The sequence below is a fragment of the Stenella coeruleoalba genome (genome assembly GCF_951394435.1).
Source record: "Stenella coeruleoalba genome assembly, chromosome: 1".
NCBI lineage: Eukaryota > Metazoa > Chordata > Mammalia > Artiodactyla > Delphinidae > Stenella > Stenella coeruleoalba.
The window spans coordinates 102783746-102927924 of NC_137169.1; the positions used below are offsets into that span (position 1 = coordinate 102783746).

Below are 144179 nucleotides of genomic sequence, written 5' to 3' on the forward strand. Positions count from 1 at the left end.
GACAATACAAAGTGTGCAAAATAAAACTCCCTTTCACCAAAGACAATCTATTTCTCCTGTTGTTTCCACTTTGAAACATTTCTAACTCAGGTCTCCTACACCGAGCGCCTAGAGAACATTGAGTACACAGAGGAGGCGGCGCTGTCCCCTGGGCACCCGTCGGCAGACGGCCCACTCGCTAATTCTCTGACCTCGGGTGAGTCACTCAAACGTCTATGAGTGTCGGGGGTCCTTAAAATGCTGCGCATGTCACCAGGTTGTCAAGAGAGATATGTATGGGTTAGCGCTTTGTGTTGTGTAGCCCTAGTCTTTATGCCGGCTTTACGATAGATTTGCCAGTTCATCCTGCAGCTTTAAAGGACGCCCCATCAGCCCTCACTCGCGCCCCGCCCCTCGCCCCTAAATTGCAAATCCAGTGCCTCCTCCTGCGGTGGCCGCTTCTCAGGGTCTCCTCCCCTCCCCAGTGACCCCTCGCGGAGGCAGAGCGCCCACTAGCGCCAGGCCCCGGCTCGCAGATGACCGCGAAGCTCCAGGCGCTCTTGGCTTCCGGGAGAAGGCAGCTTTCTTTGCAGAGGAGTTTGTAACGTCTGCTTCCTCTAGGGCCGCCTCTAGATCTTAAATGAATATACACTAGAGTAGTCCCGCTCACTGTCCTGTTCTTTCGTCTTCCAAGACCTGCAAAACAAAGCTTCCCTCGGCCCGGAAGCCCTGCCAGCCCCCAAGCCTCCCTCTAGCACCAGCCACGCCCCACCAACCAGACCAGGTTCCCCCCTCCGCCCCTTCGCCTCATTTTTGATTTCGGCGCGCCGCGAGCCTAGGTTGGAGGTGAGCACACTCCCCGTCTGATTGACTGATTGTAGCTAGGGTGGGTGGGGCTAAGGCCGCGGCGGTGAATTATGGGGGTTAAGACTACAGGAGGTGGGTGACAATTGGTTCCTGAATGAGGAGGGCGGAGTAAAAGGCGGAAGCAGGCGTTGGGGGTGGGGGTGATTTCGGGGAAGAGGAAAGAAGCAGTGGGATGGAAGTGGTTGGGTGTCCACAGCACGGTAGGAGGTCAGGGTGGTAGGGTCCTTCAGGGTCTGTCAGCCTAGCGTGGCGTAATCATTGTCGACCTTCTCTCCTCAGGGACCTTATGTTTTCTGAAGACCGGCGTCCGAGATGGCCCGAATAAAGGAAAGAGCTTCTACGTGTGCCCGGCGGACACATGCAGCTTCGTGCGGGCCACCGAGTAGGTCTCGAGCTGGGCACGGTTCCCTGCGACTGCGCGTGGCCTCCCAGGAGGAGTCTCCGGCTCCCCGCTTCCCACAAGGACTAGGAGAGCTGGGACCCCTGGTCTGCGGAGCCAGGGCCCTTTAAGTAGTTGGTAATCCCAGGAAAGCGTGGCATGTTAGGGACACGCTCCGCCACTGCTTCCTGTGTGACCCAAGGCTGGTTACTTTCCCTCTCTGGGCCGCCAATTCCCTCCCTTATAACATGGAGGATTGGCTACATCTGGATCCTTCTGGTCCTTTTCAGTTCTGGGTTTCTGTTCACCAGTCAGGCCTTGACCCTCCCTTCTCCTGCTTGAACATTACCCCCTTCCCATTTAAGTGAGGCATACAGGCATAGCAGAAATTAACTGGTGCCAGCTTTGCACTAGTTTTAGGCCGAACTGGTTTTTATTTATTTATTTTAAAAATTTTATTTATTTATTTATTTTTGTTTGCATTGGGTCCTCGTTGCTGCACGCTGGCTTTCTCTAGTTGGGGAGAACGGGGGCTACTCTTCGTTGCGGTGCGCAGGCTTCTCATTGCGATGGTTTCTCTTGTTGTGGAGCACAGGCTCTAGGCACGTGGGCTTCAGTAGTTGTGGTGCATAGGCTCCGTAGCTGTGGCGCATAGGCTCAGTAGTTGTGGCTCGTGGGCTCTCAGTACTTGTGGTGCATGGGCTTAGTTGCTCCGCAGGATGTGGGATCTTGGCGGACTAGGGCTCGAACCGGTGTCCCCTGCATTGGCAGGCAGATTCTTAACCACTGCGCCACCAGGGAGGCCCTCCAACTGGTTTTTAAATGTTTGAAGTTAGAACACTCTGGTAGTCAGATTAACAGCCCCCTTTAAAAATAGTATTCTCTGCATTTAAGTGGTGAGATTGATATTCCAAAGAAACAAATTACTTTAGGGATTAAAGCTGAAAGAAACATCAGAAATCCTGAAATAAACATCAGAAATCTGATTCAGCAGTCTAATTTTTTACGAAGGTGAAGGCTGAGACCCAGAAATATTAAGCATCTTCTTTGAAGTGAGGAAAGTTAATACTGTTCTCATAAAGTGTTGTTAATGTTTTCACAGTACCAAGTGTCCACAGTTTCTATGTGAAATTTTAAACTGTCACATCATTATGCATTTTTCCTGCTTTCTACTTGGTTTAGAAAAGGTATTTTTCTACATATGTAAGGCACATAATGGATATCAATACTAGAAAATAAAGTATTTTTTCAACACATACATTAACTTCTCATGTTTCCCCCAAATGATTTAGATGATTTGTGTTTTTGTTATGCTTTGAAACTAAGTTGAAGATTTTTACCCTTTTTCAGATTTAGAAAATAAATTTTTAGAGAAAATATTTTCTTAGCCTTCTAATAAGTTTTTACATTTGAAAGAAATTACTGGGATCCAATTTAATTAAATACAAAGTGACTCTGTTTAAATCAGTGTTAAATCTTTAGAAGGGACCAAAAAAAATACTCAAGCTATCAACACCATATCATTATGGCAGAGTTTACTGTTTAATTTCTGATATCTATATGGAGCTTCTTAGGTTCAGTACCTAGCTCAAGTTTCATGAGACATGAAAGCACATTCAGATTTGTAGGAGTTAAACATTAATAGAAGCATAAGATTTGGTTTTAAGTGAAGAGAAAAATGTCCTTATATAGCTTACCATTTATAAGAACATATTGCTATACAAACTAGTACAATAATATTTGATATGAAGACGGTTATTTGATAAATTCGACCTCTTTGGAATGTCTAGTAACCAGAATATAAGCAAAAAGACAAAGAAAATGTCACAGGTCATGTGAGACTACTTTAGATCTTCACTCTCAAATGTTATACATAAATTCTTTCATAGTAAGAAGTTGGAAGGGAGGAGTTGAACTTATGCCAACCAAGCATGAAGCAAATTAGTAGAGTGTGTTTGCAGAGTTGGCATGTGAACAACACTGAGTGACAGCAAACAGGTTATCAGGAAGAAGGATGATGGAAGAACCTGGGGAAAATTCACAGCTTGGAGGTATCGCAGTATAGTGGTCACATAGCACAGTATCATTTTAAACTTGAGTCCTCAGGAAAAAGATAGGTATATTTACTGTCATATTTTATTTGGGGGCATGAGAAGAGATGAAAGCTGTGGGCCCTTTCCCCAGAGGAATGCACATAGACATAAAAGTGTGGGGGATTTACAAACCCAGTAGAGGTCATACATGGACCCTTAAGTTTAAAACCCATATTCTGGATTTAATTTTAGGATATTGACCTCTATTCTTTGCCTCCTAAAACAAAATTTCAATTTTTTTTCCCTCTAGCATTCCTGTTTCTCATTGTTTATTGCATGAGGACTTTGCGGTAGAGCTTCAGGGTCTGTTTCTATCACAGGGCAAGAAAGAATACAGGTAAGTGTCTAAAAGGAACAGCTAAGTGTATTTTTGTTTTGCTTGGCCTGGTGGGGTTACAGTCAGGTGTTTTCCTAGGATTGACTATTCTTTAAAAGTCATTAAAAAACAAACGGTATTTCTATATATATTGAATACCTTTTGGGCTGTCACTTCCTGACTTCTGAGCTACTGGTTAATGTGAGAAGCCTGACTTCCGGTTAATTTCTGGATAAACTGCTCTCCCTCCCTCCCTCTCCAGCTCTCAAGTAGCGAATTTAACATCAGCCCACCAATGGTCATTAACTTGTACTAACTCGTCAACTTTCTCATTCTGGTAGTACGACGAGGTAATGTGTAAAAATGTCTAATGTATGTTAAGTACTCAATAAATGCTAGTTTCCCTTTTATGGGAACTCAGAGAAAGGGCAGAGAAGTCTATATAGCTGGCAGATATTTGTCATGAGTATTGAAAAATAAGTAGGAATTCGCTAGGGGCAAAAAAGAGGTCATATTTAACAGATCAGTATCCTGCATTAGTGTACAGGGGCATGAAGTAATTGCAAGCATTTGGTTCAGTAGTTAGCATATATTTGAGTGGAGACTTCAGAAGATAAGGTTGGCCAGGAAGGCAGGGGCCAGATGTAATGTTTTTATATGATATTCTGTGCAGTTTGGAATTTATATATTCTAGATCAATATTTCCCCCCAAGTATAGGCATTCAAGTACCATCTTTACAACTTTTACATAACTGAAAACTGCCTGTACTACTGTATTTCTTAACTGAGTTATGCATGCAGTAAGATGCACAGTTCTTTTAAGTGTTCAACCGGTTGAGTTTTGAGAAAGGTATATACCCATCCTTATAACCAAGATCCCAGTCAAAATATAGAATATTTATTTCCATTACCCCATTAAGTGCCATTGGATCCCTTCTAGTTAATCCCCCCACCCACTGTAGCCAGTCATTGTTTTGATTCATGCTGTATGTATTCTTTTGTATCTGGCTTTTATGTAACAGTATCTGTGAGATTCATCCATGTGGTTGTGTGTATCAGTAATTCATTTTTTTAAAATACATTTATTTACTTTTTGGCTGCGTTGGGTCTTCGTTGCTGCGCACGGGCTTTCTCTACTTGTGGCGAGCGGAGGCTGCTCTTCGTTGCGGCGCGCGGGCTTCTCATTGCGGTGGCTTCTCTTTGTTGCAAAGCACGGGCTCTAGGGCATGCAGGCTTCAGTAGTTGTGGCGTGCAGGCTCAGTAGTTGTGGCTCGCGGGCGCTACAGCACAGGCTCAGCAGTTGTGGCGCATGGGCTTAGTTGCTCTGCGGCATGTGGGATCTTCCTAGACCAGGGATCGAACCCATGTGTCCTGCATTGGCAGGCGGATTCTTAACCACTGCGCCACCAGGGAAGTCCCCAGTAATTCATTCTTTATTATTGCCCAGTTGAATTCCATTTTATGAATACCATTTTGAATACCATTTATGAAGACCATTTTGTTTCATGTGGTTTTTTGCCATTTCTGTATATCTTCTTTGATGGAGTATCTGTTTAAAATTTTTGCCCATTTTTTAAATTGAAATTTTTAAATGACATAATTGTAGAGTCACAAGCAATTAAAAGAAATATTGACAGTACAGAGAGATCCTCTGTAGACTTTACCTAATGGTAACATTTTGCAAAATTTAGTATAATATCATAACTAGGATATTGATATTTATATTGATAATTCACTGATCTCATTTGTAAAGATAGTTTTACTTGTACTAATTTGTGTGTGTACACATACATTTAGTTCTATACAACTTTATCAAGTGTAGTTTTGTGTATTCACTACAGCAGTCAAGATATTGAGTGGTTCCATTACCGGAGGATCCTTCTTGTTGCCCTTTTATAACCACATCCACCTTCCTCGTTTCCCCCTGTTCACCCCTGCCAATCATGAACCTGATCTACAGCTCTAAAATTTTGTCATTTCAGAATGTTACATACCTGGAATCATACAGCATGACTTTGGGGGATTTTTGCCTATTTTTAAAATTGAGTTGTCTTTTGTTATAGAGCTGAGAGAGCTCTTTATGTATTCTCTGTAGAAGTCCTTTGGTGGATATATGGGTTGTGAATGTTTTCTCCCAATCTGCGGCTTTCACTTTCTTGACTATCTTTTGAGGAGCAGAAGCTTTTCATTTTATGAAGTCCAATTTATCATTTTGTTATGGTCTGTGCTTTTTGTGTTCTCTGAGAAATCTTTGCTTACCTCAAGATCATAAAGTTCTCCAGTGGTTTCTTCTAGAAGTTTTATATTTTTTTTAATGGCTTTTTTGTTTAGTCTATGCTCTACCTCATATTATCAATAATTTGGGGTACCTCATGAGATTCAAACTGAGGTTCATTTAATTTTTCATATAGTAATGAATGAAGGTTATTCAATTGTTTCAGCACCATTTTTTGAAGACTTTCCTTTCCCCGTGGAAACGCTTGTCACCTTTGTTGAAAAATCGGTTGACCACCACGTGTGGGTCTGTTTTTGGACTTGCTAAGCTCTTCCATTGATCTATTTGCCTATCCTGCCTGACAAGATCAGATAAGGTCGTGTGAATCCAACTTTCCTTTTCAAGATTGGCTATTCTAGGTCCTTTACATTTCCATATAAAATGTAGAATCGACTTTTAAAATTTCCTCAGAAAACTCAGTTGGGATTTCATTGAACCTATATAGATGAGTTTGGGGAGAACTGACATCAATATTGATCTTCCAGTTCATGAGCATGGTATATTATTTATTTATGACTTTTAAAATTTCAGCATTACGGAATAGTTCTCATTATAGAGTACTATACCCTTTTGGTTAAATTTAGTCCTCAGTGTTAATGTTTTTTGACACTGTTGTAAGTGGAATTTTTTTTTTGGCTGTACCATGCGGTTTGTGGGATCTTAGTTCCCCAACCAGAGATTGAACCCTGGCCACTGGCAGTGAAAGTGCAGAGTCCTAACCACTCGACCGCCATGGAATTCCCTATAAATGGAATTTTTAAAAATTCACTTTTCTGTTGTTTTTTGCTAGTACAGTGGTGCCAGTAAGCCTCTAGTACGTGAAGTTAGGATGTTCTCCTTTACACACTACTGGGGGCCCTGAATCATACAGAGATATTGTTCTATGTGGTAGGAAGACGCCGAAGAACTTTATTCAATTTACATTAAAAGAAGCACTATGGAAGTTAGATTAGGAAGTGAAGGCAGTGGAGGCACGGAGCCCACTGAACTAATAGTTGCTATTGAATGCCTACTACGTGGCATATTCTTTACCTCTTATCTTCATAGAATCTTCTGTGAGAGGTTTCAATATCCCTGTTGTATAGACAGATGAGGAAACATTTAGAGAGGTTAGAGAAGAAATCTGAGGTACCATGGTTATGATGTGGCATCACTGGGATTTGAGCCTGGGTCTAACCAACTCCAGGCACACCCACCTTCTCTAAGTGAAAGATGGGTTTGGATTGAAGCCCTGGCAGTGGAGTTGGGTGCACTTAGACTGGAGAACACTTGCTGAAATGGATACGGCACGTTTCCTGGTAGGGTGTTTAAGCATGTTTAAGCATGTTCTTTCCTCCATTTACTCAGCTGGGACAGTGGTCATGGGAGCCCCGATTTCACTCAGTTGTGAGGGTTCACTGAGGCCGTGTGTGTGGTGCACTTAGTCTGGCGTTCGGCACGTGGTCAGTGCTCAGGAAATGGTTGCCTAGTTGGGTGTATGGATGATGAGTTTACCATTAAGCAAGACAAGGAAGGAAAGGTAACATCAGTAGAGGATGGCTAACACATACAGCTTTGGACTCATTGTGTCTTACGTATGTATGAAACCAGCTAGCAAAGTGAGTGGGCAGCTCCGAAGAAAGGTCTAAGCTGAAGACAGAAGTTTGAGAACTTGTCTCTAATATTCTTCACACTAGGTAGATGAGGCTGAGAGGTGATCATTATTTTAAAAATAGAAAAAGAATGCTTGAATGTATTTCTTTTAGTCCAGATCTAGAACACTTATTAGGAGGTACTTACTAGAGCTTTAAAAAGCTTGTTTTAGGACAAATAAAATACAGTTCTACAACACTCAACAAATTAAAAACAAAGCAAAAAATCCAACAAGTACCCTGATAGGTGGTACAGGCTGGAAATTTAAAAAGAAATAGTTAATGTGTCTGTGGATGATGACTTCCTTAGCAGACAGTAAGGCATTTAGCCAGAACCCCTATACTCTGGAGAATGATGTCAGGGAGTACAGCCTTTCCTTCCCCAAAACTGGGTTTTCTTTTCAGGAACTTAAAGTACTTTACATGCTTGAATTAATACCATTATGTTTAACGCTTAACCTAGCCAGGAGACAGGTATAGCAGAGTAATGCAGGGGAGGTATAAACCAAAGTAGGACTAAGATGCGCATTTTTGGTACCTTGGAGTAAAACCGCTTTTGTGTGTAGTTCTCTAACTAAACACCAGATGGTACCACTCACCAGCGTTTGACTGACCCTCAGCCATGAGCATTTTTAATGCCCAGTTTACGGGCATTAAAGAAAACTATGATAGTCCCTCGGTAGAACCAGAGGGAACAACCCTTGCTTTGACGTTAATGATGTGGCACACGTTGATATACAGATGTTGGACATTGTCATCCAGCTCCTGAGTTCATGTTCTCTCCCCTCTCTCTCTCTCTTTTAGCTTTCATTCTCAAGGATATGGGGTCAAAATAGATGGTAATATTCTTTTGTCTGTAGTTGGGTAAAACCAACCAGTTATTTTAGTTCTTTAAATAACTGGTTGTAGTGGGATGTTCAAAATACTTCATTTTTCATACCACTTGAATCTTTGCATGTCTAGGAAACTCCTTGTATGGTTGGTTACTGGGTAGAATTGACATGCAGGTTATTTAACCCAGTGATGATTACTTAGGCTGATGACGGAGAGGCATTTGGGCATGAACCAGACCCATGCAGAAGGACCTCAGGCCCAGCAACCCATGAAGAACTCCACTCAATAAAGCCAGGACTTTTACTAGGTGCTGTAGAGTGTCGTGCACTGCGCTGTATCATAGAAGTAATCCTTGTGTGGAGAGGATATTAACCCTTTGTAATATGTGTAGAAATTACTTTCGCCAGTTTGCCTTTTTTTTTTGCGGTACGCGGGCCTCTCACTGTTGTGGCCTCTCCCGTTGCGGAGCACAGGCTCCGGACGCGCAGTCTCAGCGGCCATGGCTCACGGGGCCAGCCGCTCCGCGGCACGTGGGATCCTCCAGGACCAGGGCACGAACCCGTGTCCCCTGCATCGGCAGGCGGACTCTCAACCACTGCGCCACCAGGGAAGCCCCCCCAGTTTGCCTTTTGGCTTGTAATTTCACCTATAGTATTTTTACTATATGGAAGTTTAATACTTTTATGTAGTCAAATTACTAAATCCTTTCTCAGATGCAGGATTTTGTCATTCCCTTTTCACTTTAGGATTACAAAAATATTCATCTCCATTTTTTTCCTAGAACATTTACAGTTTCATTCTTTTTTTTTTTTTAATACATTTGTCTACTTATTTATTTTTGGCTGCGTTGGGTTTTTGTTGCTGCGTGCGGGCTTTCTCTAGTTGTGGTGAGCGGGGGCTACTCTTCGTTGTGGTGCTCAGGCTTCTCATTGTGGTAGCTTCTCGTCGCAGAGCACAGGCTCTAGGCGCTCGGGATTCAGTAGTTGTGGCACACGGGCTCAGTAGTTGTGGCTTACGGGCTCTAGAGCGCAGGCTCTGTAGTTGTGGCACACGGGCTTTGTTGCTCCGCGGCATGTGGGATCTTCCAAGACCAGGGCTCGAACCTGTGTCCCCTGCATTGGCAGGTGAATTCTTAACTATTGTGCCACCAGGGAAGTCCTACAGTTTCATTCTTTACATTTTTTGTTCCATCTTGAATTTTTGTGTAAAAGAATGAGGTAGAAATCCAGCTTTATGTTTCTGCATTGCTGCATATATAGATGTGAACCCATATTTCTAAAGTCCCTGTGACACAATTGGGATAAGAGACACACGGAGGTTGGCGAGCAGTCCGATCTGCACATAAGAGTGCTATATTGGATGTGTTCAAATGCCAGATGCTTCTGTGACTGTAAGACTAACAGTAGGAGATTAAGGCTGATGAAGGTTACTGAGAAAGTGGAGGAACTGAGACTTGGATTTGGCCTTGAATGACCTCTTGCTGGTTTCTTCATCATTATTGTTCATAACCTATGTCCTGGAAAATAATTAATGAATATACTGTAGAAATTATGCTCTTTTTTCATAGTGGAATCAGTATTTGCTTTCTCTATGAGAATATATTTCCACTGCTTTCTCTGTTGATTTACAATTTAATAAATGTAACAAACTTTTTATCCTAAAAGCAGAGAAGCCCACCCAGATTGATTTTAATAAAAATGTAAGTAGAAGCATTTTTGCACTGTGCCTAGCACATAGTTGATGCGCAGTGTGTGTTGTTTTCTTCCCTGTTTCTCCAAATCTTGCCCTTCTCCTGAAAGTCTTTGAGGCGTGGGCTTTAAAACAGATACTATAAAATATTCTTTCAGTAAATGTTTCAAGTACTTGATACACTTTCAACAACAGCAGGAATTTGTTCTTGACTTATTTTCGTAAGTAGTAGTACTCCTTAATGGTAGCCAGTACTTTGAATTTTCATGTATTCAAGGCATTTCAGAAATTTTCAGAACTATATGCTCAGTATAGTATCCTACTGCAGTAAGAAAAATTAGAAACCAATACATGTTTTTTAAAATTGTGAGCTTGAATGGGAAAACTGTGAGTTTGTATGAGAGGGGCTGGTCCTGTTTTCTTTTTAACTTGACATTTATGGAATACTTGTCCATTTGGGGCTTGTTATCTTTGCTTCTATGTCCAAGTGAAGCATGGCGTTGAGGGGTCATGACCTGCTCAGGGTTTGTTTTTGAGTTAGGACTCAGACTGTTGTGATGACTGTTGTATATCACAGTACTAATTTAAGAAGTTTGAAAAAGAACAAGAAATTAAACGGAAAGAAAGCAGAAAGAAGGAATTAGTGCAGGTAAAACAAATTTAATGAGTTAGAAAGCAGCAAAAAGAGAACTAATAAATAAAACCTAGAAGCTAATTGATGAAGAAAAACAATGAAGGCTCTAATCCACAGTATGAGATATAGATAGTTGCCTACGGATATATTAAAACACATGTGAAATGACATATACAAAAGGTTGTTCGTTGTGATATTGCTTTTAATAGGAAAGAATTGGAAACAACCAAACTGGCCCCATCAAGAGGGTCTGGTTAAATAAATAATGGAACATCCTTATAGTGGAAAACTGCAGCTGTGTAAAAAACTGTGCAGCTGTAGGGGAAAAAAAAAAAAAAATATATATATATATATATATATATATGGAAGTCCTTTATGTATATGTTTTTATAGAAGAATCTCCAAGACATTGTTAAGTTTAAAAAAAAAAAGCAAGCAAGGTATTTAGTACCTTGAGTAGAGAAGGAAGAAATAAAATATTATATTGATCTGAATATGCATTAAAACCATCTCTGGAAAGGCAAACAAAAAATTAGTGAAAATGGTTACCTGGGAGGGATGTGAACAGAACATATGAGGAGGGGGTGCTTTTCACTGCCATTTTACACTTTTTGATTGAGTATATTACCTATTTAAACAATTAAAATATGTTATTTTAAAAGCTCTTATTTAACTGATTACATGTTTTTGAGAAGTCGTTTGGGGTAAGGAAAAAATCAGTAGGTTCTGTTTAATTCAGCAATACTTAACTATTATGTACAAAAGGCGAAGCTTAGTTACGAATGAAGAGATCATATATGGTTATAGCCTTCTGGTTGCTGAAAATATAGTTGGGCAGACAGGCAGATACAAGTGTACGACAACTATATACAACAAAAATAGAGAAGCAGTACAATGAATGAACAGGGCAGGGGATGTGCGAAAACCTTGCAAAGGAGGTATGTCTTGAACTAGGTGTGGAGGGACCTGTAGGACTTTGACAGCTGGTGATGGGGTAATGGTGGGCAAATAGGGATAAGGAGGACATCCTTTGGATGGAAGATGGTACACATGCAAAGTCCAGTAGGATGGAGAGTGCGTGGCTTAGTTTGAGGATGGGACAGGGTAGCCATTTCTGGATAGCTGGAGTATAGGTAGTGTTTGTGTGAGCAGGGACTGTCTTGCACTGGGATGCAAGTCTGTATTCAGTCTTTTTTTTCTTAGTGGAAAATTGGAAATATATACAAAATTAGGATAGAATAATACAGCACATGAGCTTCAACAATCACCAATTCATGGCTAATCTTGTTCCATATATACCCTACCCACTCCACCCCCCAACTCCTGCCATATTTGGAAACAGATCCCAGATAATGTCATTTCTTCTGTAAATATTTCAGTGTGTAGCTCTACAAGATATGAACTCTTTTTTTTTAACCAGTTGTATTACAGATTTCTAGTAGATTCATAAATGTTATAAATAGTTTATTTTTTGGTAGTTTTTATTCATTTGCTTAAGTCAAGATCTAAATAAGGTCCACAGATTGCAGTTGACTGATAGGTTTTTTAAGTCTCTTAAGTAGGTTCCCCCCAATCTTTTTTTCTCCCTTGTGATTTATTTGTTGAAGGAATCAAGTTGTTTATCTTAATAGCATTTCCCACTGTTAAGAGTTTGCAGATTACATCCCCTGGTCTAGTTTTATGTGTTCCTCTGTTGTTTGTATTTCCTGTAAATCGGTAATTGGATTCAAGTTTGACCAGATTCAGGTTAGTTTTTGTTTGTTTTGGTTTGGCTTGTTTTTTTTTTGTTTTTAAATTTATTTTTGGCTGTGTTGTGTCTTTGTTGCTGCGTGCAGGCTTTCTCTAGTTGCGGAGAGCGGGGGCTACTCTTCATTGTAGTGGCTTCTCTTGTTGTGGAGCACAGGATCTAGGCACGCAGGCTTCAGTAGTTGTGGCACATGGGCTCAGTAATTGTGGCTTGCAGGCTCTAGAGCGCAGGCTCCGTAGTTGTGGCGCACAGGCTTCGTTGCTCCACGGCATGTGGGATCTTCCTGGACCAGGGCTCGAAACTGTGTCCCCCGCCTTGGCAGGCAGATTCTTAACCACTGCGCCACCAGGGAAGTCCGTGGCTTTGTTTTTTTGTTTGTTTGTTTGTTTTTACTTTATGGGAAGTATTATGGCTTCCCATTAGGGACACATAATGTCTGTTTATCTCCTTTTTTCTGATTTTAGCAGTCCTTGCTGATCAGTGTTCCCATGTCAGTTATTCTGTAGAGTTAAAAGAATAAATCTATGAATACCCTCTGGTTACCATGACATCTGTATCCTTTTACTTCTCAGCTCTTATAAATATCCTGTGAGATAAAGATTTTTAAATGTCGTACATATAAGAGTAATTGGTTTCAAGTGACCTTTGAAAGCTGGTATCAAATAATTGTAAGATGTTTTCTTGGGTTAAAAACAAATTTATCTCTTGTTTTAATGTATTTTCACAAATTTGATTATTTCTGTTTTATACTTCATTAGGTTATTCTTCCGATGTGTTAGAACTAAGGCAGAGGGGAAGCAATGGTGTGGAACTATCCCATGGCAGGTAGGAATTATTCATCTGTTTTCAAACCTGATTATTAAGATTGTTTAATCTGTGGGATCACCTGAAAAGACCCTGAAGTCCAGTATAAACTGCTTTTCATTGTACTGTCTCTGAAAGACAGTTCTTTTCTTTAAGCATGGTAGACCTTGTTGGGACTCTTAATTCAAAGGACCATTTGGGTCTTAAATATAGTTAGTATCCTGCTATTTAAGGAAAAAGTTAAATTTACTTGACTAACTTCAGCATGTTTTTATAGACTGATATCTATTTGATGTTGGTATAAGCTGAGTGTATTCATAAGCTTTTAGAATGTGAGAATTAGGAGAGACCCTACAGAAATCCAGTACATGAGGAGCTAGACTGTACAAGGTCATGAAACTTGTTTTTGTAGGGAGATAGCTTGGACTTAAGATTCTGGATTTGTACCGTGAAACCTTCCTAAAGCCAAAATCAAAGCAAGTATAGGGTACTGTTTAGGTTTTGGGAAAAGTTCATCTTGAGAGAGTAGTTTTTCATGAAAAGTATACATTGTGGCTATTGCTATTATTAAAACACTTTGACTTGGTCACTACTGTTCCTTGAGGCCTGGAAAAGCAGTGATCACGGACAGAGAAGGAAGCAAGCATTGAAAGTACTGTTAAGAAACGAATTCTTTGTGCGTTTGGCAGTCCTTTCTAGAGGGAGAAATGATCCTAGGAACATTCAGAAAAATTGGACTGCTTTTACTGTGTTTCCATTTCCTCAGAAAAAAGGTATTCTAGATGTTAAGGTTGCTTTAATATTTTATATTAAGATTATTTCCTTTGTCTTTTAGGATCCTAATTCCGAAGAACATTCTGTAACCAGTAAGTCTCAGCATGCCTCTGAGATATCTCGTTATCCTTCCAGCCAGCAGAGAAACCCGTTCAAGTTAATTGACAAGAATCAAGAACCATCCCTCTGGAAGCAGTTCATCAAAGGTGAAGATGAGGAAAAGACAGCTGATAAGAAGCAAAGGGAAAAGAGAGATCCACTCCTGGATCAAAAGAAGGAACAGAAGCCTGAATCTAAGTGCTGGATGGAGGAAGATCTCTCATCTGGCCTGGTGGTAAAGGAAAAACAATCAGCTGTTCAAGAGATGCAGCGAGGGGAGAAGACAGAGTTTCGTAGTGCTGCAAAGGAGGTTGAAGGGGTGCACAAAAGAAACCTATTTGAGATGAAATCCAAACAGGTCCGTGGGAATGAGCTGAGAGAACCGTCTGCATCTCAGGAGAAGTCAAATGGTGAGAGACATTCTCTCCAAAAAGAATCAGAACCTCCAAGGGAAAAGGAAACTAAGCCTTTGCCTCGAATTGTTCACAGTCAACACCCAATAAGCCAGTCCCTGAAAGGGGGACACCTCAGCAAGGAGCACCCCAAGAGCTGGGAGGCTAGAGAAACAAAGGCAAAGAAGGACGCAAGCATGCAGACCCTCCAGAAAAGTCTGCTCCAGGGCCATTTGCAGGCACAGCCGGAGACCCGGGGCACGCCTGCTCCAAAGGGACCGGCTGCTCAGCCTGCACCGCTGGCCGCAGGGCACCCCCAGGGAGAGATGCGAGACGCCGATACAAGCAGTGGTGACAGTGAGGAAGGTGATGTTGTTTTTTTTTCCTCTAAGCCAGGGAGCCCCTTGCTCTTTGACTTGACTCTAGACTCACAGAAGAAGAAGAACCTTAAATTCCCTGGTCAGAGTGTGCAAAGAAAAATTTCTCCTGACTCAGGCGTTTCCAAGAAGGGAGAACCTTCAGACCCAGAAGCCCAACGTGTGTACCTCACAACACAGCTGAAACAAAAGAAGGTACTACTGACCTGTGTTTTGTTTGTAAGTTTGGAGCATTGCTGTGGGCAGATAAGGGACACCACAAACAAGTTAAATATATTAACGTGAGAAGGGTTTTAGTGGTGAATGTTTAGTTTCTGCCTTTTGCTATGTTTATATTTTCAGGCTTGGTAAGTCACCTGGGTTTAGAAAGAAAAAAGTTTCTGGTTTTCACACATATAGTTAAAAGACCGTGATTTCAGAGTTTTAGCATTTTAGGCTATTTTAATCTGAAACTATCTTTCTAATGACTTGAGAGGAGCGACTCATGTTATAGGATCTGTTTTCCAGAGCACATTGGCATCTGTGAACATCCAGGCTCTTCCAGACAAGGGTCAGAAGTTGTTCAAGCAACTTCAGGAGCTGGAGGATGCGCTGAGTGCCCTGGCCCTCTCCCCAGAGCAAGGTAAAAGGGGTTCTGCCCCCAAACCCGCAGTTTGCATGAACTTCAGGAGACGTTCGAGAGGCGTTTCAATAAAGCATAGGTTGACTCATTCACTTGCTCATCTTGTTATCTGTTACTGAGCTTCCTTTATAAGTTATACCTGTGATTTATAAAAACTTCCTCCTATTTCCTGTGGACTCAAGTCTTTTTCCCATTGTTTAAGAAATGGTTTAAATGCTGTGTTCTCTCAGAAGTCTTCCCCAGCTCATGGCGATCCCACCCTCTCTTGACCTCACCTCATGCGTAGAATTCCTTCACTTTTCTGAAGTGTAATCTGTTCTTCCCTTGTTTTTTGAGCAGGCACTAATGAGAAGAGTAACACTCAAGTACCACAGCAGAGTAACTTCACCCAAACGACCACTGATCCTCCCCACTTGGTGCCTCCCAAACCCCTGCAGGGCCGGGATCTCCAGCCTTTGGGTTGTCTAGGACTGAAGGCTGCCCGCCAGGAGGCTGCTGGAGGGTCTGATCAGTGCTGTGGAGGTGAGATCCGAGGCCCTGGCCCTGGTGGGAACCACTACACGTACGAGTTAAATGCTGCCTCGTAGATACCTTTGTAACCACGAAAAGGGAGAAACCATTCTGAGTTGCCTGTGTGATGAAGCTCATGATGCTCAGCTAAGCTTATACACAGCATAATTTAGATCTTTGTGAGGGCAGAGACTGTGTCTGCCCTGTTCAGTGACCTTGTTCATGGTCCTTGATCGGTCGGCCTGGTGGTCGGCGTATGGGAGTCATCCAGTAAATGTTTGTGAATGAAAACTTGAGCTCATATCACGATGAGGGAGGCAGGCCAGTAGATATGTTTATAGTCCTTCTGTGTGTGTGTGTGTGTGTGTGTGTGTGTGCGCGCGCGCGTGTGTGCGCATGTGCACTGAGGCAGAGCAGGGGACTATGGGACCATGACCAGTAGACTCAGAGAGCAGCACCACCCAATTTAAATGAGTGTTTCCATCCTGAACTCTGCAGAAAACAATGAATTCAGAAGCACCCGCAGAATGAAGATCCCAGGTAGAGCCTCAACTATGTAATATGATTGGTTGGTTTGCTGACCAGGACACAGGACCTCTAGCGGGCTGGCAGCGAGGAGAAAAGCTAAAGCCAGTTTTCCTCCAACTGAGAACTGCTCGAGATATAGGGAGGGAAAAGGAGAGAAAAGAGAAAACAGGAGGAAAGGAGGGGAGAAAGGTTGGAGAGCAGTAGTCAACAAGCGGGTAAGGAATAGATGGGGTGCCAGGTGAAGCAAAGGTCTCTCTAAAAGGGCACAGAGAAAACATACTTACGTGTATAAAATAGATAAACAACAGGGACCTACTGTATAGCACAGGGAACTATACTCAATATCTTGTAATAACCTATAATGGAAAAGAATCTGAAAAAGAATAATATATAAAGAATATGTGTGTATGTAACTGAATCACTTTGCTGTACACTTGAAACTAACACAACATTGTAAATTAACTATACTTCCATTAAAAAAAAAAAGAAAAAGTACTTGGTCCAGTGGCACAGCATAGCTGTGCTCCAGACTGTTTGAAGAACATTGCTGTGTGACAGCGTCATTCAGTAATCACCATGGTGATGGAGTTGCCTAGAGAAATTAAGTTATGGTGGATTATTAAGGTAAGAAGTTATGTAATATGTTTAGGAAAGAATTCCATTAAAATACCTTTTCATTTAAAAACATTTTAACATTTAAGTGAATAATTAATTTTTATTTGTCTTAGAAATCTCTTATTTGGATACTTCATCCCTAAACTTGCAACCTGCTAAGGTGCTTGTGTTTATTAATGAACTTCAGTAGAAGTTCTCTGTGTAGAATGAGTGGGCTCCAGCACTCAAGTATTATATTCTCGGTGCTGTGCAGGCAGCCTGGGACGCACACTGTAGGGACTGTCTCTCCCTGTCTGCCTAAACTTCGGCAGACTCCCTGTTGCTCAACCTCTTCTATTGCTGGCTTTTCTTCTTTGCATCCAGCCCCAGGGGTCTTTGTTTTTCTGAAAATTCTCATGGTATTACCTTCTTCCCTGCCACCTCTTCAAAGCTGAAAGAGAAAAAAATATTATGGGTTATCTTATTTTTTATTGTACTTTATTTTGTCCTCTATTAGAACACTTGATAATGTGATTTTAAAAAATAACAGACAAACAGAGACTAGGGATAATGAAGCCTGTGAGTCTAGGAGAACCTGGAGGCAAGAATTTTTAGTCCATACAGATCCATCATCTGGCAAATAATGAATTGCCTTTTTGCAGCTCTGGCCAGAACATAATACTCGCAGCACTTTTAGGTAATCTCGATTTGTACGCAGGCCCTATGAGCCAAGGTCACCTTCGCGCAGTGTGGCAAATCACAAGTGAAGCCATTGATGAGCTGCATCGATCACTTGAGTCACGTCCTGGCGAGACAGCTGTAGCAGAGGATCCAGCTGGGTTGAAGGTGAGCCAGGAAGGCCCACAGGGCAGAGTGTCTCATAGCAGTATCCCAGCGCCCACGAGGAGGGGGACCAACTACTGTGAAAGTGCCCATCAGAGTGCCATTCTGACATATCTTTTCTACAAATAATGCTCAAGTGGCTTCCCTTGCAGTATTTTCTTTTTTTCTATTTAGCAGTGAGAAGAAAAAAACAACAGTTTTTTTTTTTCTTCTTAAAGTCATACAGTTATATATGTCTGTAGCAGTAACAGATCCATTTATTGAGCTTCAATAGGCGCCACAAGGTTGCAAAGGAATTGCTGCTCTTAGTGGACTAGTTGGGGTGAAAGTGCATGTACAACCTATGTAAGACAACTAGACAATGACTGTAAGACAGAAAACGTGCATTGTCGTGTACTGTGGACTGTATGCAAAGTACAAAGGGATTCGAAATAAAGGAAAAGTTACTCTAGGTCAGCACTATTATTTGTGCCTTAAAGAAACCGCAAGCCTAGAGACAGGATAGAAACCAAATACTCCAGTTAGAGGGAGTGGTGCTCAGAGGGAAGATACAGAGATTGGTATTAATAAGTGATGATCAGGTGACATCAGTGCCTGAGCTGGGAGCAGCAGGTGATGTAACTAAGCAGGAAGAGTCCCTTGCTGTGGAGCCTGGCATTGGTGAAGGAACTTAGACTGGAATGGCTCAAGAGATATTATGGAATCACTGTAGAATTTTGAGCAGGGATGTTTTGTGAAGGTTTTTTATGTCACAGAGTTCAAGATAAACTGGAGGAAGGAAAGACTAGAAGGTGGGCCCCCAGTTAAAGGGCTATCAATTTATGTCTAGCAGTGCGGACTGGGACATTGCCCACAGAGAGGAGAGGCACATTTAAGAGATAATGAGGAAGAGCCAGTGGAATGGCTGGTAAAAGTCGGGTGGCCAGTCAGAGGTCTTGGCTGCAAACAGTAGAAACTGACTTGGGCTGATTAAGCAGACAAAGCAGGACTCTCACTTGAGAGCGAGAGAGGCAGCTCTTGATAGACATGCTGGACAACTGGCATCAATGACAACTGTCCGGGGCAGACCAGGACGTGTGGTGAGAGGGAGGAGTCCAGGACTTCAAGGCGAAACGAGCGGCTGATCTGACAACTAGAATATCGGGAGGGTCACTTAGAGAAAATAAACAAGTAGAGTATGGAGTCCACGTGGCCAGGCTGCTGCATAGCCTCTCATCAGGAACTGGTACTTAACTTTCAATTATTACCTTTGTCAGATCCCTTTGCTGCCGCACCAGAAGCAGGCATTAGCCTGGCTGCTATGGCGGGAAGGTCAGAAGCCACGAGGAGGAATCCTGGGTGAGTCTGGTGTTAGGCTAAGAGCCAACAAATGCAGTGCTTCGTTCCGTCCTCTCAACTCTGGGTAGGTACTCTAATGCCCCAGTTGACAGATGAGGAGACTGCAGTGTGGGGAGTTTAAGCCACGTGCTCCAGAGTACACAGCCATAGGATCAGTCAGGTCTTAGGTCTTGGTTGCAGGCAGTAGAGACTGGCTGTGGCTGATGAAGCAGAGGGAGGGTTTATTCTGTGGTGGCCCACAGAATCTCTGGGAGATGTGGAGGGCCGGGCTGGACTTCTAGGAGCAATGGCCGAAGCCAAGTCACCAACGGAGTGTCCTGTAAGAGCCGTCATGGCTGCTCTGTGCCATCGAGCAGCAGGAGAAAGCACTGCCGCCCCCAAATCAAACTCTGCCGTCTCCAACCTTTCCTGTAGAAAGCGTTTCACGGGGAGCCTCTTTTCTAAAGTTACTCACATCTGAATCGAAGTCTGGTGTGAGTGTAAGTGCTCTGTAGAGCCAGGTCATGCTGCCGGTGCCTTAGCTGCAGAAGAGGCAGGAAGTAAGTTTTCCAGGCTCTGCTTTGCAGACTCGTCACGCTAAAGTTTTCCAAGGTGCTCAACTTCCAGAAAGCATGACAGATGTCCACTATGGCTAGTAAGTGGCTGTGTCTGGGTCTCCAAGACCACCTCCAGGTTGGATGATTTGCTAGGATGCACAGCATATAGTCATATTCGTGGGTGTAATTTATTACAGTCAAATAAATTGAGTAATAATTGAGCAATTTGATTTGATATAGGTCAAAATTAGCAAAGGAAGAAGGCACTTGGGGCAAAGTCCAAGGGAAACCAGGTTCAAGTTCCAGAGGCCTGTCCCAGTGGAGTCACTCAGTGTGTGCTTAAGTCTTCCACATGTAAAATGTTGCCAACCAGGAAAGCTTGTTAGTGATTCGGTACCCAGGGTGTTTACTGGGGGCTGGTCACATAGGCAGCTTCAGCCTGGCAGGTACTGAAATTTCAGATTCCAGAAGGAAAGCAGGTGTTCAGCATAAACTGTACTATTGGTACAAGCAGTTTAGGCACAGTGAGCCACTCTTACCCAGTCTGGGAATGGGGGGACCCCTCCTGAAATCCAAGTTCCCAGATGCCAGCCAAGGGCCAGCCTTGTAAGCTGACCTTCCAAAGGAGAGTAGTCAGCTGCTGTGTTAGCTCTGCACAGTGGCAGAACCAGAGCCCATGCTGTGACATTTTACTTCTGCTTACGTCAGAATGAGTATTTAAACTGTTAAAAAGGGGATAATAATATTTTATAGGGTATAAATAGTAAATTGGATAAGCTCAGTAACCGGCACAATGATGGTACCCAAGAACTGCTAGTTTATGACCTTCTTTGATGAATAAGTTAAGGGGATGGAGGACTGTCTTGAGTTAACTTTTTTTTTTTTTTTTTTTTTTTTTTTGCTGTACGCGGGCCTCTCACTGTTGTGGCCTCTCCCGTTGTGCTCCGGACGCACAGGCTCATCGGCCATGGCTCACGGGCCCAGCCGCTCCGCGGCATGTGGAATCTTCCCGGACCGGGGCACGAACCCGTGTCCCCTGCATCGGCAGGCGGACTCTCAACCACTGCGCCACCAGGGAAGCCCTTGAGTTAACTCTTAACTCCAAAAGTGTGGTAGTAAAGTGGGTGGTAGGCTATATCTACTGGACCTTTTTGCTTTTGCAGGGAAATAAATAAGACTAGGCAACATCATCAAACTGAGGGAGATATCAATGAATGTACTGGATAAGTAACAATATAACACGGAGGCTCGAATAAGATCTAAATAATAAGTTTTAAATTTTACGAAAGTCCTAGTAAATGTCTTTGACCTAGGTCGCAAAATAAATAGCAAGAGTTAGTGTTCATTTTAATAAGAAAGACAAGGGCTTCAATAGAGGAGGCAAAGCATGGTGACTGGAATGGCACTGACAGCAGAGGACCAGGGCTGGTGTCTGCCCGGGGCTGCTTCTCTTGAAGCTGAGCTGATTCTTTGCCCTAAATAGTTACCTCTCCTATTTGTGTTTTTATTTTCCAGCGGATGATATGGGGTTAGGAAAAACCCTGACAATGATTGCACTCATCCTGACCCAGAAGAACCAAGAGAAAAACAAAGAAAAGGACAAAACCACGGCTTTGGCTTGGCTTTCCAAAAATGGTATTCAAAAACCTGCTGTTTCCTAAATCATGTGAGGCAGCGGAGAGTGGAAATTTTTCAGCCATGAAAGGATGCCTTTGGTCATATTTAATTTATTGGAAAACTAGCATTAGACTACTTTCCTATAGTATCATTTCTGACACCAAATACACTAACTAGAAGTAATCATTTTTTCCTTTTAATATAAGGTTAGCTTGACCTGTGATTAGGAACAATTTCATGGAGAAAGCTAAGGCTCCAGAAAACTTAGTTTAAACCTAATGATTATTTTTGTTAATGTTGAGGATATAACTATAGGATAGATCCAAATTAGTTAATATATTATTTTTTGAAAGAAGATCTGTGACAAATTCAGATTTTAGCCATCATAGCAGACACTGTTTTCCATGTTTCTGAACTTCCAGAAGTTTCCAGATTCTAGACAATTTCTCTTATTTCAACCTCTGTTTTTAAAGTGTAGTAACTGTATAAGTACCTTAAAGGTCCTGTATATTATGTAGAGCCAACACCACGTAAATTGCCATGTACACATGTACATTTCTCAGTTGGTTAGATAGTTAAGGAATCTGTGGCCATCTGCTCTCAGGGCCTCTAGTGACCACTGTTGCAGCTGGACCCTGTGTCCCTGTGTGTAGTAGCAGCATGTGCGCACCTTCACACACACAAACGATGGGGGGGCAGTGGTACAAATACTCCGGCACTAACTGGTTCCAAAGTAATGTGCGCTTGACCTAGGGAATTTTGTACTTATACTTTAATGTGAATGTAATTAAGTTATGCTTTTCAGAGAAAAGTAATAATACTCCCTTGTAATGAATCAACTCAGGATGAGTTAGGAAATGATCCAGCTTCTACATTCTGGCCACTGTGAAAGCACATTGGGGTTTTTTGGGTTTTTAAAGTGAAGTCATGCGCTACCCACTTTCCTCGCCCTTTAGCCTCTCTCACTTCCACTTTTGTAGGGGAAAATAAATAATGGTTTTGAGTTAAAAGATTATTTCTTCCGTTTTCTATTCTACTTCATGCATACTTCATTTTATTGCACTTCACTTTATTGCACTTCACAGATACTGTTTTTAACAAATTGAGGGTTTGTGTCAACCCTGTGTTGAGCAAGTCTTTTGGCGCCATTGTTCCAACAGCATTTGCTCACTTCGCGTCTCCATGTCACATTTTGGTAATTCTTGCAATACTTCAAACCATCCACCAGTAAAAAGATTACGACTTGCTGGAGGCTCAGATGATGTTAGCAATTTTAAGCAATGAAGTATTTTCAAATTAAGCTATGCACCTTTTTTAAAAAACGTAATGCTATTGCACACTTAACAGACTATAGTGTAGTGTAATTTACATACCTTTTATATGCACTGGGAAACGAGAAAGTTTGTGTGACTCACTTTATTGTGATACTCACTTTATTGCTGTGGTCTAGATCCAGACCCGCAATATCTCCAAGGTATAAGCTATGTGTAGAAATAGAAGTAGCAGTTGTTAAAAATATTGATTGAAGGAATAAATGTCAGTCAAGGGAAAGAGGTAATGCCTTTAAGAAGTTAAAACTATTTAATGAATGTAACGAGGTGTTGATTTTCTTTTCCCCTCTCAAGACTCCTCTGAGTTCACTTCCCATGGAACACTAGTCATCTGTCCTGCTTCCCTGATCCATCACTGGAAAAGTGAGGTGGAGAAACGTGTGAGCAGCAACAAACTAAGAGTCTATCTGTATCATGGGCCAAACCGGGATCAACATGCAAAAGTGTAAGTGCAGAAATATTGCAGTCAGTATGAGGTGCTCAGCATCTTGGCTCAGGGGGCCTTTTTTTCTTTTTTGCGGTACGCAGTCCTCTCACTGTTGTGGCCTCTCCTGTTGAGAAGCACAGGCTCTGGACGCGCAGGCTCAGCGGCCATGGCTCACGGGCCCAGCCGCTCCGCGGCATGTGGGATCTTCCCGGACCGGGGCACGAACCCACGTCCCCTGCATCGGCAGGCGGACTCTCAACCACTGTGCCACCGGGGAAGCCCCCAAATAGATTTTTATCAAAAGTATTTATTGAAGTTCTCTCAGGTACACAATATTAAGCTTCCTTGGAAAAACAATTGTGCTTTTCATCAAGAATCTTTACATGTAAAGAGTATAGGTGAGGTAAGCTGAAAGTGTACAACATGTATCTTTATGCCCAAATGTCAAAGCTAGATGAATGGGTTTTCACAAATCCATTACAGAATGAGGAGGAGAAAACACCATTGCTGTAAGATGAACAGTACTTCGAGGGTTTCTTACTTCATTGGGACTTTAGTGTCATCTATGTCAAATTAACTAAATATTAACTTCCAACCCTGCCCGGCTTTCTGTTCTTGCCAGATCACTTCAAGCTTAATATGACCCCACCAGAGATGATCTTTTCTGACTTGGCTGGGAAGGGGGAGGCTGTTCTAGTTATAGCGAATAATCTGTAAAAATGACCAGTGGTAAGCAATAAGGAAGTCAGGTGTATAAAATTTACCTCTCCAGAGTCATGTGTGTGTGAATTAAGGACATAAATTAATGAGTTCTGCTGTCTATCCTTCCAGCTGTAGGCATTTTTGTGAAGGAACCAATTCTGTCTCACATTGTCAGAGTCGTGGCGGGATGGTTTAACTTTTGCTCTGTGTTATATCTATGCAGCCTCTCCACATATGACATCGTGGTCACTACCTACAGCCTTCTGGCCAAGGAGATTCCCACAAAGAAGGAAGAGGGAGAGATGCCAGGTGCAAACCTCAGTGTGAAGGTGAGGCGTGGGTGCTGCCAGGGAAGTAGGGTTGGAACCACGGATCGTTTAATAGGAGTCTTTTCACAGCATTAGAGATGGCAAAGGTACCCTCCCGTAAGGTCATGAACATTCGAACTGTTTCATCTGTGGAAACAGAGAGTTCTTTCCTCTGTCCCTTCTCTTTTAACTCTAGACAACCTCCTCAGCAATAAAGGTGGAGATGGTACAGTAGTTTGCTGTGTTTTAGAAACAATAACTACATTGCAGTTGCGGTGGTGGTCATATCTCATGAATAAAGGAAAGCTTCACTTGTTTCAGTGTTTATTTGAGAGTTCTGGGGGTATATTCTCAGGATGTGTTTTATATTTCGTGTTAGGACTAGTATTTTTATATGAAGCCATTATTCCCTGCCTTCCTCCACTTTCTAGGAAAAGGGGTTGCAAATAATAAGGCTACAGTGGGCCAGAAGCTAAATGATAACCAGGGGAAAAAACCTGAATGTTTGTTGCTGTGTCCAGGGTAGTCTCAGTTACATAGAGTAGAGGCTTTATTGCATAGATATTGTGGGCTTTTTCCCTCTGAAAATACAGTGTTGTCCCAAGAACTACTCTTTTGCATATGCTTTTATTCTTAGTACAATAGGATATTCACAGCTTTCTGTATTTGGGGAGATCTCTAGAACGCTTCTCTATCTCATGACCGACTCTGCCTTCTCTTGGATGATTAACTTTTCAGATTCCTCAGTAATTCCTCTTAGCTTTGAGGCTAAAACCCTCATCCCTTTAAATGATATATTAGGCCTTTTACGGTCTTGCCCTGCCTGTGTGGCCTTCTTCCCCCACACCCCAGCCCTCCCAGTGGCACCCCATGCTCAGCTGTACCAAAGATCTGTCCTGCTCTTGTGCCTTTGTTCTCCCTCTGAATGGAATGCTTTGCCTCCCCCTCTGGTTAAATGCATCTCCTAGCACCTTGTGCTTGCTTACGTCACCGCGCACCCCTTTAATTCCCCAAATATTGAGTATCTGCTGATGCCAAAATCTTGGCTCTCTGTGCACCGATGTCGAATAGAAGTACGGAGACAGAGTTTGGAGGAGAAAAGAAAGGGTAGTCTTATTCTTTGCCAGGCAAAGAGGGAACACAGCAGGCTAGCACCTCAAAAACGCGCCCCCCCCCCCCAATCCCTGGGGAATCAGGAGAAGTCTTATAGGTGGGGCTCACAGTCTGGGGTAGGTGATAAGGATCAAAGTAGTGAAGGTCTTGCATTTTTCTTCTTCCTGCATTATTTCAAAACAGTCACAGCTGGCATCAGGCAACCTGGTAATTGGGTCCGTTCTTTGTCTCTGGGTTATCCACCTGTAACCTTCTTTCTGAAATGCAGGACGCTACAAGGGGTGATTTGCTACAAGGGAGGGTAGGGAGTGTGAACACCAGGTACAGGATGTAATTCACATGGAGATGGAGAGTGTTAGGTGCAGGATGTAATTCACACAGTCAGAGAGTGTTAGGGGTTAGCTTTGTGAAGGACAAATCTAGTTACAGACACTACAGATTAGTAACAGTTAAAATAAAACTAGGATTGGTTAACTCTTTCAGGCCAGTTTATGCTCCTTCTCCACCCTGTTCATTGTTCCCTTTATTTTCCTTGTTATCAGGAGAGGAAATACCTCATTTCTATTTTTGTTGTAACACTACCCCATGCCAGATGGTATTTCAGGTATTAGGGATACTGCAGTGAACAAGACCAACTAGATTCCTACTGTCCTGTATTGAATTATCCAGTGGGATTTACTATATATACATTGTGTGTAATGATCTTTATGCTTGTTTTATTTTTTCTCCCCTGCTAGATTGTGAGCTCCTTGAGAGTAGGAAATGTTCTTTGTGTCTGGCTTAGTATTTTATATATAAAAGTAGACTTACGTATATACCACATCTTCTTTATCCATTCCTCTGTTGATGGACATTTAGGCTGCTTCCATGTCCTGGCTATTGTAAATAGTGCTGCACTGGACATTGTGGTGCATGTATCTTTTTGAATTATGGTTTTCTCCAGATATATGCCCAGGAGTAGGATTGCTGGATCATGGCAACTCTATTTTTAGTTTTTTAAGGAACCTCCATACTGTTCTCCATAGTGGCTGTATCAATTTACATTCCCACCAAGAGTGTAGGAGGGTTGCCTTTTCTCCACACCCTCTGCAGCATTTGTTGTTCCTAGACTTTTTGATGATGGCCATTCTGACGGGTGTGAGGTGATACCTCATTGTAATTTTGATTTGCATTTCTCTGATAATTAGTGATGTTGAGCATCTTTTCATGTGCCTCTTGGCCATCTGTATGTCTTTGGAGAAATGTCTATTTAGGTCTTCCAGCCATTGTTTGATTGGGTTGTTTGTTTTCTTGATATTGAGCTGCCTGAGCTGTTTGTATATTTTGGAGATTAATCCCTTGTTGGTCGCTTTGTAAATATTTTCTCCCATTCTGTGGGTTGTCTTTTCACTTTGTCTATGGTTTCCTTTGCTGTGCAAAAGCTTTTTTAAGTGTCATTAGGTCCCATTTGTTTATTTTTGCTTTTCTTTTCATGGCTCTAGGAGGTGGATCCAAAAAGAGTTTGCTGAGGTTTATGTCAGAGAATGTTCTGCCTAGTTTTCCTCTAAGAGTTTGATAGTGTCCAGTCTTAATATTTATGACTTTAATCCATTTTGAGTTTATTTTTGTGTATGGTGTTAGAAAGTGTTCTAATTTCATTCTTTTATATGTAGCTGTCCAACCACTCTTGGTTTCTTAAGCTTAATTCTTATTTCAGGGTACCTGATCTAAGCCCTCAGACTTGAAGGTAAGAGCGGGTCTTCGATACCTGCTTGTTATTTTCCCTTATCTTCTTGATGACATGCACGTTTTCCCATACTCTTATTGGATTTCACCTGTGTTTCTTCCAGGGTGTCTCATCACCTTTGCTTCGAGTAGTCTGGGCTCGAATCATATTGGATGAAGCTCACAATGTTAAGAATCCCCGAGTGCAGACTTCCTTGGCTGTGTGTAAGCTCCAGGCCCAAGCCCGTTGGGCTGTCACTGGAACCCCCATTCAGAACAACTTGTTGGACATGTATTCACTGCTGAAGTGAGTAAAACTCTTTGGATTATGTAGATGTGAACCCTGTCGGTAACGCTTCATAATTATTTCATATCTCATATCTCCAGTGTGTACCAGACTATCTTGTGTAGCAGGTGGCAAGCCTGTCAACCTTTAAAGGGAAGAAGAATTAATATTTATGAGATATAATCTGTTGATTGGCTGATATAGGACTTTGATGACATCCAGCCCCTATATATGGAAAAATAAGGGACCAATTAAATTAAAGGAAACAACAGTCAACTTTCTTCAGTCCCAGGAATGTTTGGGGCTACTTCTGCTTTAAAACATATGGCCTGGGGACAGGACTACAATTTATTTGAAGCAAACAGAAAGGAAGGCTGATTTTAAAATACTTGTTTTAATTCAAGTCAGCTCATAAGAGGATACAGAATTTCTTTACTAGCCTTTGAAGTTTTAGGAATGAATGCTAGCTATTGGTTATATGTCCTGTTGTGACGATATAGACGTTGTTAATGGGAAAATTCACATTTTTATAATGTGGTTATTGACTTGGATCCTTTTGCTCTGTCTAGCAGAGTTTTGCTATGAAATTGACGTTTACAAATGATTGGATGGCATGTAAAATCTGATTTGCTTTTCACCTTATGTCTGTCTTTGAACCTTTCCTCCATCCTCCCATGCTTCTTTCCTGTTCTCTATCCTCCTTCTCCAATGAAAAAGATTTCTCCGTTGTTCTCCATTTGATGAACTCAGTCTGTGGAGGAGTCAGGTTGACAATGGTTCAAAGAAAGGAGAAGAACGGTTAAATATTTTAACCAAGAGCCTTTTGCTGAGGAGAACAAAAGACCAGCTGGACCCCACCGGCAAGCCCTTGGTAATCCCATTGACACATGTCCCTGGGGGAGGCCAGGAGGGAGGGCCACCATGTCCTTGACTCGGCTTGAACCGCCATCTGCGTTGCTTCAGGAGCCTCTGAGTCTCCCATTTTCCTAGGAGGAGGCCCTCGGGTTGCTGTCCTGCCCCTCGTGTCACAGCAGTCCCGTGTGCAGTGTGTTAGAGCAGTCCTGTTTTCAGGGAAGGGTGGGAGCTGCTGTCCAGAGCCTGACTAGATTTCTGGTGCCAACTCTGGGGAGTGGCCTCCCTAATGTTCAGTTAATTTATATAACTTCATCCCAGCTGCTTTTTTCTTTTACTCTTCCAGGTGGTGCTCCCCCAGCGTAAATTTCAGTTGCACCATTTAAAGCTTTCTGAAGATGAAGAAAATGTTTATAGTGTCCTTTTTGCAAGATCAAGGTGTGTGCCGTGAAGAAGCACCTTCTCACATCTATTTTATTCTTGTTCTTGCTTGGGAGTGAGTCGAGGGTCAAGGTTCCTCTAACTGTAATTACGGTATTATTGACAAGTTGGATATCTGTGTTCCTTTTTTAAAAAACCTCCCTTTCTCTCTCCTCACCTCTCCTCAGCTCACCTTTGTCTCACATACACATTGAACCTGTTCTCCATTGGCTTCCTTGCATAGAAGCTCTAGGGTGTGCACACTGTACACCAGGTCTTTCTGTTCCTCATGGGGCTGTATTAGGAAAGTGTATCTCTTTGACCTTTGACCTGTTACCCAGCCTCTCATTGGAACTTTTAAAAAACTGCCCAGTAATCCTTCTTGTCATCTGTCCTTTGCACTTGCTCTAAAGCTCTTATCCTTCCCTGAATTCCAGATTTCTACTCTCCTATTTATTTGGTACCTCTCACTTCCAATGTAAATATGTTTTTTCTCTTTGTGTACCTTATATTTATTAATAAATATTATAGTATATTAACTTATACTAATTAATAATATGTTACTGTATTACATGTTAATATTAAATTGATATTAAATATAATACTAATATTTGATATTAATCTTTGTTAATATTTATTAATCATTTTTAAGTGGTTTGGCTTTTAAAGTAGTTATTTTTTATTACCTTTGCCCAATGCTTGCTGTGAGCCTACCTTCATTTAACAAGTTCACTTTTACAATTTTTCAAGGTCCTACCGCAACCACAGTTAAACACTGACCATTGTAAACCTATTTGGTCTTAACGACCATTTTATGTGCATTTTCGTTTTCTGTCTGAGGCAGGTCAGCTCTGCAATCCTATCTACAAAGACATGAAAGTGGGGGCAGCCAATCTGGAAGAAGCTCTGATAATCCATTCAGTAGAGGTAAGCAGTGGGACACTTACAAATACAGAAAACTCATGACAATGTGGATGCAGATTTGGTAAACTTACAGAAATGGGGGGGAGGGGTCATGCATTCTTGATTGCAGAGACTTGACCTTAGCTTGGAACCTCAAACCAAAGTAAAATCTACTGACGTGCAGGCACCAGACCTGGTGATCGAAACTTCTTTTTAGTTATTTTCAAAATCTGTTTGATTAAAATACAAGTCGGTCTATAAAGAAAACCAGTATTTCGTACTTCTCTAATTGGTAGAGAGAAGTAAGCTAAAACTATATGATTGAACCTCAGATCAAAGAAGTTTAAAATCTCCTCATTTAGTTCATGGTTCTTCCCCATATTTCTATTTTAAACCCTGTACTGTTTCCTGTGTCTGTTTTCCTTCTTGGAAGTGGCCCAGGAGTTTGGGTCCAGTGGGCCTGGGCTCTCCGTGGCAGCAGACTCGCAGACATCTAGCACCGCCCATATACTGTCACAGTTGCTGAGACTCCGCCAGTGTTGTTGTCATCTTTCTCTACTGAAGTCGGTAAGCAAAGTCACCTGTGTGGGACCCCAGAGGGGCTGTGGAGAAGTCCACCTCAGTCTCCTGAACCTGGGATCCAGTCTGCTGGATCAAGGAAAATGGGGTTTGAGTGTATTTTGTTTTCTGGTGGGATAGGAAAGAGAAAACTCTTTATTTTACTTTATTTTATATTAATCTTTATTGACCTTGAGATAATTCCCATGATGTTGAGAACAGTTTTTATTATTTGTTTTGTTTATTATTTTTCTTTAATTAACTAATTAATTAATTAATTGGCTGCACTGGGTCTTATTTGCGGCATGTGGGATCTTCGTTGCAGGGTGTGGGATCTTCTTAGTTGTGGCATGCGGGGATCTTTAGTTGCAGCATTCGGGATCTTTAGTTGCGGCATGCGGGATCTAGTTCCCTGACCAGGGATCAAACCCGGGCCGCCTGCATTAGGAGCATGGAGTCTTAACCGCTGGACCACCAGGGAAGTCCCTGGTTTGTTTAAATAAGCTTTATTTTAGAATAGAAAATGGCGTCTTGTTAAAAAGGAAGCCATATATGAATACTTCGGTATTTTAGGATGTCATAAAGCTTATTTAACTACTAGTGTTAAGTCTAGGTAAGAAAACTCAAGTATTTAAAGTTGTCTTGATATTGGATAGAGGCACATCTGTAATTAAGAGGAACATGTCATAGGCAGAACACTCTGACATAAATTGCAGCAATATGTTTTTGTATTTCTCTCCTAGAGAAATGGAAATAAAAGCAAAAATAAACAAATGGGACCTAATTAAACTTAAAAGCTTTTACACAGCAAAGGAAATCATAAACAAAATGAAAAGACAACCCACAGAGCGGAAGAAAATATTTGCAAACAATGCTACCAACAAGGGATTAATTTCCGAAATACACAAACAGCTCATACAGCTTAATAGCAAAAAAACAAACAACCCAATCAAAGAATGGGCAGAAGACCTAAATAGGTATTTCACCAAAGACATATAGATGGCCAAGAGGCACGTGAAAAGATGCTCAGTGTCACTAATTATTAGAGAAATGCAAATCACAACCATAATGAGGTCCTCACCTCACACCAGTCAGAATGGCCATCATTAAAAAGTTGACAAACAATAAATGCTGGAGAGGGTGTGGAGAAAAAGGAACCCTCCTACACTGTTGGTGGGAGTCTAAATGGGTGCAGCCACTCTGGAGAACAGTATGGAGGACCCTTAAAAAACTAAAAATAGAGTTACCATATAATCCAGCAGTCCCACTCCTGGGCACATATCTGGAGAAAACTAATTCAAAAAGATACATGCACTCCAGTGTTCATACTCATTACAGCATTATCTACAATAGCCAAGACATGGAAGCAATCTAAATGTCTATCAACAGATGGATGGATAAAGAAGATGTGGTGCTTGTGTGTGTGTGTATACACACACATATACATATAACGGAATATTACTCAGCCATAAAAAGAGAATGAAATGATGCCATTTGCAGCAACATGGATGGGACTAGAGATTATCATATTAAGTAATCAAAGGCAAATATCATATGCTATCACTTATTTGTAGAAGCTAAAAAAAATGATACAAATGAACTTATTTACAAAACAAAAGTAGACTCACAAACATAGAAAACAAACTTATGGTTACCAAACGGGATAGCAGAGGGTGGTGAGGAAGGGATAAATAGGAGTTTGGGATTAACATATACACACTACTATATATTGAATAGGTAAACAACAAGGACCTACTGTATAGCACAGGGAACTAAACTCAATATCTTGTAATAACCCGGGAATTCCCTGGCGCTCCAGTGGTTAGGACTTGGTGCTTTCACTTCCAGGGCCTGGGTTCGATCTCTGGTCGGGAAACCAAGATCCTGCAAGCCACGTGGTGCAGCTAAAATAAAAAAATCTTGTAATAACCTTTAATGGAAAAGAATCTGAAAGAGAATATATAGGTGTGTGTGAGTATGTATGTATAAGGGGATCACTTTGCTGTACACCAAAAACTAACACAATATTGTAAATATACTTCAATTTTAAAAAAAAAGGGGCATATGTTATTCTTTTTTTTTTTTTCTCTTGGCAGTTAAAATTTATTTTCTCCTTGGTTATCAAGGATTCTTACTTTCTTTATACTCTTCTGAACTTTTCCAGATTTTCTAAAATGAGCATATGTTATTTTTATGAACAGAAAAAGAACTACTCCTGGTACTTGAAAATTTTTTCTTTTATTAAAAAAATTTTTATTGAAGTATGTTATTCTTTTGAGGTGCTATAGTAATGTATCTTTTTTTGGTAGCAAATTGCATCTTGATTATCAATAACTTAATTAACTGTTCTGTTCTAGCTGGGGAAAATAGAAAGATCTTGCAATCTGGCAATTATCTAAGAAGTTCCATCATTTGATTGATTGATTTATTAAATGGATTCCTTTTTTGTTTTTAATTATTTTTGATTGTGTTGGGTCTTCGTTGCTGCGCATGGGCTTTCTCTAGTTATGGCGAGCAGGGGCTACTCTTTGTTGCAGTGCGTGGGCTTCTCATTGCAGTGGCTTCTCTTGTTGCGGAGCACGGGCTCTAGGCTCACGTGGGCTTCAGTAGTTGTGGCGCACGGGCTTAGTTGCTCCGCAGCATGTGGGATCTTCCTGGACCAGGGATTGAACCCGTGTCCCCTGCATTGGCAGGCAGATTCTTAACCACTGCGCCACCAGGGAAGTCCCTTGATTTATTTTTGATCTGGTGAAAAGAGCTTGCAAGATTACATTTTAATCTGGGTTTACCCGAGGAGATACTGATGTAAATTACGAGACATTTTGCCATGTGCTGTGTTAAACAGTTAGCACTTTGGCAGGTCACATGCCTTGCTGCCTCAACCGCCCATCTGCTCTTTCCTCTGTCTGATTCTGCTCAGGCCCTGGATCTGAAAGAGCTGAAGAGTGAAGGCCTGGTCCTTTCCCTGGAAGAGCAGCTCAGAGACTTGACCTTGTCCGAATTCCATAACTCAGAACCGTCCGCCTCCATTTCCCTTAATGGCAAATGCTTCAATGTGGAGCTTTTTGACGACAGGAGAGAGAGCACCAAGGTAGTATGATGACCTCTATTCTAGTAGAAAGACTTTGCCTCCTTATACATTTCCCTGAGTGAGAGCGCCACATTTGTCCAAGCGAGCCCAGCCATTTGACAGCAGAGCTGGAGCTGTTAGATGTTGGCTGGTCAAATTCTCCCTCCAGTCTTAAATTCTAGTTTGATTTGATGAATAAAACTGAAGTCTTACTACATAGTGGGCTTTCAGAGAGTGGCTTGGACCGACCCGGCATCAGGGCAGATTTCTGGCATGGATTCCTGGGGAAGGAGCCTGTCAGGTGTATGCCGGCCACAAGGCCCAGGCAAGTGAGCAGTTTGTTTTGGGAAAACAACGAAGGCCTGAGCCTCGAGACTGTGTAATACGTCTGAGCGCCAGTTGCTTTGCTTTGTTGAGAGGCTTCCATCTGCCGGGTTTGTTTCCTACCAGCCTCTCCTCGTTAGTCACTCTGTTCTGTTTTCATTGAATGTTTTAAGAACTGAAGGGTTCTATCAGAGGAAGGCCGGGGTGTGTGTCCTGCCTCTCCACTGGCTCACTTGGAACCTGCCCATCGTCTCGCCTGCCCTGAGGGCTGGGTTCCCTCTCTACTGCTTTCTGAGGCTGCCTCAGCCTCTCTTCAAAGGCTTTAAAAGATGTAACTGGAAAGGAGGTCACTGCCAGGGGAATGGTTTTACCAAAGAATTACTTTTAATTAGATTTTAAAAATATTTACCTAGGTCTTCACCATCAGTAACCGAGAGAAACATAAGAAGGGCACCACATGTGGCCGGACTTCAGGCCCTAGCACCCTCAGTTAGCTATTGGGTTAAAATTCATGTTCCTAATAATTTGTGTTCCTAATAACTTGTCTGATACTCAGGTCATCGTTCACAAGGTTCTTAATGTGAACCCATTAACCGTAGTTCAAACCACTTAAGGTGGTTTCATGTGAGGAAGGGAGTTTTGTTTGGTAGCACAAAGCTAAACTCATACAGAACGTTATTAGAATTTGGCCCCAGCTCACAGCCCATGAATCCTGCTCTTCCACTGCTTTTTTTTCAAAATACCTATCGCCAGGTTTTTCATGAGGCAGTTCGAGAACTTTCCACAACCTTGAGTTGCCAAGACATCAGGCACTTCGTGTACCTGCTTTTTTCCTTCCTACTAATTCAAAATGGTACGGTCCTGTGACTGTCTTCCTGCCCAGGCATCAGCGGGTTTGTTCAGGTGGGAGCGCTGCCTTACGCGGGGGCCTCAACAGGTTGCCACTAGCACCACGACGGCGTAGAATGGAAGAGCTAAGGGCACCTCAGTTCCTCTGGCTCAGCCCCTTTTTACTGATGAGGAAGCTGTGCTCTTAACTGGGAGTTCCAAGGTGATCCAGCCCTGTAATGGCAGAATAAGAACTCTCTTCATCTCCTGATTCTTGGTCTAATTTTCGTCCTCTTCCTCCATTCTGGGATGAACTTTAAAGCCTTTGGAAAGGTCATTCACATTAGCGGTCAGGAAGAATGAGGCCAGCTGCTCTCCAGAGTCCTGCCCCTGTGTTCTTATCGCCTGCTCCCTCATAGACTTGAATATGCCCTGAGCAGTTTTGGTAAAGAGAGCTTGTCGTGAAGCTTGAGCAAGTATTCCTCAGTCTGGACAGGTTCTCTTCTTCAACACCGTTTGCAGCAGGCCTCAAACTGGGTCAAGCTCTTTCACTTTCTCCTTCTACAAATGTTAGGATAGTATCTTCTCTGGTCCAGCAATATGCCGAGTGCTAGGGGTGCAGAAATGAACCAGACATATGCTGGCTCTGCCTCTTCAGAGCATCTCCGGCCATGAAAGCAAGAGATGACTAATAAGCAATTAATATATAGTATGAAAAAGACCATGATAATAGAAAGAAAAGGTGGTATAGTAGCATGTAGGCAGTGGGCTCCTGGGATTGGAGAGGACGTCCAAGAAGCTGACACGTAAGGCTGTCCTAGGCAGAGGGAACAGAATGGACAAAGATGAGACAAAGCGTGACTTAGTGGAGGGAGAATGTTGGTATCACCCGAGCATCATTTGAAGAGCGCGTAGTGAGGGTGGAGGCTGGAGATGTGAGCGGAAGGCAAGGTAGCAAGGACCTGGGAGGCCACTGTACGGAGCTTGGGCTTTATTCTCAGCGGGAAGCCACTGCAGGGGCTTCAGCCAGAGGAGGAAAATAAGAAACTGACATTTTGGAAATAGCACTCTGGCTGCAGAGAGGAAAGGGAACTAGAGAGGAGTAAGACCAGAAGCCGAGAGGCTCTGGAGGAGACCGATTCTTTAATTCAGAACATGGAGAAAAGCAAATTTGCTTAAACCTCCATATGTTAATTCCATCTTTTCCCAGATTTCATCTCTGTTGGCAGAATTGGAGGCAATCCGAAGAAATTCAGGGTCCCAAAAGAGGTAAATGTGTTATTTCATTATCCAAGCATTGCTTGTAATTACGCTAGAAAATTTAATATTGCAGATAGTTATAAATCTTCGCTTTTTATATCAAGGACCTTGAGTCATGCTTAGTAGAAAGCACTCAGGTTACAGCACAGATTCCCTTTGATTTCTAATTAAAATGTTTGTGGCACTGGTTGAAAAGGCAATCCCTAGAGGATCCGAGTAAACTGAGCATCCGAGTAAACTGAGTAAGAGCAGAGAAGAAGCATCTCAAGAAAAGCAAGAGAGTAATAGGTGGGCGAGGGAGGGAGAAGAGTGGGGTCAGACCGGGAGCCCCCATGGAGCTGGGGACCTAAGCTGGGGACGTGGATATGGGAGGTTCATTCGTTGTTTGACTTTACTGTGTGCTATTCAGTGCATTTGTAGATCGGAAATATTTTGATCTAAACACATAAAACTCTAATTAAAGCACAGCATGGGGGGAACAGAGAAGCCCTAGCAGCTTCTGGTTCTGACTGGCAAAGGGAGGGGCCTGTACCCCTTTGCAGGAGCACAGACCTCCTGTGGGTAAGCACTAGGCCCCAGATAATCAGAGGCTGCAGCCAGTACTTCAGCTTAGCCACCACTTTATTCTGACTTCATTTTGCACAAAATAAGTTGCAGACTGGATCTAGAAATAGCTGGAAATATTGTAATCTTATAATGTCACCGAAGTGTGTAAGCTTAGGTAGCAGAAGGCCTTTCCTCGTCCACATTTGATAGCTGAATCGTACGAATAGCAGGCGTTAAAGCCCTGCAGATGAGTTTGTTTCATCTATTCGGGGGCATTGGTTTTCTGTTTTATCTTTCCTTCCAGTGTCATCGTCTCTCAGTGGACCAGCATGCTGAAGGTTGTAACCTTGCACCTTAAGAGGCATGGACTGACTTATTCCACCATCGATGGCTCTGTTAACCCCAAACAGAGAATGGACTTGGTGGAGGCATTTAACAAATCCAGGGGCCCTCAGGTACAAGCTGATCAGAGCAGAGCTCTGTAATCAAGAGCAAATTGTTCCCAATTATACAGAAAATTTTAACATAGCTCGATTCAAAAATATTCATAGCTTTGACCCCTCCAGGTGTTTTTGATTCCTTTGACATTTATTGGGGGTACATGTCAAAGTGTGCAAATACTCTAAGAGAATAAACTGTGAGGGCTAAAAAGAGAGTAAGAACATAACTGGTTAGGTTCAAGAGACTCTGTGGAGGAGACAAGCCTGGAAGGACGGGTGGGATCTTGATATGAGGAAAGATGGAGGGAAGTGGGAGAACAAAGGCATCTAATTATGGATAATGCAAATTTGGAAAGCATTAGTTGAGTGATGGCAGGAGAATCGTGGCAGTGGTTGGAGGACTGATGGAACAGACAGAATCCGGTTGATGGAAAGTTTATTGAGCTAACCACCCCTGGTGCTCTAAATGGTAGTATTCATATATTTCGGCAGGTGCACAATTAATGTTTTAAGAATGACTCACCAAAAAAAGGTTAAATGAGAATTTTCTCAAAGGTGAGGCATGGGAGATAGGATCTCAGAGTTTCGAAACAGTGCCTTTATGACAGCAGAAGGGAATTTGATAAGAGCGTGTTGCTAAGAAGGAGAGGTGATTGATGAGACCAAGTCTGTGTAAAGTTAATGGTGTGCTTCCTTTTGAAGGTTATGCTAATCTCTCTCTTGGCTGGAGGCGTTGGTCTAAACCTGACTGGAGGAAACCATCTTTTTCTTCTGGACATGCACTGGTAACGATTCTGGATTTTTCTTGAGTTGTCACAGCATAGCAGGGAGACCAGAGGGGCAGTAAGGCCTGACTTCTTATATTGAGTGTGTTCCTTTCATATCATGGAGCTGCCTCTGTGCATCCATGTGTATAAGATACAGATCAAAATGGTGTAGGGCTGGGGACTTTCCTGGTGGCCCAGTGGTTAAGAATCCGCCTGCCAATGCAGGGGACACAAGTTCGATCCCTGGTCCGGGAAGATCCCACATGCCGCGGAGCAACTAAGCCCATGCACCACAACTACTGAGCCTGCGCTCTAGAGCCCGTGAGCCACAACTACTTGAGCCCATCTGCCGCAACTACTGAAGCCTGCGTGCCTAGAGCCCGTGCTCCGCAACCGGAGAAGCCCCTGCAACGAGAAGCCCGCGCGCCGCAACAAAGAGTAGTCCCCTCTCGCCGCAACTAGAGAGAAAGCCCGCGCACAGCAGCGAAGACCCAACACAGCCCAAAATAAATAAAGTAATAAATAACTTAAAAAAAGGAGAGAGAAAAAAAATTGGTGTAGGGTTAGTTGCCAGCCCTGAATTCCTGAGCAAGCAAGGCTTCAAATGACTATTTAAAATAGTCTGTTCACTATTTATTGTTAATCTAACATCTGTTCCATGGAAACTGAGAGCGGAGTAGGGGGTGCTTTTCCTTATGGCCAAGAGCTGCTTCACTCAATGAAGAGTTTTATCTCTTCAAAACACCGTATTTCAGACATACTTGTTGACGTCCAAGGAAATCTCAGCCTTGGTGAAGAGGGAGAACTGTTACTCCAAAGGGAAAAGGCAAAGGAATTTTTAAATTATGTTAGACACACACTTAACACATAGCCTTGGACTCACTGCACATAGTGTCAACACCGGGAGTATGGCAGCATCCTTCCTAGAAACGAAGTGAATGACTCATGTATTGCTAGGAGAAAGCATCATAATTTGTCCCTGTTTTGAGTTTTCATTGATGCCAGTCAGGGATCGCTGCACCAGGCACTGGTGCCAGAGATTGTCATTTGTTAATTCTCCAGGCAGCCCAGATGGGTACAAACAGGCCGACCTGTTATTATCTTCCTGGAGAACGTGGTTAGGTCTTACTTGGGACTCCCCTATACTCGTGAGTGAGGAAAGCAGAATGGGGATCATGCTGGTTTCTGAATTGAGCAATGTTATCCAAGATTTTAAAGAGGTAAGATGAGAAACTAGTTTGGAATTGATAATGAGAACCTAGAAAGAATGAGACAAATTAAGTCTCCTTAGTTGAATCTAGAATATTAAAGTTGAAAAAGGCATTAGAGATCATTTGCCAGCCCGCCGGTTTCCAAGTAGCCATCTGAAGTCTGGAGGGTTGTGGTTAGATGACTTGCCCAAAGTCACTCGACTAGTTAGTGACAGGATTTGAGCATTGGTTTAACCTCAGTTACTTAAGAGTTTCCAACTGATGGTGGTGCTAAGAGTTCCTATTAGCAATCTGATCCCGGTTTCTCATGAGAGGGCAAGAAGACATCTGGGGCTTTCTGAGTCCCACATAGACTAGAACAGAGACCTACAAATTTTTTCTATAAGTATTTTAGGCCAGATAGTAAATATTTTAGGCTTTGCCAGTTACATAGGTCTCTGTTGCATATTCTTTGTTGTAGGTTTTTTCGTTTTGTTTTGTTTTGCAAACCTTTAAAAATGTAACAACCATTTTAAACACAAGAGCCATACAGAAACAGACTGTGGGCTGCATTTGGCCCATGGGATTTGCCCACCCCTGGTCTAGGATGTCATTATCTTTGAGCTTTACTTGTCTTCTAACAGGAATCCGTCACTTGAAGATCAAGCTTGTGACCGAATTTACCGAGTAGGGCAGAAGAAAGATGTTGTCATACACAGGTAAGTAAGTAAAGGTCTCCAGGACAAAGGTCTGCTTTCATGAAAATTTTTCTCGGGTAATGTTTTAATAGAATGTGTAAAGTATTTGATGATCACTGTACTAATGGTGCTTGTGGGGCACATCCTTTTTGGTACTCACAGTCAGGAAGGGAACACAAGCAATTTGTGGATAACCTTGGAGTTGGTCCTGCAGAAGAAGAAAAGCTTATGAACAATGCTGAGCCTTAATGCAGTCAAGGCCGCCCATGAAAGGACTCTCCTCCCTCCTCCCTCTCTTCCTCTCCCTCTCTCTCTTTTTCTTTTAACTTTTATTTTGACATAATTCCAGACATATAGCGAAGAATGTAAGAATTCTTACAAGAATACCCCAAAGTTCTTGATTGCAAGAATAATACCAAAAACTTCCTGTGCACTGTGACACGTGTGTGTGTGTGTGTGTGTGTGTGTGTGTGTAAGATTTTTTCTGGACCGTTTGACAGTAAGTTGCAGACATGATGCTCCTTTACCTCTAAATAGTGAAATACGCATTTCCTAAAAATGACATTCTCTTACATAACTATAATAAAGTAATCAAAACCAGGATGTTAACAGTAATACAATACTCATATCTGATCTATGGACCTTATTCAATTTTGCCACTTGTCCCAGTGATGTCCTTCCCAGCCAAAGAAAATTCTAGGTCCTGTATAGCATTTGATTGTCATGACTCTTTTGTCCCCTTTAACTGGAACAACACCTCAATCTTTCTTTGTGTTTTATGACAGTGACATTTCTGACGTGCACAGGCCAGTTATTTTGTAGAATGCCCCGTCCTTGAGACCCTCTTCTCTTTAAAAACAACAACAGAACCTGCCTTAATTGTACAATACAGTCTAGTTATGGACCTCTTTTTCTCCTTCCTTTTCATGGCTAAGTTTTCTGAATAATTAGAAATCCTTGTCTATCTTTACTTACTTCCCATTCATTCCTCAACCTATACAAACTGGCTTTCACCGCCGCCGCTCCATTGAAGCTACTCTTGCTAAGGGACACCAATGAATTCCCAAATTCACCAAGTACAGTGATTATGTCTGTTGTTTTGTCTTTATCTCTCTTCTCAGCTCACTTTGTATGCACCTCTCTTAATAATCCTGTCCACTCCAGTAAATCCAAAATCTATACCCTCTGTTCCAAGGTTTCCTAAACTTCAGGCCCAGATATCCAAATCCCCACGAAATATCTGAATCTGAGTGTCCACATCCACACCCATTATTCATTCACTCATGTATTTGTCTCATTCAACTCAAAAAACGAATGAATACCTGTTGAGGAGTCCCCATGTAACAAGTACTGTTACATGCTCCAGGGACTCACAATGTCATAAGCTGAGATTGTTTCTCCCTGCTACCTCATATCTACTGATTCTTCTGAATTTCTCGTCTTTGTGAATAGAATCACTGTTTATCTAATCATGGAGCCAAAACTAGACTCCCCCTTCTTGCTCACGTTTCACAAACCAAATCCATTCATTTTATTTTCTAGGTGTTTCTTGTAACCATCCCTTTCTTCCCATCCCACTGCCATTTCCTCCTTTCAAAACCAAGTTTCTTAGCATCACAGGCAGAGTCACTCATGATCCAGCCCCCGCCAGCCTCTTGAGCTTCTGCTATTGTAGTACAGCATAGTTTTTGACTTTTGCCCTGGCCAGACTCTACGACCCCTGCAGCAGACTGTGTTCCAAAACTCAGTCATGGTTTTACACATGTTCCCATTCCCTGGGATGCCCTCCCCACTGTTCTATCTGGCAAACCCTTGCTCATCCTACAAGTCACACTAAGAGTCAAGTTGTCAATGGAACCTTCCCTGAAGACCCCAGACAGATTTCTTTTCACTCCTTTTGTACGCTGGACATACTTCCGTTATAGCGCTTTCCAGGTCATATTATTATTGTTGCTGTTTATTTTCATGTCTTTGTTTTGTGTTCTCTTTGACTGCAAGACCATGTTCAAATCTCCGTTCCTACACCTAGCATAGTGCATGGCATATAGGGAATCTTCATCAGCACCTGTTGAATGAGTGAATAAAGGACAACAGTGGTATTTCCTTGGTTTGTAAAACCTGTTTTCAGTGTGAATTAGCCAAGAGATAGGACACTCTGTACTTAAACCAGCACACATATTCCTGGCAGAAACTTGATAAGCTTTAGGCCTTCTGACCTTACCAGGATGGAGCGTTTTGTGTAAAAGCTGGATCTCTACACTTTTTTTTGGATCAGGATATCTTTTGCTTATTTTGGCACTTCTCAATTATCTCAGCTTCAGAAGGAAAGAAAAGGCCAATTTGAGGTCAGATCACTTTATTTTTAAATTTTTATTTTATTTATTTATTATGGCTGTGTTGGGTCTTCGTTGCTGCACGCAGGCTTTCTCTAGTTGCGGCGAGCGGGGGCTACTCTTTGTCACAGGGCGCGGCCTTCTCATTGCGGTGGCTTCTCTTGTTGCGGAGCGTGGGCTCTAGGCACGCGGGTAGTTGTGGCTCACGGACTCTAGAGCGCAGGCTCAGTAGTTGTGGCGCATGGGCTTAATTGCTCGGCAATATGTGGGATCTTCCTGGACCAGGGGTCGAACCCGTGTCCCCTGCATGGGCAGGCAGATTCTTAACCACTGCGCCACCAGGGAAGTCCAAGGTCAGATCACTTTCAATGGATATATATTTAGTCTAAGTTGTTTAGATCTCCTAAACATAGAGTTCTTAATCAAACCTAAGAAAAAATAAAGGAAGAAATCTCATTTAAAAACTAAAGCATAGGGCTTCCTTTGTAGCGCAGTGGTTGAGAGTCTGCCTGCCGATGCTGGGGACACGGGTTCGTGCCTCGGTCCGGGAGGATCCCACATGCCGCCGAGCGGCTGGGCCCATGAGCCATGGCCGCTGGGCCTGCACATCCGGAGCCTGTGCTCTGCAGCAGGAGAGGCCACAACAGTGAGAGGCCCGCGTACCACAAAAAAAAACCAAAAAACTAAAGCATAAATAGATGTTTGAATATGTCATTAGATATGCAGCTTTGGGTTTTTGATTATTTGCTTATCTTTTTCAGATTTGTTTGTGAGGGAACAGTGGAAGAGAAGATCTTGCAGCTCCAAGAAAAAAAGAGAGATTTGGCCAAACAGATTCTATCAGGAACTGGAGAAGTTGTCACCAAGCTCACCTTGGCCGATCTCAAAGTCCTTTTTGGCATCTAACTTCCTGTTTATGGAGCTCAGAATAGTGCCATTGTTGGTTTGTATTAGGATCTGGGGAGAATGACCTAACCCTGGTCCTTTGAGCTCTCGTTGGCATTCGGTTTCACCTTCAAGCCCTCCTCAAAGTGAGGATCAGTTACCATGTTAACCACTTGGTTAACCAGTCATGTTAATCAATCAACGTATTTAATGTGTGACATAGAAACCAATAAATTACTTCAGATAAGAGCAAATGCTTTAGAGTTAGAGAATTTGGAACACAGCCCTGGGAGAGTTGTACCTAAGCTTCAGCAAAAGCTCAAAAAGCCCTCTGTTGCTTTTCTCTTCTCAGCTGGTGGGGACCCAATGTTACTGCCTTGTCTAACACAGGCTCCGTCCCATCTCTTCATCTCCTGCCAATGAGGCTGCTCGTATAACCATCTCTTTATGGGCTGAGCAGAAGCAGCTCTCTGCGTAATATGTAGATGGTTAGTATTTGTATCATCGTATTATTTAGAATTTGGTATCATATCATTTAGTATTATTTTATATTGCTATCATATCATGTGGTATTTGTGTCATAAATTTTAATTTTTGTGTCATTTTTCTAGTATTTGTATTTTTACAAATTTACAGTATTTGTAGCACTTAGTATCATTGTTTCATTTAGTAGTATTGTGTCATTTAGTACTTGTATTAGCATTGGCATAATCCAATAAACATGTGTTTGACAGTGTAGCAGAGATAATGCTTTGTGTTCACTAACCCCCATTTCCTTTTCCTCCTGGCCACCAGAGACTACATTTCCTAGTCTTCACTGCAGTTACATGGGTCCATATTGCTGAGTTCTAAGTCAGTGGAATATGGAGAGAAGTGATGTAAGTCATTTCTTATCTGCCTTTCTGAAACCTTGCAAGTGATTCTTTGTGCTGTTTCTTCTCTTGTTGGCCCACTGAATACAAAGGAACTGATGGATGACTGCAGGGCCCTAGAGACTTGTGAAGCCACTAGGTCAGAGATTCTTAACCTACTGCTGGCCACGGACCTCTTGGCAGACCGGTAAGCCTCAGTTCCTGAACGACGTCGGAACAAAGCTTCCTGTGTGTGCCTCCCTTCTCACCCTAGCTCACCTACATTGGACTATGACACGATCAAGAAATAATTTTTTTTAAAACCATGAGACTTGGGTGTTCATTTGTATAGCAGTTTGTATCCTGACTAATACAAACTCTTGAGAATTTCTTACTTTGGGAAACTATTCAGATTCCCTTCTTCCCGTTGGCACTTACTCAGCTAATTTCTGCTAGAAAGAATTGTATTTCTTCCTAGATAGAACTGTTGCCCTCCTTTGAGTTAGGATTAGGTGACAAAGCCCTGTGTTAAGCCAGTCACAGTATGGGCTGAGGCACTGGGGCCTGTTTAAGCAAAGGTGCCCTCTGAGGACATGGTCTAAAGGCCCACAGAGGCAAAGACAGGTGGCCTGGAAGGAAGAGTTCTGACTTAACTCTACTTCCAGGTTCACCTTAGCTGGGGTGTAGCCTTGAAAAAATCATTAACTTCTCTACACTTTGGTTTCCGCATTTGTGGTAGGCATTGTTTTTAGAACTTCGGCAGCTGTAGTGAAGTCCCTGGTAAAGTCGGGAAATGGAGGATGTAAGATTACCCTTCGGGAGTTACGCCGTAGGATCAACACACCAGGGCAAAGGGAGTGTCACCCGAGAAGCAGTGGCTCCCAGGCCAGCATGAACGTACAAACCCTGCCTCTGCTGTTTGCTGACTGTCTGGTGTTCAGCTAGTTGCAGATTCCCCAGGCACCTCAGTTCTTTCATCTGTAAGATGTGAGGATTAGCATACAGCTCACTGTGCTCCCCTGGCAATTTAGAAACACACATACACACCATAGCCCATGCGACCAGATCGACAGATGGGTCATGTCAGTCAGAAGGCATGTTAGGTGAACACTGTCAGTGTCCTTTCCAGGTCCTGTTTAGGAGAGAGGCAGTGTCAACTTCGAGGTTCAAGTATTCTTGCTTTTAGTCTGAAGATGGTTGCAGGGATTATAACCTACAATCTTCAGATATTCAGAGCCCACTGACCAATGTAATCTACTCTGATATTCCTTCTCGTATCTTAGTTTCTCTAGTGTTCCTCACTCTGATTCTAAGCTAGCAAAGCCACTCAGTCTTTTCTTGGGTAGGTGTTCCTGTAACAGGGAGATGCTATCGATGTGAGGCGGATACAGCAAAAATTGGAACCACTGTCATACCAGACATGCATCCTTCAGTCCTAGCCCTGGGGTGGAAATGTCTCATGAATTATAATATACGTAGCATTCTGGCGTCTGTCTCAGGCTCACGTTCATTTTAGTTACCGTGAGTCCATTTCTTAAGGTCAGGGCATGACAAGGTGGGTCTCTGCACCCTCTAGCAGTGGGCAGCATCCCACAGTGTAGTGATCTAATTGAGGTGCTACCCTATGAATTCTGCCAGTGTCAACCAGCCTTCCCTTATGTGACACCGTAACGGTCAGATTTTCTTTTTACATCTCTCTGCCTACCTCAGCAGACTTAGGCAAGAACAGTAAATGCTTTGTTAGCCATGAAGTGCTATCCAAACGCTAGTGTTATTGCTGTGGGACCAGGTCTCGGAATATGAGAATAAAATTGAAGCATGGGTGCAGCTGAAAGAGCCAGATGGTGAACATCTGTCACCAAAGTGCAGCATTGCTGAGCACCCAGTTTACAAGGTATTTCTTATGTGACAGAGCTGCCTTCATGGAAGGTTTATAGTTTGACTTCTCTTTGGCAGTGTTAATCAAAAAAGGGCATCGTGCGTGCCATGGCTGGATGGAACCTGGGCCCTTTAAAGCCTTACCAAGGACTCCTGTTGCCATCCAATTATTATGAACACAGTAGGTAGAATGATGTCTTTGTGGGACATGACCCCTTCCTCTAGCAGTCATGGATGTGATCTGGAATGGCTACGTATAAATACTGGGCTCTTTCCTCTCTCTGGTTGTCTTGTGCAATGAAGTAGCTTCTGCAGGGCTGAAAGACGAGGCCAGATTATCCTGCACAGATAGTCATGGAAATGCCAGTGCTCGGTGTGGCCCCTCTGGTGTTCTGAAATCTTGATATCTACCATAATGCCTTGAGAGAATTTGGGTTTACAGAGTGGGATATGGTACTGCTATTTGCTATGTAGCATCTAGCCCTAGAGAAAGCCAGAAAGAATTAAAAGGCATTCCTTCAAGCACAAAGAGAATTACAATAAGAATTTAGAATTTGTAGGCATATGACCTCGATTAAAATGTTTTCATAGGTAAAAATGAAATTAGCGTCAGTTATAGTACAAAGTACCACTGGAGTGAGTAGCCAGGGGAGGGGGATGGAAATGAAAGAATGGCCTAACCCTTAGCAGGGAACAGGGAAGATGATATCTTCGCTAGCTTGAGTCCTTTTTACCAGAATGCTTAGCTAAATCTGCGTGTAGGAAGAGATTACATATGAAAGGAAGGATGGGAAGAATACTTTTACTGCTTAATTATTCATACATTAATTTTCTTTTTTTTTTTTTTTTTTGGCGGTACTCGGGCCTCTCACTGTTGAGGCCTCTCCCTTGCGGAGCACAGGCTCCGGACGCGCAGGCTCAGCGGCCATGGCTCATGGGTCCAGCCGCTCCGCAGCATGTGGGATCCTCCCGGACTGGGGCATGAACCCGTGTCCCCTGCATCGGCAGGCGGACTCTCAACCACTGCGCCACCAGGGAAGCCCCTTCATACATTAATTTAAAATCATATATTAAACATGCCAGGGCACTCCTGGGCACTGAAAATGTAAGGATAAGCAAAACCCCAAACAGTTCCTGTCCTCCTGAGGCTTCCAGCCTAGAAGGGGAGACAGGCATTAATCAGATCATCACGTGTGGCTGCGAAGTGGCCATTGTGATGAGTGCTACAGTGGCGGGGGAGTCCGCGTGGCTGGGAGGGCTTAGAACAGGGATTTGACCTAGTTAAGGGGGACTTCTCTGAGGAAGTGTTGAAGGAATTGAAATCAATATGTAGAAGCTAATAAGGCGAAGAGTGAAACACCTCTTCCTATATTCTGCTTTTAATTAGCATTCACTTCACCCAACCACCTCTTAATTGAGAAAAGCCTAGCACATAGGTATACATCCTCTGGAGTAAAGCTGAGTGACTGCTGCATTTTAGAGATTAGAGAATGGGTGGGCTGGCAGGTATGTGTGTATGTTTGTTATCCAAGACGGCCCAGGTGTTTATCCAGTTACAACATCCCAGGGGACGGAGGCTGTAATTTGCGGCCCGTTTCCTCCTACCTGTAACACCAGAGATATAGCTTACGTCCTGCTGCTGCACCTTGTTGATGCTTCAGTGCTCACAACTCAAAGGTGGTTTCTGAAGCACTTTGTTACGCTGGGGGCAGTTCCTAAATCCTAAGACTTCTTTTTGTCCTCACCTTGGAATATTGGGCTCTGCAGATCAGTCTTGCTTTGCCAAGTCTTTCAGCCAGGTTTACACTCCACTGTAGCACAGATCAAATACCAGCCCCACTCCACCCACCACCCACCCCACCCCCCGCACAAACTTTAAATATCTGAGTGGAACTGTTACCATTAATACTGCTTAAAGGCTAGGGCATTTGCCAGAACCTAGGTATCTTATAGATATTTTCTGTTGCAATAGAACTTCAGCTACAGTAGAGTTATCCAATTACCAAAAGCTTTTTCCAACTGAAATAAATGATAAGCTTTTTATCCTCAGTTCTGAAATCTGATTCATTAAAAGACACATGGGGCAAAATGATGTAAAACAACAAGCTTCTTCATGGCAAGCAATTCCCTAGATGTCTGAGGTAATTGGAAAATTCAAGGCTGGTCCCTAAGGTGCATATAATTTATCCAACAGTTTTGAGAGAAGGCTGAGGTTTTTTTCCAAGTGGTATTTGGTTGAAGGAAAAATGTCAGTCGGAGGGAAGGGAAGTCTGGCCTGTAGAAACAGATACCAAGGAGATCCAAACCAAAAATTCTACCAATGAGATCTTTATTCATTCAACAGAATATTGATTAAGCCTCTACTATGTGCCAGGAACTGTCTTCCATGGGGATAGTATAGTGGTCAATAAATGTCAAATCCCTGCCTTCATAGACCTTACGGTCTAGGATAAGAGGACAGACAATAAAGAAATAGAATATACATATGTTAGATGGTGATGAAGCAGACTAAGGATGATACGGAGTCTTGGGGTGGGGAGTTGCTATTTTATACAGGGTAGTTAGGGACCTCTCCAATAAGATGGTGTTTGACAAAGGAGCAGAAACCTGAGGAAAATGAGAGAGTGAATCATGTAGGTATCCGTGAGAAGGGCATTCCAGGTGGAGGGGCAGTGATTGTAAAGGCTTCAAGACAGAGTTTGAGGGGCCCCAGGCAGTCCAGTTTGGCTGGAATAGAGTGATGGGGGTGGGGGGGATGGGTAGGAAAGAGAGAAGAGCAAGGATCCAGGTCCTGCAGGGTCTTACATGCTGATGTAAAGGCTGTTCTGAGTAAGATGGGAGGCCTTTGGAGGTTGTCGAGCAAGACGAGTGACACGATCTGATGTATTTTAAAAGGACTGTTGGGTGGAGAACAGACTGTAGACAGTTGAGAGTGAGAGCATAGAGACTAGTTAGAAGGCCATTGCAAAAGTCCAGGTGAGAAATCATGGTATCTCGGACTGGTGTGGTTAGCAGTGTAGGCAGAGAGCAGTGCTCAGCAGATGTATTTTGAAGGGATGGCAGATAGGATTTGCCAGTGGATTGGATGTAATGCCTGAGAGGGGAGTCAAGGATGTTTCCAAGGTGACTGGCTCCACCCCCTGTAAGAGTGGATTTGGACATTCCTTTCAAAGAGATGGAGAAGACTGCAGGAGAAACACTTTGGTGCTGGTGGTCCGTTGGGCAGTGAGAATTGGAAATTGAGAGTTCTGTTTTGGACATCTTAAAGATGAGGTGCCTATGATACATCCAAGTGGAGATGTTAAGTAAGCTCTTGGATAGAACCATATGGAGTTTGGAGCTGGAGATAAATCTAGGAGTCATCGGTATATAAAAGGTACTTAAACTCATGAGAGGATGAAATCACCTAGGAAGTGGGGGGGAAGATAAAAATGCAGGAACTAATCCTTGGAGCTCTTAAATGTGTAGAGACTGGAGAGATGAGGAACCAGAGGAAGGAAGTCAATGAGATAAGTGATTAAGGAGAGTGATGCGGGACTTCCCTGGTGATGCAGTGCATAAGAATCTGCCTGCCAGTGCAGGGGACACGGGTTCAATCCCTGGTCTGGGAAGATCCCACATGCCACGGAGCAACTAAGCCCGTGCACCACAGCTACTGAGCATGTGCTCTAGATCCCGCGAGCCACAACTACTGAGCCCTTGTGCCACAACTACTGAAGCCCACGCGCCTAGAACCTGTGCTCCACAACCACAACAAGAGAAGCCACCGCAATGAGAAGCCCGCGCACTGCAACAAAGAGTAGACCCGCTCAGCGCAACTAGAGAAAGCCCGTGCACAGCAACAAAGACCCAAGGCAGCCATAAATAAATAGATAGATAGATAGATAAATAAATAAATTTTTTTAAAAAGAAGAAGAGTGATGCCAGATAAACCAAGTGAAGAAGATCTTTCTTGGAGGGGAAAGTGATCACCTGTGTTAAATGCTGTTGATAGGTCAAAGAGGATAAAGGTCAAGAACTGACCATTGGATTCCATAACATGGATATTACAGGTGACCTTTACAAGAGCTGTTTCAGTGGAGTGGTGAGGATTAAAGACTGGGTTAGATCCAAGAGAGAATTCAAGGAGGGGAAGTAGAGATAGCAGACAATTTTTTTTTGAGGTCTTTTTAAAGGGAAGCAGAAAAACGGAGCAGCTGTCAGAGGGGGATGAAAAAATTCTTATGGACTGATCTGTGTTCCCTGCAAATTCGTAGATTGAAGTCCTAGCCCCCAATGTGACTGTATTTGGAGACAGGGCCTTTAAGGAGATAATTAAGGTTAAATGAGATCATATGGGTGAACCCTAATTCAGTAGGATTGGTGTCAATAAGAAGAGGGAGAGACATCAGGGATGCATGTGCAGAAAAAAGGCCACGTGATGACACAGGAGAAGGTGGCCATCTGCAAGCCAGGGAGAGGCCTCAGGAGAAACCAACCCCACTGGCACCTTGGACTTCCAGCCTCCAGAACTGTGAGAAAAGAAATTTCTGTTGTTCAAACCACCCAGTCTGTGGTATTCTATATGGCAGCCCTAGAAGTCTCATATAAAAATCAAGGGAAATTTGTTTTTTAAGATAGGGAATATTGTAGCATGTTTATTTTCTGAAATTAGCAATCCAGTAGAGGGGGAAATTACTGGAGCAACGTTCCTGGGTTGTAGAGATGGAATGAGAGCTCATATAAAAGTTTGCTTTTGATAGGCATATAGGTAGATTTGTAGATATGGTGGGAAGGTCAGGAAATTCTCTTCGGAATTCTTCTGTTTTCTTGGTGAAATAGGAAGCAAGATCATAAGTGGGGAGGGGAAGTGCAGTACAAATTGCAATTTGAGGAGAAGAAAGTAGGAAATACAATTGTCTAGAAGATTGGAGAATAAATGGACTAGAGACATGTCAGACTACCGGGCACTGCTAAGAGCCCATCAAGATCAGTGGTCATAGATTTAAAGGGAGACTAGTCGTCATACATTCGTGTTCTTCTCCAGGATCATTCAGTTGGGTTAGATGGAGATCTGGATCTCATCTGGGGTTTTGCCAAGCAAAAAGGACAGGGAGAGACTACATGCAAGAGTGTGATGATGCTCTGTACAGTCTAAACTGAGTGAGGATGAAGGAAAGGACATGAGGCTGGGGAGGGTAATAGTGGGAAGGTGGTCACTGCACTGGGGATTCTAGGGAGGTAGAAGAATTAGTAGAGTCAGGTGGGTGAGCTGGAAAGGTGGGAGGTCATGGTTGCAGGATGCTTGAAATTGAGGTTATGCAGAGGGATCAGCTGGAATCGAGGTCTAGGGTATGACTGACTGCTGCGTGAGGGAAAAAAGAACATTAGAGTCATGGAGTTAAGATGTCTTCGTGGCTATTGAATTACTCTAAGACTGATGAGGAGGAGTACTGGAGTAGCAGCAAGTTTGGTGCTAAAATCTTCAAGGAAGAAGGGGGAATGACTCGGGGCTCTGTGGATGGCTGAACCACGTAGGGGTAACAGCTTGCATAAAGGCCTGAGCTTCAAGGCTGGCCTTTTTTAAAGGAGGCGGAATAATGGTCTAGAACGGGATTTCTCGACAGCAGCGCTATTAACACTTCACACTGAATAATTCCTCATTGTGGGAAGTTGGCCAGAACTGAGCATAAGCAGCATTTCTGACTTCTACCCAAGAGATGCTAGTGGCACTCTGCCCCCAGCTGTGGCAAGGAAAAATGCCTGAGACTTTACTAAACATCCTTGGGGGACAAATTCACATCAGTTGATAACCACTGATCTTAAAGCAGCAGTGCTGAGCTAAAGGACTCCTACCTGACCTCTGGGCCCAGTGATTATGAGGAGTGAGGAAGAGCAAATAATAATTTCAGAGGGTTACAGGGCCATCAGGGTCTTCTGGGAATATCAGATTTTGGTCAGAGAGAGGGCTGAAGGGAATCTTTCCAGAAAATATAGGTAAATATCTTCATATTTACAGCTACAATGTAGCTCACGTCTATCAGCCTCAAGGAGGAAATGTTTCCAGGATGACCTGACAGTGTGTTTTGTCTAATTATTTCACTTCCTTTGCCTGACCCAATTCACCATTCCAATGAGTTACTTCTTAATGGAGCTTACATTGCAGATTTCAATAATTATATTTAATACATGCTGAGTTTTTGCTATATAAGAAACCAAGTGTCCCAGAAGAACACACAAACTATATACAGTGAAGACCACGGCAGGGCTGGGGCACCAGTGCTGTGTACTTCCTCTCCCAAGAATCCTCTTCAGTTAAGCAGGCATGCTCTAGGAGTCAAAGCTTCTAGTTAACTTCCTAGGTATACAGACAAAACTGAAGACGGTTCTTTAAAAGACAAAGAGGGTGAGAGATGTGAGGACGAGGAAGGTATCTGGATCGCCTGGCATGAGTACATCTGCAAGGAATTTATGAGGTCCTATTTCAGCAGCATTCCCCTTTATTTACTGACTACGTGTCTGCCCCTGACCACACAGTAATCTTCTAGGCTCTGGGGTTACGAGATGAACATGGTGTAGAGGGGAAGTGGCGGACCTCCACCTAAACAGCAATATCACATTATAATCCATTTAAAGTGTGCTAGCAACAAGTGGATACGAGGAAAGGAGGTTTTTATTCTCTGAGGGAAATATCTAACACGTAGCTCAAGGAGAAATAAAAACGTTATACATCAAAAAGTGAGGAACTAAATTACCCCCGTGAGCGCTAAATTCCAATGGCATGGGTACCTCCATGTCTGTACAAAACAGAAAGGAGCCTCCTTGGTACAGAAAGGACATTTTTTTTTTTTGAGGGGGTGATACAAAGTTTATTCAATTAGATTTTTCTGTTTACAACTGAGATCACATCTACATACTATATTGCTAGTCTACATGAGTACAGTTTTTCTAACAAGTTTATTAGACTTACAGTGAATGGGCTCAGTCATACAAAAACATGCACACACTGACACTGTTAAAACAGTAATGCATACATTATACTCCTCCTATAAAGCCAGCTTTGATTAACAACTGCTAGTTTCAAAGATCTGTCTGCTTTTGAAGATGAACTAAGATAGACACTATGATTCTCGAATCTATTTTAGCCATTTTGTACAGTCGCTCTCCTACTGGACTACAGTATATATGTTTTAAAAGGACACTAACGAGGGGCACCATCTGGTATTAACTTTAACCAGACAGCTGACTGCCTCCCCTCCCCCAAAGACCTTTGGCCACGAAGAAGAGAAACGTAGCGTGAAGAAGAGAAACGTAGCGTGGTCTCTGGTGCTCGACTACCTGGACGTACAATCAGTGAGTAACTCACAAAAAGGTACTTGGACTCGAGGGTATAACATAAGGCACTTTGTTTTTAATTCCATCAGTTTCTTCAGAATTAAGGTCAGGGGTTCTCTGGTGATCTGAAGCCGTGCTGGCCTCAGCTACGACCACAGACCCAGGAAGCCGTCAGAGGGCCACCGTCCTCAGTACACTCCTCGCTGCGCTCTGCCCACCTGCCCATGCGCATTCTGACTTCTCAGTAAACTTCCCACAGCACGACCAGTGGGGGCGCCCCGGGTGGCCTTTGTGTCCGTGGCCACAGCCTAGGTACCCACCTGCATGGTTCAAAGAGAAGAGGGGAGAACCACCATTAGAGGAAAGTCCAGCAGTTACCACGGAAATTAATGCTTCTGGCGACATTCAGACTCATGGACGTGAAAATGTCTAATAAAAACCCAGAGAGAGGAACAAGCTATTCGGTGCCTCTGTAGTCAGGGGAACTCTCAAGACTGATGACAGCAAATCAATCAAGGTTAGCTGAAGTTCTAAGAAGAGTGTTATTTTAACACTGCTAACTCAAGGAGAAGAACTGGTTTGGATTTTAACTGTAACATAATCTAGATGAAAGGGAAGTGCAGAGTGGTGGAAATAAACAAAATAGATCCTGAAGTGTTTATATGAGAGTTTACAAGAGCCTATCTTAAGGCCCACCATTGGAGTAAGGATACCACAGAATACTGAAAATAATTAGATCTCTTGCCTGAGCTGACCCTCTTGCCCACCCACCCTGCCCCCAAGAAAAGAGCCAGACCTGGTTCAGTTAATTTATTCATCTGTTCTCCCATCCCTGCCTTGTTTAAATTTCTCTAAGGTTTTAAAAGGAACGGAGCGGGTTTACATCTTTGACACCGCTCAGGCTGTTGGAAAGGGTACAGGCTGAAATCGAGCATTCTAGGAGAAGCACAGGGCTCCTAGGATTAGTGAACTGTATCAAAACTAAAAAACTCAGAACTTTGCAGCTTGCTATTTCAGTTTCCAGAACAAGAAGCTTTAAATGAAACTTTTAAACTGTGATATATTTATACGCACAGACTGCATTCCTAGAAACAAAGCCTAAGTCTGAACACCCCGAAGCTGGTCGCTGTGGTAGTTGATCCCGCCGCCGGGAGACAGCAGCAGAGGGAGAGCGAGGGCTTTCAGGAGCGACTGGTTCTCCTTACCCGGCATGGTGCCTCCACATGCGCAGCGAGCAGTCTTCTGGCCTCCGCTGGAGCAGAACGTGCAGCAGTGAAACACGCCTGGGTGTGAGCGGTGCCGTTTCCTCACGGTCACAGTGAATGGTGAGCCCTTCAATGTTCAGACCAAGAGCAAAGAACAGCACCTTGTGAGTCAACAGGGGTGTGCCGAGCATCACACATACCAAACGGAGTGTAAGTCGCAGGGCCTGTCCCTGGAGGGACGAGGACAGCAGGAGCGAAACAGCGACTGGGGGACAGCAACCAGCTGGGCACTGAGCTGGATGGGGCCAGATACAAATGCAGTGAGGGGGGGAGTTAAGGAATCCGTGCTGCTCTCCCAGCATGCATACCACCTGATGCACTAGGAAACCCAACTGTGCTTTCACGTCACTGACCTTGGTCTCTAGCTCCTCCATTCCTGAGCAAGCTTGGGTAACTATAGAGCACACAACCACAAGGTGAGGACATCTGTGGTCCTTTCTCCAGTTTCTCGGCCACACACCCCCTCCCCTCAGATGCTGAGCCAGCTCCTCTCCTTCCATCCCTCCATCCTGGACACAACTGTTTACCCATCCCCTTTACTCTGGGTTGGTGACGATAGATGGAAGGGAGGAAGGTTAAAAGCCTGTGGTTAATAATTCTCAGATTGGGCTTCCCTGGTGGCACAGTGGTTGGGAGTCCGCCTGCTGATGCAGGGGACGCGGGTTTGTGCCCCCGTCCGGGAGGATCCCACGTGCCGTGGAGCGGCTGGGCCCGTGAGCCATGGCTGGCTGCTGGGCCTGCACGTCCAGAGCCCGTGCTCCGCAACAGGAGAGGCCACGGCAGTGAGAGGCCCGCATACCGCAAAAAAAAAAAAAAAAAAAAAAATCTCAGATTAGAAACTCTCCTGCCTCTTTTCCTTCAAGGATAACTTCCATTCTCCAATTCCTACCCTATGTTAAACAGTAAATATTTAATAACTGTTGTTATGTGCCTATCCGTGCATGAGAACCACACGTTCTGCAAAAGCACAAAGCAGAGAGGCTGGCACTTTAGAAGCCTTTCAAATGTTAAATCTCTCTTCCTTTAAAGAGTTTACAATCTGTTTTAAAAACAACCTGGAGTTCAAAGCTATGGGTTCAAATTATGATTTTTCCACACAGGTACTGTGTATTGTGGCAAGTTTGTTTTCTCGGTTCAGTTGGATGATGATCCTTATGCCTCAGTGATTTGGAGGAAAAGTGAAATAATGTTTGTAAAAACACCTAACCCGGCTTCCCTGGTGGCGCAGTGGTTGAGAGTCTACCTGCCAATGCAGGGGACACGGGTTCGAGCCCTGGTCCGGGAGGATCTCACATGCCGCACAGCGGCTGGGCCCATGTGCCGCAACTACTGAGTCCATGCGCCACAACTACTGAGCCTGCGCGCCACGGCTATCAAAGCCCGTGTGCCTAGAGCCCATGCTCTGCAATGGGAGAAGCCACTGCGATAAGAGGCCCGCGTACCACAATGAGGAGTAGCCCCCACTCACCACAACTAGAGAAAGACCGTGCGGAGCAATGAGGACCCAATGCAGCCAAAATAAATAGATAAATAAATTTACAAATAAATAATTAATAAATTTTTAAAAAACACCTAACCCGTCTGACATCCTGTAATTAGGCAAAAGCAGCAAGTGGCTATTGAATATGAGTCTTCCTGTGGCACAGACCACAAGCCTAACACATCATGATGCTCTATGGTGTTTTATTGTCCTTGTCAGTGTTGATTTCTGGTTGGGGGAAACCTTTGACAGCTCAAATGTCAGCAGAGATTCTGCTGGACGTGTTGAGTATTACCCACTTTTTAAAAATTCATAATCTCTACACCAGAAAGTGTTACATGTATCTGTGGAGGTAACAGACAAGCATATACGTATAAACAGAGTAGAGTATTATCTGGGCAGATGGTTAGGCAGAGAGATGACTGGTCAGCCAAGAAGAGAGGGCATAACTCTCCCAATGGTGTTCCAGTAAGTCCGTGTCTGGTCATAGCCTGAAAAAGCTGGAATATCCTGACCTAGATTATATTGCTCAAACGTGTGTATGCTTGCCCGCTGGTAGATTGGCCCCTCTGATCAAGGCATCTTTCCCAAATTAAGAATTCCAACAAACTGGGAGAATGATAAAATACAAGCACAACTGCCAGGAGGTAAAGTAGGGATAGAGAATTCTTAATCGTCACCAGCATCCTCTCGTAAGGATAAGAGCTGCAAAATCTGGGCCATTTCTAAAGTGAGATGAAATAAGAAAGAAGAGAATCCTGTTCAAGGCCTCTATACAGCTGATCCTGTGAGAAATGTCTCCACATCCTAAGATGACAAAACCCAGGGGGGCCAGGGTGAAAGGAGGTCAGGGAAGCACAGGTAAGGTCTCACTCACCTGCACGTGTTGTTCCTTGACACAGACGAACACAGTATAGATGCCAGGTTCCTTGGGGGTATAGGAAACGTAGTATGTCCCATCCTTGTTATCGTGGACCATCGTTTTGACTGGACTGGATGGAGGTGAGAGTTCAAAAATATCACTCATTCTCACAAGCCTGCTTCAGTTGCCCACTATTTTAGGATGTAAGCTCTACACCAGCGGTCCCCAACCTTTTTGGCACCAGGGACTGGTTTCGTGGAAGACAATTTTTCCACGGATGGGGGGATGGTTCGGGCGGTAAAGCGAGCGCTGGGGAGCAGCAGATGAAGCTTCACTTGCTCACCCGCCGCTCACCTCCTGCTGTGCGGCCCGGTTCCTAACGGGGCTGCAGACCCCTGCTCTACACCATAAATCCAGTATTAATTTTAAAGGTCCCCCAGGCAGGATGTATCTTCTACTTGTCTCGGAAATTAATTTTACAACAGAAGGTAAGCAACATAAATACTGATTTAATCTGATGTTCTGACGAATTCCTTGAAAGCGTCACTGTGTTCTCTCCCCTCAGCTTCTGTTGCACCCTCCTGCCCTTCGTCCTCCCTCCTCCCTCCTCTAATTCCAGAGACGTATAACTTTGCTCCCAGAACAGTTTAGTAGCAAAGTGAGGCTGAATTTTGAGAAGGGCGCCATTCAGTCTAACACGGAATATTTTTCAGTCTATTTGAAGCTTGGGATGAAGACAGTCTGAGGGGCAGATCAGACCTTTGGGAGAGAATTGAATACAGGCCTAAAACCCACACAAGGAAACACATCTGGTCCACTTGGTCCTATTGCACTTTTCAATGGCATCATGGGGAGGTAGGCTGGAACTACTGCAGTTACATACAGCCCCACTACTGCAAAGGACCTCGGGTTTCCAGTCGCATCACCGCGCATTACCTGTGACGCCTGAGTGTATAATACAAACCTGTCTTTCTTATCGTTAGGGACTACTGCGACTTGAATGGTCTCTCCTCCCCTGCCCATGCTCTCTCCTGCTGCATCCTTACAAATGACGGTGAAAGAGACTGTCTGTTTCTCGCGGGCTCTGTGGAGATCTGCGGAAGATAAACACTCCATCCTCACCTCAAAGGCCAACTGCGGTGACTGTATCCCCAGATCAGACACCATCTTGCCTTTTCTCTTTAGAACAAAAGGTTGTGTTTCCAGTTTCCTCCCTTTCTTTTCTCCCAGGCATACCTCTTGGGAGTCCTCCCGGTGAGCCTGCTTCTGTCTCAGCCAGCAGCTGCTCTTGGATCATATAGGATCCTGGACCTTAATTTCAGCCTTAAGGAAGCTTTGAAAATACTCAGGTTTGATGTATGTATTCAGAGAAAAAAACCTCTGGACGCCGTGAGAGAGGCTGGTAACCCCAAACTACCCTCTCTGAGCTGCAGATCCTGCTGGAAGAGGCAGGGGGTACAGGGTGACCACCTGGGACTCTTCATGCTGTGAAGTCCTCCACAGCGGGGTAGCCGTGCCATGGTGTTGGGGGCATATTCAACAGCTACAGCCTCTGGTCCGGAAGTCAGATGAAACAGGCTTCTTAACCTGGGGTTCGGGAACTACTATGAGGCCTTACGAAGGGTCTAAGAATCTCCTGAAATTGTATGCCCAAATTAATGGGTGTTTCTTGGGGAGAGATCATTCTCAAAGGGATCTGTGACCCCCGAACAGGTAAGAATTCCTGTGCCAGTTAGGATGACTCTACAGTAGAGTCTTCCTGTGAGGACTGATCTGTGAAATATATGTTTGATCAATGTGGTCAAAAGAGAATGTTTTTCCCCTCTGCTGACTGAAATGCCTACCGTTTTCCTTCAAATGCCAACACGTGGCTTACATGAACCAAAAAGGGCATAGAAGAAAGCAAACCATAATCCTGTCATCCTCACTCCTCAGAAACTCTCTTCAGAACTTGGTCCAAGCCATCCTCTCTGAACAGGCAGGATTCTGCCCTGCCCTGAGGCCTATGCTGTTATCTCCTATGGGCACTGCCTCTGTCCTGTCATCTGAGAGAAACAGCATGATCCTTGAGTTCCTTGGTAGTTACTACTTTTCTCCACTGGAAAAGGGTCAAGCTTCACCTCTGTAGGGATCTTAACTGTACCCTGACCAGAACAGATCAGAAAGAAAAGGACAAGGGTGGGGTCACCGTCCATCGGATGCATATGTCTCTCTCCCTAGCTAAATGAAGGCCGTGGCTGGAAAAGCCACATGTCTTTAACACCATTTCCTGTCCACTGTCCTCTCAACGCCAGTGGGAAATGCCTTCCTACCTTCCCCTTGAAGGACACATTTGGCTGGATCGACCTCTTTGGTATTGATGGCCCCATAAACTTCATAGCCGCGGCACAGGCCTGCTTTCTCCTTAGGAGAGAAGGTGATCTTCTCGTTCACTCCAGGACGGGCACTGTATGCCACTTTGTTCAACTTTGTGAGCCGTTCCAGGACCACCCCTTTGGTGATGAGGATCTCCAGGTCAGAGCCACTGGTCAGCAAGTGCTCGGTGAACTCCACTCCGGTCCGCATGTCTGCCAGCAGCTGCTCCAGCTGTGCCTTCTGCAGCTGCAGGGAGTTCTCCTTCTGCATCCGGATGGCTTCCAGCTGCTTCAGCAGCTTGTCCCGATGCTCCTCGATGGCCTTGATGTAGCCCTCGGAGAAGCTGCGGACGTCGGCGGCCACGGCCTCCACCCGTTCCTGCAGGGCGCGGTTGGTCCCTTTGATCTGTGCCAGCGCCTTCTCCAGGCCCTCCACGTGGGCCTGGGTGCCTTTGAGGAGCTCCCGCACGGAGTCCCCGTGCTTGTGGACAACGTTGCTGGCGAGGTCGCAGGGGTGCTCCCGGTGCCCCCCCACCATGCATTCCCGGCACACGGGCTGGTCGCAGAGCTCACAGAACAGCCTCAGCTCCTCTGCAGGGTGAGCGGGACACAGAATGGGTTTCCCAATCTGGCTGTAGCCTTTCAAGTCTTTCAGGTCCACCATGGTGTGGTAAGTCGTCTTCTTCTGCCGCCTAGGGGCAAACAGAGTCGGGGACGGGAAATGAGGGGACAACTCTACTTGGGAAACAGTCCGGCAGTTTTAAGAGCACGGGCTCTGAAGTCCAGCAAATCTGGGTTCGGTTCCTCATTCTAACCTCTTACTAACCACATGACCCTCTAGGATTCCAGTTCCTCTTCCGTACCGTGGGGATAATACCTACCTGAAAGGGCTGTTGTATAGGATTAAATGACAGTAGGCTAGGGCTCTCTGACTGGGCACCTGACTTTGCCAGAGGTTGCAATGCTAAGGCTACCTCCTGGAACTTTCCCCAAAGAATTAATTTGTCAAGTTTAGGCAAGACCCTCAGCCTACTCCTGCAGCAAGCTAGAGGGGAGAGCACAGTGGAGACCCAGCAGCAAGAGACCAGACCTGTGCCAGATGGCACAAAATGAGCCTCAGGCAATTAAAAAGCAGCCGGCTGGCCACGACAGTCTCCCTCAGCTTCCACCTAACACTCTGGTAAAGCATTTCCTTTGACTAGTGCCTACATCACCCAAAGCAGCAAGCTAGAATTTTCCTCAACAAGAGTCATCAACATTATTAGAGAGAGTGGTCAGTGGTCAGTAAAATCAAACCTCTAATTCCCCTTTTCTGTAGCCCTCTAGAGATTCAGGGAAATCCCTAGAAACCATGGTAACTGTTCAGATTTTCCCCGTTAGCATTATAGCAACATCAAGCTTACATGCCTATTCCGGCACCAGAAGAGTGGTTGTAGACAAAATAGGGCCAGCTGTTTAGCTGGCAGCAAAGGAGTCCAAATACAAGTTAAAAATAGAAAGACCGAAGACTACTAACTTGTTCTGTTGGTGAGGCCAGAAAACACATGGAAGGCAGAACTTAAAAACCACGGTAGGCTAATCCTAAAACCTTGGCCATCTTACACTGTGATGTTCTGGAATGGGGGAAGGGGGTCTGAAGGGGACAAAGTGATTTATGTGACAAACTGTTCACCACACACCCTAAAAGACATAATCTACACCCCAATACGCACCTACCAGCCCACCTCACCAAGTTCCAGAGTAACACTAGGGTACAAGGCAAAGGCTGAGATTGTGCCCCACTCACTAATCAGCTGGGAAGGCAGCAGAGATTAGTAGCAAGAGCATAGAAGGCAGTCAGAAGATCTGGATTTTAAATTCAGTTCTGTTAGACACTACTTACCAGCTATGGGACCTTGGCAAATCACATGCTACTGAGCTTCAGTTTCCTCAAATAATAAATAGGGATGAAAACATTGCCTGCTTTTCTATGAGTTGCAAGGATCCAATGAGATCGAGGGCAGGGGCTTTGTCATTATACTCATTCACTTTCTCTAGCACCCAGTACAATTATTCACTATACAAATGATTGATGATCCAAGGAAAGTGTAAATGTGCTTTGTAAACTGAAAAGGACTCTGCAAACCTTTGATGCTATAATTATCATGGGTATTATATAAAGGCTGCAGGAGTTAACTACTGTTCTGGAATATCTGTAATCACACTGTATATTGCTCTCTGACCTTCCATGGAATTCAAGCTTTCCTTGCCATCTGCTCACCAAGGTTATTTCTCTGTCTTGACACCTCTTTGTACTCCGTTCTTAAGCCACACCAGGTGGGGTATCCCATCTTTACCTATGAGCCTGGCAGCAGAAATGGCAGAGATTGGCTTTGCAGGTCTGACACCTCTTCTCCACTTCCCTGTCGCTGCACAGGTCACACACCAGGCCCTGGCCTTCCCCACGCAGACTCTCCAGCATCACATCATTCATGGCCAGGTGGTCTATGGTTAAAGCCTTCACTCCACCCATGGGCAGGTCCACCTGAGCATCACATACCGGACAGAGGATGCCAATTTGCGGCTGCAGAGTGCGTGGCTTGAGTTCCTGGAATACTGACCCCTCAGAGCTTGTGTCAGAGTCTCCCCCTCGGATGTCCACTACTGAGAAGGGTTCCAGCTGCTCCAGACAGGTGGTGCAAACTGTGTGCAAACAAGGCAAGAGCCTGGGGGCTTTGAAAAGCCCCATGCACAAAGGGCAGCGAGTCTTGCCTGAGTTTCCAGGTGTGGTCCCACTGGGGAGTTTGCTCACGAAGCCCAGCAGCGGCTTCCTTTTTTCTGCCATATTCCCTACGTTTGTGCTCAGTATCAGAAAAGGCCCTGGGCAGTTCTATAATGAAGTAGTATGTGATTAGGCCCACCCAAAGAGAAAGTTTCCAAAACTTGAACAGAGACCACGGGGACTCTCCCTTTGGCAAATCAAAGGGCAAAAAGGAAGAAAAGGATTCCTCAAAGGAACCACCCACAGATCTCAGCAAGGCCCCCTCCTTTGCAAGGCATCCCATACCAGACACGCCCACGCCCTTCTCTGTCTCCCCAAGTCCTCCTCCCCGGAAGCGCTTACAGATTTAGGTCTCCAGCTAGTCCTTCTGTCGACTCCTGAACCCCTGCACCTCCATCACCCTCCACTACCAGCCCCCTCCCACCGCCCGCCCCACTGGTCCCGCGCCCGCCCCACGACAAGTGCCACGCCCGCCCCCGCGTGATGAGGTAGGGGCGCCTCCCACTCCTTCCCTCGACTGGGCCCTCCGCGGAAGGCACGCGGCGGACGAGGGGCCTACGAGACCCCACCGGCTCCTCGGTTGCCACCGCCTCCCCACCCCTAGGTCCAAGTTGCCCAACGACCCTGGCCCCTCCTCGCACCAATCCCAGCCCGGGGCTACTCAGGCGAGCCCAATCACCGTCCGAGAGGGGCGGCCCTTGCCGCTGCAGGCCCCGCCACCCTCCAGAGTAACACCATCTGCATCCAATAAGCTTTGGAAATTGCACATCTTCACCTGTCCTCTCCGGGGAGGGGCGGGATCAAACTAAGGGCGGGAGGCGGGGCGGCCTGAGGGCTTGGGGCTGGGAGGAGAAAAAGAGTAAAGCTGGGAGTGAGCGGCATAGTATAGCCAGCGTCACCGTTTCACGGCGACTGTCTCCCTCTCTACGGCTGTGGCGACCAGCGAGGCTAGAGTACCACTTAAAAAGCCGCGCTGATGTGCCACGGGTACGGCCTCCTTTGCGCCCTTGGATTGGTCCCACCAACCCAGCCTGCGCCCTCTCATTGGTGGGTGGCGCTGTCAGGTGGTCCCGAGCTCTGCCCTAGGGCTTGCTGGGAGTTGAAGCAGGAGGTGATTTCCTGGTTCCCGAGCCCTCGGGCCCCGCGACTGGTGTTTTTTCCTCGGCGCGGCTGAGAGCCTGTGAGTTCCCCTCTGGGCCTCCCAGCTTATTTTAGTTAAGGAGTCCTCGAGGCCTAGCGTGCTGGTTACCAGAGCTTCTAGAAGCGGCTTGCCGGCTCCTGGCATTTTCCGGGCCAGACTGGTTCTGAGGACGCGTCAGGGAGACCGTTGGACCCAGGTCTAGCGTTGCCTTCGTTCGGCCAGCGCCCGGGAGCTCGACTCCAGATTCCCTGGGGCTGGAGAAGCCGTTGTTTCGTCCGTCGGGGCCAGAGGTGCAGATGACTAAGGGGTTGTTTTTCGTCCAGAATTCTACAGTTTGTGTAAGAGAAGCAGGGCAAGTTTGTCCGCTGTTTTTATCAATCAGGGGCGGCCCGTGACCGGTCACAGTGGGATAGTGGAAGATGTCAAAGAGGGATAAGTCCTTTGTGGGCTCACAAACTATTGGGAAGATGAACACACCAGGCACTCTTTCCTTCACAGTTTCTTTGTCTTCTTATAGTGTCCTTACGAGGGGTCTCCTGATTTGGCCTTATGGGGGATTTGCTTCACCTGGGATCTAGGACCTGTATCTCTAGAATTACAGAAATGGTAACACTCTGGCTCCTTACCCTCCACTTGTTCTCCTTATCTTAAGCCCGTGTAGGATGTCTGATTATCTGTCTCACTGCTTGCTTTGTTAATGACTTTCCCTACTTGATTTGGACCCAGTGGGCAACTGTCTCATTGATGTCTTCATTATCCATTTCGTGCTGTAGACACAGAGCCTGCAGCCTAAGATTTAAGAAATATGGAATCTGAAACAAACGAACAAAAACTTGACTCTGAAATATGAAAAGAAACTGTAAAATAAAAATTGAAATGTTTGGCCATATCCAAAATATAACATGTCAGTGAGTCAAATGCCACTTTTATATGTAAATTACATGTTGTTTCCCAAAGAACGCATGCCTACAAAGGTCTTAAAATAGTCCTTACCTAGATTTCTTCAACTTCTTGTCCTTCTCCATACCTACTGGCTCAGAATCTGCTTTCTCCTCTCCAGTATGCTGGGGTGAGTCACAAAAACTGTGCAGACTTGGGTTTGCTATATATTCTTGCTCTGAACTCCATCTCAACCCTCCCTGATGCCTGGTCATGCTTTGCTTCATCTCTTATTTATGCTCTATCATATTTCCCATGGTAGATGTTCCAGGCTTCTCTTGTTTAAGAAGTGCTTTATAATTTACATGTTTATTATCTTACTTAATCATTTAACAACCCTCTGAGAAAAGTCTCAAGTTTGGTGGCCAGCCCAAGGTAACACATCTGAGACTTGAACTCTGTCTCATGACGCCACGTTTAAGATTCTAGCCCAAGCACCTCTCTTACCCTTTCCTTTCCCAGCTTCTTAAGCATTGAATCCTTCATATACTCAGCAGGTAACTGCCTTTAATTGAGTAAGAAAAGCAACTCCCTCACTTTTTTTTAACATCTTTATTGGGGTATAATTGCTTTACAATGGTGTGTTAGTTTCTGCTTTATAACAAAGTGAATCAGTTGTACATATACATATGTTCCCATATCTCTTCCCTCTTGCATCTCCCACCCTCCCTATCCCACCCCTCCAGGCGGTCACAAAGCACCGAGCTGATATCCCTGTGCCATGCGGCTGCTTCCCACTAGCTACCTACCTTAGGTTTGGTAGTGTGTATATGTCCATGCCTCTCTCTCGCTTTGTCACAGCTCACCCTTCCCCCTCCCCATATCCTCAAGTCCATTCTCTAGTAGGTCTGTGTCTTTATTCCTGTCTTACCCCTAGGTTCTTCATGACATTTTTTTTTCTTAAATTCCATGTATATGTGTTAGCATACGGTATTTGTCTTTCTCTTTCTGACTTACTTCACTCTGTATGACAGACTCTAGGTCTATCCACCTCATTACAAATAGCTCAATTTCGTTTCTTTTTATGGCTGAGTAATATTCCATTTCCCTCACTTTTTACTAAAAAAAATCTATGATTCATCACATCTCGTTTCAGACCTCTCCTGACTGCTTTTCTTCTCTTCCAAGTTTAACCCCACAGGACTTTTGCTCTTGATTCCAACCTTTCCTGCCTTCTCAAAACCTTGCTATTCCTACATTTTCAGTCAGTCCTTTACTAGCGTGTTCTTCTACCAAATCCTCCCTTGACTAGGCTGCCTGTCAACTTACTGACCTTTGTGACTCTCACCACTACATTTCAGAAGAGTAATCTCACTTTCTGCTTTCATCATGGTCTTCTCATTATCACCATCGCCACCCATTTTTTTCCTCCCCCAAATAAACTAACTCCTCTTTCCTGTTGAGACTTCTCTTGTGGATCACAAGTGACCATGTCACTGGCCTTTTCTCACTACAGTCTCTTTAGTATTCACCATTGTTATGTACTTCTTCGTCCTTAAAACTTGCTTTCCCCCTTGCCTTCTGAAATACTCTCCTGGCCTTCTTGTCTCCTGGACTGCTTCTCATGTTCTCCTTCCTCACTAGTTCCCCTTCCTCCACTTTACCTTTTCTTCTTATACAGATGATCCTCAGATTCACACTTTTCAGTACTGACCTCTCTCCTGAGCTTTGGTCACAGCCATCTGTTATAAACCTGTGCTCAAATGTTGCCCCATCACCTTAAGCCCTGCATAGCTTAAACTTCATTGAGCTTCTTTATTCACCAAACTGTGCTCTTTGAATTTTCCTATTTTATTCTCTCAAGGATATCATCCTTCTCCCTTCCCTCCAGCTTGAAACCTTATAGTGCTCTTGGCCTCCTTTCTCTTTTTCCATATCCAGGCAGATACCTTTTCCATCCCTACTGCCAATACCTTACTGTGTAGAATTTTCTGATGCTAAGGACATTATCACCCTTACTTCAAGTATTAGACTAGTCTCTGAATTATTCCTACCCTCCACTTTTACTCAGTTGAATTTATACAGTTTTTCCAAATTAACTGTAAAAATATGATACAAATCAGTCTTCATTCTAAAAGCTTCAGTAGCTCCCAATCCCCATAGGATAAAATCTGGATTCCTTAATAGGTCCATAAAACTTGCCTTTTCGTTTACCTAAACATTGCCAAGAACACTTCTTGGCCTTATCCAATTTTGTCTTCAGAATTCTTCCACCTTTATTATTTAAACACACCTTCTCTTTTTCTTTTTTTTTAAATTAATTTTTATTGGAGTATAGTTGCTTTACAGTGTTGTGTTAGTTTCTACTGTACAGCAAAGTGAATCAGCTATACTTATACGTATATCCCCTCTTTTTCGGCTTTCCCGTTTAGGTCACCACAGAGCATCGAGTAGAGTTCCGTGTGCTATACAGTAGGTTCTCATTAGTTATCTATTTTATACATAGTATCATTAGTGTATGTATGTCAATCCCAATCTCCCAATTCCTCCCTCTTCTTTTTTTTAATTGACTTTTTTTTTATTGAAGTATAGTTGTTTTACAACGTTGTGTTAACTTCTGCTGTAGAGCAAAGTGATTCAGTTATACATGTATATACATTCTTTTCCATTATGGTTTATCACAGGATATTGAATATAGTTCCCTGTGTTATACAGTAGGACCTTGTTGTTTATCCATTCTATATATAATAGCTTACATCTGCTAACCTCAGCCTCCCACTCCATCCCTCCCCAACCTATCCTCCCCCTTGGCAACCACAAGTCTGTTCTTTATGTCTGTGAGTCTGTTTGTGTTTCGTAGATAGGTTTCATTTGTGTCATATTTTAGATTACACATATAAGTGATATCATGGTATTTGTCTTCTCTCTCTGACTTACTTCGCTTAGTATGATAATCTCTAGTTCCATTCATGTTGCTGCAAATGGCATTATTTCATTCTTTTTTATGGCTGAGTAGTATTCCATTGTATTATATATATGTACTGCATCTTCTTTATCCATTCATCTGTCAGTGGACATTTAGGTTGTTTCCACGCTTGGTTATTGTGAATAGTGCTGCTGTGAACATAGGGGTGCGTGTATCTTTTTGCATTATAGTTTTGTCTGGATATATGCCCAGGAGTAGGATTACTGGATCATATGGTAATTCTATTTTTAGTTTTTTGAGGAACCTCCATTCTGTTTTTCTATAATGGCTGCACCAACTTACATTTCCACCAACAATATAAGAGCGTTCTCTTTTCTCCACACCCTCTTCAACATTTGTTATTTGTAGACTTTTTAACAGTGGCCATTCTGACCAGTGTGAGGTGGTACCTCATTGTAATTTTGATTTGCATTTCTCTAATAATTAGCAGTGTTGAATATCTTTTCATGTGCCTATTGGCCATTTGTATTTCTTCTTTGGAGAAATGTTTATTTAGGTCTTCTGCCCATCTTTTGTTTGGGTTGTTTGGTTTTTTCTGTTGTTGAGTTGTATGAGCTGTTTGTATACTTTGGAAATTACAGAGATTTGGAAATCTCTTGTCTGTTGCATCATTTGCAAATATTTTCTCCCATTCCGTAGGTTGTTTTTTCATTTTGTTGATGGTTTCCTTTGCTGTGCAGAACCTTATAAGTTTGACTAGGTCTCATTTGTTTATTTTTGTTTTTATTTCTATTGCCTTGGGAGACTGACCTAAGAAAACGTTGGTATGATTTATGTCGGAGAATATTTTGCCTATGATCTCTTCTAGGCGTTTTAAGGTTTCATATCTTATTTTTAAGTCTTTAAGCCATTTTGAGTTTATTTTTGTATATGGTGTGAGTATGTTCTAACTTCATTGATTTTCATGCGGCTGTCCAACTTTCCCAACACCACTTGCTGAAGAGACTTTTTTCCATTGTGTATTCTTGCCTCCTTTGTTGAAGATTAATTGACTGTAGTTGTGTAGGTTTATTTCTGAGCTCTCTATTCTGTTCCATTGATCCATATGTCTGTTTTTGTGCCAGTACCATGCTGTTTTGATTATTGTAGCTTTGTAGTATGGTCTGAAGTCTGGGAGGGTTATGCCTCCAGCTTTGTTCTTTTTCCTTAGGATTGCTTTGGCAATTCTGGGTCTTTTGTGGTTCCACATAAATTTTAGGATTATTCTAGTTCTGTGAAAAATGTCATGGGTAATTTGATAGGGATTGCATTAAATCTGTAGACTGCTTTGGCTAGTATGGCCGTTTTAACAATATTAATTCTTCCCATCCAAGAGCATGGGATATCTTTCCATTTCTTTGAATCATCTTTCAGTTTCCTGTATTAGTATTTTATGGTTCTCAGCATATAAGTCTTTCACTTCCTTAGTCAGGTTTATTCCTAAGTATTTAAATTTTTTTTTTGGTGCCATTTTAAAAGGTATTGTTTTTTTACATTCCCTTTCTGATATTTCATTGTTAGTGTAAAGAAATGCAACCAATTTCTGAAACATACCCTTCCTTCTATGTTATGCTGCTTCACACTACTTCTGTGAAACTTTCCCTGTTATTTCAGAGCTCCAGATTTGACTCCAATAGCTCTTCTGCCTGTACTTTTCACTACTACATTCTGGTATTAAACGTTTTTATTTATTATGCATGTATTGATATATGTATATATGTATAATATATATACACATACACACATACATTCTTTGTTTATTAAGATGAAAAACCCTTGGCAACCAATCCTTTGCCTACACAGTAGACATCTAATAGACTTATTAGTGATGAGGCAAATAAATGATCTCATATTCCCTGGTGGTGCAGTGGTTGAGAATCTGCCTGCCAATGCAGGGGACACGGGTTCGAGCCCTGGTCTGGGAAGATCCCACATGCCGCGGAGCAGCTGGGCCCATGAGCTGCAATTACTGAGCCTGCGCGTCTGGAGCCTGTGCTCCACAGAGAACAAGAGAGGCAGCGATAGTGAGAGTCCTGCGCACGGTGATGAAGAATGGCCCCCACTTGCCACAACTAGAGAAAGCCTTCACACAGAAACGAAAACCCAACACAGCCATAAATAAATTAATTAAAAAAAAAAAAAGTAGAACAAATGGGATGACCTGCAACCAAGAGTTCTGTGGATAATGCAGACCATAAGTGATATGGGGTGATATTAAGGGAGAGGATTATTTAAGGATTCTACTTTCCCAGCATTAGTTAGTGTTTTGTTCCATGCTCACATACTGCTTCATCTTTCTGAGGACCTCAGGCAGAAAATAGTTACAGGGAAGTGCAGAGTCATGGGATCAGAGGAACAGGACTGATGTAAGTGACCAGGTCCATCAAGGTGTCTAAGGAGTTTCAGCCCACTCCTGTAGCCCAAGAAAGACAAGAAGACTAGAAAGGGAAGATGACCCATCAGGAAACCAGGCAGGTCTGGATTAGACAGTATGCCTGATCATCACCACCAGCCATGGAGTGAATGTATAGAAAGTAACCAGAGAGCCATGTCAGACTTATCTTTCAACATTATAGCTATTTCTGTCAACTCACCATCCTTCCTCCTTCCTTATTTCAGAGCAAGGACAGTCATTTCTCCTAAGATCTGTGTTCTGAAGCCCAGTCTCACCTGCCTCCTCCTTCTCCTCTCTCTTCATACTTTCTTTTTTTAATTAAATTTAATTTTCTAGCTTCATTGAGGTATATTTGACATATAATATTGTATAAGTTTGTGTCAAACTTATTCAAACTTACCAAATCAAACTTGTTGATTTGATACATTTATGTATTACAGAATGATTACCAACATAGCCAACGCCTGCATCATACCACATAATTACCATTTCCTTTTTGTGGTGAGAACATTTGAGATCCACTCTCTTAGCAACTTTCAAGTATACAACACACTATTGTTAACTGTAATCACCATGCTGTACATTAGATCCCCAGAACTTATTCCTCTTATAACTGGAAGTTTGTACATTTGATCACCATCTCCTATTTTCCCCTGCCACCTACCCCTAGTAACTACCATTCTAGTCTGTTTCTATGAGTTTGGCTTTTTCAGATTCCACATGTAATTGATATCATACTTTCTGGTGGATTTTCTTTCAGCTCATACCCATGCTTCACTCTCTTCTTCTACCCTACAACCTGTCTTGAGCTCCTGATTTTGCTCTGCCTCTTAAAAAGAATAGTCTACACTTGTTTCTCTAATTCTTCTCCTCACATTTTACTCCTAAACAGAGTACAGTCTGGCTTTTCCTCTCACCATTGCCTGAAATTGCTGTTGCCAAAGCCTCTGATAACTTCCCACTTGCTGTATCCAGTGGATGCTTTTCAGTTATTATCTATAGAATTTGCTATAGCTTTTGACATTGACAATTTCTTCTTGAAACTTTCCCTTGTTCGGTTGCTATAACACTCTTCTTGATCTTCTCTCCTCTTCCTGCCCCTCTGATCACTCCTTTTCTTTCTCCCTGCGGTGTACTTCTTCCTCAATGTGGCTTTTAAACGTTGTTATTTCCCAGGGCCCTTTAGCCCCCCTCCACCCTTTAAAAAACAAAAAAAGTTTCATCCTCCCTTGGTTGTTGTGGGATTGGAGGTGAAAGCACCAGCCCACAGCAGGGAGCAGCTCCCTCCCTGCTCTTCCTGCTTTACTTCAAATTCTTATCATACTTTGTTTGGATTACGAATGTGTCCCTATTTCCAATCCATTCGCTATAATCCTGTTAGAGATCTTTCTGAAACTACATTTTGATCATGATCTTCAGTGGCTATTCTGTACCTTCATTTGTTCATCAAATATCATTTAAGCACCTGGAATATGTTTTCCCCAAATGCCTTCGTGGCTTGCTCTCCACTAGAATAATCAGTTCTGTGAAGGGAGGGACTTTGGACTCTGTACCAGGATTTATCATTGTGTAGAACAAGCAAAAATCCCTGCTGTCATGCAGATTATCTTCTAGTAGGGGCTTGACTCTACCTCTGCCAGCCCAGCCAAGTTCATTTCTCGCACTGCCCCACCCTGACCTCAGCATGCACCCTGAGCTTCTGCCTCTTTTATGATTGTACAAGCTACTTGCTCTGCTTAGGACACCCTGCTCATTCTCCTTGCCTAGTTAATTCCTACCCATTAGTCAAAGCTCAGTTTTCAGACGTCAGCTTCTCAAGGAATCCTTCATTGATCAAGTCTTTATTACGTGCTGCTCTATGTGCTACCCTTGGTACTCTGTGATGACCTCTAGTAAGTCTTTAACATTCTGCATTTAAATTTTATACTTGCTTGTCTGTTTCTGCCCTCACTGCACCCCACCCCTCCCACACTAAGAACAAGGAACAGTGTTTTATTTCTGCATTCCCAACATTGGGCACATGTCTCAGACATAGTATGGTTTAATAAATGTTCCATACGTGAATAAATGGCCTAGATTCATGTTTAATTTCTAAGAAACTGATCATAATGATAGGATAGATGACTGGAGAAATTTATTGTTTATTTCAGTAGGTCATTTTTGCCTTCTGATTTTTTTTTTTCCAAGAGCCTGAGTCTTTAGTGCCATCTAGTGGAAGTAGCTGCAATAAAAAGCTATGCTACTGGTAAAGCTTGGACAGTGCACGCTGTTCTATCTTGTTTATTTTGAACAGAGCCATAGAAGGTAGAACTTGGTCTCATTGCATTATTGGCGCTTTGATTTACATCTAGAAATTCACTGTACCCTGAGATGATTCTAATTGTGAGATCTAGCAAGTATAAATACTCCCTTATAATGGATATTTTCTGATAAATGGGAAACTCCTCAACTTTGAGGTGTACGATGCAATGGCTAGAATGATCTGAGCTTTGAGGCTCTCCTTGTGTAACTGCTTTTAGGTCAGACTGGAAGTAAACAAGAACTAAGTTCCATTATTACTTAACTACCTACCTTTTCAGAAAAAAAATTTTTCGCTGTCTTATCCAAGATCTTCTGGCTCTTCTCACTTGACTCCTAATCATCTGACCAAATTCTCTGCCATGACCCCAGACATTCTATAGTTGTTATAGTCAGGAAGCTGCACCCAATCTTAATTGGTTTGGCATAAATATTAACTATTCTTAGACTATTTATACATTATTGCACACTCTATTCATATCTTTGTGTAAATTCCTTTGCTATATTATGTACTAAAATTCACTAACCTTTTAAAACGCATCTGATACATTATATTAATGTGGATAAATACTTTGTGATCATATCTCATAAATTTATCTTCTATATAAAATATACATGATTAAATTAAATCAGTAATAATATAAAGAAAATGGCATATTTGGAGATTGGTGATGATTCTCGTGATTCAAATTAGAGCAGCAGTTGTGGAGTGCTCATTCTGTTATATTAGAGAATGGATCATAAAAGTCATGCTTTGCACCCTTTATAATGTTGCATTATAATTTAACATATGCTATTTTTTTTCCTTTAAGGATTCTTTTGTGATTTATATTTAATGAACGTGTCAACTTCCAAGATTAACCATGAAAATTTTGATATGGAAGAGACCGTTTGTTTGGAATATGTTTGCCCTAGATATCTTCATGGCTTATTCTTTACCAAAATGGTAAGTCTTTGAGGGCAAGGACTATTGTCTATTAAATTCTATGTCTATCCACAGTATCTAGATGCATGCCTGTCCCATAGTTGGAGCCCAATAATTATTTATTGAATGGATGTATGAGAAGATTGAGGCATGGCTAGGTAAAGACATTGGCTTAAGGTCACACAAGACGTTAGTGGTAGAACTGGGCAAGAATCCATGTTTTCTGACTCCTGTTTTGTTGAGTGATTCAATACAACACCTTGTCTCTAATCGGTGCTGCTTTTAAACCAGGCCCCTGGGTCCCCTGCCCTGGGTCCTTTGCTTTGAAAGGGACCAAGATATTCTAAGAGTACGTCTCCCCACTACTCTCCACTCCGCCCCACTGCCCATTGACACACACACATTCCAGAAGATACTCTAGCTACCAGGGATTCTTGAAATTCCCTGACAGATAGCTGGAAGCCCACTTCCAGGGCCTGTGCTGGCTCTTCTTCGGTTATAGACAGGATAAGTGTGCCCACACCTCGGCCTCAGGAGTGGTAAAGGCCAGCTCTTGTGGGTGGTGGAGCTTGATCAAGTTTGTTGGGATAGCCACACAAATGTGTGTGAGGCCCCTCTGTTGGGTGGAAGGAGAAGAACAGATCATGGGCTGTTTGCGTCTGTTTCTCCTCTTGCTCATGGTCCCTCAAATGTTAGGGGCAGGCCTACCTCCATAATGAATCTGGTTCTCCCCACATATTAAATGTCATTTAAACCAGCACTAAGTGAATACCTGTATTGTGCCAGACGCTGCACTAGGCATTTTCAAATGTATTTTCTCATTTATGTTTTACCCTTAGGAAGACTCAGAAGTGACTTGCCTAAGGACCCACAGCTGACTAGGTGCAGAGCTAAATGCATAGCAGTATCTTCAGGAAGAGTTCAATGCTCTATACTTAACAAGACACACACACGCATGTGTATGTAATGTGATTATATATATAATTATATATTTTACATATATATTATTTAAAAATGTATATGTATCATATATATGCACGTGTATGTACTTGTCTGGGGGTGTATGTGTGTTACATACATACATATATGCATTGTATGTATATAGACTTTTTTTCATTGATAAAATAATGTTTGATAAAAACAGGTGAACAATTAAGAAAGCGTAAGTAAATAGTAAATCTCCCATGCCATGCCTTGAGTCAGAGATGACCAATTAACTTTTCTGTTGTTGCTGTTGTTAAAGATACTCATATATTTTAAAACTTACCACCAACAATTTTTGAACTTTTTTTATCTGGGCAACTTTAGATATAAGCTGTGTACAAGTGGAGAGAAAAGTATAACACAGCCCCAAGTAACCATCATTCAGCTTCATCAGTTAATGGCATTCTGTCATTCTTACATATTTCTCCAACTTTTATTATCATTTTTCTTTGTTGGAGTATTTTAAATCAAATCCCAGGTAATCATGTCATTTTATTAAATTAAGATACTTATTTGAAAAGATTTAGATATAAAGATGGAAAAATTTTGACTTTTCATGTAGACTTTTTAGTTTTAAAAATGCCATATACAGTTAAATACCAATTTTATATATTTTTAAATTTCTTCCTTTATTTCAAAGAGGACTCAGATGGGAGTTAGACATTTAATAATGATTTTTGTAAGTATAAATAAAGCTTACATGATATGTGTGCATTCTGCTTTATGTCATGCTCTTTTTTCTTTGCAGGATTCTGTGGGACTGCCCTTTTATTTTGTTATAATTGGTCCACTTTCTGGTTTTTTCCTTTCCCTTCATTTGGAAGAGCTGTTAGAAATGGTAAGCAAATAAATGCTTTTTTTCCCTCATTTCTGTGAGTGATAGAACTTGAAAATGATGAATATGAAAAGGCAGACTGATTTAACATAGTGCCTTTTCTAATTCAAATGACAGCTAACTTTTCTGAGCTAAAGTGCACCGCATCTTGGTAATAGCATGTAGAGCATGAGTAGATTATAATGTTTCATGGCATACAGAGAGGTCTGTACATTAGTTCCAGGAATGTCGCTAGGAAATATAAATAAATAATGTTTCTAGTTGCAAGGAAATATAAATAATCCCCACTGAGGCAAAGCCTAGTTATTTATTTCCATAATAACAAAAACTACTTTTTTTTTAAGTACCTATTTTCTAGGTAGCATTTAAATCTGCTGTGCATTTTAATAAATTCTACATTTTCTTGCACAGTGTACAGGACTTGAAAGTTTTTCTCCCATTATGAATGAGGAGTACACCTAATATTAATGAGGTATTTTCAGGAAACTCTGGTGTGATAAATTCCTTCTATTCTTCAGTGTTCCGTGCCTCTTTTTAGACAGAGTCCCATAAGAGAAAGTCTTTGGAGTGATACTGTCTGGAGGGCTGGACTGGGGAGGGGACTCTCTGGCAAGATGCTCCTGAATATCTATGTGAGAGGAGCTGAGAGCCAGCAATCTGGGTGGAAAGAAGATTCAAAGGGTTGTTTGGAAGCTGCAGTTGCAGAGCAAAACACTTTTTCTTTATATATGTATCCAGTGTGGCTTGGTGCTGCCACTGCTTTAGACTTAACGCTATCCAGTATGGGAGCCACTCACTATAAGTGGCTTTTGAGCACTTGAAATGTTGTTAATATGAATTAGAAGTGGTGTATGTGTAAAATACGTGCTGGTTTTCAAAGATTTATTATGAAAAAAATGTAAAATATCTCATTTAATAATATTTTATCTTGATTGCACATTAACATGTTATATAATATATATTTTAAATATAGACTATTTTTTAGAGTAGTTTTAGATTCACAGAAAAATTGAGCAAAAAATGTGGAGAGTTCTCTATGTCCCCCCCACCACCAGCCTCCCTCACCATCAACACCGTGCACTAGGGAGTTACACTTGTTATAACTGATTAGTTATAATCGATACAAATTATCACCCAAAGTCCATATTTACATTAGGGTTTACTCTTGGTGTTGTACATTCTATAGGTTTTGACAAATGTATAATGATATGTATCCACTATTATAGTATCATACAGAATAGTTTCACTGTGCTTCACTTGTTTACCTCTTCTCCCCAAACCACTGACAACTTTTGTCTATAGTCTTGCCCTTTCCAGAAAGTCATACAGTGAGTAGCCTTTTCAGATTGGCTTCTTTCACTTAATAATATTCATTTAAGATTCTTCCATGTCTTCATGGCTTGATAGCTCGTTTCTTTTTAGCACCGAATAACATTCCAGTGTATGAAATGTACTATAGTTCATTTATCTAAAAGTGATAATATTTTAATTAAAATCCATTAAATAAAATCTGTTATTAAATTTATTTTCACTTGTTTCTTTTTCACTTTTTAAATCTGCCTTCTAAAATAAAATTACATAGACTGCTCACATTAAATTTCTACTGGACAGCACTGCTCTAGACTGTGGTAAAACAGTGTTACTGGTAGAGTTTTTCTTCAATACAACATTCTCATTCAAACACCTACGTTTCTCTGCCTCCTAGGAAGAGCATTCTCCTTCTTCAGCACTTGCCTTGATTAGGTCCTTCTGTTGCCCCCAAACTACTTGGGATCGCAATGCTCCTCCCCTAACCCCTCCCAACAGGGACTTATGTTATTTAATTCATTTTGTCAGGACCAGATGATAATTGACTTATTAGGTCTTTTACCACCATACTAGGTTCTCTGGAGCATATAAATACGGGGTCTATGGCCAAGTGGCTTACAATAAAAAAACATTTTCTTAGAAGAACTGAAATAGAACATTAGGAGTTAACAACTTTTTTGTTAGAAATCTTAGGGTTTATCTTACTTTAATTTATATAAGTGATTCATATGATAATATTGTTTCTAAAAACTAATTGAAATAGGAGTTTATAATCTGATTTATTCCTCTTTTGTGTTCTCAGTGGTAGTGACATTGCCTGTAAGTGGGCATTTTTTTCATTCTTGGGGTATAAAAAAATCTTACTCTTTAATGTATAAAGAGAGAGAGAGAAAGAGGGACCAGATATATAGTATATCTGTATATTAAAATTTCCTGAGGGAGGCAACTAGAAAATAAATGTCTGAAAATGTGCCTTAGGGGGTTGGTCACAAAAAACAGTTTGAGACACACTGGTTTACTGGACTAGGTATTCCTAGAGTATGCATAACAGAATGTTTTTATAACCAGTTAATCTCCAAAGTTTCCAAAGAGTGGAGAGGAGGAAAAAATAGAGGAAAGATAACTGAAAGATGTACATTTATAGATTGGGGGAAAAGGAGCATCTCAAGAATGTTAGAATTCTCTACCACTAATTGATTATTAACATTTTGCCAAATTAATTAGTTCATTCATTCATTCTCTCTTCCCCTACCCCAACCCATATTATCTAGGTGAACAGAATATAGACACTCATTGCACTACATTGCACTATTTTCTCAAGTGTTTTCTAGGTGTGAACATTTTTGAAATAAAAGTTGGGGTTAAATGCTATCATCTCCACATCCTATCTCTGTCACTCCTGTGCCTCCCCATCTTCCTTCACACACAGCCTTTCCCTGGATAACTCCCAGAAGTCTTCTAAGGTTTAACTTCCTCCAGGAAGCCCTCCCTGACTACTCAGCACCACTTAAGCCTAGGTTAAGAGTCCTGCATTTATTCCCTTTGTTGTGATTGTCCTTATTATTGCCCTTGCCATGTATTATTATACCTGTGCATTAAACTTAATCTGTCTTCATTGCACTGTGAGTTCCTTAAAGGCAAGGATTATGACTTATTTTATTCATCTCTTTGTCCTCTGTGGTTATTATGGGGCCTCACACAATATTTATTAAATAAAGCAACAGTTAATTTTTCTATGAGATGCATACTTGTTTTATATAATTCCATTTAAAAGGAAAAACAACAAGAAATAAAATCTTGATGCATTATTTATCTTGTAAAGCTTTACTGCTGATAACAGTATAATTTCAGGTTAGATTTTTATAAATATTAAATATAGCTCCCAGATCCCCATTATTACCCCTGTAAAACTCTTGGTGAAATGTCCCTGACAATCCCAGGAGAAATTGGTTTGTTATTTCTCTCAGCTTCAACAGAACTGTCTTTCTGCCTCTGTATTATAGCATTCCGGGGGTGGGGTGGGGTGGGGAGATACCAAGATAGGAAGTTTGGAGTTTGGTGAGAGACTTATGAGTGATATTAAGCATTTTTCCTGACATTTGTATCATTTTTTATAGTTTACAGTACACTTACTCCTCACAAAAGCCCTGTGAAGTAGACATTATTAACTCCTTTTTAAGGATGCTGCTAATAAAAGCCAGAATGTGTTATGAAGGTAAGAGAGTCTCTTTTTTTATTTTCTTGACTTTAGGCATTTCCCCCAAATCTGGGGTCCACTAATTTTAGATCTACGGCACCTTACCAAATTCTGCACTTCTCTTTTGTATAATATTGTGTAGGTACAACCCAAGCTGCAACTTCACTCTTCAGCAGCAGGAACTACTCTCTAATGAATGATGTACTCCAGATTGAAAATTCCTCAAGTGAAATGCTTGAGATTAAGTAAGGTCAGTTGTTTGTTTTTCTAACTTGTCAAATCTTTTGGTATATAATTCTATATATTTACCCAAGATGAAGGCTATGATTGCAGCTGTGTGTGCAGTGGACAGAGGCTGGAAAGGGCATGCACAGACATAGTAATCATTATTAGGGTGGTGGATTTAGGAGTAATTTTTTCTCTATAAGTTAAAAATTATATATAATTTTTAGAGTAGGTACGTACCCAAGTTATTTTGCACATTAATTAAGGGAAGCTAATAGCCACCCATTTCGAATCTTATTAGATTCTTAGCTAATTTAACTCACTCGTTGAGCAGCCATTTTCCCTCTGTCTTTCCATCTCCCATCAAGAAATCTCCCTCCCTCTCCTCTCAATAACATGCATAGTACTCTGCCAGAATCATTGGATCAAACCACAGCATCATGCCACATTGACCCGGAAAGACTTGTTCCTCTATTTCTTAACTCTGTTGTTCCTCTGTTGCAAATCAGGCCTAATGAATTCTTGCTTTTCTCCTCCTGAAGCAAATTACTTTGTTCAGAAGAAGTCAGTCTTAAATTCTACCATGCCTCAAAGGGGTGGTTCTTGGATCAAAAATCAAAAATTAAAATGAAACTGGAGGCAAGAGGATTAGTTTAGAGGCTGGGCAGTTGTTCACGTAAGAGAAGATGCTGAATTAGGCAGCAACAATAAGGATGAAGAGGAGTAGATAGATTATAGAGGCATTTGGGGAGTATAATTGACAAGAATTGATGACCAATTAATAAGGATGTGTTAGGGATCAGAGATGACTCTGAGACCTCTAGCTTGGATGACTTAAGTAGATACTGCAACTCACAAAAATGAGTTTGTTTTGGATATGTTTAGAATGAAATAACTTCAGATGGAGGTACTCAGTCAGTAGTTGGAACATGTCTGTATCAAGAGAAGGTGATGAAAACTGGAGATAAAAATTTGAGAATTATCAGATTTTTTTGGTAACTACCAAAAATGTATGTGATCTTTCAGTTAAAATGACCCTCTTCCTTTGGTGTAAATTACATCTGCTCCATAATATATGTTTGAGACATCTTTACTATTTTCATACTGTTAATGGTAGGATTCTAGACCATCATTTGCCCAGAGAGCAATTGAGTATCTGAAGCAGAGAGGAAAGTCAAAGGGAAGGAATTGATCATTTAGTGAAGTCAGAAGCTATCTGTGCTCTGGGAATAAGAGACTGTGGGTGGTCTTCAAATGACAAGAGAACTTAGAGATCCACTTTCATGGCCCTTTCTGGCAGTCTAACTCCAGAGGGTTTTTTGTTTGTTTGTTTGTTTTGTTTTTGTTTTTAAATCACAGCTTGGGTCCTAATACAAACCTGAGCAGAGTCCTGTAGGCCCTTCTTTCCACCCCTGGCAGGGAGCTGGCTCAGTGTGGCCACACCCGTGTGAAAGCTCTTAAACAAAGTTGGTCACCCTTTGTGCTGCCATTTCAACTGACCAATAGTCCAATGACATTTATACATACTGAGGATTGCCTGACCCTCCCTACAATGGCTGATAGATAGGTAATGTGATTATTCTTTTTCCTTGACTGAGCAGGCTGTACCTCTGGAGGGCCCTGGAAGCCCTTGACAGGAGAATGACCTAGTACAAGCTTCTGAGCTTTGGAGGATACCCTTTCTAACAAAGCCATTTCCTCAGGGGTCTTCCATAGCATCATAGTTGCCTGCTCTTTCTTTTCCTACAAATATATAGAGCATTAGTGTGCAGAAATGTCACTCTGTACTGTAATGGGAGTTGGGTGACTACTCTCTACTTGAATGCTTGGCCCTGATGAGTCCAGTGCAGCTATGCCCAGCCTAAGCATTCTACTTTAACAACAGCTCAGAGGATTGCTCTGCTCCTTCAAATCTGCTTGGAAGTTTGTTCCCCAAATAAGCCCTCTTTTTTTCTTAATTCAAAAAATTTAAAAAAAATTTAATACAATTTTTAAAGGTTACTTTGCATTTACAGTTATTGCAAAATATTGGCTACATTCCTCATGTACAATACATCCTTGAGCCTATCTTATACCCAGTTGTTTGTACCTCCCACTTCCCCACCCCTATATTGCCCCTCCCCACTCCCCACTGGTACCCACTAGTTTGTTCTCTATATCTGTAAGTCTGCTGCTTTTTATGATATATTCACTAGTTTGTTGTATTTTTTAGATTCCATATATAAGTGATAGTATTTGTCTTTCTCCAACTTATTTCACTTAGCATAATGTCCTCTAAGTCCATCCATGTTGCTGCATAGGCAAAATTTTATTCTTTTTTATGACTGAGTAGCATTCTATTGTATATATATACACCACATCTTCTTTACCCAGTCATCCATTGATGGACATTTAGGTTACTTCCATATCTTGGCAATTATAAATAATGCTGCTGTGAACATTGGGGTGCATGTATCTTTTCAAATTAGTGTTTTTGTTTTTTTTGGGTACATACCCAGGAGTGGAATTGCCGGGGTAGTTCTATTTTTAGTTTTTTTCAGAAACCTCCATACTGTTTTCCACAGTGGCTGCACCAATTTACCTTCCCACCAACAGTGTACACGGGTTGCCTTTTCTCCACATCTTCTCCAACGTTTGTTATTTGTGTTCTTTTTGTTGATAGCCACCCTGACAGGTGTGAGGTGATATCACATTGTGGTTTTGACTTGCATTTCCCTGATGATTAGCGATGTTGAGCATCTTTTCATGTGCTTGTTGGTCGTCTGCATTTCCTTTTTGGAAGAATGTCTATTTAGTTCTTCTGACCATTTTTTCAATTGAAATATAGTTGATTTACAATGTTTTGTTAGTTTCTGCTGTACAGAAAAGTGATTCAGTTATACATACGTATACATGTTCTTTTTCATATTCTTTTCACTGATGGTTTATTACAGGATATTGAATATAGTACCTTGTGCTATACAGTAAGACCTTGTTTATCTATTTTATATATAGCAGTTCGTATCTGCTAATCCCAAACTCCTAATTTATCCCTCTCCCCCCATCTCCCTTTCCCCTTTGGTAACCATAAGTTTGTTTTCTATGTGAGTCTGCTATTGTTTCGTAAATAAGTTCATTTGTGTCATGTTTTAGATTCCATGTATGAGTGATATCATATGGTATCTGTCTTTCTCTTTCTGACTTACTTCACTTAGTATGATAATCTCTAGGTCCATCCATGTTGCTGCAAATTCTTCTGCGCATTTTTTAATTGGGTTTGTGTTTTGATGTTGAGTCATATAAGCTGTTTATATATGTTTAATATTAATCCCTTATTGGTCATATCATTTGCAAATATTTTCTCCCATTCAGTAGGTTGGCTTCATTTTGTTGATGGTTTCCTTTGATGTGCAAAAAGTTCCCTGGTGGCGCAGTGGTTGAGAGTCCGCCTGCCAATGCAGGGGACACAGGTTCGTGCCCCGGTCCAGGAAGATCCCACATGCCGCGGAGCGGCTGGGCCCGTGGGCCACGGTCGCTGAGCCTGTGCGTCTGGAGCCTGTGCTCTGCAACGGGAGAGGCCACAACAGTGAGAGGCCCGTGTACCACAAAAAAAGGAAAAAAAAAAAACTTTTTAGTTTAATTAGGTTCCATTTGTTTATTTTTGCTTTTGTTTCGTTTACATTAGGAAATGGATCCAAAATGATATTGCTGTGATTTATGTCAAAGAGTGTTCTGCCTCTGTTTCCCTCTAGGAGCTTTATAATATTTGGTAGTACATTTAGGTCTTTAATCCATTTTGAGTTTATTTTTGTATGTGGTGTCAAATAAGCCCTCTTATATTTACATTCTGTAGCGCTAGAGTTAGTGTCCCTTTTGCATGACTTTGTTTTGTTTGTGTCCCTTTTGCATGACTTTGACCAACACAGAGATGTTTCACTCTACAAGGACTGCGAAAAGGATTTTAGTGAGAAGGATAGAAAAAAGAAAAAAGCTGTTTTCTATCCTCAGAGCCCCAGGACAGAAAAGATTGTAGTCTACATCTAGCCCAAAGACAGCCTTAGTTCTCAGCAATTTAGTTTAGTCACATGGAGCCAAACTGCCCTGTCACTCAATTCTACTTGTTTGAAGATTGGACCCACACTGGTTTTATTTTTCATCTTTTCACGCTCTGTGGTCTTTTGTGACATTTAAAATAGTAACCTGTGGTTTGCGGAGGCCATTAGCCAATTCAGTTCCCTTAACAGCATCCACCTGCTGAGCCATTGTGCTCTAGTCTTCAAGTGTCCTCTGACCTGGTTTGAAGCAGTAGCTCTTTGGACAAGGCTTTATCTTGTGTCCCAACTGTTCAAATATTAAACATCTATTCTTGGTCAAATAGGGAGAAAAAAAATAAGTTGGTCACATCTTTCCTATTATGGTTGCCTTGATATTCAGTTGCCCTTCCCAACCCATATTTAATACTTAATAATAGCTAATTTTATTAGTTACTTCTTCTGTGCCAGTGTTACGGACTGAACTGTGTTCCCCCACATTCATATGTTGAAGTCCTACCCCCAGTACCTCAGAATGTGACTGTATTTGGAGATAGGGCCTTTAAAGAGGTGATTAAGGTTAAATGGAGTAATATGGGTGGCCCTTAATCTGATATTACAGGTGTCCTTATAAGAAGAGGAACAGACGCCAAGGATGCATGTACACAGAGAAGAGACCATGTAAGGACACATTGAAAAGGTGGCCATCTGCAGGCCAAGAAAAGAGGCCTTAGGAGGAACCAAACCTGCTGACACTTTGATCTTGGATTTCTAGCACCTAGAACTATGAGAAAATAAATTTCTGTTGTCTGAGCCACCCACCGCCATCTCCAGGGACTAGCTGGGTGAATATATTTGCAAGTAACTATTCTTTTTCCTTTCCTATATATACTGGTTAAAATTGTAGGTCTCACAGGTTATCAAAAGTTCAGAAACAGATATAAGTATACATATAAGAACATGCAATATAGTAAAATATTTAAAAAGTCAGTAGGGGTAAGGATGAGTTAATTAAGAAATAGTATTGGAGAATCACTTGAAAAAACAACATTTAACTCCCTTACCTCACAGATTATACAAAAAATTAACTTCAGATGGAATAAAGATTTAAATGTTGAAAAAGAAACATGGAAATACTAAAATATAAAGATTAATATTTTAATGTAATCCAGGGTACAGAAGCCATGTTTAAACATATGTAAACATAAGTACTAAAAGAAGAACCTTTTAAAAATGGAAAAAATTGATAGATTTGATTGCATAAAAAGTGTGGTTGGTCCTGGCAGAGTGGACAGGACCATTTGTGGTCCAGTGCTCAACATTTGTGAATTCAAGGAAGAACTTATAATAATTAAACATGTTCTTTCCAGGTATATTTGAGGCCAAACAACATGGAACATATAAACTGGTCTCAAGAGACATTTTGGATCATCTGGTAAAGACAGTTATAGCAGATTACAACCATCTTTTGAAGTCTTGGAGACAGTCCCCAAGGAACTTTTGGGAACACATGAAGGTGACGTTAGAGTGAGTTAGGAGGAGGCTTACAATTTCACTGCCAGCCCCTTTGTGAGTTAGGGAAGGGATTTGGTGGAAATGCCCAAGTGTAATTTAGGAATCACTGCAGTCTCCTCCAGGGAGAAGGGCCGTCTTCCTTACAGATGGCTTCAGATCTTCATGAGCAATGAAGCTGAAAGCTCCCAATGAGTCCTCATAGTTTAATATATATAATAACACAATAGCCAATATTTATATAACGTTACAGATATTTATAGCACTTTTACACATGACCATACTTTTTCAGAAATAGTATGGGTTGTCATGAGAGATTTGAGTTTGAATGCTTTTTCAACCTGTTGGCTTATATGATCTTTGGTAAGTAAGTTACTTAACCTCTCAGGACCTGTTTTCCCCTCTGTAAAATGGTGATGGTGATGGTGCTAGGGTCAAGGTGATACCCACCTTATAAGATAAGGACTGAATGAGACAAATACCTAGTATGATGTTTGAGACCTAGGAGGCACTTGATTTCCTTTCTCTAAAGATGGTTATTTGCGTCAGTAGACCTCACATTTCCACAGTAGTTATATGTTTATGAAGGTAACATATTCAAATATGTCTCACGTTACACAGTGATTCTTAACTCCCGCAATGGGGGTGGAAGTGGTGATGCCTGTATTGTTAAAGAGCACCCCCGCACCCTCAGTGAGAGTCCTTGGTCTACACTTGACACCCCAAGGATCTCTCACTAGTTGGATATTTTTACTCCTGCTTTACTTCAGTGAAGTGAGGATTATTTACCTCTGTGGGAAGACAGTACATTAAGCTAATGAAAAAGGTAGTCGAGAAATTACCTTCTCATGTGTGCCTAGATGCCAGGGAGCATTGTTTTCTTGGGGTGAGGGGGTGCCTGTGGGGAAGTTGTGATGGAAAGAATGGTGGAAAGACAGAATACTCAGTCAGGGTCTAGAGGACCGTTGATTGGGCTATATGGGAGAAAATGGATAAAAGGGAAGGTGAGAGGAACTGAAGACAATTGTCATTTTTCTCATAGATCCTCATTTAGCAGTCTGTGACTTGGCTTCTTCTGGGGTACCTACTGCCTCTAAATAGGAACTGCTGTCTTTATGCTGTAAACTTGTCACATTTCCAGTCTCACCTACCCTAGGTATGAGACCTGGACCTACCACTTGGGTCGTATACGGTTATCTGACTCATCAAAGTCATATTAAGTACCATAAGGTCCTGGAATTTTATCCGTCAAAGCCTAATAGTTCTCCTTATAATGATACATAATGGTTACAAATAAATTTTGGGAACTACAAATAAATTTTGGGAACTGCAAATATGGAAGGCAAAGAGAGAAAGGAAATGGTTTCAGTTTGCTATGAACTGCTTACAGGCTAGATTAACTGAGCATCACTTTTGGCTTATTATAAAGAAGGGATATAGGACTAAGCTATCCATAAAGTTCTTATTCGAAGTATCCTTTAGAGTTTTGGGTAAGGGACTTTATAATTGAAAATGCTAAGGATACTTCTTAGGCCAGGCAATTAGATTTGAACTGAAGAGATAAGATAATGCTGCAGGTGAAATTATGACTTTGAGAAGAGAGAGGCATATCATTATCTGGGGGAGCCTTGCTGTTCATTAGACACAGAGGCTCCCATAGTGGTAACTACAGACACCCCCCTTCTAAGTTGTGACTTAACTGCTTTGGCCCAGAAGATGCTATCAGTAAACAAAGCTTCCTGGGAATGTCTGCTTGATCCTCTTAAGAGCAAGTTTCCAGAGACTGCCTAGGCCCCCATCCTTATTTTGTCGTCATCTTCAAACTGTCCAAGTGCTCAGCAATGAGGAGCAGTAGACAAAAACAACGTGCGATTTTGTGTTAAATTGCATGTATAGACTAGAGAAGAGTAAAATCATAGTGCACAGGACCACTCAAAGACAGCTTCATGGGAAAGAAGAATTTATGCTCGAGAGAGATAGAATTTAAAGAAAGACAAGAGAGCATCTCTAAGGTTCTGTTTTTGTGACTGTTAATTTTTACTCATGGCTCCCATACTGAAACTCCTGGAGATGATTGATGTGAAAGAGGAAATAAGACAGTGTTAGAAGGAGCAAGGTGCTCAGGCGTATAGTAAGACAGTCTGAATTAGAGCAGCTGGTTGGATGTATGGAGACTTTACCAGCTGGAGAGAGATTAGGAATTACAAATTTCATTAATAGAACCAAAGCACATCACAGATGCCATCAGGCAGAAGCCTTATTATTGCAGTAATGACCCCCTGCACGCCCCATCCCCCAATTGACAATGCACAGATTGCGGTCACTGTACACTTCCAACAAATCTGGGTATAGCTGGTAGCCAGTACTTCTCCTTGAAGTTTGACTTGTTCCCTCAAATTGTTAATACTTCTGAAATGTTTTAGCTTTTGGCATCTGGAGTTGAGCTTCCCTAGATGTTTGTGGTGTCCATCATATTCTCATTTTTTACTTCAGTTAATAGCATCTGGTGTCTAATGCCTCTGCACGTATCACTGTGTGGTCATGGACAAGGCCAAAGAATTAACCTGGGTTGGGAGTCGTTATGCTTTCACAGTTTACTTTCTCAGTTTGGTTCAGCATTATTCTCTTGCAAAAGGCCGTTTGGGAACAAGCTGGGAATGCAGCAGTTATTTCAGAAGTCCCCTGGGAATTTGCTCTTTAGCAATTAAATTACCTTTAGACTTTATTCCAACTACCAGTGTGATTTTGAGCAAGTTATATAGCCTGAGGATAGCCAGTTACCCACACTTCACCCTGGGCCTCTGGGTCTTCACCTGAAAAGTGAAAGGACTAGGAAAGAGGATTTTGAGGTCCTTCCACCTCTAAGATTTTGAGAATTTGATAATTCCTGACTAGTAAGAATCAGATTGTTTTGATACTAGAGCAATGGGTTTGTCCACCCGTGTGTATTCTCCCACATTCATCTGCCTCAAGTCTACTGTCACCACTTATTTTCCCAGATGGAGACTTGGCAGGCTGGTAAAGCCTAATGTAGTTCCCTTAAGAAACTAGACCCAGCCACCTTGCCCATACTCACAGGCTCCTGTCGTTCCCTCCCATTCATTTATCCATTCATTCATCCGTTCATTCAACAAACATTTATTGAAGGCCCATTATGTGCTATGTACTAATCTTTAAAACCTGATGTATGGCTTTTTATCCATTTTCCCTTATACTCGCATTCTTTGGCAAACTAGGCAGACAACAGCATAGGAAATGTATATTCAATCATTCTTTTGAATGGTCAGAACTCTAAAATCAAGTTTTCTATAACAAAATGTAATACAGGCACAGAAGGTCCAAAGTGCCAGGGAGGCAGTGGTCAACATGCAAAAAGTGTGGGAAGGGGCCTGGCAAGAAAACATTCTTTTCCATCAAAGTTTCATTCCTCAGGGCCTCACTTCAAAGGTTCATTGCCCCTGCTTTCAGAAATCTCTGTTTCAAGGAAGTTACATGTTTTTGCTGCCTTAATTTGAATTTTGACTAGGCAGAGTGCTGAGATCTAAATTCAGCCTGAGAGAACTTGTGATGGAACTCAGGCAGCTCTCTCACAGGACTTGATTTGTAGAGTAGAAAGAAAGGAAAGGAACGTAGAAGCTCAACCAGCTGAAGATAATCCATCAGGAATTCCTGGTTGCCTGAAACTGAGTTCTGTCTCTCTGTGCTGAGGCAGCAGCCAAAGAGAGAGAAACTAATGCCTAATTTTAGGAAGCAAACAGGTTTGTTTGCTCCCCTGTTTTCTAGATCCTTTTCTACTCTACATGAGGGTTTCTTAATCTCAGCACGATTGACATTTGGGGCTGGATAATTCTTTGTTGTGGGTGGCTGGCCTGTATGTTGTAGGATGTTGAGCAGCATCCCTGGGTTCTATCCACCAAATGCCAGTGGCACCTCCAAGTTGTGACAACAAAATTGTCTCCAGAATTTCCAAGTGTCCCCTGAGGTGGTGCAACGTCACCTGGTTGTGTCCCACCGCTGTAGATGCTGGTGAAAGTTGAGGTCGTCACTGTCCATGCAGGATATGAAGTAGAAGCCTCAAACCCTGTGATGGCAGGATATCACACAGAGTGAAGATGAGAGGTCTTCTTTTCCTGGACCATTCAAGGATGAACATCATCTGAGAAGTAAAATAGCATTAGTTTGTTTTAAAAATCAGGTGTTCACATAGTTTAGAAAATCAGTGTTGCCCAACTACATTTTTTATGTTAAAATTATGATGATTTTCCACATATCTTAAGCATGTGTCAGGTGGGAGGAGATGCCAGGGCACTTTCGCTCTGTAAATGAAAAGTGAATCATTTGACCCATCACTAAAATACAGCTACCTCTGAATTATGAAGTGGCAGCTGATTAGCAGCTTCTTACTGAATCCACCAGTTTAATTTGTGGATTATAAAATGTGGATATATTGCAATCAAAACTTTCTAGAAACTTCCTCAGAGCAACATTACAGCAGTATAGCTAAAGATTCTGAGACAAATGAGATGCAGTATCCCATTCTCTCACTCCCTGGATGGGGATGGGGAGGTCCCTGAGATATGGGGATATACTTGTCTCTACATTCACTTTACTTCAAGAGTCTAATACACTTCTCTAGTTCAGATGAATTGTTTCCCAACTTTTCATATATGTCTTTGAAGATAAATTTATCTTCTTCATATTGAAGTCTTCTGTGGGTTGCTTTTGGCTTCTTCTTCTTGATGTTATTTGTTCACTCCTGAGTTCTAGACATAAATTCATTTCTCCCCAGAACTATAAAACTAGGTCATATCTTGTGGTGAAATAGTTCTGCAGATTCCTGGAATTCTGAAAATAACAGCAATAGGATACCATTACAGCCATTCAACAAACATTTTTCAAGAACTGAAAGTCTCCCTTCCACTTGTTTTTCTGTATTCCCTTAAGGAAAGGGATCATCCTCAGAGCAAACAGGAACTGAGAGAGGAACTATGGGCAGGCTCCTAGATAGAAGTGGAAAGGTGGCTTCTATCTGAGTTCTCAACCAGGCAATGTGTGTGACCTAAAGTGTCATGATCAGTTATAATATGTATCTCAAGTAATGATCTCTTCATTTATTTTTTTTAAATTGATTTAAGGTTATCCCTCTGCAATTCTAGAGAGAAAGAGATGGAGCTGCAGCTAACCAGGTAACAGTATATAACCCTTTGTGTACTGCATATGAACATGTATGTCTTGGTTTATTTAAAAAAAAAAAAAAAGACTGCAAATTTTACTGCTCTAAGGGAATACAAGATAAAGATGAATAAGCTATAATTTATAGGTCAGATTATCTAGTCACAGTATATTAAAAACTCATTTCCTTGTGGGAATCAAGGAAAGAAGAAAGGGCTCCTACTAAAGAGATACTCAAAGGATAGTTTCCTTAGGGAAATCTCCCTCCAGTGATAACCATGGAGGTCGGAAATGATGGAAACTGGCAGATTTCCTTACAAAGAATCTGTTTTGTGCACTTCACCATAGTGTTTGGAGAACAGGAGAAAGAATGAAAAGCAGATGAAGAGACCCCCAGCCAAGATGGTGGAGTAGAAATACCCTGAGCTAACCTTTCACAAGCACACCAAAATCACAACCATTTGCAGAAAAACCATCGATGAAAAAGACCGGAGCCTACCAGAAAAGATCTTCTACAACTAAAGACATAAAGAAGGAACTACAGTGAGACAGGTGGAAGAGGCAGACTCAACGATAGAGTCAAGTCTCATACTCCCAGATGGGTGACCCACAAACTGGAGGATAATTACATTGCAGAGGTTCTCCCAAAGGAGTGAGAGATCTGAGCCCCATATCAGGCTCCCCAGCCCAGGAGTCCTGCACCAGGAAGACAAGCCCCCAGAACATTTGGCTTTGAAGGCCAGTGGGGCTTACTTTTAGGAGAGCCAAAGGGCGGGAGGAAGAGAGACTTCACTCTTAAAGGGTGCACACGAAATCTCACATGCTCTGGAACCCAGGGCAGAAGCAGTAATCTGATAGGAGCCTGGGTCAGACATACCTGCTGATCCTGGAACGTCTCCCAGAGAGGCAGGAGGCAACTGCATATCACCCTAGAAACACAAGCACTGATGGCAGCCATTTTGGGGAGCTCCTACCATGTGGACACTGGTACTGGCAAATGCCATTGTGAAACTCTCCTTCTAGCTCATCAGCACCAACACCTGGCCCCACCCAACAGCCTATAGTCAACAGTGCTGGGATGCCTCAGGCCAAGCAGCTAACTGGGCAGGGACACAGCCCCACCCATCAGCAGACTGGCTACCTTAAGACCACCTGAGCCCATAGCTGCCTCTGGACATGGCCCAGGACCCAGCTCCACCCACCAGTGGGCAGGTACCAGCCCCAGAATCCCCTGGACCCTGATGCTGCCCTCCAGGAAGCCTATTCTAGCCTCTGGGCCAGCTTCATCCACAAGGGGGCAGACACTAGATGCAAGAAAACCACAATCCCAGAGCCTGAAGACCTAGCCTGCCACCAGTAGGCCAGACCCTGTCCTGGGGAGCAGCTGGGCCCCAGCCCTAACCACTAGCAGGCCAACGCAAACTTTGAGACACCCCAGACCCAACTGTGTCAGGAACCGCGCCCACCCACAGCAATCCAAGACCAGCCCTGGGACCCCTGGGCCCTGCATTTGGACTCTAGGACATGGCTTTGCCCACCAGTAGACCGGCACTAACACCCTTGCTTCACCCATCAGTCAGTGGACAATATTACCAGAGTTTTCTGGACCCTGACTCCATCCACTCATGACCCAGCACTATCCCTGGGTCCCCGTGGGGTTCCGCAGTCAGCTGCCTCTGCAGCCAGCAGCCTCCACATGAGACAGGGCCTGGCAACGTTGGACCAAGGGCTAACCAAGCTTACTAGACCTCCCACATAGTCAGCCTGCAACAACAGGAGGACCCATGCAATCCTCATATGAAGAACTCTAGGGCGTACAGCTTGAGTGATGAGAGAGGAGTGTGCTGTTGGTACGCATCGGAGGTCTCCCACAAAATATCACTGCTCCAGGGTCGTAAAATGTAACCAACCTACCAGATACATAAAAATACAAACAGCAAGGTAGCAAAATGAGGTGACAGAGGAACGTGTTCCAGACGAAGGAACAAGATAAAGGATACAAGATAAAACCCCAGAAGAACAACTAAGTGGAGATAGGCAATCTACCTGAGAAGGATTTCAGGGTAGTGATTGTAAACATGATCAGAGAACTAGGGAGAAGAATGGATCCAAAGAGTGAGAAGTTAAAAGTTTTTAACAAAGAGTTAGAAAATACATATTGATAGAACAACCAAACAGAGATGAAGAATACAATAACTGAAATGAAAAATATACTAGAAGGAATCAACAGTAGACTAAATGATGGATCAGTGAACTGGAAGACAGTAGTGGAAATCACTGATGCTGAACACAAGAAAAAGGAATGAAAAGAGGACACAAACCTCTGGGACAACATCAAGTGTACTAATATTCACATTATAGGGGTCCCACAAGGCAAAGAGAGAGAGAAAGGAACTGAAAACATATCTGAAGACATAATAGCTGAAAACTTCACTACCCTGGGAAAGGAAATAGACATCCAAGTCCAGAAAGTGCAGGGAGTCCCATCCAGGATTAACCCAAAGAGGAATATACCAAGACACATTGTTACTAGAATGGCAAAAACTGAAGATAAAGAGAGAATATTAAAGGCAGCAAGGGAAAACCAACAAATAACATACAAGGGAACTCCTATAAGGCTATCAGCTGACTTTTCAGCAGAAACTCTGCAATTTGGAAGGGAGTGGCACAATATATTTAAAGTGATAAAAGGGAAAAACATACAACCAAGAATACTCTAGCCAGCAAGACTGTTGTTCAGATTTGATGGAGAGATCAAAAGCTTTACAGGCAAGCAAAAGTTAAGAGTTCAGCACTACCAAACCAGCTTTTCAAGAAATGTTAAAGGAACTTCTTTAAGTTAAAAAGAAAAGGCCAAAACTGGAAACATGAAAATTATGAAAGGAAAAAGCTCATAGGTAAAGGCAAACATAAATGTAGGAAATCGTATCATGCACAAAGCTAGTAAGAAGGCTAAAAGACAAAAGTAGTAAAAATCATGTATATCCTCAGTAAGCAGTTAAGGGATACACAAATAGATGTAAAATATGATATCAAAAACAGTAATCATGAGGGAAGGAGAGTACAAATGCAGGGTTGTTCAAATGCATTTGAAATTAAGAGATCAGCAACTTGATACAATCATGTATATATATTTAGATCTATATAAAAACCTCATGGTAACCACAAATCAAAAACCTATGCTAGATACACAAAAAAGTAAAAGGAATCCAAGCATAACACTAAAGATGGTCATCAAATCACAAGAGAAGAGAACAAAAGAAAGGAACAAGACAGACAGAAACAAACCCCAAACAATTAACAAAGTGGCAACAAGAACACATACATATCAATAATTACTTTAAATTTAAATGGACTAAATGCTCCAGTCAATAGACTTAGAGTGGCTGAATGGATAAAAGAACAAGACCTGTATACATGCTGCCTACAAGAGACTCACTTCAGATCTAAAGACACACAGACTGAAAGTGAGGGGATGGAAAAAGTTATTCCATGAAAATTGAAATCAAAAGAAAGCTGGGGTGGCAAAACTTATATTAGACAAAATAAGCTTTAAAATAAAGACTGCTATAAGAGACAAAGAAGGACACTGCATAATGATCGCGGGGTCAATCCAAGATGAAGATCTAACAATTGTGAATATATATGCATCCACCATAGGAGCACCTAAATACATAAAGCAAATGTTAATGGACGTAAAGGGAGAAATCAACAGTAACACAACAATAGTCGGGGACTTTAACACCTCACTTACGTCAATGGACAGATCTTCCAGACAAAAAAATCAGTAAGGAAACACTGGCCTTGAATGACACATTAGACGAGATGGACTTAATGTCTATATCTATCTATCTATCTATCTATATATATATATCACATTTCATTCAAAAGCAGAATACACATTCTTTTCAAGTGCACATAGAACATTCTCCAGGATAGATCACATGCTAGGCAACAAAACAAGCCTTGGTACATTTTTAAAAATTGAAATCATATAAAGCATCTTTTCCAATCACAGTGCTATGAAACAAAAGAAGTCAACTACAAGAAAAAAAGACTGCAAAAAAAAAAAACCACACCGAAACATGTGGAGGCTAAACAATATGCTACTAAACAACCAATGGGTCAATGAAGAAATCAGAGGAAATAAAAAAGAAATACCTAGAGACAAATGAAAATGAAAACACAATCCAAAAATCTACGGGACACAGCAAAAGCAGTTCTAAGAGGGAAGTTTATAGCGACACAAGCTTACCTCAGGAAACATGATCTAACCTGATTCCACAGCAGCCCCATAAGAAAGGGTTTCCTCTGATTTCGTTGTTTGCATACCACCTTCACAATTTTTATAATATCCATGTACTACCTTTTATCTAAGTATACAACTTTATATTTGTATTTCAACCACTTTTTTTAATACATCTTTATTGGAGTATAATTGCTTCACAATACCATGTTAGTTTCTGTTGCACAACAAAATGAATCAGCCATATACATACACATGTCCCCATATCCCCTCCCTCTTGAGCCTCCCTCCCATCCTCCCTATCCCACCCCTCTAGGTCATCTCAATCACTATTTTTTAAAATAAATGTAAAAATTTTTTTACCACACTCAAAAAAGCAAAGCAGATCAACAGATTTTTGTCTGCCCTTGAGGACTTAACAATCTAGGCAAGGAATATATGTGCCTCAGAGAGTGTAAGATATTATAAATTATACATGCTCACCAAGGGGATGTGAGATAAAAGGACCAGCAGGAAATGGGTGAAGGAAGTGTGGACCTGAATTAGCATAGAGTAGAGGAGATTTCCAGGAAGGGGCAGAGAGAGAGGGAGCAAGGCCAGAGAGCAGTAGTAGGCAGCTGAGAGAAGGAGGAACCTTAGGGAGAGAAACTTAGAGAGCTGTGACTGCATAGCTGAGGACTTTAACTTTGATATACTAGTGCCCAGAGAGTCACTTCAGGTTGCAGAGTAAAGGACTGCTGTGATGAAAATAGCATTTGAAAACTTTTATTCTGGCACCTTGTTTCCTATCACCTGAAACAGAGGGAGGAGCAAGTACAAGGTTTTAGAACTAGTTGGGGCATGAGATGATTAGGGTCAATCTGAAAGACAACATGGGCAAATACTGTAGAGCTTGGTAACAAATTGACCTGAAGGACAGAGGGGACAAAAATAGCTCTAAGGTTGTGAGCCTGGTGCATGGTGGCAGTGCCACTGAGTAATGTGGTAGTGTTGACTGTAACTTCACAAGCTCAGTTGTATACAAATTCCACATGCAGAAGAATATTCAGAAAGAGATGTCCTACTAGTAATTAGAGCCAGAGGAGTGAAGTGAGAGTGCAAAGTCTTAGCAAGAGGGCTAGTTGGTGAGTGCTTTGTCAAGTCTCCAGTCAACAGGGGCTTTGTTGAGGGGGGCTGGGAGGAGGCCACTTATGTGAGCGATTATGCTCATGTCATCATGTTTCATTGTGAAATCCAGAGTAATGAGTCAGGGCCAAATATCTCTTTGTCTTCAATAAGATATGTTTGCCTTCAAGGATGACTGAATAAATGAAAAGGTGTTTGAATTTACACAAATATTTGAATTGCATAGAGTTGTTTTTCCTGTACGTCTGTCAATGAGGTCTCTACTCTTTGTTAACAAATGCTTACCTTTCACAGTAGCAGTGGAAATAGTGCCTACTGCCCTGACGTTATTAAATGTTTCTCTCTGGGGCTGGTGCTGGGAGCTGCTTGATTCCTGTTAGGGACACAAACAAACATAGTGGCTCCCCGACACCATTCGTGATTCATCTCACCTGTCGTACCAGTGACTCTGCATGTTTCTGTGTAGCCAAGGTGCATTATTTTAGCATCAGGTAAGGGCAGAGAGGCAGGAGTACCCAGGTGATGGCAACAGAAGAGACACACAGGGAAGCCTTTGAGTTCAGCAGCTGGAGGTGACTTTGCCTTTTAATCTCAGAGTCTGTAAAGGGAGAGAAAAAAGTTCAGGGTCATAGAGGAAAAGCTGGATGTCTCCTTCACATGGCTGGTTAGCAAAGAAAAATACCCCCAAAAAACAGAACAGATTGTTCCTAATATAACTTGTGCCCTAATTTGAGGGCAGTTTTGTACCCCATTCTCTACCTCTCTGTAACTAGCTTAAAAGCAGAGCTTTCCCTTTCTGCAAAGAAGTTCCATTCTCTCGTCCACTCCAGTGAGCCCTCAGCCAAATGAAAAACGATTCCAATAAACACACTGCTGTTGGTTACCAAATAAAGAGTAGGTTAAACCAACAGCCATGGCCAGTCCTTGGTGTCAGACAGATTTTTCTTCCTCTAGGCAGTGACCTTTACAGGTTCTGTGTCATTTGCTTTCCTCACACCACTACAGAGTAATGAGAAAGTATTGTTCTCATTTTGAAGTAGAGAAAGGCAGAAGTGAAGAAATTAAATTACTCTTTACTCTATTTTCTCCCTCGACAGTCCAGTGTCATTTAGCTCATTTCAGCTCTGATACTTACTAGCTGTGTGACTTCAGGCAAGTTTAGGCAAGTTACTCTATATGTGCTACAGTTTCTTCATCTATAAAATAGGGCCAAAGTAATAATCATCAACTTCGTAGGATTCTTGTGAGGATTAATGAGTTAATACAAGTAAAGCACTTAGAACCTGGCACCATAGTAAGCATTCAGTAAGTATTAGCTGTCAAGACAATAACAGTAACCCCACTCAAGCCTAGTAAACCTTACTTCCATTAAGCTGATCATTTTCCCAATCCACCTCCTTAGCCCGAATTCTGTCCTAAATTCCACATCTGTATTTACAGTTGCTACTATATGTCAGTGAAAAATATAATTATTCAGCAACTATTTTTGAGCACCTGTTGTTTGAGTTCAAAGGAGTCCAATAACACCCTCTCCCCAGCTGAGTTCTGAACCAATTAAAGAGCAAGACAAAGTGAGGCAACTGGAAGACTAAAATCACCTTTATTCCTGATAAATCTGATAATAAAGGATTAAGCATTGTCTGCAGGGAAGTGGGCTGCAGCCCAGACTTCCCCAGTGACAGGCAGCACAAGACTGGGGCAGGCTTCCTCCCACAAGGGCAGATTCTACCCCTGCAAACTGTTGGCTTAGAGGAGAAGAGTAGAATGTATACTTCTGGTTAGCTAGAGAGAAAAGGAAAAGTGAGGAGCTGGGCTATTTATACCCAGCTTCTCCTAATAAACTCACTAATTGGGAAAGTTAATTTCTCTTCCTCTGGGGAAGAGTGAAAGAGGAGAGAAGAGAGACTAGAAGGGTTACGTTGGTGGGGATCTCTTCCCGTGGAAGGAAACATGTGGAGGAGGGATGAAGCAGTCTCCCCCAGACTTGGTGTATGCTGGGTAATGTGCTAAGCATTGGACATCTCTACCTTTGTACGTAGTGGGCACTTTCAACTCAACAGCTCTAAAATCTTCATCTTTTTACCTGACATGTTGCTTTTCCTACATTTTCATTTTTGTTGTTGGTAGCATTACTAACCTCCTAAGCAACCTGGATATAGCAATATCAGACCCCTTTTGACTTGTTCCTTCTCTTGTCCTTCACATTTGTGTCACCAAGGCCTGTAGGTTATTTTCTTCATTAACTTTTGATTCTCCCACCTTTCCTTCCCATTGTCGCTGCCCCAGTTAAGGCCCTCATAATTTCTCCCCTGGACATTGACATAGGCTTCTGACTTCATGCCTTCCTAGTCTATCAAAACCATACTTTTTCTTCAAAACCCAGCTTGAACTCTTCCTCATCTATTGAGCCACTACAGTCATAATTAACTACTCTTTCCTGTGGGTACCATATCCACACTGATTAACTTCTCTTATGACAACTGTGCTATTCATCTCAGTGTTTCATGGGACTTACAAATTACTTTGTATATATTTGGCACTAAATAGATACTTGTTGAATGAATGACCCAGATGAGCAGTATAGTTAGAGAACACAGGATATAAACCTCATGGCATCATTCAGTTGTTTAAAAACTTACTTTGTGCATGGTAAGAAGGAATTATGTTATTTTATCTTAATTTTGAGCTATGTCATGCTTCTAAAAGTTGGATATAGTCCTAGTACTGGTACATGGAACACTTGTTCTGATGTATCCTATAAGCATGTATGGAAAAAGAACCTGCTCACTGAACAAAAGCTGTGCCCAATTTCTGTGGTTTGTTTGGTTATTGCCATTTCTATTAGAAGACATTAGTTATATAGTTGGAGCTTTTAATTGAGATCTAAACTGAAATACTGTTGTTAACACTCATTGTTTTAAATGCCTAATGCTTATTTGCCCCTTCTCTTCTGGGAAGGCCTTCCATCCAGGTACTGCCTCATTGGTCTAAGTATGGGCAGCTGACCCAAGTGGAGCTGTTCTGGGAATATATTCAATAGAATCAGACTGAGGGATTGAGCTTCAGTCTAGTTACTCTCTTGAGTGAAAGAGACTTTTAAAGGTAGGAGCTCTTGGCAACCATATTCTGCCCTATAGACTAAAACAAGAGAGAGTAAATTAGAGAGCAAAGAGAATAAAGTAGAAATGAGAGACAAAGAATGGAATTTAAGTTCTTGGATCCAGCTGTTATTGAAGCCACACTGCACTTTCTGTCCTTGGTTTCATGAGACATCCTAATACCCTTCTAATAAATTCCTTCTTTTAGCTTAGGCTTCAGTTGGTTTTGTTTTCTGTTATAGGCAACTAAAAGTGTTCTAATTGGTACAGTCACCAGTTTGTTTCACAGGATAGTGGAAGAGCTCTCTCTTTCTCATATATATGATTTTTTATTAGATACTTTTTTATTGTGGTAAAAAACGTAATATGAAACTTACTATCTTAACCATTTTAAGTGTACAGTTGAGTAATGTTAAGTATATTCACATTCTTGTGAAAAAAATCTCCAAAACTTTTTCATTTTGCAAATCTGAAACTATACCCATTAAACAACAACTCCGTATCCTTTCCCCTTGGCCCCAGCTCCTGGTAACCATCATTGTACTTTGTTTCTATGAATTTGATTACTTCAGATACTTTATAAGTGGAATCAAATGGTAGAATCAAATAATATTTATCTTTCTGTGACGGGCTTCACTTATAGCATAATATCCTGAAAATTCATCCATGTTGTAGCATGCAAAAGGATTTCCTTCCTTTTTAAGGCTGAATAATGTCGCATTGTATGTATACCACATTTTGTTTATCCATTCGTCTGCTGGTGGACATTGGGGCTGCTTCCTCCTCTTGGTTATCGTGAATAATGCTGCTGTCAACATGGGTGTGCAAATATATCTTTGAGACACTGCTTTCAGTTTTTTTGTACATAATACACAGAAATGGGACTGCTAGATCATTTGGAAGTTCTATTTTAAGTTTTTTGAGGAACCTCCCATACTGTTTTCTATAGTGGTTGCACCATTTTACAGTCTCACCATCATACACAAGTATTCCAATTTCTTCTCATCCTCACCAACACTTGTTGTTTTCTGTTGTTGTTGTTGTTAGTAGCCATTCTAATTAGTATGAGGTGATATTGTGGTTTCCGTTTACATTTCTCTGATGATTAGGGATGTTGAACATCTTTTCATATACTTGTTGGCCATTTTGTATATCTTCTTTGGAGAAATGTCTGTTCGAGTCCTTTGCCCATTTTTTAACCAAGTTATTTGACTTTTTCATTGTTTAATTATAGAAGTTCTTTATGTATTCTGGATACTAATCCCTTATCAAACATATGATTTAAAAATATTTTCTCCCATTCCATAGGTTGCCTTTTTGTATATATAAATTTTAATTAAAAAATAGCTGATGAGGAACTTCCCTGGTGGCGCAGTGGTTAAGAATCCACCTGCCAGTGCAGGGGACATGGGTTCGATCCCTGGTCCAGGAAGATCCCACATGCTGCAGAGCAACTAAGCCTGTGAGCCACAACTACTGAGCCTGCACTCTAGAGCCTGCGAATCACAAGTACTGAGCCCACGTGCCACAACTCCTGAAGCCTGTGTGCCTAGAGCCCATGCTGTGCAACAAGAGAAACCACCACAATGAGAAGCCTGTGCGCCACAACGAAGAGTAGCCCCTGCTCACCACAACTAGAGAGAAAAGCCAGCGCCCAGCAATGAAGACCCAATGCAGCCAAATAAATAAATAAATAAAATTATTTTTAAAATAGCTGATGAAAATATGGTTTATTCAGTTAAATTCAGCAAACATTTAAAGGGCACTTAAAATGTGCAAGGTATTCTGTTTGGTACTAGGCTTGATATAAGACAGTGGTTCTCCTGATATACTCCTTCCCCTATAGCTTGAATTCAATTTAACCCCAGCAGGGATGGTTTTAAAATTCATAATTCAGTCTATGCATTTCCTTGACACTAGCTCAACCCTAGGTTTTGTAATATACTAAAGCACTGCAGGGAGACTAGGGTGTTGAGCCTCCCTGGCTCCTGGTCTTCTCAGCCTGGGAGGCCAGCTTAATCTGGAGCTTTCAGATTAATCTTGTGCCAATATTAGTGGGACCTTGAGCAAGTCCTGGAAGGACTGAATAAGAAAGACTGAGGCAGACTCTAAGACCTTTAGTCTTCAGATCAGAAGTCTTCTCAAAGGCAGGATAGACCCAAACCAATCTGGGGGGACTCGGGATGTAGATCACCAGCTGAATATATCAAAGATTTCAAATCATCATCACTTCTCCACTGCTTTACCAAACCAATCCTTCTGAGTTAGGGCCTCAGAATCCTAAACACTGCCCTCCAGACAGTAAGAAGGTATACAAGATGAAAACTCATTGCCACCTTTGACCTGTATGCCATAAATATTGTTTTGTATTAGTTTTCTTCTTACATAATGCAATCCCAACTGGAATTGTGATCGAGATCTCTGTGAAACTTTCTATGCCCTGGTACATAATATATCTGTTAAAGAAATTAGATTTTAGTTTACACTAGATTATAACCCCAATAAACCCATACCAAATGTGTAAAGGAACCCACCTGTCACTTTGATGTCCCCTGTGGCTTTGGCAATGTTGTTTTCAATCATACAGGAGTATGTGTTGTTGATCGTGACATTGTAGAGTACAGATACAACCTTTATGGTCACATTCTTAGAGTTCAGCTCAAAGCTGGTGTCGGAGACTTCTGAGAAGTTGGCTCCCCAGTCAACTTGGGATGCCCAGACCACTGTTGGCTGGGGAAACCATCGGGGAGCCTCACATCGTAAGCTCTCTGAGGTGGCGTTACAGTCCACGTTCACTTCTGGGATGCTGAAGGCTGCAGGGTTGAAGGTCAAAAAGGGGCAGGGGTCAAGGTCAGACGGATAAGACAATATAGCCTTTGAAGTGCTAGGTCTTAAAAACACATTGAAGTGACTCAGTACTTTCCCAGTGGGCTGTCTATGTATGACCCATTGTATTGTAGATGCAAAAAATGATTTGCTCATAGTATTGCTATACATCACAACACTTTGGACAATATCACAAACTCCAAGGACCTAAGTTCTAGGTATACTTGTTACAACACATAAATTTCTCCAAGTAAGAGGAGTTCCAGTGATCACACAAAAAAATTATCAATTAGGGAAACTGGGTATTTATTTTCCTAGGCACCTATGAAGCCTCCTGAATTTTATGTAATTTTTCTGCCTGGAGGGTAAAAGCGTGGGGAGGGAGAAGGAAGAAACAAACAGCATTCACCTACCCACAGAAATTCCATACACAGGCCTTGTCATCATGGGGATCTGAAGTTTGCTTGGGTAGAGACTGCCCAGCCCTGGTATCCATGAATAAAGACAGGCATTTGTTTTCTTTTAAGATAATTCTCCTCACTGGAGAGGCAAGTACATTTTGAATTTAAGACAAACTTCCTCCTCTATCTAGGCAGAGAGACACTTATAGAAAATGTTAAGGCCTGGACTTTGGCCTGTAAAATGTTTATTATATGCCAAAAGGGCAAGATACAAATTATTAATTTATTTAGCATCTTCCTCTGCCCAGGACTGTGCTAGTGTGGACTGAGAGGTGGAAGGAAAGCCTTTGCCATGCCCTTCAAGAGCCTGCTGCCTAGCAGGAGAGACGTACTTGGAGCACATACTTGGAGCAGGCAGGGCACAAGCTCCTGGGAAATGATGTGGGAACCTGAGTGCACATGACAATGAACCACCGTTTATTGAGGGTGTGCTCTGTGCTAGGGACCAAATTCCAGACATTTTTTTTGTTCCTCACAACAGTCCTAGGGATATCTATTATTGTGCCCATTTAACAAAATAAGCTTTTAATTTTAGAATAACTTTAGATTTACAGAAAGGTTGCAAAGATTAGTACAGAGAGTTCTTGTATACTTCTCACCCAGTTTCCCCTAACATTAACATCTTAGATAACCATGATGCATTTGTCAAAACTGAGAAACTATCATTCGTATATTACTATTAACTAAACCAGCCTTTATTTGGATTTTACCAGTTTTCCCACTAATGTCCATTTTATATCCCAGGATCCCATCCAGAATACCACATTGCACTTATTTGTCATGTCTTTTTAGATTCCTCTGGTCTGTGACAGTTTTTCAGTCTTCCCATGTTTTGCATGATCTTGACAGTTTTGAGGAGTACTGGCCAGGTATTTTGTAGAATGCCCCTCTATTGTAATTTGATGTTTTTCTCAAGATTAGACTGAGGTTATGGGTTTTGGAGAGGAAAACTATAGAAGTAAAAGTGCCCTTCTCATCATGTCACATCAGAGAGTGCATGCTGTTAACATGATTTATCACGGGGATGTTAACTTTGATCACCTGGCTGAGTCTATGTTTGCCAGGTTTCTTTGGAAGCTGGACTTCACTAAGTCTAACACACCCTAAGTGCGGTGGTCGGGGAGGGGGAAGTTCTAAGCTCCGCTTCCTGCAGGGGGAGAGATCTACATACATTATTTGGAATTCATCTATAAAGAAGATTTGTTTCATCTCCCTCATATAAGTATGGACTCGTGTATTTATTTTATGCTTAGTTATAATTTAATACTATATTGCTTCTTTTGTTGCTCAGATGGTTCCAGCTTTGCCATTGGAAGCCCTTTCAGTTGGCCCCAGTGTCCCTCTGACCTGACTTTATTAACCCCTATTTTAAGATAAAGAAGCTGAGGCTCAGTGAGGTTGCCTTGCCCAGGCCACTGTATGTGCCTAGGTCTGACTAGATCTATGCTTCAAACCACTACATACACATATTATGAAAGGTCCAAGAGAGATCTGTGCAGGCTAGCTTAGCCTGGGATGCCTCAGGATACTTTCTGCCTATCCTTCAAGGCTCCTCCCAAATGTCAAATTCTCTCTATGGGGGCCTTCCTGTCCCTTTCCTCCCTATGCATTTGGATATGATCTCTTTCTTCCTCTGAATCCCCAAATCACTCTATTTATATTTTCTCTTAAAGCATTTAATACACTTTACTAATTATTGTAGATATGTTTCTTATCTACATATTTTTCTTATTTACATATGTTTCTCATCTCTGCCCCGACCCTCAACTCTATAAGCTCTACACTCTCAGCTCTACAGAAGGAAGGACAATTATCTTTGTTTTCTTAATCATCTTCTTACTCCTTCCAATATCTCAGTCCCTTGTACATAAATACAGAAAATATGTTAAATTTAGTTGGTAAGAAAGCATGGATTTCATTGGAGGAGGATTAGTGAGTTTATAGGCCAATATTGTTTTGGTCAGTTACCTTTGAACTTCTCCTATAATGGGTTCCACTGTCGTGAGTCCCTGGAGATACTGATTTCAGACTTGGGCTAGGGCCTACTTAGCACAGAAAAGTCTCAGACCAGATCATAGTCTTCTCTCACTAGCAAGACCAAAGGGAAAGAACAGAGAGATGGAGAAAACATATTCTGGCAAAATATTTCAGGGAATATATGAGAAAATTCAGAAGAGGCTAGAGTCCTGAGCAAAAGATTTTAAGACCTAATATTATAGTGGGTTACTTCCGGAGCTGGTGTGGGTCTTGGACAGCAAGGATGGCTGCTAGCAGAATTCGGATGGTCTTTGATATTAGTCACTCGTGAGCATAATATGACATTTCATCAGCAATTCACACTCTCTAGTCTCAAATATCTTCTGGCACCTTCTTTCCCTCTCTTCAAAAGTAACTTACCTCCAGTTTTATACTCGAGGTTAGCATTCCCCTTTAGAAGTGATGATGTAACACTTACAGGTACTAGCATCTGTGAGTTGCACAGTTTTCAGCATCAGAGAGGCATTGCCAACTATTACTTGATCAGCACACTGCTGTCTGACCTCTGAACGTTTCATGCTGGTCCGACAGGTCATCTTTGCCTTCTTGGAACTCATGGGCCAAGCCTATTACACCTTCCTTCAGCCACTGTTATCATGATATCAGAAAGTTTGATGTCGGGTTCAAAAGTGCAGCTCAGGATTCCATCCTCCCCAGTGTTCCCAGCTGAGGTGAGAGTAGTGACTGTGACGGAGTATCTTCCTACAATTCAGGAAACAAGGGTCAATGCCAAGGGAAGCTTTGGAACATCTACAACCAAATCCTTCATTACTAAAAAGCCAAACAGGGACTTCTGTAATAAATTAGAAATATACAAAACAGGAGAGGCATGAAAAAAGAAGACATAAGAATAGAAAGAGTATTACGACGATAGTTTTGATACCTACAGCAGATCTGCCAACAGCAGATAAAAAAGCTACACTTTTTTTTTTTGCGGTACACGGGCCTCTCACTGCTGTGGCCTCTCCCGCTGCGGAGCACAGGCTCCGGACGCGCAGGCTCAGAGGCCATGGCTCACGGGCCCAGCCACTCTGCGGCATGTGGGATCCTCCCGGACCGGGGCACGAACCCGTGTCCCCTGCATCGGCAGGCGGACTCTCAACCACTGCGCCACCAGGGAAGCCCCAAAGCTACACTTTTTGAGACCAAGCAACTGAAATCTTGAGACCAAATAAGAGGAGAACGTATTGGACTTGGGTTTTGAAGATGGGAATTCAGATCCTGGTTTTGTCACTTAAGAGCTACGTGACCTTGACTACATCTCTGGATCTCAGAAAAATGGAGGTAATGATATCTGTCTTACCTACCGTAAAGTGCTCTTGTGAGGATCAAATCAAATGGATGTGAACTTGATTTGCAAACTGTAATTACACATATAAGGTATTGTTATTCTCAGTTAACCAGAAGTGGCACAGACGTGAAACCTCACGTTAACTAAATATGGCTAATAATTCTGAAGAACGCTAAATTCTAAGTGTTGTTACTTTTATCTCCACTTGAATGATGAAGAAACGAAGGCATAGAGAATAGAAGTGATCTGGTCAAGGTCAGAGTGCTAGCTATGGCATAATGAAGAATGATACTTAATTAAATTGATTTTTGGCCTAAGATAGAAGTCACACCCTTCTCTCCAAACATATAACAAGTACAAGTATTAATTATGGTGACAGCCACATCCACTGCCTCTTCCCCACTTGCCCAGCTGACAGCCCACTCTGTAAAGGATTGACCAGCTCTCCTCTCTGTACTGGAGGCTGCTGACTGCGGATGCCTACAGGGGTGCTTTAATTAACTGAATATTCTTGAGAGCCTCCTCCTGTGGCTTGGATGTGAAGGTAAGGAGAGGATGGGTCTTTGAGCCCAAGAAGAGAGTGGAACAGACCCAAGGAAGTGTCGGGGAGAGACCATGAGAGGGAAAGGTGAAGAGAGTCCCCCATCACCAGAGTTGCCTTAGATCCTGAGGGTTTTCCGGTCTAGTTCCTGTCCCACTGTCTGGGTATCCTTTAAACAAACACCTTATCTTTATAATGGTCTGCACAAACCTCTCTTTCTTATAGCCAAGAAAGTCCAACATGATGGATGCTGGGCACTTCTCAACTGGACTTCTCAGCTTCCTTATTGGTGTTCCTGCCTCTCATCTCTGCCTCCATCTACCCCATTTTACATGCATTAATCTTACAGGTAGACCTTAAAGTACAATCCGAACATGTCAGTTTCCTAATCGCTAATCTTCCACTGCCCCCAAGGGCTGTGGAATAAACTTCAGACTAACAGCATGGCCTTCAAAGTTAAATATTGCATGCCACATAGGAAATGCCCATAGATATTAGCCCTTTCCAGCCAGACTTCCCACTACATCCTTTCCAAGTCTATATTGTAGTCTTTGCATATCAAGTGATTTATTGATTTGCTGCTTTCAATGAAAAAATACATAAGCAAAGCACACTTGCTATTTTTCAAATGTAAGAGGTAAACATTATGAACATAGGGGATATCTTTGGCATCTTCTGTCTTCCAGCCCTTAAGGGGTTGGAATTATCTTATTAGCTCCTATGCTTTTATAAAATAGATGAAGGTAATGGATTAGGGACAGAACTGGAGAAGCAAACTAAATGAATTTATATTATAAAGAACAGAGAGTTACTGATGGAAGAAAAAGTACCAGTAAAAACGAGGCAGAGGAAACAAAAACCTGTGCCTAGGCTGGGTTGGGAGGATGTTTTGGAGGTTTTAGACTGTAGGAGAAGAGAGGCTTTGGAGTAGCTGCCATGCATGGTCATTCATGTGGGAGATCTGGGAGACAAATTATGAAAGAAGGTAGTATGAAGTTTTGCTGTGTAATATGAATGCAACACACCCCATCCCCTGCCTTGGCATTTTACTGAACACTGCTTTAAAGATTTACTTTGCTTTTTAATTGTTTTCACTTGACAGATTGATATCCAAGACATTGCAGGCTAGTACTGGTTATAATTATACTATGCATCTCCACACACTGCATTGTGCACCTACAATTTATAGTTCCCTCCTCTCCTTTATCACCAGTTATCCAACTTCTACTTATATTCAAGGCTCTTCAGATGGCAGGACTCGCATGAAACCCCCTTTTGATGTGCCAAACCAAAATTAAAAGATCGTCTCTCTCCTCTTCCTCAACACGTTTCTTTGCCTTTATTATAGCATCTGTCTCCCTCTACCTTGTCTCTAGTCTGTCTCTGGCACTAATCTGTAAGCTTTTCAAGGGAAAAAAATGTCTTAATCATATCTGTAAGTCCTGTAACGCTCTGATGGTTAATTTTATGCGTCAGCTTGACTGGGCCCCAGAGTGCCCGGATATTTGGTCAGACGTTCTGGGTGTGTCTCTGAAGGAGACTAATATTTGCATCAGTAAAGCAGATCACCCTCCTTAATGTGGGTGGGCCTCATCCAGTCAATTAAAGACCTAAACAGAACAAAAAGGCTGAGCGAGAGGGAACTGGTGCTGCCTTTGAGCTGGGACACAAGTCTCTCCCTGCCTTCAGACTTGAACTGAAACACTGTCTCTCTTTGTATCTTGAGCCTGCCAGCTTTGGGGCTGGAACTAGCCATTGGCTCTCCTGGTTCTCAAGCCTTTGGACTCAGACTGGAACTAAACTGTCTGGGTCTCCAGCTTGCTGCCTGCAGACCTTAGGACTTCTCAGAGTCCATAATCATGTGAGTCAATTCTTTCTAAATCTTCCTCTCTCTCTGCCTCTCACTCCCTTTCCCCCTATACCTCCACCCTATTGGTTCTGTTTCTCTGGAGAACCTGACATATAAATTCTGGTACCAAGAAGTGGGGTACTGCTGTAATAAGTACCTAAGCATGTGGAGGAAGTTTTGGAACTGGGTAATGGGTAGAGGCTGGAAGAGTTTTGAGGTGCGTGCTAGAAATGTGGATGTTAAGGGCGATTCTGGTGAGATCTCAGATGGGAAATAAGGAACGTGTTATTGGAAACTGGAAGGAAACAATCCTTGTTAGAAAATGGCATAGAACTTGGCTGAATTGTGTTCTAGTGTTTTGTGAAAGGTAAAACTTGTGAGTGATAAAATTGGATATTTAGCTGAGGAGATTTCTAAGCAAAGTGTTGAAAGAGAGGCTTGGTTACTCCTGACTGCTTATACTAAAATATGAGAAAGGAGAGAGATGAATTGGAGAAGGAATTGTTAAGCAAAAAGGAACCATAACTTGAAGATTTGGAAAGTTCTCAGCCTATCCATATTGCAAAAAATGAGAAGACTGTTCTGAAGATAGCGCTCAGGGTGTGGGTGAACAACCATTTAATAAGGAGATCATAGGTATGACTCATGAGGATTTTAACAGCCACCTCAACAGAAGCCAGGAATAGAGATAGGATTATATACTGCCAGCTTGGTACAGAAAAACTAAAGGGAATAGAAAAATGAGACAAAATGAAAGAAAGCTATCAGACTTCGTAGATTTAACAGAACCAGACCATGGATCTATTCAGCTCTATGCTTCAGCAGGCCAAGGGCCTCTATTTCAACAGGCTGGAGGGCCTCTAATGGAAGCCTTAGAGATGGGGCCATCTGGAGCCTGGGGTGGGGGGTGGCAGTGGGACTTCTCAACTGTTAGAATTGTGAGAAAATAAATTTCTATTGTTTAAGCTACCCAGTGTATGGTATTTTCTTATGGCAGCCTAAGCAAACTAAGACAAGTGCCTAGTGCTATGTTTCTACAGAGAAAAATAATATTTGTTGAGTGAATGAATAAATGAATGAATGAAAGAATGAAAATCAGTAGAAATCAAAGCACTGTTTGAGATGATTCTATCCAAAATGATTGTAGGAGTAAGGAACATTTGGCTAGATTATCCCATCTAAATTTGGGGGAAATGTGAGTCAGTGAAAAAAGAAAGCAATGAAAATACACCATGATTCTCAATAAAATCATAGAGCAAGCATAACTATGTTAGAGCAAGGGTAAATCTGATTGTAGTTTATAAAGTTCCATTAAAGTTGAATTGAAAAATTACTTTTTAGAAAAAATACATGATTAGCACAGTTTATGGAGAGAATGAAATGGTAATGACATATCTTAGTTGAGTAATTATGTTACTGAATTAATTTTAATGTGTTGGCCTTGAGCCCACAGGTGGAGGATTTGTTGAAATATCTCTTAGAAAACTTAATGATTAAAAGTAGGCAGCTGTGGAGTGCCCCAGGGACCCACCGCAGGCTCTAGCTCATTTAAGGTTGCATTAAAGACGTGGCAGATGGAATGTGTGTAATGTTGATTAAATCCCCCCTCCTTGTAGCAAATCAGGAGGAATAAAAGCCAGTGAGAATTTAAGAAACCATGAGGACCTGGCCATTGCTTTGCACCCAGAAAGCAATCAATAAATACTTATTTGTTAGGTGAATAAATGATGGTTACAAGTGATAAAATGAGATTTACTTTGCAAGCAACAGTATATAAATATTGCTTCTCTCAAAAAGAAATCTGTTTTCAATTTTGCAAACAAATATTGGCTCAAGAAGCTATGTTCTAGGAACCACAGTTTGGCCTAATATGACTCTCCAGACCTCCTAACCACCAGGGGCTCTTGTGTGGTTTGTTGAGGGTAAAAGGGCTTTAAGAGATGGTTAGAAGGAGCTATCTACTGATAGAGAATTTTGTTAAACAGGCACGGGTTTCAAGAATTCCATTGGTCTCTAAGATTCCATCAAACCTCTTTAAAGTTAGAAGTCCCAGCCACTTACTGAAAATGAATTCTGTGCTCATGAGGGCCGATTACTATCACAGCTCTGGTCTGCGTGGGAAAAGAGGAGCTGTCAAAGGGCAGGAGCAAGCTGAAATTGGAACCATTTTGTTTTCACACCAGTGGGCACTATTCAATTGCCCTCTGCAGTAGGAGCAGGAATCTCTTGGGAGGTGGGGTTATAGGTAACACAAGGCAAGGATTCTTTATAGAAATTACGATTCTGGGTTGCCCAACACCACTGGATGAAACCTGGGAAATGAACTTTCCTTTGAAATGACTCAGTAAGACAAGTTCTGTAGATTTCAGTAGCACAGACAGCATCCTCAGCTTCTGCTGCAACCCAGCTGTCCAGATGGGCACCATAGCACATGGTTTAAACATGGAAACACATAGGCTTATGCCTGCACCAGTGGAACCTGTGGTGGCACCTGTGGGTGCCACTCTTGCCAGAGAAGAGGGCAGGGTTGGGGATAACAGTTGCTCTTGTGAGAAGACAGCAGAAAGGATACTGGGCCAGGCTAGATAAAGGAATGAAGTAGGGAAGCTGCAGCAGAGCACTGGCGTTTGAGAACAGGTATCAGGCTGTCTGTGTTCAAGTCCCAGCTCTGCCACTCACTGGATATGGGACCTTGGGCAAGTTTTCTAACTTCTCTATTCCATAATTTTTTTCATCTGTAAAATGGGGATGCTGATAATAGTAGCTTCCTCAGAAGGCCCCTGAAAGGACTAAGTGATACAATACAGGTAAAGAGCTTAACATAGTATCTGACTTGCCACATGTTAAACCTTAAATCAATGATATTGATAACCATTATTAATTAGAATCATTTGGAAAGATTGCAGATCAGAGCACAGGGAGGAAATAAACACTTTACTAAATGCTTATAGTGACTCATTTTAAGTCAGATAACAACCTTGAGAGGTAGGAATTACTGTTCTACCCATTTTATGAATAGGACAAAGAGGCTGTGGGGGATTCAATGGTTTGCCTAAAGCCCCGTATCTAGCAAGTAGTGGAGCCAATATCAAACTCAGTCTTGTCTGAGTCTGTCCTAAGCCTATACTCCTTCCACCACATTTTGCTGATATCCAGGGCCAGACTGAGATATAGAGAGAGCCTATCCACTAAAACAGTATCCCCACCTTATGTAAAAATAAAAAACAATGAAAAACCATAAAACAAGTGTAAGAAAGGCCAACATCTGTCTATTTTCTCAGATGACTACAGTGACAAAATACGTATCAGTTTCTTTCCAAACAACTTCAGTGCTCCTGTTTCGGCGCCATAAGCACATGCCTGATGGTTTTATCCAGTGACCAAAGATGGAGCATAATTAGGAGGCAGTGTCCTGTGGCTTCCTGCCCTGGCTTCCCTAACTTCAGAGGAGCTTCTGGGTGTGGCCAGGAAATAGTACAAGTTTTAGGAGGTGCTATGTGAATGCATTAATAATAGCAAATTATTATTAATGGCACTGATGGTATCAATGAAAACAATAACAGCAGCCATTTATTACACACGTATGTGTCTGGCACTTTATAAACACTTTCTCGTGTAATTCCCACAACGACTTTATTTTACCAGTGAAGTTCTGGGAAGTTAAGTCATATCCCAGGGGACACACAGTTAACGTTAGACCTGAGATTAGAACAACTCTGATCCCTACATGTTTCTACTATACAGAGCTGTTCAAAGTCACCCAGTGGGTGAGTGATAGCACAGGGACTGGCAAATTATAGTCAGGGACCTTTCCACTGCATCTCCCTCCTTCTCAAAGGGTCATCCACGAAGGCTGCCCTAAAGCCAGCCTAATGGGAGCTGTTCAGCCTCTCTTCCAAACAACCTACCTCAAAAGCATTTTATGTTTTATGGGGTCCACATTTAGAGCTTGTAAGGAGTGGAATGGCTATGAGAAGGTGACATACACAGCCTCAGGAGAGTTACAAAGAAATACATTCTTTTCTGTGTTTAGGAATATCTTTACATCTTTAAAATCTGTGTTCTCAGGAATACTGCCTGCAAGGCATACCAGAAAACACCCTTCTCTGCCACATCTCTGCATGACTGTTATCACTGGTATGGAGTGATGGGAAAGAGTGTGGGTTCTGGAAGCAAATTTCCAGGGCTTGAAACACAACTGTGCCTGCTTGCTTGCTGTGTGCAACTTTAGGCAATTTTCTAATCAGGACATAGTAATATTTATCTCCTATTTGTTGTGAGTGGTAAATCAGATAATATATGCAAACTTATTTAGCACAGTGAGGTGAACACAAAAAGGATTCAAAAGATATCACCATCACCGTCATCATTATCTACCCAATGCTATTTGCTTAATTTCACTGTCTTGTGTATTAATCCAGCTAACATTTTATCTAATTTACTTCAAGTGTGATAATATAATGCTCTCGGGTAAGGGTTATGGTCCTTTTAATAGAGGCAATTTAGAAAAATCCAACTAAACAGTGTTAAAGTAATAAACAGCCCACTTAATCCAGAATAGCCAGCTTTTACCTTATGAAATAGAAGGCAGAAAATCTTTCATTGGTGGTAGGGTTTTAATATTATTGGTGGTACACTGCTGAACTGAGTGAACTGTAACTTTTATCTATGTATTCACCCCTCCATGCCTCCGTCCACTTGTCTATTCAAAAAGCACTTAAGGGGCTTCCCTGGTGGCGCAGTGGTTGAGAGTCCGCCTGCCGATGCAGGGGACACAGGTTCGTGCCCCGGTCCGGGAAGATCCCACATGCCACAGAGCGGCTGGGCCCGTGAGCCATGGCCGCTGAGCCTGCGCGTCCAGAGCCTGTGCTCCGCAACGGGAGAGGCCACAACAGTGAGAGGCCCGCGTACTGCAAAAAAAAAAAAGCACTTAAGGAGTACCCTCTGTATTCAAGGAACTGAGCTCAGTACCTGAGGTACTGAGCTATGCCACAGGAAAAGGTATACGTAGCAAAATGTTGACTGTCACAGGGAAGCTGAAGTTATAACTAAAGAAGAGGAGTTAAGGATTAGTGAGGAAGCTACCAAAATGTATGTACTGATAGATTTAAAAGTCCAAAATATTTGCTTTACTAGTCAATATTTTATTTCTATATATATATTGTAGAAGATATAGAAGTATAACATACATACATAAAGTGTACACATAATTGTGCAGTTTGAAGAATTATCGCAACTTCTCCCCATGTACCCAGCACCCACACTGAGAACTAGAACTTTACTATCCCCCAGAAGTCCCCTCGTGCCCCCTCCTAAGGGCTGCTCTCTCACTCTTCCCAGGAGAATAATCATTATTCTGCCTTCTAATAGCAGAGGTTCATTTGCCTGGTTTTTATACAGAATGTACTGTCTTGTGTCTGGCTCTGTCGCTCAGCATTATGCTTCTCATATGAAAACGCACCCAGTCTGTCAGTCACCAGGAAATATTTAGAAGTTAAAATCACAACAGTGTCCCACGAGATCCAGTGCCGGTGAGGGCGTGGAGCACTGGGTCCCTTATACACTTCCTGTGAAGAGGGACTTGGTAAATCACTTTGGAAAACTAAATGGCGGTATCTACTAAGGGCTGTTTATTGGCTTTCTGGACGTACTGTTTTGTGAAGTGCTTATTTTAAGATATTAGAAAAAGAATTAAAAGACAGCAACAACTAGGTCCTACTGTACAGCACAGGGAACTCTGTCCAGTCTCCTGGTTTAAGCCATAATGGAAAAAAATATTAAAAAAAAAGAAGGTATATATGTGTATAACAGAGTCACTTTGCTATACAGCAGAAATTAGTACAACATTGTAAATCAACTATACTTCAATAAAAAATTTTTTTAAATAAAAAAGAATTTAAATGGATCATCACTTAAAAAAAAAAAAATTAAGGGACTTCGCTGGTGATCCAGTGGGTAAGATTCCGTGTTCCCAATGCAGGGGACCCAGGTTCGATCCCTGGTCAGGGAACTAGATCCCATACGCATGCCGCAACTAAGAAGTCCGCATACTGCAACTAAAGATCCTGCATGCCGCAGCTAGACATGCTGCAACAAGGATCCCGAGTGCCGCAGCTAAGACCCGGCGCAGCCTAAATAAATAAATAAATATTTTTAAAAAAGAAAGAAAAGACAGCAAAACAAAATGGAAAGAGGGACATTAATAAAGATAAAAGCCAAAATTAATTAAATAAGAAAATCAGAAAAAGAAAACCAAAACCTGGTTTTCAAACTACTATAAAGCTAATTAACACCTGTAAACCTATTTTAAGATAAGAGAGAAAAAAAAAAAGATATGAGAGAGAGAGCGCCCAAGATTAGGAATAGGAAGAGATGAAATAAAGAAAAAACAAATTATAAAAGAATATTAGAATGAAACAGGCTAGTGAGCTCAGAAACAGATCCATTCGCATTTGGATACTTGATTTATGACAAAAATGGCACTAGTGAGAAGTGGGGGAAGGATAGTATTTTGACCAATCTTGCCACTATCTTTGCCCATGCACAAAATTATTCTAGATAGTTGTAGATATAAATGTGAGAGGTTAAACATTAAAGCTTCTACAAGATAACCTAGAAGAAAATGTTTATGACCTTGGGATAGGCAGACTTCTTAAACAAACTGGTTACAAAAAACTCCTGGTATAAAGGAAGAGATTGATAAATTGGGCTATGTTAAAATTAGGAACTTTGCTCATTGAAAGCCATCATTAAGAAGGTGAAAAAGCAAGCCACAGAGTAGAGGAGATTTTGCAATACACATAACCAAATTGCACCCAGAATATATAAAGAGTTCCCACATATCAAAAAGAAAAAGATAACCCAATAGAAAGATGGATGAAAGACAAAATATACATTTTTGTTGATAAAAGAAAATGGAGAAGGATGCTTATGTCTTTTCTAGGCAAACATATATACAACGAGTTTTCTTCATTTAGGCCTTGTGATTACTATTTAGTGGCAGCAAACACACTGGAGGAGAGTGACACAGAGAAAAGACAGCTGGAACTATAAAAACTAAAGTTATGAAGTAACAGCTTTGGCCACAGACTAAGTTAAAATAAATGTGTCGTCCTGAGTCAGGCACTTTAAGGGAAATGAAGCAAACGACTTGCTTCAGAGAGGACAGCTGCTGGTCTAACTCATTCAATGTCTTAATTAATCTGGCATCCATAATAGATGCTTCTGAGACATGGTGTCCACAGAAGAGAAGACGATTCCTGCAGTTGACGTCAGTTAGCTGCATTCAGAAACTCGCCATCCATGCCGCAATGGCTTCTGTTTCCTACATGGAATGGCAGTTATGACCAGGATAAGGATTCTCATTAAGAACCCTGTGTACAAAGACTTGATGTTCTTTAACACTTCAGCTGAAGCTTCATTGCAAAGGAATCATGTACTCAGGCCAGCCATTGAGAGAATGGCTCAGCCACAGCACGTTACCTATGATCCCAGAGTGATATCTTCAGCACTATCTGGTAGACAGAACACTCTGATAGACATTCCATTTGATTCTCTCAACTACCTGGTGAGGTAGACATTATTTCCTCCACACCATACATGAGAAAACTGAGGTCCAGGGAGTTAAATGAATAAAGTGCAGAGAACACAGTCAATGAGTAGAAGAACCAGTTCTCTACTCTGACGTTTTCTTGGTCCAAGATCTGTGCTCTTGCCATTCTACCACACTGAATGATTAGGGACTTAGGGACCAGGGGTGAATGGATCAATGATAATGCAATAAATCACATACCTGAAATACCAAAACCGATGATAAGTGCCATTGCTCCAGCCAGAATAATGGTGGTGCTAATAATGCTGTGGAGAGAGAGAAAAACAGGAAATTACTTCTTCATTCCACTTGACGTGCTGCTTCGCAACCTGGGCTCATACCTGTCATTTGTAAGAGGTGTTACATAAAGAGTCTCAACGTTTTCTTCAACATAAGCTCTTTCCTAGAAATAGGTACCTTAGAAAAGAATCTCAGCGATCTCATCCCTGTCCCCCTGGGGTGCTGGGATAGATTCAAGGAGTGGCTCTTTTACCAGGCTCTGTGTGTCATCGTTCCTATTTCCAGGTCAGTGAAGACCATACACAAAGACTGCTGGGGAAAACCCGATGGCATTTCTGTAATGCCAGGTGCCACTTGAGGGGGGACTGGTTCCATCCCCAGCCCACCCTGAGCATTACTGCCCATCCCTCTTACATCATTAACCTATCTGTTTTGTCTCCTTCCATAGACTTTAAACTCCTAAGGACAGCGGTCATGTCTTCATTTTGTACCCACTCATCTCTAGTCCACTTCACCCTGCAGATCCTCGACAGGAGTTTGTTTCCTCTTATTAAAAAAGTAAGACAGAAAGTTTAGAAAGTACAAACAAGCAAAAATAAGACAATAAAGTCACCTGTAACTCCACCATCCAGACATAACAACCACTGACTTCTTGATGTGTATCTCGCCAGTTTTCAATGAGCAGATTAACAAATGACATTTGGGAAATAAACAAATAAGGAAGTATTGCTTACATTTACTGAGTGCTAGAATTACATAGCAGACATGTTGTTTTAGGCACCATTTATGGATTATGTCATTTATCCATGTGATAATCTTATGAGGTAAACAAATGTATTATGTCCATTTTACAGAGGAGGAGTGACACAGGGAGGTCAAGCATCTTCCGTACATTCACACGGTTGGTAAGTGGTAGGGCTGGGATTAGAATCTGTCTCCAGAATCTGCACCTGCCTACTTCCTACGCTGCCTCCCAGGGGTGAGGGCTCACAAGTGGTCTGTCCCTCCTCTCTGCCCAGAGGGGCCCATGAAGGGATACCGGCTTTAGCTGGTGAGAGTGACTCAGGCAGAACAGAAGGTGCAGGTCAGAGCTGGCATGGGGGCAAAACAGTTCCTGGGAAGCTCGCCCAGTGCTGCCTGCTCTGGTGCATAAGTCATCAGGCAGGTGTCCTCGGCCACACGTTCATTGCTGGCAACTCATACCCTCCCCACACCCACGCTGATGTTACGCAATAGGCACGACAAAAGAAAGGCACAGAGAGGCAAAGAATGATGCTATAGAGAGAAAAGGGAAGCACGGGGCATTTTACTTGCTGCCCTGAATAGGCTCATTGTACCCAGCTCTCCTCAGCTCAGGGATGGGCCCACCAGAGAGAAACAACAGACTTACAAGAAACAATCTGAGTAAACAGTTACCCTGGAGGATAAACCCTCATGAGGTACAGCCATAGGGGCAGCAATTGAATAAGCAAAACGAAGCTTTTAATAATAGGGTATCTGCAGTTGATTCCAAGAAGAGGCCACATTTGACCACTTCCCCTCTCTTTACACACCCAGGTGTGGCCTCAGATCTTACTGGTCCAAGTGTGTGAGAACAGGTGGACAAACTCATAGCAAGAGGTATTATACTATCTGGCTCTCTTTGACTACTGAGCTGACAGCAGACTTGCTTTTGTGACCCAGGAACTCACTCACCTTTTGGGTGAATTACTTCATCTCTCTGAGACTCCGTTTATCCTTAGAATGGGAATAAGAGTAATTCCTGCTCTACCTTCTGTGTTACAGGTTGATGTGTGTCCCCCTCCAAATTTGCATTTTGAAGTCCTAAGCCCCAGAACCTCAGAATGTGACTTTACTTGGAAATAGTCATTGTAGATGTGATTAGTTAAGATGAAGTCATACTGGAGTAGGGTGGGCCCCTAATTCAACGTGACTGGTGCCCTTATAAAAAGGGGAAATTTGTGCTCGCAGGGAAAGCACCACGTGAAGATGAAAGCAGAGATCTATAAGCCAAGGAACACCAACGTTTGCCAGCAAACTACTAGAAGCTAGGGGAGAGGCCTGGAACAGATTCTCCCTCACAGCCCTCAGAAGGAACTAACCTTGCTGACACCTGGACTGCTAGTCTCCAAAATAGTGAGACGATATGTTTTTCTGTTGTTACCCAGTTTGTGGTACTTTGTCACAGCAGCCCTAGCAAACCAATACAAATGAGTTGTTTTAAGAACAAAACTGACAATGATTGTTGCATATTCCATAAAGGACTATTCATATGTTACTTTTTACTATACAAAATTTACTTGTGGCTTTTTGCTGCAAGCTTATTATCAAAAGCTAGGACTTAAGTCTGGAGAATAACCCTACTGGTGATAATGAAAATATCATAGTAGTTTGATATATCGAAAAAAGCACGTACTGGGCTTGGTGCTAAGCATTCAATGTGCATTTTGTCATTTGCTTGAATTACCAGATCCTGTTCTCCTTAATTTCTCTCATATTCCTCCATTTCTATTTCCACTGTTCCTGGTCACCATCATGTCTCACCAGCATCACTGCAACACTCTCCTGACAGCCCTGCTTCTGGCCTAGACCTCTCCAATCCATTCTTCACACTGCCAGAATCAGTGGTGACCTCAGAATTTCTGTGTGAGCGTGGCTTAGGGGAGATAACCTAGTTGAAAGCAAGGCCGAGGGTGATCACTGAGGCCGTATAACACTGTAATCACAAGCATGGCTTCTGGATCCAGCCTGAATAGGTTCAAGTCCCAGCACCACTACTTACTAATTGTGTGACCTCAAATTTCCATTCCTTCTTGTGAAGATTGAGTTAAACACATTTTAAAAGACCACCTAGAACGGTGTCTGGCGCATAGGAAGCTTTAATGATATTAGCTATTATCATTCTTGTTTTTCTGCTACGGTTATATAACAAGCACATGTTTCTAATGAAGTATATATTTTCTTGGTGGTGCTGATGAAAATGGTTGTGAGGACCAACTGTTACCCTTTGGTTAGCTACCGAGCTATTGGTAAGAATGATCACAAAACTAATCATTATACTCCTCTGCTTAAAACTTCAAGTGCCTTTCTATTTCCCTCATGATAAAAATCCACTTTTTGATGTAGCCAGCATGGCCTTCCAAAGGGGGCCTTGCCCTCTCTCTCCAGCCTTGCCTCTCCCCACACTGCCCCTGGGGTCCTGCACTCCAGTCGCACTGAACCATCACAGGTCTCCCTGCCGCAGACCTACCCTCTCTAAGGAGGGGGTTTGGACAGCAGAGACACTGAACAGACACCTGGATACTCACCAACAGGAAGGGGACAGTGGAGGTTTTAGGTTTCAGTCAAAGCAGCTGAGCCCATCTTCCTTACCCCCAGGCCCACATGCTTCGCTGGCTGTGGAAGCGGAACCCTGCCGTCTGGCAGCAAGTTCCTTATCTAAGCAGAAATCACCTTGAGGTTTGTTCTGAGCTGGTATTCCCTTGGGAAACCACTCAACCTCCAGAGCCTTGGAAAGAGAGGCAGGAACTATCAGAGCAGCCAGATGAAATAATTCTTGTCTGCTGCTTATTAATTTTTTAAAAAGATGAATAAAATATTTCACATAAGGTGTTCTTACATTGCTTTGTGGTTTTTACCTCCCCAGAATAATTTCCAATAACTGCTCTCCAGGAAATTTTTAATGCAAATCTGTGTCTTCTAACCACTGCACTGGAATTCACAGTGCACATCTGTTAGACCTTCCTGACAAAAGAGCCCAGATGAAAGTCGATGCCTTTGGAGGATTTGCTCACTTAACAAACATTTATTAAGTACTTACTATGTGAAAGACATTGTTCTGGGCAATAGGGAGAAAGTAGAGAGATGACGTAAACAAAGTGCCTGCCCTCAAGGGACTTACAGTGTAACTGAGGTAAAACACACACACACACACACACACATACACACACACACACATAAAACATACACAAACATACAGATGCACACACACACACATAACACACCACTGTAATAAGACATAATGTGGTGAGGGCTTCCGTAAAGAGAGGAACAAGTTCTCACAGGAATTTTGGGGAGGTAGGAAGTATTTAAATCTGAGAGAAATAGGGAGAATCAAAGTGCAGTTTCGTGACCAAATTTCAAAGAAAGTAAAGAGAAAGGCTTTGTTCAGAAATATATTTAGCTAATCCATGCTGCAATACAGTCTCTCTCCAGGGCAGAACCAAAAAGAAAAGTGGTTGTTTCTGCTACACCGCATGGGGTCAGGACCCAAGCATCACACTTTAGTGCTCTGGGCCGGGAGAAGGTGATTTCAGTGGCTGTAGAGCTCTGCAGCCTGGGAGTCCGCTTTCAGGGGAGGGACCAGCCTTGCAGCCTGGGAGTCTGCAAACACATCCATCCTACCCAAGGATGGCCTTGCTCAGTTCCTTCACATGTCTTTGCTTCAGCTGCGGCCGCTCTCTGCGGCACTTGAAAGAAATGAGGCATTTCTATTAAGACATGTTGTGTTCCTGAAAAACCTCACATTCTACAAAATCACACAATGAAGGTAACAGGGCTGATGGGAAAAAATAGGGTTAAGAGCAGATTATTCAAAGTCTATGTGACTTTGTAATTGGTCTCTAAGAGATGCAGTAATCGGTACCTGGGGAGGTAAATTGGACGGCCAAAGCAGGCAGCCCACCCAGTAGGCCCAGAAGCTGCTTTGGGGAAAATTTAAAATGCGCAGAAACAATTGAGTCGGAACTCTGACTTATGGTGCCGTGAGCCAGTGAGACTGCTGTGAAGGTGAGTATGATGGGGGGAAGTGGAACCTGGGAGGTGCAAGGAACCTGGGATGTGTGTCTCTGGGGCAGGAGCCCCAAGGGCAGGTGTTCATTTAAAATTAAAAGAAAAAAAGAATGGAAAGCCACACTGAGCCCTTCCCACTGAAGTTGTCATTCTTCTCTGCTATTTCAGCTCCCCTTGCCTTGGAAAAAGTTGCATGTGAACCAATACTATTTCCATGGTAAGCCATTATTGTTCCCCTATTTTCCAACCACATATGAGCTAATTAGTGCTCTAGAAATCTATATCGCAGCAGACAGACTGTATTAACGAATTACCAAGAAATAAACTGGGATAGAGATACCTACCTCTTAAGGACAATTCTCATTGTATCAGAGGTCCATGAGGGTGATAAAACAATAGCTAATTCTTATTGGTCATGTTCTGTGTGCCAGCGCTATGCATACAGAGTCTCGTTCATTCCTTACAACAATGCTACGAGGCAAGTACCACTATCTTTACCTTTTGACATGTGGGGAGACTGAGGCTTAGCTTAAGTAAATGACCAAGCTCTCACAGCTAGAAAATGGGAGAGCCGGGTCTTAAACCCAGGGAGTCCAACTTGTGAGCCTGTGCTCCTAAGAGCCACACTTCTAGAAAAAAGTGCCATATGGCAGGAGGCTACAAGGTTGGAAGGCTCCATTGGCCTCACCCCTGCATATCTTCTCTCGCTCCATTTCTGAAAACAAGGCCTTCCTTGATCCACTACGCCATTGTGTAGAGCACTCATCCCAGAAGACGTCAGCTGCTCTTTGTTTTATTCAAACATTAATGGTTTCTCTGTTGTCCAGTTTCAGCCTCCTTCTCAAATACTTAGAAGCTGAGAGATACCACATTCCTTATAGATCATCAGCTTACCTCCACTTGTGTAACTGGTAAATGATGAACGCTCTGAAAATTAGATTAAGTTAGCAAATGTGGGATTAATCTGAATAAATTCTACTCTTAAATATTACAAGCAGAATATTTGAGTAAATCAGGTAAATGTTTGAATCAATCAAACATATTACTTTGTTCATAAACTAATAAAGTAACTAGGTTTATAAAGGAATGCTGAAATTGAAGACATTTATTTCAGCCTATCCAAAAAGTTTCTCTTTCTCTCTCTCTTTCTTTTCCCCATAAAAGGAGAAAAGGAATTATTTTAAATACTATATGAAGCACTGGGCTTCAAGGTAAAATTATGTAACTGTTTTCTAGATATTGATTAGTACAGGTTTTAGGTTTCTGAGAAGTTTAGATTGCCATGTACTCAAGTTCTTTTTTTCCCTGAAGAATCCAGGACGTAGAGTATGTTTCCCTAACTCTAAGTGCCTCTCCTTCATCTCTTTATATTGGGAAAAGCAAGGCGAGCGTGGATCCAGGGTACCCAGACCGTGAGCATCAAGAGTGGGGAAGAAATTGGCAAAGAGGAGGCGCTATTCCTTGCAGCTTGAGGAGCGTGTGTGGAAGAGGGCGCCTCCTTTCTGGGCAGGCCTGCTCTGTCCACACTGCGGCGGTCAGCATGGCTTTGTGTTCGGGAAAGGGATTTTAGGAAACTGCGTATGAGAGACTTGGGTGCTCTCAAGGGTCAGGTTGAGGCATCCTTTCTTCTTTCAAGCTGCCACTAGGGGTCGTGACACAGGGTTGTGGGGTCCTCCAAAGCACAGGCCCCAGGATTACATCATACGTGGGCCCCAAGGCCACAAAAGCAGGGAGACATGACCAGCAAATAGATTTCATCTCGTACACCAACTTCTTTTGAATGATTCTTGGTGGTGGCCTAGGATATTGTGTTGGAAAAGATTGCAAGGCTGCCTCGGGGCTCAGCAAGAGAGAGGGCCACCACTGATGAGAGATTTCTAAGTGAGCATTTCCAAGTGAGCCCTATCCCTGGGTTAACAGCAACACATGAAAGGGGGTTTTAACTGACCGATCACTACGAACTACCTGAGTCTCAGGCTAATTTAATGGCAAAGTAGGGCAGTGTTAGCTGACACTCCAATGTCAGCGAACAGTCCAATGGCAGTGTTAGCTGACACTCCTCCGTGTACCTTTTGGGCCCTAGGCTTTAAGAAGAACACTGATGAACATGTATATTTAGGACAGTGTTTCTCAAGATCAGCCCTATCGACTACTTGGGCCAGATAATTCTTGGTTGTCGGGCTGTCCTGTGCGTTATAGGATGCTGACAGCAACCCTGGCGTCTAGTTAGGATACCAGTAGCACCCCTGCCCCACTGGTGACAACCTAAAATGTCTCCAGATGTGCTACCCCAGTTGAGAATTGTTGATCTAGGAGTAACAGGACCACGGTGGTGATGTGATTAGAAGACAAGTCTTTTGAAGAATAGTTAGGGAAACCAGGGTAGTTTAATGTAGACAGGACTAACGGTAGTGATGAACATTTCAAAACTTGAAAGGTGCTATACGGGCCTATTCTCCACCACTCTGGAAGCCACGAAGCCAGTAGGTGAAAGTTCTAGGAGGTTAGCTTTAGATTCGCCATACAGAGAAACTTTCCAACAGAGCTTTCTGGCGCTGGCCTGAGACTGCAGTTTCCCATCACTGTGTGTGGCGTACAAGCAGGGGCTGAGTAGCCACTTAGGGAGAGAAGTGGGAAGGGAAGAGTTTCTGGTACCAAACAAGGGTTGGAGCAATTCTGAAAGTCCCTTTCAAATACAGTATTATAGTTAAATGATTCTGTAATTTGATATTCCCTGGGATTTGCTCTGGCCTTGCCGTTGCCACAGTTGCGTATTCTGTATACGCCTCCCAAAACCTCTGTTAACAATGAGAGCTCATACTTACTGAGTGCCTGACCTCATTTATCTCATTTAATCCCCACAACAGCCCTATGAGGTAGGTCCTATTATCTTTGTTTTACAGGTGGGGAAACCGAGGCCTAGTATTAAGGAACTCATCCAAGGGCTCATCCCCGGGGAATTAGACTCCGCTGTCCATGGCCTTCATTATTATACTCTATTTTATACAAATCCAAAGTTTTGAAAATCCCAGGGGTCAAATCTGTGTCCAGGCTCATGTTTTGTACAGTTGTAACCTATGGAAGGACAACGTGGCCAGGTTTACATAGATTGAAGGAGTCCCTCTCGCCCAGGAGCTATCTTTTGTCTGAAACTCTGAAAGGAAAACAGGAAGGGGGGATGTCAGGTGGAAAAATACAGAATGTTCATAACTAGACATCTTTCCCTAAACAATGTTGGAGTTTGCAGCGAAGCCATTCTGTCTTATTCTTAAGCTGGCTCTATTTATAACCGTCCCCCTGATTGCCCACGAAGCCCACATTAGCATTTCATCAGGCGGGTGCACAAGCAGAGCGAGACAAAAGTCAATACAAGGTTGATTACTAGTCCTTTTCCTAATCATACCTGTATTTTCCGTTCCTCCTTATTCTCACCTCAGAGAAAAAAAAACATTTCCAGAAGATTCCTTCAGCAGCATAACCGATCCCATTGTGTTTAATAACAAACACACTTCAGCCCTTTTATGAACCTCCATGGCAGCAGGGAGCTTGAATCACTGAGAATGCTGCCATTCATCCTATACCAGTGTCCAAATTAAACACTTCCACCTCCACAGGATTCTTGTAAGGGCCCAAAGAAACAAACCACGCTTTGTAACGTGTAAATATTAGCTATTATATTAAAATTATAAAGGTTAATTTGAATTTTTTACCCCTTCTTAGTAGCCCCTAATTTAAACGACTTCTCATTGCTGTAAAGTTCAAACTGAGCCTAGAATTTAAGACCATCCTGAAAGGCCATGCTGTCTGTCTAACCCTTCTCCCCATCTGGAGCCCTGTGTTCCATCGGGCTGATCTCCCCGCCTAGCACATCCTTCCACCTCCTTTCTGGTTATCAAGAGCGGGTCCCGTTCAAAGCCTAGCTCAGCTCTGTCCGTCCTCTGGCGTCTCTCCTGAAGGCACAGCCCAGAGCATGCTCTCCTTTCTCTTTCCTTAACAGAGTTTAGAGAGTGGGGCAGGAAGGTGAACCCCAGAACCTGTGAGAGAGGAGGAGGGCCAGGCACTGGCGTCAGGATGGGAGGCGGAGGCAGGGGCTGGATCTGAGGCGGTCTGATGGGGAAGCACCGCGCAGGCTCCCTCCGCTAACCCTTCCTCCCCTCGGTCACCGTGGTCCGGGCCTTGGGCAGACGGAGGGCCCGCAGAGCGTGAAAGATCTAAGGACTGGGCCACCTGTGCAGCTCCCTAAAGCCACATTTGACTGTCTGGCTTTTTATTCCTTGACCTGCCTTCAGGATCACGTGCTGTCACTGAAGAGATTCAGAGCACTGCCTGGGCTGTCCCTTCCCAGAATGCCTAGCCCTGCCATCAGTTTACTGTTTATTCATTAATAAAGCTGGAAACAAGTATATTGGGCACCCGCCGAGCACTTCTCTACCCAAGCACACGTACCTGTCTTAGGCAGTCTGAGGCCTCGGCGTCCTGAAATGGGACCCAAGGACATACTTGTACACTCCAAGGCTTCTATCACTCACGCTCTTTATTTCAGTAACACTAAAAAATATCCCCAGAGAAAAGCAGAACACTGTATCCTGGAAATCAGTAGGGATACGGTGTGTAGTCTTCCAAAAGCCCTACCAGGAATTCTACTGCAAATCCTCACCTGCTTGGACTCACATTCTCGTGTTTTAGCCATGGGCACAGTTCTGCAGGTGTGGCCATGGAAAGTTTTTGAGGACGGAGGTGTGGCAATCAGGCTGCCGGGCCCATTCTTTGAGGGCCTGGCCTGTCTGAGCTGCACTCATCAGCTGCCCTGGGGCTGCCCTGTGTGTCATGACAAGCCTTGGTTTCCCACACCAAGGACAGTTCTGAAACCCAGGGCAGGGGAAACACTCCCTGTCCTAGGATCTCCAGCTGTTCTCAAGTTGAACTCCTTTGTGGACCTATTACAGACGCAAAGTTTCCCTGGCCTTCCTGGAATCTGCGCCCTGCCTCTGCCCTGGAGCTGGGCTTGAACCCAGGCCTTCTGGTAATGATTTCAGATTCTGCTCTCTGTCTTTCCCCCTCTGGTCCAGCCTGAATTCTGGGACCCTGATCTCAGCTTTCTCCTGTAGATTCATGGTTCCTGCATTCCCCTGATACTATTACATGCAATAAGGTCCTACTGTGTTCTCCTGTACCAACCCCCGACTCCCGTCCCAGACCCTTGTGGGCCACCCTAACCCACCGTGGCCCAGGGCCAGGCATTGACCCAGAGACTGGTTACAGGGCTACAATGAAACACAAGGTTTCTTTTTACCTTCTGATTAAGACTTCTACATATTCAGATACCATATTCTAGTAACAGCTTAAGATTTAAATCTCAAGTATTGATTTGAGCGTTAAAAAATGAAGAAAGCATATGAATTCTGAAAGGTTAAAAAGTTTGAACACAAATAAAAGCTCAGGGAGAGTCTACATAAATTTGTGGATAATTTATCCCATTTCTTGCCCCACTTCTGGCCCCCTACTTCCATGTTCCATTTGTTCTAAACTATCTTGGGCCCCTAAATAGGCCAGGCTGTTTCTTGTCTCTATGATTTGTTCATGTTGTTTTTCCAGTTCTTGGAACATGGTAGGAACTTAATGTTTGTTGAATAAATTCTCCACTTTAGAGAATGCTTCCCCTCAGAGTGTCTAGCACATAGTACTTAAAACTTGAAGTAATGATTAAATTAAATATCAATACTGTGTTACTAAGGGAAACTAACACATTCTTAATTTTTGAGCAGCCAATTATGGGAGAAATTATCATTTATCTTCTTCTCTAAAGGGAAATATTGGGAGTTTTGGAGTGACATGTACACACTGCTATATTTAAAATAGATAACCAACAAAAACCTACTGTATAGCAAGGGAACTCTGCTCAATATTCTATAATAACCTAAATGGGAAAAGAATTTGAAGAAGAATAGATCCCAGTATACGTATAACTGAATCACTTTGCTGTACACCTGAAACTAACACAACATTGTTAATCAGCTATACTCCAATATAAAATAAAAGTTTTTAAAAAAAGAGTAAAATCTAACAAGAAAAGTATAACTATTGACACAAAGATTTAAACAATTTAAAAAACTAAGGGAAAATAATCTTTTAAAAATTGTAGTATGTGAAATCTTGCCAGTGCTATGAGTTATAACAAAATGCCTTGGAGAGTTGGACATAGGAGAAGACCTGGTTGGCTGGGGTCACGAAGGGAACCTGGAAAATGAATTAATTGATAAAAGCTATGCTTGATTACTTGCTAAACTTGTGTCCTTTCAGTCATTCCTCTCCACAAATGACTTACAAAATAGAGGCGTACCTCTAAAAGAAAACTTTACAGGGAATGAAAATTTAAATTTCCAGCAATAGTGAATATAAATATCTTTAAAAAAACCTAACTTTATAAATGCTGAATAAAACAAAACAAAGCAAAACCAGACACATATTTTTGAACACTTGGTTTTGCTGGCAAGAAAGAGAAGAGAAATGTGCAGAGGCTAAAAATGAAGGAGACACATGAATCCAGACAAGAGAGTGCTGAACAGTGGCTATCTATGCTTCCCAGTGACCAAAAGCTTCTGTCTTAAGAGCCATGCAGAACACAGAGACAAAGCTAAGGGGCCACATAAGCTAGGGGCTCTAATTGGAGACTCACATAAGCTGGGATCCCTACTTCCCCAAAGGACAATAACCTCACTTGGTCTTGGTTCTGAGTGAAGAGAAAAAAATACCCTCCTGCGAGTGTGTATATACCAGCCAGTCATCATGCAGGTTTGAGGCCCGAATTCACAACACATCCAGCCCCAAAGAATCCTAAACCAAGAATTAAGTTTAAAGCATTCCTAGTTGGCAAAGTCCCAATGCTTAATAGAAGCAAAAGGAAATATTCTCTGAAGAAATGTACTCTCCACCAGATGAATGGATAAAGAAGATGTGGTATATATACCTAATAAAATAAGAATGAAATAATGACCATAAGTAAGAATGAAATAATGCCACTTGCAGCAACATGGATGGATGTAGAGATTATCATACTAAGTGAAGTAAGTCAGTAAGGGAAAGACAAATATCATATGATGTCGCTTATATGCGGAATCTAAAAAATAAGAATGAACTTATTTACAAAACAGAAATAGACTCAGACATAGAAAACAAACTTATGGTTACCAGAGGGGAAAGCAGGGGGAGGGATAAATTAGGAGTTTGGGATTAAAATATACACACTACCATATATGGAGTAGATAACCAACAACGACCTACCATATAGCACAGGGAACTCTACATAATATCCTGCAATAACCTATAATGGAAAAGAATCTAAAAAAGAACATCTATATATATGTGTGTGTGTGTGTATACATAGTTTTATATATACAACTGAATAACGTTGCTGTACACCCGAAGCTAACACAACATTGTAAATCAACTATATTTCAATAAAAATTTTAGAACATAGAAAATAAAAATGATTTTCCCACCTCAAAAAAAAAAAAAAGAAAAAAAAGTACTCTCAACCCAGGGCTCAATAAATTTCAGCAAATGAAATTCCCCAAAATACAAGCTCATGATAATACAAAAAAAACCCCACTAAGTACACAGAGAAACAACTACCATGCATAAAAGCTTATAGAAACAAGCAGATTATTATTTTTTTTTTTTGCAGTATGTGGGCCTCTCACTGTTGTGGCCTCTCCTGTTGTGGAGCACAGGCTCCGGACGCACAGGCTCAGCGGCCATGGCTCACGGGCCTAGCTGCTCCGCGGCACGTGGGATCTTTCCAGACCGGGGCACGAACCCGTGTCCCCTGCATCGGCAGGCGGACTCTCAACCACTGCGCCACCAGGGAAGCCCAAACAAGCAGATTTGGCATGAAAAGACTTTCAATATTGAAACCGCTAGATACAGAGCATAAGCTAAGATTTTCAAATTTGTTAAAATAAATGAAAGAGGGAATGGAAAGCCTGAGTAAGGAACAAGAGACTAAAAAAACTGATCAGAAAAATTTGAAAAAGAACTAGACAGAATATCTAGAAATGAAAAATAAATAATTGATTTTTAAAACTCGCTGGACAGGTTAAGTAATAGATTGGGTACAATGGGAAGAGAGAATTAGTCAATCAGAAATAAGAGTTGAAGAATTACACATGGTATAGTATAGAGAAACAGGTTAAAAATATAAAAGAGGGGGAAGAGGGGGATCAAGATGGCAAAGTAGGAGAAGCTCACCTGCCCCCACAAACATGTCAAAAACACTCTACATGTGGAAAAATTCTCACAGAAAACCAGCTGGAAACTGGCAGATTTCCTATACAACCAAAGCTGCACATAAGATCCTCATGTAACTAGATAGGACAGGAGGAAAAAAAAGGCAAAATAGACTTTAAAATGAAGTTCATAAAGAAAGACAATGATGGACATTATATAATGTTAAGAGATCAATACAAGAAGAGGATATTACATTTATTAAGATATATGCACCCAAGAGAGGAGCACCTAAACCCATAAAACAAATACTAACAGACATAAAGGGAGATATTGACAGGAATACAATAATTGTAGGAGATTTTAACACCTCACTGACATCAATGGACAGATAATCCAGACAGAAAATCAATAAGGCACAGAGTTTCTAAATGACAAACAAACCAGTTCAACTTAATTGATAACTACAGGACATTACATCCAAAAACAAAACCCAGAATACACATTCTTTTCAAGTGCACACGGAACATTCTCTAGGATAGACCACATTCTAGGTCACAAAACAAGGCTCAACAAATTTAAGAGGATAGAAATTATTTCAAGCAACTTTTCTGATCTGAAATTAGATATTAACCACAGGAAAAAGAAAAACAGGAAAAGAATGAATACTTGGAGACTGAACAACATGCTACTAAAAAGCCAGTGGTTAGGGCTTCCCAGGTGGCACACTGGATAAGAATCTGTCTGCCAGTGCAGGGGACATGGGTTCGATCCCTGGTCGGGGAGGATCCTACATGCCGTGGGGCAACTGGGCCCATGCGCCACAACTACTGAGCCTGCATGCCTAGAGCTGGGCCCATGCACCACAACTACTGAGGCTACATGCCTAGAGCCCATGCTCTGCAACAAGAGAAGCCACTGCAATGAGAAGCCCGTTCACCACAACGAAGGGTAGCCCCCACTTGCCGCAACTAGAGAAAGCCCGTGTGCAGCAACGAAGACCCAACACAGCCAAAAATTTTTTAAAAATTAAAAAAAAACAGTGGCTCAATGATGCAATCAAAGAAGTCAGAAAATAACACAAGACAAAGGACAATGAAAACACCATGTAACAAAGCATATGGGATGCAGCAAAAGCAGTTCTAAGAAGGAAGTTCATAGTGATATACAAGCCTCCCTCAAGAAACAAGAAAAATCTCAAACAATCTAACCTACCACCTAAAAAAATTAGAAAAAGAAGAACAATCAAAATCCAAAGTTATCAGGAGGAAGGAAATAATGATCAGAGAGGAAATAAATAAAATAGAGATTAAAAAAAACAATAGAAAAGATCAATAAAACCAAGAGATTTTTTTAAGATAAACAAAATCAACAAATCTCTAGCCAGGCTCACCAAGAAGAAAAGAGAGAAGACCCAAATAAACAAAATAATAAATGAAAGACAAGAAATAAAAACTGATACTGCAGAAATATAAAAAATCATAAGAGAATATTATGAACAGTTGTATGCAAACAAATTAGACAACTTAGAAGAAATGGACAAGTTTCTAGAAACATACAGCCTGCCGAAACTGAGGCAAGAAGAAACAGATAATTTGAACAGGTTGATCACTAGAAGTGAAATAGAATCTGTATTTTAAAAAAAAAAAAGGAAAAAGAAAAACTCCCTACAAAAAAAAGTCCAGGACTGGATGGCTTCACTGGGGAATTCTACCAAACATACAAAGAAGAACTTATATTTATTCTTCTCAAACTCTTCCAAAATACTGAAGAGGAGGGAACACTCCCAAGTTCATTCTATGAAGCCACCACCACCCTGATACCAAAATCAGATAAAGACACTACAAAAAATAAATAAATAAAATAAAATTACAGGCCAATATCTTTGATGAATACAGATGCAAAAATTCTCAGCAAAATATTAGCAGACTGAATCCAACAAGACATAAATAGAATCATACACCATGATCAAGCTGGATTTATCCCAGGGTCACAAGGATGGTTCAACTATGGAAATCAATCAATGTGATATACCACATTAACAAAAGGAAAGACCAAAACCATATGATCATCTGAATAGATGCAGAAAAAGCATCTGACAAAATTTAACATTCATTCAAGATAAAAACTCTCACCAAAGTGGGTACAGAGAGAACATATCTCAACATAATAAAAGCCATTTACATCTGTTTGTGTCATCTTTGATTTCTTTCATCTGTGTTTTATACTTTTCTGAGTACAGGTCTTTTACCTCCTTAGGTAGGCTTATTCCTAGGTATTTTATTTATTTTGTTGCAACGGTGAATGAGATAGTTTCCTTAATTTCTCTTTCTGATTTTTCATTGTCAGTGTATAAGAGTGCAAGAGATTTCTGTGCATTAATTTTATATCTTGCAACTTTACCAAATTCATTCATTAGCTCTAGTAGTTTTCTGGTGGCATCTTTAGGATTTTCTATGTATAATATCATGTCATCTGCAAACAGTGACAGTTTTACTTCTTCTTTTCCAATTTATATTCCTTTTATTTCTTTCTCTTCTCTGATTGCTGTGGCTAGGACTTCCAGAACTAACAGGACAGCTACATGTAAAAGAATGAAATTAGAACACTCCCTAACACCATACACAAAAATAAACTCGAAATGGATTAAAGACCTAAATATAAGACTGGACACTGTAAAACTCTTAGAGGAAAACATAGGAAAAACACTCTTTGACATAAATCACAGCAAGATCTTTTTTGACTCACCTTTTGAGTAATGGAAATAAAAACAAAAATAAACAAATGGGACCTAATGAAACTTAAAAGCTTCTGCACAGCAAAGGAAACTATAAACTAGACGAAAAGACAACCCTAAGAATGGGAGAAAATTATTGTAAACGAATCAATGGACAAAGAACTAACCTCCAGAATATACAAACAGCTCATGCAGCTCAATATCAAGAAAACAAACAACCCAATCAAAAAATGGGCAGAAGACCTAAATAGACATTTCTCCAAAGAAGACATACAGATGGTCAACAAACACATGAAAAAATGCTCAACATCACTAATTATTAGAGAAATGCAAATCAAAACTACAATGAGGTATCACCTCACACTGGTCAGAATGGCCATCATCAAAAAATCTACAAACAGTAAATGCTGGAGAGGGTGTGTAGAAAAGGGAACCCTCTTACACTGTTGGTGGGAATGTAAATTAATACAGCCACTATGGAGAACAGTATGGAGGTTCCTTAAAAAAATAAAAATAGAATTATCATATGAGCCAGCAATCCCCCTACTGGGCATCTATGCAGAGAAAACCATAACTCAAAAAACACATGACCCTAATGTTCATTGCAGCACTATTTACCATAGCCAGGTCATGGAAGCAATCTACATGCCCATGGACAGACGAATGGATAAAGAAGATGTGGTACATATATACAATGGAATATTACTCAGTCATAAAAAGGAATGAAATTGGGTCATTTGTAGAGATGTGGATGGACCTAGAGACTGTCATACAGAGTGAAGTAAGTTAGTTAGAAAGAGAAAAACAAATATCGTACATTAATGCATATATGTGGAATCTAGAAAAATGGTACAGATGAACCAGTCTGCAAGGCAGAAATAGAGACACAGACGTAGAGAACAAACGTATGGACACCAAGGGGGGAAGGGAGGGTGGGATGAATTGGGAGACTGGGATTGACATATATACACTAACTAATACGTATAAAATAGGTAACTAATGAGAAACTGCTGTATAGCACAGGGAACTCCACTTCGCTCTACAGTAGAAACTATCACAACATTGTAAAACAACTATACCCCAATTAAAAAAAAAAGCCATTTACTACAAACCCACAGCCAACATAATACTCAACAGTGAAAAACTGACAACTTTCCTGCTAAAATCTGGAATAAGACAAGGGTGCCCACTCTCACCACTTCTATTCAACATAGTACTGGAAGTCCTAGGCACAGCAATCAGACAAGAAAAGAAATAAATGTCATCCAAATTGGAAGGGAAGAGGTAAACCTGTCACTAGTTGCAGATGCCATGATACTCTATATAGAGAACCCTAAAGTATCCACACAAAAACTATTAGAACTAATAAATGAATTCAGCAAAGTAGCAGGATAGAAGATTAACATACAGAAATCTGTTGCATTTTTTACACTAATAATGAAATATCATAAAGAGAAAGTTAAGAACAATCCTGTGTAAAATGATATCCAAAAAAAACCCTAGGAATAAACTTAACCAAGGAGGTGAAAGACTTGTATGCTGAAAACTATAAAACATTCATAAAGGAAATTGAAGATGAGTCAAAGAAATGGAAAGGTATCCCACGCTGTTGGATTGGAAGAATTAATATTGTTAAAATGGCTATAATATCCAAAGCAATCTACAGACTTAATGCAATCCCTACCAAAATACCCATGAGATTTTTCACAGACCTAGAACAAATAATCCTAAAATTTATATGGAACCGTAAAAGATCCAGAATTGCCAAAGCAATCCTGAGGAAAAAGAACAAAGCTGGAGGCATAACCATCCCAGACTTCAGACAATACTACAAAGCTACAGTAATTGAAACAATGTGGTATTACCACAAAAAATGGCATATAGATCAATGGAACAGAATAGAGAGCCCAGAAATAAACCCACACACCTATGGATAATTAAACTATGACACAAGAGGCAAGAATATACAATGGAGAAAAGACAGTCTCTTCACCAAGTGGTATAGGGAAACCTGGACAGCTACATGTAAATCAATGAAATTAGAACACTTCCTCACACCATCTACAAAAATAAGCGCAAAATGGCTTAAAGACCTAAATATAAGATACGACACCATAAAAGTCCTAGAAAACAATGTAGGCAAGACATTTTCAGACATAAATCGTAGAAATATTTTCTTAGATCAGTCTCCCAAGACAAAAGAAATAAAAGCAAAAATTAACAAGTGTGCCCTAATCAAGAGCTTTTACACAGCAAAGGAAACCGTAAACAAAATGAAGACAACCTAGGAGAAAATATTTGCAAATGATGCAACCAACAAGGGGTTAATATCCAAAATATACAAACAGCCCATACAACTCAATATCGAAAAAAGAAACAACCCAATCATAAAAAGGGCAGAAGACCTAAATAGACATTTCTCCAAAGAAAGCATACAGATGGCTAACAGGCACATGAAAAGATGCTCAACATTGCTAATTATTAGAGAAATGTAAATCAAAACCACAATGAAGTATCACCTCAGACTTGTCAAAATGGCTATCATCAAGAAGTCTACAAGTAATAAATGCTAGAGAGGGTGTGGAGAAAAGGGAACCCTCCTACACTGTTGGTGGGAATGTAAATTGGTGGAGCCACTATGGAAAACAGTATGGAGATTCCTTAAAAAACTAAAAATAGAGCTACCGTAGGAGCCAGTAATCCCACTCCTGGGTATATATCCAGAAAAGATGAAAACTCTAATTGGAAAAGATACATACATCCCATTGTTCATAGCAGCACTATTTACAATTACCAAGATATGGAAACAACACAACATAAGTGCTCATCAACAGATGGTCAGCTTAAAAAGATGTGGTATACAATAGAATATTATTCAGCCATAAAAAAGAATGAAATAGTGCCATTTGCAGCAAAATCAATGGACCTAGAGAATATTATACTTAGTGAAGTAAATCAGACAAATATTATATGATATCACTTATATCTGGAATCTAAAAAGTAATACAAATGAACTATATACAAAACAGAAATAGAGTCACAGACATAGGAAACAAACTTACGGTTACCAAAGGGGAAATGGAGGGAGGAGAGATAAATTAGGAGTTTGGGATTAATAGATAGAAAGTACTATACATAAGATACAAAAGCAACAAGGATTTACTGTATAGCACGGGGAACTGTATTCCATATCTTTCACCTATAATGGAAAATAATCTGAAAATATATATATATATATATATATATATATATATATAACTGGATCACTTTGCTGTACACCAGGAACTAACACAACATGGTAAATCAACTATACTTTAATGAAAAAAAAGTTTTCACCACAAGAACAATAATTCTATAACTATGTATTGTGATGGATGTTAATTAGACTTGTGGAAATAATTTCTCAATACATACAAATATCAGATCTTTATGTTGTATACCTGAAACTAATATAATATTGTATGTCAATTATACCTCAATAAAAATTTAAAATATATATATAAAAGAGAGGATAAGACAAATGAAAAACAAAATTTTAATATATATCATACCAGAGGTCCAGAAAGAGAGAATAGAGAATGAGAGAGAGGCAATACCTGAAGAGAAAAAGTATTTTTTTTAGTATTCATGAAAGATCCCAATCTTCAGATTCAGGAAGCTCAATGCATCTCAAGTAATGTAAATAAAAAGAAAGCTACCAGACATTTCATAGTGAAACTGTAAAAGAACAAAGACCCAAAAGGTCTTATAGGCAGTAAGAGTGAAAAGACAGATTACCTAAAAAGGAATGAAAATTAGACAAATAGCTTATATTCCAAAGTAACAAAAGAAGCCAGAAAAATGATGGAATTATATTTTCAAAGTACGAAGAGAAAAGGAAATTTGAGATATGAAGTATATCTTTAGTACCCATTAGGTATTATGGATACTGATATGATATGGAGAGCATGTGGTACCCATGATTAAGGCTTCATGCCCAATAGAGAGACTACTAGATTATGCTATAAACACATAAAAGGAAGATTTATACCTTCACCATAGTGGTAAAATCAGCATTAATGGTCATCCAGAGAATTTGTTTCAAGCATATTGAGCAACTTGGAGAAACGAGTCACAGACAAAGCTTTGCTTTCCAGGGATCAAAGCTATCAAGAACTTCAGGAGATGAACCAAAGAAAGCTGTACTGGGTCAGCATAGGGTAACTAGAAGCCCAGGCAGCAGCGGGCTATTCACAGGGCTGATAAGCTTGTCCTATGGCATCTCCCACTGCTGACCAACACACTCACAAATGGGGGCCAGAGATCAGAGTTAAGTTTCAACGAACTCAACTAGAAATTTACAATCAGGAAAACTAGATGGAAGTGTTTTTTAACTTGTGTGTGCATTTTCTGGTTTTATAGTTTAGTGCCCTTTCCACTTTGAATTACATGCTGGTTGGTGAGGGCATAGGTGGGCACCTCTAACAATTTTTTTAATGCTTAGGGCATTATTTCTGAGCTCGAGGTAAGAAATATTTGAGGGCTAGGGAGGGAACTACCTTTTTCGATTGGTGCCTTTCTCCATGATGTATATAATGTCTATAGGATACTGCCTGTCACGTAGCAAATGCACTAGAAACGTTAGTTTCCCTTCCTGCTCTCGAGAGGTTAAGGCCCACGTCAAGAACCAGGGTGACGGTGGTACAAAGTATGTATTTCAAGACCAGAGGGGTGGAGGGTGGTCTTAGGGAAGGAAGACCAGAAACACTTGGGGCAGATTCTGTTAGGGACTGAGGGTCCTGCTAGGCCTGGGAGGAATGCCTCCCCAGTTTTCCTTTGGTCTAGAAACTAATTAGCTTTGCCTCTTGCTAACCCAGACAGAGATGAGAAAAGAAACCAATGCTGGTGCCCTCAAAGTTGCCACATTATCCAGTCATGTTACATGTTGACTTAGATTTCAGAAGTTAGGATAAGAAACTAGCTTTGTTCGTGTCATACTTAGATTTCAGAAGTTAGGATAAGACACTAGCTTTGTTCGTGTCATACTTAGATTTCAGAAGTTAGGATAAGAAACTAGCTTTGTTCGTGTCATATTTACAATGTTTCTTAGTTTCCTCCCCCTTTCTAGGCATATCTTACTCAAAACAAGGACAGAAACAATTTTTCACATTTCAGTCAAATACAACAGTTCCGGTGGCCATGGAGCTGAGAATCCCAGGAAGGAGCCGGGGACACGGCAGCACAGGCAGAGGCCTGAAGAAGAGACGCAGGAATGACCTGGAATACTGGCCTTTTTCCATTCGGGCAAATTTCCTCCTACCCAGAAAAAGCAACCACATTCTCCCAGAGGGCTGCCCTGAGAGTCAGAACCTAGCTGGGTTGGGAGTACCCTGGTCAGTGCCAAAGGGGCATTTAAAAAACTTTTTTATTTTATATTGGAGTATAGTTGATTAACAATGTTGTGTTAGTTTCAGGTGTACAGCAAATGATTCAGTTTATATATATGTATGTGTGTATATATATATATATATATATATATATATGAATCTATTCTTTTTCAAATTCTTTTCCCATTTACGTTATTACAGAGTATTGAGCAGAGTTCCCTGTGCCATACAGTAGGCCCTTGTTGGTTATCTATTTTAAATATAGCAGTGTGTGCATGTCAATCGAAAGGGGCATTTCTTGGACGAAATGCTGCTTCTTGCTCTGAAATGGTGTCAGGTTATGGGAGCAATCTTTCCAAAAAATGGGAACTGTGGTTTGACAATGGTTGTGTGTGTTACTTCCAGGTGAGAGAGGTCTGAAAGACATAGTTTGGATTCATAGTTATTTGAATTTCTGGGATAATTCAATGGCTCGGAGGGACACTAGGCAAAACAACGGAAATTACAACAGTCCTGTTGATCCTGAGACACACAGCCTTGGTTTGATCCTCTCAGTGTGTAAAGCGGTTTGTATCTGTTTGGACAGCCAGATGGGACATCTCTAGGGTTCTGCGGCTCAGTGGCATAAACTCCATTTGAGGACCGAACAGAATACAGCTCCCTTCTTCCCTGCCTTAACAGCATTAGAGGAGCAGCTCATTGATAGATTTTTCTGCTATTTTCCAAGCAATTTTATAATGCTATATTTTATGTTGCGACTGGGGGCTGGGAAAGTGCAATGAACTATTCATTCCAAAGGAAAAGAAAGAATTGGTAGGAGAGAGAATGAAGAGAGAGAAAAGGTAGGTATAGTGGATGGGTCCCTCACGCCCCCTCTCCACTTCTAATGTCTGGGAAATGCTTGTCCAGATGTCCTCTGTATGGTCACTGATGTGCGGAACCAAAAGCACAGGAGTGAGACACATGTGAGTGGTCCAGGCCCCAGAACTAGCCCTGTTTCTACAGCATCGTAAGTAAGATTCAGAGAGCATGACTATTTTCACATTTGTCTGCCAAGATTTCTGGGCTTCCTTTCAAACCCTTAAAAAAGGGTCCTTTTTCTATCCACTTTAACCAATTATACAGTATTATCCCAAACCCATAATTTAATCATTCCTCCAGGCACTGAGTAACTGGGGATAAATCAATAGCATTTGTTCTGAAGCATGAAGTTCCCAAGAAGATACCACATTCTTTCAGCTCACTTGCAAGCTACACAGACTCCTTATTCTTTTGTGTGTGGCCTTCCTCCAGGTAATGTTTGAGGGAAAATAGTGGCGATGTGTCTCAGAAGCTGTCTCCTTGCCCTCACGGTCCCCTGCACATTTCTCTGTCCGACAGCTTGTCACATTGTATTGAAATGATCTGTTTATACATTTGTGTCTTCTTTAATCTCCTCTCAATTTCTCAAGAACAGGAACTGTACCTTTATGTTTTTGTGTAATAATAGGATGTTAAATTTAAAGTTTCAGCGGAGATTTGAGATACAATAGACGCTGCACACAAAAGTGAGACACCACGTCACTCTGTAGAGTTTAAAAAGGGAATCTTTGACAAGCAGTCCCATGATTCTTAGCCACCTCAATCAGATGAAGGGCTATAAAAAGGAATCAAAGTAGAGAGAGATTTGTGATGCTATTTCTTAGGAGAAAAAAATTTTTTTCTCTGCTATGAGGACATACTCCTCTCCCTCCTCGACACACAAATACAAAGCACAAAGTTGGGGTGTGGTGGGTACACCATGGAGTACAGCCAAAGTCATACTTGTGAAATTTCATGTGGTCTAGAACAGGTCAATGAGAGAGAGAGAGAGAGAGAGAGAGAGAGAAAGAGAATGGGAGAATATGCATTTGGAGGTCAGTACTCTTTTACAAGGCAAGGACTAGGTGAGTTTGTCCAACAGACCAGATATCCTAGAGCTGTGATAAGTTCCCACCAATAGGAATACCTGGGAGAGGGGACCTGAGCATTGAGAGTCATGTGTGAAGTGGACCTCTGGGGAACCAGGTGCTGAGGAGACATCAGGCAGCTGATGGAGAGGACAAGTTTTCATCAGAGGCTTCAGAAGTTTCAGCATGTATTTCCCTACTGAATGCACTTTAAAAGGTCAGAGGGAGATAAAAATTAAACTGTGCTTTGATTATAACCTACTAGTCATGTTGGATCAATATATCAAGTCACATATATTTCCCTAAGTGTCAGACATAGTGCCTGACTCATCCTGGGCATTTGATAAATGCCGAACGGAGCTAACTGCTTTTAGCACATACTCTTCTGTGAATCAAAATATGTCCACGAGGCAGCCCAAATGAATGGCAGCCCATATTTTTATTTCAGGGTTGTGTCTACTTAAATTACACTTCAGGGAAGATTTTAAGGAAACACTTAAAATTAGCTACTAAATATACATTTAGAAATAAGCTCTTAATTATTATACATAAATATTGTCAAGCTCCAGAGACACGCTCCTATCGTAACCTATACAAAGCCCAAACATCTCATGGTTTGGTTTTTGACAATGTTACGGTCAAAGAACTATCAATCCAATAGAAAAGTTTGACTGAAACCGATGGACATCTAGGAAAGCATCCGAAGGTATTACATGGATAATGCACAGAAAAACTAAAAAAAAAAAAAAAAAAAAATCCTCTTTCCCAACTTCTGTTATTAGAACAGAAAATTCCCTTCTCAAAAATTTCCCCAAACTCCCTCTGAAATTCATTCCCTGTCTCTTCTCCCTCCTGGCCTCAAATCTATTCTCAGCATTATCCTCTTCCCTTTCTCTTATACCCTTTTCAGACTTCTCAGCATGTTTTTTTTTAATTAATTAATTTATTTATTTTTGGCTGCATTGGGCCTTTGTTGCTGCGCACAGGCCTTCTCTAGTTGCAGCGAGTGGGGGCTACTCTTCGTTGCGGCACGCGGACTTTTCACTGCAGTGGCTTGTCTTGTTGTGGAGCACAGGCTCTAGGCGCGCGGGCTTCAGTAGTTGTGGCTCACGGGCCCTAGAGCGCAGGCTCAGTAGTTGTGGCACACGGGCTTAGCTGCTCCGCGGCATGTGGGATCTTCCCCAACCAGGGCTCAAACCCGTGTCCCCTGCATTGACAGGCAGATTCTTAACTACTGTGCCACCAGGGAAGTGCTCTCTACCTGGCTTACTCCATTGAATTCATACTTATGAGTGGGAGGGTGAGGAGACTTAGCAGAAAACACCAAGATTTTCCTGAGGAGTTGGGCAGAGAAAGAAGAGGCTGTGAACTTCATTTTCCTCTCCATAAAAGGGAGACTTGCCAAAGAACAGCTTTAGGAGTAAGAATACAGTAATAAACTATAATGGAAATGAATCTGAAATACGTATATGACTGAATCACTTTGCTGTATACTAGAAGCTAACACATTGTAAATCAACTATACTTCAATACACCAAAACAAACAAGAACAAAACCCCCAAACACCTGGCCTCTGTTTTACTACCTCTGGGGCTTTCTCCACCTCACAATAACTCATCTTCAGCTTGATAATGAAGTGAAACCTTATAAGAAATGTATTTCTTTGGTTTTGTTTGTGATTAAGATGTATAGTGTAATATTTTATCTCATTAGTCATTGATACCTGGGTGTAAATGAATGTCTTAGTTTCTTTACTGAGAGCAGGGTTGGATGGTAAATTAAGGGAGAGGAAGCTAAGACATAAGAAAGAAAATCTCAATAATGGGGAAAAGTGGGAACATTGGATACAAAATTTGCCATTTTCTTTTTCAAAATGTTGGCAGGGTTAGTTCTGGTCCTGGAGAAAGGCTTATGTAGGAATTATTATTTTGGGGATTCTAGCTGGCTGGTAGGGGTGTGAGTTGGAGCAAACTTTAGGGTGGCAATAGGAGGACAATTTGGCCACATGTATCAGCAGGTTTCAAGGTGCATAGTGAGCCTTGATCCAGTGATTCTACTTCTAGGAGTTCATTGGAAAGAACCAACAGGATGTATTTCCAAGGATGTTAACTATAGCATTGATTGAAATTAAGATAATAGTTGTGAGCAAATAACTGGAAGCACCTACATGTCCAAGAATCGGGAACTGAGTGAGTAAATTAAGGTTCATCATGAGAGGCAATACTACGCAGGTGTAAAGAATCACATCATAAGAGAATGTTTACTTATATGAGAAATGTTCACAAAATGGGTAAGTAGAAAGTAGTTTCTAAAATAATATGTACCGTATGCTACCGTTTATTATATCTAAATACAGAGAAAAAAGACTGGAAGGATACATTGAAGGTGGTTATCTCCAGGTTCAGGATGATACAGATTTAGGCATTTTTTCTTTTGTGCTTTTCTGTATTTTCCAAATTCTCCCCACTAACCCCACATTACTTCTGTAAAACAAATAAGGAGAACATATTTTTAAAAAGAAAGCATTGCTCTAGTTTTTCTAGGTTGGACCTAACTCTCTTTGAGAAGGTGGGTGAACAGGCATCTTTCAGTTAGATGCTCCCACAAAGTTGTTAACTTACAACGATTTCCTAGGCCAATGGTTTGTACTTTCTGTAGAACTCCCACGGGAAGAGCCAGGACCCAGTGAGCGTGTGCTAGAAGTTACCCATAACCTGTTTTTCTTCCTTTAAGTTAGCAGACGTGTTCTTCATAACTCCATAGGCTGTTCACAAGGGGCCCGAGGTGATGACTGGAGAACAGCCTCAGTGTGGGGGACCCAGGTGAACAGCGCCAGGAGCCCCAGATAAACTGAGCACTTCCTTCACCATTCAACACCTTTTGGGGATGCTGATGAAAGCCACCATCCTGTGCCTTGCTTCTTTACAATTTTGCCTTAAGGGTAGAAAACTGGGAAGCTAGCAGGATCCTCTACACGTATTAAACAGATTCTCTTGTGGGTCCCACACTTTCTGCCTCAGAACATTAGCACTTACATTCAGATAACACACTTATTAGAGTAAATGGAATAAGTTGGGGTCATTATTAGTGAAAGTATAATTACTTATTTGCTGGATCTGCAAAAGTCAAGCATTTCATAGTACTTTGCCTATGAGAAATGTCAACCTAGAATATGAGAAAACAACCAGATTTATCTTTTTTTCAAAGTTTTGGTCATGTTCAAAAGCTTTCAAGGTTTTAGTCTTCTCCTACAGTTTAAGCACAGAAGTTTTGGGGGGATCTCTTTAAGGGGAAAAAAATTCTTCTAGCGTTCCAAAAGAACCAAGATCTTGATAGCTTTGTAATATCAAAACACTTCTTTCTCATACCAATAGTCCTCTCTGCTAACACTTCAGAGTTTTACTTCTAAAGGTTTTCAAAGAAAGGCAGTGGAAACTGGCATTTGGGGTTTTGTCACTGGGACTCCTGGGAAGCTGGGCTCCTGGGCTCTTGATAAAGTGCAGCTACCAAGACCTTGGCCGTAAGGGGAAGTTGCCTTGTAAGATTCACCTTGCACCAGCCTAGCCACCTGACTTCCCCAGCTGCTCCACACACCTAATCATAGTATCAAAAATAAAATAACTTTTTTCTAGACTAGAAAAGGGCATAGACTTTGGAGGCAGATAGATCTAGACTCTATTTTTTATTCCCTTTGCTTACATTGTACTAAACAGTTGTGATAATGGATAAGCAGTGAGATTGACAATCCCTGGGAGAAAAGTATCAGTAAGGGGCACCATGGGCCCAGCAGAGTCTGACCATTAAGCAGTGGATCCTGACCTCACCATCTCTTCCTGCCATTTGAAAATCATTCTCAAAAATGATTTGAGTGGTGACCTAAATGGGAAGGAAATCCAAAAAAGAGAGGAGATATATATATATAGAGAGAGAGAGAGAGAGAGAGAGCTGATTCACTTCGCTGTACAGTAGAAACTGACACAACATTGTAAAACAATTATACCCCAATTAAGAAAAAGGATTTGATTTCATCTGCTGGTTTTGCCATCTTCTAATCATTCTCCCAAACATCCCCCATTCACTTTCTCATGTCACTCTATGCCTTGATTTGCTCAGCTGCAAAGTGGGAAGATAAAACCCACCTTATTCAGTTGTTGAGGAGATTAAATCCAGCTCATGCTCATCTCTGCAGCTACCACTCTGCTTTCCTCTTCCCATCCCCGCCCCCCCCCCCCATAGGTCTTGCCCTTTGCCTGGATATTCTCCTCACTTCTCCTTGCTTGGCTAACTCCCACTCAGAAACCACCTCCTCCAGGAAATCTCTGGAATGACCCACCACAAATCACCACCACCACGACTGGGTTAGACGTTGATTCCAAAGCATTCTGCAACTGGCCTGTGGTGGCACTGAGCATACAGTATTGTAACTGTGTGTTTATCTATCCGTCTCCCCTTCTCGTCTGTACTCTAAATGATGTACCTTGTACCTGACTGTAATCCTAGGATCTATGGTGCCAGGTACAAAGTAGATGATCAGTAAAAATTTGTTTAATTAATCAATAATGTACGCAGAGCTTGCAGAAGTGTACTGGCACACGGGAGGAACCCAACATTGGAGGCCATGATTATGAGGCTGTGGGACTGTGAGGTGATCCCATAAGAAGGCCAGCCCCAGAACTGACATAAATTGTTGGCCAAGAGATCCAAATGTCGGGCTACATCCCTAATACAGACAGACTCTCTGGAAGCTGAACCTGAAGGGAAATGAACAATTGGACATAAAGGACCATTGCTTTTTAATATTTCTGCCTATTTTAATGGGTGTATGGGTCTTGGCTCTTTTTAAAAGTTATATTTCTCCAATGGGCAAGGCAGCTTCTCAATGAAAGATGTAGACATGTCAGGTATTGCAAGAGAGCTATGTGTTGCCGTCAGTGTCACTATCATGACCTCCTCTTGTACCTTGTCACTTTTGATCCTCAAGGCGGTTCTGGGAGGTCCATTTATTGCCCTTACTTAACAAGAAAAATTAAGTGACTGGCATAGGATCACACGCAGAAAGGAGCCGCAGTCGAAGTCTTTGTTTTCACTCACATCATGAGAAATCAAACAACCTTGTTCTCTCCTTTCCTGGTAATTATACGTTTGCAGCAATGTCCCTGAGAGGCCACGGATTTCTTCTGTGAGCATGCTCACTCTGGGCAGTGCCTTCCACTGCAGGGCACAAAACTGTCAGGGTCCCATTTAATGTCATTTAAATCCCACCACACTACAAGTAACAACTTTAAATAAACTCTGTGCTCTCACAGGCAGGCATCACCCTACCTTTCGATTCTCATCTTCCACTTCCCGGGAATATCAGATAATTCCTACCCACACCTAACACCTGCTAGATGACCAGAGGGGCCAGGTGATGTCAAAATGCCTAGTGGCTCCACTGAGAGTCCGTCACGCTGATGTCCACCAGGTAGCATGTGAATGACGGACAACCCTGTTAAAGGCTCTCTGGTGGGAAGAATTCCAGACAGTGGGACAGTGGGGGGGTGGGGGTGGGTAGGGAGTAGAAGCACGGAGGATTTAGTCCTGGCCAAGTCTCTGTCTCACTGTCTGCTACTTCAACCTACCCTGTCCGACAATTCCAGTCTCTGTCTTAGACATCTGGCTCTGGTCCCTGGAGAACAACATATTCAAAGCTGGCCATGTGCCCACGTTCTTTATACAGCACGTGGGAGGTGCTCCCCGGGGCACCCCAGCCAGGGTGAGCCTCCTGCCTGCCCCCAGATTAGCTTAACTCACCTCCTAGTTGTAAGCAAATTAGATGAACACTTATGAACTGGGATAATAACATCCTGAAAAGATGAACTAATAATTATAATGAGAGAGCAGTCAAAATAATACCCATGTTTATTTAGTATCTGTCATTTGAGGAATATGGGGTGAGCCATTGCTGTCAGTTCATGAATCCTCCCTACATGTTTATGAGGGAGAAAAAAAGCAGAGGTCGGTCAGGAAGAATCACTGCAGCAGGGGAAGGGCTGAAAAATATGATGACTTTGGATATCAAAGCTGGGCAGGCAGTCCGGCAAGGAAAATATCCACCTGCCCCCTCCCTCCTGAGCCTTTGCTCAGCCTTCATGCTGCCCTGGGCTCCTACATTCATGTTCGTTTTTCTATCCATGACTTCTGTTCTTTTGTAATTACTCCAGGCCTGAGTTTTCCAAAGTGTGTCCTGATGTATATTAATAAGTATTATTTTTAAAAGGATTACACTGAGTCAATCACAATCAAATAGATTTCTTTAGGACCTTTCAAAAGCTCTTAATACGCTAATATGCACAGTGAATGTCCCAGCGGAGTATGTACTAGGTTGAACCATTTGAAATCCCTCTTTCGGAGGTCAAACACAATTGAACATTGGCAATTTCATGTAGTCCAACCTAATAGTATTCAGCACTTCCAATCTTGCTTGACCACAGAACTCTTCTGGGAAAAATGCTGCCGTATCAGTGTCCTCAGAACTCACTTTGGGAACCACTGTGTTAAGTAAATACTTAAATACAGAGACTGTTAGGTGCTTGACTGGGGCACGTTGCTTGGACCCCAAGAGGCTCACATGTAACAGGATAATAGATTGAGCAGAATGGGCAGCAGGCGGATGGGGGAATCCCGCCAGGCCTTGTGTTTCCAGGAAGGGTGGCCCAATATGGCATTTTCCAACCCAGTAAAAGTGCAGAAATGCACATTACTGTATAGAGTTACAACTGCTGCTATATTAAGGTGTAAGGATTTTTTTTAACTGTAAAAGTGCTTTAAAATATTTAATTTTTAAAAAATTAATTTATTTTTTAAAATTTTATTTATTTTTGGCTGTGTTGGGTCTTTGTTGCTGTGCGTGGGCTTTCTCTAATTGCGGCGAGCAGGGTCTATTCTTTGTTGCGGTGTGCAGGCTTCTCATTGTGGTGGCTTCTCTTGCTGTGGAGCACAGGCTCTAGGCGCACAGGCTTCAGTAGTTGTGGCACGTGGGCTCAGTAGTTGTGGCACACGGGCTTAGTTGCTCCGCGGCATGTGGGATCTTCCCGGACCAGGGCTCAAACCCGTGTCCCCTACATCGGCAGGCTTCCCACCCGGACCTGTCTGGAAACTTAACCCCAGGCTTCAAGGCTTCTGCCAGGGCTCCTTTGGGGTCTGGAAGAAGCTCCCTCTCACACAGCCCTTGCTAGTACGCAACTGGCCCTCCCTCGCCTCGTAAGACTTATCCTGACCCTGAAGCTTACACCAGCCACTTTTTTTTTTAACATCTTTATTAGAGTATAATTGCTTTACAAGGGTTTGTTAGTTTCTGCTGTATAACAAAGTGAATCAGCTATATGTATACATATATCCCCATATCTCCTCCACCAGCCACTTTTAAAGGGCAGTTGTCCCCATACTGTTATATTCTGTTCCTGGACCCTGAGGCCTTTTAGCAAAGGGTACAGTCAATCATCGAATATGTGAAATGAGTGAAAGGCTACTTCCTCATACCAGAGGCAGGTTCCCTGGAGGTGGAGCCTGGTGGTTTTGAGCTGCATGGGGCAGTAGAGGAGGGCGGCTACCACCCGACCAGGTGTAGAGTGGCAGAGGACAACCCCAGGAGATGGGACCAGTGTCATGGGGTAGGGGTGAGGGCGGGATTCAGGAGAGTGTAGCGTCTTGGAGACCATGGAAGAAAGTGTTTCAAGGAGGCAGTCGTGGGACATTTTGTGTTGAATGCTGTTGTGAAGACAAGTAAGATCAGATCAGAGAAGCTGACATTAGA

At 42.0% G+C, this 144179-nt stretch overlaps 3 protein-coding genes and 1 long non-coding RNA gene across 9 annotated transcripts; 2 read left to right on the forward strand and 2 right to left on the reverse strand.

The window, feature by feature from the left end:
* The first annotated feature begins 996 nt into the window (after positions 1 to 996).
* On the forward strand, positions 997 to 45226 carry TTF2 (transcription termination factor 2). 6 transcript variants are annotated; one of them, XR_013827963.1, is made up of 24 exons: positions 997 to 1046; positions 1126 to 1228; positions 3569 to 3655; positions 13203 to 13269; positions 14084 to 15085; positions 15398 to 15512; positions 15852 to 16034; positions 17842 to 17990; positions 19244 to 19325; positions 21377 to 21496; positions 23104 to 23254; positions 24162 to 24267; positions 27189 to 27370; positions 28067 to 28220; positions 28548 to 28639; positions 29466 to 29548; positions 29958 to 30091; positions 33003 to 33173; positions 35515 to 35573; positions 36415 to 36565; positions 37253 to 37335; positions 39152 to 39226; positions 42300 to 42911; positions 43219 to 45224. XR_013827963.1 is itself a non-coding variant. In XM_079919465.1 (24 exons), the coding sequence occupies exons 1-23, from the start codon at positions 1019 to 1021 to the stop codon at positions 42442 to 42444; spliced, it is 3522 nt and encodes a 1173-aa protein (XP_079775591.1). In that variant the 5' UTR covers positions 997 to 1018; the 3' UTR covers positions 42445 to 42481; positions 42776 to 45226. The 6 variants fall into 6 exon arrangements, 5 of the variants coding, with proteins under 5 accessions (XP_079775591.1, XP_079775594.1, XP_079775593.1 ...); XM_079919465.1 differs by having other exon boundaries at positions 42300 to 42481; positions 42776 to 45226; XM_079919468.1 differs by having other exon boundaries at positions 14084 to 14879; positions 15009 to 15085; positions 42300 to 45225.
* A 7136-nt stretch (positions 45227 to 52362) lies between these two features.
* TRIM45 (tripartite motif containing 45) lies at positions 52363 to 61430 on the reverse strand. The gene is made up of 6 exons (XM_079926609.1): positions 60764 to 61430; positions 58386 to 59119; positions 57038 to 57167; positions 56089 to 56203; positions 53672 to 53798; positions 52363 to 52786 (listed from the first exon to the last, which is right to left on the reverse strand). The coding sequence occupies exons 1-6, from the start codon at positions 61249 to 61251 to the stop codon at positions 52638 to 52640; spliced, it is 1743 nt and encodes a 580-aa protein (XP_079782735.1). The 5' UTR covers positions 61252 to 61430; the 3' UTR covers positions 52363 to 52637.
* An 881-nt stretch (positions 61431 to 62311) lies between these two features.
* On the forward strand, positions 62312 to 82714 carry LOC307175030. Its single transcript, XR_013824232.1, has 6 exons — positions 62312 to 62667; positions 71679 to 71812; positions 73524 to 73613; positions 77036 to 77133; positions 77258 to 77365; positions 81973 to 82714. It is a non-coding gene; the product is annotated as an uncharacterized lncRNA (long non-coding RNA).
* Positions 82715 to 82726: 12 nt separating this feature from the next.
* VTCN1 (V-set domain containing T cell activation inhibitor 1) lies at positions 82727 to 113815 on the reverse strand (the record flags this gene model as incomplete). The annotated part of the gene is given in 9 exon segments (XM_079941340.1): positions 82727 to 87018; positions 93837 to 94003; positions 99038 to 99316; positions 102188 to 102222; positions 102224 to 102316; positions 102318 to 102418; positions 102420 to 102529; positions 113301 to 113365; positions 113754 to 113815. Coding segments are annotated over 8 exon segments (867 nt in total). The 3' UTR covers positions 82727 to 87018; positions 93837 to 93881.
* Positions 113816 to 144179: the final 30364 nt, after the last annotated feature.

What these genes read in the sequence shown, in the direction of transcription:
- TTF2 (XM_079919465.1), top strand. Translation starts at nt 1,019, where the DNA reads ATGGAAGTGGTTGGGTGTCCACAGCACG. An exon ending in AGCTTCGTGCGGGCCACCGA is followed by an intron (nt 1,229 to 3,568) that starts GTAGGTCTCGAG and finishes TTTTCCCTCTAG; the next exon opens with CATTCCTGTTTCTCATTGTT. An exon ending in GTGGAACTATCCCATGGCAG is followed by an intron (nt 13,270 to 14,083) that starts GTAGGAATTATT and finishes TTTGTCTTTTAG; the next exon opens with GATCCTAATTCCGAAGAACA.
- TRIM45 (XM_079926609.1), bottom strand. Translation starts at nt 61,251, where the DNA reads ATGGCAGAAAAAAGGAAGCCGCTGCTGGGCTTCGTGAGCAAACTCCCC. An exon ending in CCTAACGATAAGAAAGACAG is followed by an intron (nt 56,204 to 57,037) that starts GTTTGTATTATA and finishes ACCTCCATCCAG; the next exon opens with TCCAGTCAAAACGATGGTCC. An exon ending in ATGTGGAGGCACCATGCCGG is followed by an intron (nt 52,787 to 53,671) that starts GTAAGGAGAACC and finishes TGAACCATGCAG; the next exon opens with GTGGGTACCTAGGCTGTGGC.